The sequence below is a fragment of the Netta rufina genome, assembly GCF_964035555.1.
Source record: "Netta rufina genome assembly, chromosome: 1".
Taxonomy (NCBI): Eukaryota; Metazoa; Chordata; class Aves; order Anseriformes; family Anatidae; genus Netta; species Netta rufina.
The window spans coordinates 181,267,240-181,409,544 of NC_140123.1; the positions used below are offsets into that span (position 1 = coordinate 181,267,240).

Consider the following 142,305-nt stretch of genomic DNA (forward strand, 5'->3'; position numbering starts at 1 on the left):
CTGGTGCAAGAGAAGTGCCTGCTGAACCTTTGTGACAACACTGGCAGAACGCCACTGATGAAGGTATGTGGAACACGTTACTCTGCTCTAAGTGGGGCTTTATCGATTGTGCTTCAAGTGACAAGTGTCTTGCTGCATTCTTCACACCAACCTGTAGAGAAACCTGAAAGTTGTAATCGGCACGTAATAGGCGTACACGAGCTCGTCTTGGAAGACACTCTTATCTTCCAGCACTGGGAAGCTGCTGTAGCTGTGACAGAGTGAAACATGGCACAAGTCCTTCCTTTTCTTTGTGTTGTTTGCAGGCAGTGGAGAGACAGCATGAAGAATGCGTGGCGATTCTGCTAGAGCACCATGCCGACCCAAACTTCCAAGTTTACAGAGGCAACTCTGCCCTTCACCTGGCTGCCGCAGCTCCTAACACATCTCTAGCAGAGATGTTGGTTGAGCATGGTGCACACCTTGAAGCAAAGGACTGGGTAAGTTTTGAATTTGGGTAGCGCTGCTCTTTGGGAAAGGCACCTAATTCATCTGGGCTGTTCTGACTGGGATTCTTTATCCTTTCAGGAGGGAAATACCCCACTTCTTCTTGCCATCTCCAGCAATCATAAAGAGATGGTAAACTTTCTTCTTCAAAAAGGAGCGAATGCGTGTGCTAAAAATTTGTTTGGAAGGTGAGGTATTGCTCCATTCCACATGTCGGTCTCCTTAGCATTGTCACTGGAAGGATCAGGAGAAAGAGAGTCAGTGTTGTCCGAGAGACAAGGGGCATTAAGTGAAACAAGAGGCCTTCCCAGAGCTGCTTAGGAGAAACCCTCTCGGCATGAGGAAGGTTAATCAGGGGAGCAGGTGGTGCCAGGGGTTTGAGCAGCCTCCATCCTTGGAGGCTTTGAAGAGCAGCGTGGAAGAAGCCTTGAGCAACGTGGTCTGGACTCGTGGTCTGGGCTGAGTCTGTTCTGGGGAGGCAGTTGGCCAGGAGGCGTCCCGACGTGCCTTCCAGCCTCAGTCCTGCAACACTCCCCTGTGTGTGGCTTTGCTTTCCCTGAGCTTGTAGGAATCGGGGAGGGAATTGTTTGGGGAGTAGACAGGGGGTAGAATAATAACAACACAGAGCCTGCAAATGCTGCTATGTTTCATAAATCATCTTTTGGATGCTTTAGGACTGCTCTTATGTTTGCCGCTTCTGTTGGGGAAATGGATGTAATAGAGCTACTACTTTCCTATGGTGCCAAGATTGCTTGCAAAGATACCACTCCCGAAACAGCTGTGGATTGTGCACTCCACTCGGGACACGTTGGGTGAGTGTTTTGTACGTCATTGTCAGAGCCGCTGTCAGACTGTCCGTGCTGATTTGTCGCTCTTTGTGGTAGATGCACAAAGGCTTAATGATATCTTCAGACCATTCTTGAAGCTGGGCTCAGTGATGTCTTCTCATGTCTCCTTCCCAAGTCAAGAGAGGATTTGGAAGTAGAGGAGAACTTCCACCCACAAGGCTCTCCTAGAAATCCCGTTTGTGTTGCTAAGCCCAGTTCCACTCCACTGAGCAGGGAAGAGGCGCCTGTTCTTTCAGTGGGGATCTTACCAGTGTCCCTTCAGATAAACCCTCAAAGAGATCCCTGGTGGCGTAGCAGGTCCACCATCATGGGGAGACTGACACCGCACACAGACAGTTCTGAACCGGTTCCAAGTCAGTTGCTGTCCTCGGCAAGAGCAAGGATCCTGGGCAAGGATGTTTTGGATCTGACTGCCTGTACGTTCTCTCTTTCTATGCGTAGCATTGCCATGAAACTGGTAGAACGCGCACGCTGTGAAAAGACGGGAGAAGCTTCTGCTGATGCTGCACAAGACACAGCAGTCCCCAGCAAAATCTGCTCTCGGAGGACTGAGCGTTTTCTATTGCACATGCGTGCTTTGGATGGAGAAGGTAGGATCCTGTAGTGTGGAAGAGCTGATGAGGATAAGTAATGTGGCCTGATGTCAGACCCTTTCCCATATTTGGGGTCAGGGCTTGACTGGCAGGGAAACGCAGAGTGCCAGGAATGCTCACACTTTCTTGCTTCGTCCGTCCCTTGTAGGCGCCCTGCCAGCTGTAGGAGCAGAGCAGGAGGAAGAGGCTGAATTGCTCACGGATCACAAGGTACTTTCTGTGAAGGGCCCACTGGCTGCCACTTGGCTCGCTTACTTTGGGGCAAGTTTACCTCTGGGCTCGCTTCCCTCTGTTGCTGCCTCTGCCACATGTTTGTGACTGGGGGCCCTTGAACTGCTTGTGCTCCAGCCCAGCTCTTCAGTTTGCACTGAGCTGGTGAAACTGCTAGGAGACCTGGGTCTCACTGCAGCTGGCCTTCCAGTTACAGTTCCAGTCGAGGGGAAGCATATTCTACATAATGAAGCAGCAAAGGTTCTTCCCGCTGCTTAAAATCTTCTGAGCTTCTCAAAGGGGCTGGCTGGGAGTGGCCTGTTGCTTTTCACCATACCTCACCAGCGCTCTGGTAACCTTCACGTGGCAATTTTTAAGGCCAACAACGAAGACGTACTAGAGAATAGCACTGAGGGCTTGCAGCTCTGCTTTCAGTGTGCATTCCTTGGTTGCGAGCATGTTCTCAGAAGCTGCAGGGAGATTCCAGGCCATGCTTAAGCTCTGGCAGAAGAAGTCTGGCCTCTGCTTTGCAAGTGCTGAAATGCCCCTGGAGGCAACAACAGTTTTGCAGAGTCCATTCTCCGCTGCCCGCCTTTTTGTGTAGGCAGAAAGCCCCTGCCCAGTCTCTCAGCCTATGTTCCAAGAAGAGAAAAAACCTTAAGCCTCCCCTGTGTTTTAAGAAACAGAAACCCTCACAAAGAGCTGCTGGTAGTTGAGGCTAAGAAAGATGGAGAGAGGTCCCCAGCTGTGCAGATGCCCGGCGGTGGCGTGCTTCCAATGCTTTGTTTCAGTCAGAAGACTGACCTCGTTGTAGAAGCTAATGAGTAAAAGCACAGCTCATATTCCCATGTTCTCACTGACTTTGTCATGCTCACGGAACCCCATTTCTTTAGGATCGAGACAGACAGCTGCAGATGGAGCTTCCTGGTGCTCCTGAAAGTCTGTCTGCATCAGAAGCCCCACCTGAAGCTACTGAGAGCCAGCGCAGCGACGATGAGAAAGACACAGAGCACTTGCGAGAGGAATTGGAGACGGCTAAAGCTGAGGTATGGAAAGGCTGCACTATAGGGATAAATCTGAGAGCGGTTGTGCTTTCTCTTCCCTTCTTCCCCCCCTTCTGCTGGTGACCAACACAACGGGCCTTTGGAGGAGCTTTTCATAAGCTGGAGGTGCAAGCCAGTGCGTTAGGAGCCACCTCCTTGTGAGCAGACGGCATCAGAGAATGATAGAATATCCGAGTTGGAAGGGACCCACAAGGATCATGGAGACCATTTACCATTTTTGTTGCCCTCCATTGGACGCTCACTCGCAGCTTTATATCTTTCTTAAACTGTGGCGTGCAGAACTGCACCCAGTGCTCTACGTGAAGCCGCATCAGCGCAGAGAAGAGCAGGACATTCACTTCCCTTGACTGGCTAGCCAGGCCGTTCTTGATGTGCCCCAGGATACGGTTGGCCTTCCTGGCCGCCAAGGCACCCTGCTGGCTCACGCTCAGCTTGCTGTTGATGAAAACCCCAACAGCCCTTTCTGCGGGACTGCCTCCCGGCATCTCTTCCCCGGTCTGTACGTGTAGCCAGGGTTGCCCCTTCCCAAGTGCAGAATCCAGTGCTTGCTCTTGTTCAACTTCACATTGTTGATGATTGCCCAGCTCTCTAATTTCTCCAGATCTCTCCGCAAGGCCTCACCACACTTAACAGTTCCACCCAATTTGGTATCATCCGCAAACTTGCTCAGAAAGCCTTCAAGTCCTTCATCCAAATCATTTATGAAAACATTGAAGAGGACTCTTCATAAAACGGAGCCCTGTGGAACCTCACTAGTAACAGATCTCCAGCCTGATTATGCAATGTATCTCTTCTGTTTTGAAAGTGTCAGTGTGAGAGAAGGAAAGAGAAGAAGCAGGTCGAGTTGAAAAGCCCAGTCGAAGTGCGTCTCGAGCAGGAAATGAAAAGGAACAGTGAACTGCAGAGAGAATGTGACAGGTATGGCTTATTAGCACTTTAAAGAGAGATCCCATAGAGTAGAAATCAAGCTTCATGGAGGCTGATTGTAAAAGTAGGTGAGGGTAACTGTCTGTGAGCAAATTCAAGCCTCACGCTAGGCCTTACAAGGCTCTTCTGTAAGCGTGCCTATGCTTTTACAGAGCTGCCAAAAGAACTTCAAATGCAGGTTGCCCTGCAAGTCTCCTGGGAGGGAAGGAAGTCCCTTCTCCATTTGTTCCTCCGTTGAGGCGCAAGGTGGACCCTCCAAGTTGATCTGTGGCACTGGAATGCTGGTTTTTCTCAGTAACTCCTGGTCTGTCAAGCGTGTTAAAGAAGAAGCAAGCCACCTCTATGCTGTTTATGTCTGAGAATGTGAAACAGGCTGGTAGTTCCTTCACCTCATTGTTTTCTTGACTAACTTGCTGCGCAGGTTAAGGAGGCATCTGGACACAGCTCTGCAGAAACTAAGCAAATATGAGGCCAGAGAAAGAGAGACCCAGTTTAATACTGCAGAAGACATGACGAGCAGCTGCTCTGAGGGGGCCCGTGAAGTTGATAAATTAACAGCAAAGGTGAGCTCTGGATTCTGCAGGATTTTGTGATTTCTTTTTTTTTGTCTGTTAATGTTTGTACCTGTGTTGTTCTTTTCTATACTGCTTCTCGTATTGTGAGTTGTCTGTTCTCTCCTCGGTGCTCCTTCTGTTGTCAAACATAGCAGGTAGTGTAGAACGAGTCAAGTGCCCTTGTGGTGGATCATTGAAGAATTCTGTTAAATGATAGTGAATGGCATCATGTCTAGGAAGTGTAAAATGAAGATTAAGTTCCCGTTTTGTCTTTTGTTTGTTTGTTTGTTACTACTTTGTTTCTTTTGTGAGGGTTTTGGTTTCGCTTTCTGTCTATTTATAAAAGGCAGGAACCTCCCGAGTGCATTTTTAGTAGGTATAAAAAAGGGTCTGTTTCTGGAGGAGGAGGGCAAGACAGCACCGCAGCTGACCTTTGGGACTTAATGGAACATCTGCTATATCCTCCGTATCCTTGCACCCACACATCAGCTTTGACCTAGAGAGAAAAGGCCTTCCTCCAGCAGCTCTGTCAAAGTGGCCTCCTGAGGCACTGTTTGCAAAGCTTTCAGAGTAACGGCAGGAAGAGCATTGGTTGCTCGTGCCTACTCCGTTCTGCACTGCAGCGCTTCCCCCCCAACACACACAATAGGCGTTCTTTCTGGTGTCTGGGTAGAGGCGTGTTTGATGTCCCATGAGCAGAGGAGCATTTCGGGCAAGAGCGTCCCTAGCACCTTTCAGGCCAGTCTCCCTGCAGAAGAACCGAGGAAGGATGGAAACTTGGGGAATCCTGTCAGCAGTGACCTAAAAGCTGTTCTGTTAAAAGACGAGCCTGCCTTTACTTTGCTTTCAGTACCAAGTCAGAAGGTGACAAACACCATCTTGACGCCTTACCCCTTTGTGCTTTGCTCTCCACAGCTCAAAGAACTTTCGCAGCAGCTGGAGATGGAGTCTGAAAAACGCAGGCAGCTAGAAGCACAAAATTGCGACCTGCAAGATGAGCTGTCTGCTCTGTGTGACTCTCAGGAAAAACTGGAGAAGACCAATGGCCAGCTGCAAGAGGAGGTGGCATACATCAAAGATCTTCTGGAGACGTCCAAGGTGGGTCACGAGCAAAAGCAACAGCATGAGACAGAGATAAGAAAGGGCCTGACAAGGAACAAGTGCTCATACCAGAAGTCGCAGGACATATTTGTATTTGGGGTCTTGCCCCTCTTTCTTTCTGTGAGGCGTTGTTCTCCACTGGCGCAGAAGTCCCCGCAAATTGTGTATGGAGCCTTTGGAAAAGGCTTACAAGCAGAGCACTGTCTTACAGAGGCAAAATGTCTTAGTACTAGCTCTGAGGTAAAAACGGAGTGCTGAGAACTGGTGTCGACCAGATTAAAATGAACGGTTGACCTGGGGCAGTTTCTGGGTTCTGCCTTGACAACTGGTGGTAGTGAGGAGGCAGAGTGGCCTCCCCTTAGTGAGGCTGAGCCCTTGAAACTGGCTATGTGATAGGTAAACATGAGCTCTAGATTCTGCAGGATTTTGTGATTTTTTCTTTTGTCTGTTAACGTTCATGCCTGTGTTGTTCTTTTCCATGCTGCTTCTTGTATTGTGAGTTGTCTGTTCTCTCCTTGGTGCTCCTTCTGTTGTCATCCATAGCAGGTGAACGCAGATGCAGTTGTCATTATGAGTCAAAATGAACGTGCAGAGCAGTATCTGTGAGGGCACTCTGAGGGCAGGCTGCTCTGTGGAGGAAGGACGAGCTGAGAGTCACAGCAAGGCTGGCGGGCTCAGTGGCTTCACAGGCCATGGCACAGGCCCACAGCACTTTTCAGGTCTGGCAGGAGCAACTCCACCTGCCTGAAGTTGGCTCTGCCCAAGATCACTTCTGGAGCCCTGTCTTAGGAGCTGAGCCAGTGACGCTTTTGTAACTTGCCGCTCACCAGCCGCTGTCTCAGCCCGTCTTTCCCTAGCCAGGGGCACCCTGATGTCGAGGACCAAGAAGTGCTTTTGAGCTGCCGTGGGTGTCTTGTTCAGTTGCATGGAACCCTTTAGCTACCTTTCCCCTCGTTACTGAGAGGTGCTGCTAAGGCACACGTGTGCTTTAGAAGGTTCTGTAGAAGGCCTCAAGTGCCCTTGTGGTGGCCCATTCTTAGTCCAAAGGCTCGTAGCATTCTCGTGGCTTCACTGCCATTCGAAGAGTTCTGTTATTTGAAAGGAAATAGCATTGTGTGTAGGCACTGTAATATGAAGATTAATTTTGTTTTTGATTTTATTTTATTTTTCTGATTTATTTTTTCTATTTATAAAAGGCAGGAACCTCCTAAGTGTATTTTTAGTAGGTATAAAAAAGGGTCTATTTCTGGAGGAGGAGGGCAAGACAGCACTGCAGTTGACCTTTGGGACTTAATGGAACATCTGCTATATCCTCCGTATCCTTGCACCCACACATCAGCTTTGACCAGGAGAGAAAAGGCCTTCCTCCAGCAGCTCTGTCAAAGTGGCCTCCTGAGGCACTGTTTGCAAAGCTTTCAGAGTAACGGCAGGAAGAGCATTGGTTGCTCGTGCCTACTCCGTTCTGCACTGCAGCGCTTCCCCCCCAACACACACAATAGGCGTTCTTTCTGGTGTCTGGGTAGAGGCGTGTTTGATGTCCCATGAGCAGAGGAGCATTTCGGGCAAGAGCGTCCCTAGCACCTTTCAGGCCAGTCTCCCTGCAGAAGAACCGAGGAAGGATGGAAACTTGGGGAATCCTGTCAGCAGTGACCTAAAAGCTGTTCTGTTAAAAGACGAGCCTGCCTTTACTTTGCTTTCAATACCAAGTCAGAAGGTGACAAACACCATCTTGACACCTTACCCCTTTGTGCTTTGCTCTCCACAGCTCAAAGAACTTCCGCAGCAGCTGGAGATGGAGTCTGAAAAACGCAGGCAGCTAGAAGCACAAAATTGCGACCTGCAAGAAGAGCTGTCTGCTCTGCGTGACTCTCAGGGAAAACTGGAGAAGACCAATGGCCAGCTGAGAGAAGAGGTGGCATACATCAAAGATCTTCTGAAGACGTCCAAGGTGGGTCACGAGCAAAAGCAACAGCATGAGACAGAGATAAGAAAGGGCCTGACAAGGAACAAGTGCTCATACCAGAAGTCGCAGGACATATTTGTATTTGGGGTCTTGCCCCTCTTTCTTTCTGTGAGGCATTGTTCTCCACTGGCGCAGAAGTCACTGAACTGAACAGAATCATGTATGGAGCCTTTGGAAAAGGCTTACTTTCTCCTCCTGAGAAATAGGATCATTGACCTGTGGTAGTTTCCGTGTTCTGCCTTGACTGCTTGTGGTAGTGAGGAGGCAAGTGCCCTGCCCTTAGTGAGGCTGGGCCCTTGAAACTGGCTATGTGCGACTGATGGGGGGATGGTTCTCTTCTTCTTTGTGGTGATGGAAATTTCATTATCTGCTTCAGACACGGGCAGCCTCCCCAGACATGCAAGAACTGTCAAGATCTCCTCCTTGTGCTTCTCCGAGCAAGAAGCCAATGCACAGAAGCAGAGATGCTGAGTCTGAAGAGGAGGATGGAGGGAGAAAGACACCGCAAGAGCATACTTTTCCAAATGAGTCTGTTGAGGCAAAACTGGAAAGGTACAAGCACTACTATTGGGAGGAACGAAAGCTCAGAAGACTTCTAGAAAATGACCTGCAAAGGTATGTCTAGACTGCTTTTTGGAATGAGAGCAAGATGCTGCTTTTTCCTTGTACGTTCTCCTCCTAAGAACCCTCTTGTATGTCTGGTCAACATGATGTCAGTAAATATGCCTACAATTGCACAGTCCCTCTCTGCGCCTGCTCTTCGCAACTTGTGAAACTCACAAGACACATCTGCAAAAGGCTTGGTCTGATTCTCACAACGGAAATAACACATTTGCTGTTCACAGGATGCTCCTGGTCAGCAAGGGAGACGAGCAGATGGAATCAGAGGGAATGGTCACATGGCCATTGGAAAGGAGAAGCAAAGCCCATAAGGGAAAAGAGAAGACGACAAAGACCCGCACTACATGACATGGTTTATTAAATGCCAAGATGGGCGACAGAACTTGGAATTAATGGCAGGCTGTTATCTGCACAGAACCGCTGTGTTCTTGCCAGCATGGTGGGGGCAACGTCTGCTCTTGCTCACTACCCGAATTAGGGGGCTGAAGGCAAGTGTTGGCAGACTTCTTCCACCTTGGTAGAACCACGCCTTGTTTTCTGGACTGGGACGTCCTCTGCTCCACCTTCATCTGATCTGTAATAATGTCCAGCTGTGAAAATAGGGAAATGCAAAATAAGGAAATGCACGAGGCAGGAACACATGTTTTCACCTCCAATTACCAGTATGTGAAAAGTTAGTGAAGGAAATTCCAGAAGCTACACATGGAACGTTGTGAGCTAACCTGCAAATGACTCTTGCTTAGCAGTGTTAGCCTTAGTCCTCTGCAGCCCTCTTCATCCTCGAGTGTCCCTACTCCCTAAGCACTCAAACTGGGCATTCTTTGGAACACTACTCCTAAAATGCAGCTTCCGCATTGTCGTGGTTCCGCTTGAGTGGGCAGCCGAGCTCCACCACAGCCGCTCTCTCACTCCCCCTCCTCAAAGAGGAATGGGGAGAAAATATGTGAAAAGGGCTCAAGGATTGAGATAAGGACGAGAAAATCACGCAATAATTATTGTAACGGGCAAAACAGACTCGGCATAAGGAGATAGTAAGATTTATTGCCTACAACTAACAAGCGAGAGAAGTGAGAAAACAAAGGAAAAAAAAACAAAAGCACCTTCCCCCCCCATCCACCCTTTTCCACCTCCTCCCCCCGAGCGGCGCAGGGGAACGGGGGAATGGGGGTTATGGTCAGTCTACAGCACTTCTTCTCTGCCGCTCCTTCTCGGTCACTCTCGTCCCCTGTGCTGTGGGGTCCCACCCACGGGATGCAGTCCTTGATGAACTGATCCGGCGTGGGCTTCCCACAGGCAGCAGCTCTTCCAGAACTGCTCCAGATATGGGTCCGTACCACGGGGTCCATCCCTCAGGAGAAAACTGCTCCAACCTGGCTCCCCTACGGGCAGCAGCTCCTGCCAGATCACCTGCTCCTGCGTGGGCTCCTCTCCACGGGCTACAGGTCCGGCCCAGAATCTGCTCCGGCAGGGGTCTTCCACAGGCGGCAGCCTCCGTCGGTGCAGGGCCACCTGCTCCACCGTGGTCTCCTCCACGGGCTGCAGCATGGAACCCTGCTCCACCGTGGTACTCCATGGGCTGCAGGGGGACATCCTGCTTCACCATGGTCCTCACCACAGGCCACAGGGGACTTCTGCTCCGGCACCTGGAGCACCTCTCCCCCTCCCTCTACACTGACCTTGGTGCAAGGCTGTTCTCTCACTCCCTTGATTCTCCCGGCTGCTGTGTGGCGCAGCGTTTTTTCCCTGTCTTAAATATGCTCTCACAGAGGCGCAAAACAACATCGCTTATTGGCTCGGATCTGGAAAACAATGGGGCCCTTCCCAAACATGGGGCAGCTTCTAGATCTTTCTCACAGAAACCACCCCTATGGCTCCCTGCTACCAAAACCTTGCCACGTAAACCCACTACACGCATTCACCTTGAAAACGTTGAAAAGAATCTGCCTTTGAAAAGGCAAATGTCTTCGTGCTGCCACCTGGCCCTACCGCAGCCTTCGGTGTGGCATGTCTTTGTCTGGTGCCTGTTCTCTCATTACCATTTGTACGGTCATTTTTATCTATTCTCCCTTTCTTTCCCTTCACTCTTTCCCTTATGGCTTTGCAGAAGAAGAAGGGCACTCTGTATTCTGCACCCCCGCCATGACCAGAGGTCTTCAGCCCTCCCCCATACAGTTGTGTACTCTTCTGATGCTTAGCAGTTGTTTTAGCATAAAGACGGTGTGTTTTGGACCCACAAAGGGATTCTAACTTGAGGCTCAGAAGCATAAGCTTGCTCACAGATATTCTTTCCGAGAGGTTGAGAATAACATTTATGAATGCTGACCTTAGCCATGCAGGCTTCAGTGGTGCTTCCGGTGGAGCTTAGCGTTGCTTTTGTCTAGACTCTGACGAGCTCTGAAAAAGTCAGATGCATGCAAGAATTATATTTGGTTACAGTTTGGCAAAGCTACTCTCCAGGTCTTTGACCAGCGTTTGACTTCTGAGAGTGGAAGGGATTAATGGCGTCTAAACACAAAAACATCATTTGATTTGAGGTTTTTGGAGAGCCTGCATCCATGGTGCAGAAGTATCGCCGATGCTGTGGATTTATGTGGCTTCTTCTGGAAGATGCATCACCTGCACAAAGAGTCAGGGATATCCTCCCCTGCCTAAGGAAAACTCCAATCTCAGACTTGCTGCCGAAATGGCAGCCAAAGCCATAGACTTCACAGAATCAGGTTCTGCTCTCTAGAAGGCTCATACTTCTTTAAGCATTCTTAGTTTGTTGCCACGACAATAGGACATGCAGTTCCTCTTTTCTGCCTTACATCGCTGTATTGGGTGTGCATGGCAAGGTTTGGGTTGCAAGGGGCTGCAGAGATGGCCTCTGTGAGAAGGATCTCCACGCTGCAGCCCCCCCATGGGTGGAGGAGCCCCCGGTGGAGCAGGTGGCTGTGGCCTGGAGGAGGCTGTGGCTCATGGAGAGCTCCCACGGGAGCAGGGCCCGGGCCGGAGCTGCAGCCCGTGGAGAGGAGCCCATGCAGGGGCAGGGGGGCTAGGGTGAGCTGCCACCCGTGGGGGACCCGTGCTGGAGCAGTTTGCTCCTGGGGGATGGACCCCGTGGTACGGAGCCATGTGGGAGCAGTGCTTGAAGAGCACTGGACAGCCCCCGCAGGCTCAGTTCAGGAAGGACGGCATCCCGTGAGAGGGACCCCACGTGGAGCAGGCGCAGAGAGGGACTGTGCAATTGTAGGCATATTTACTGACATCATGTTGACCAGACATGCAAGAGGGTTCTTAGGAGGAGAACGAACAACGAAAAAGCAGCATCTTGCTCTCACTCCAAAAAGCAGTCTGGACATACCTTTGCAGGTCATTTTCTCGAAGTCTTCTGAGCTTTCGTTCCTCCCGATAGTAGTGCTTGTACCTTTCCAGTTTTGCCTCAACGGACTCATTTGGAGAAGTATGCTCTTGCGGTGTCTTTCTCCCTCCATCCTCCTCTTCAGACTCAGCATCTCTGCTTCTGTGCATTGGCTTCTTGCTCGGAGAAGCACAAGTAGGAGATCTTGACAGCTCTTGCATGTCTGGGGAGGCTGCCCGTGTCTGAAGCAGATAATGAAATTTCCATCACCACAAAGAAGAAGAGAACCATCCCCCCATCAGTTGCACATAGCCAGTTTCAAGGGCCCAGCCTCACTAAGGGCAGGGCACTTGCCTCCTCACTACCACCAGCAGTCAAGGCAGAACAAGGAACTACCACAGGTCAATGATCCTATTTCTCAGGAGGAGAAAGTAAGCCTTTTCCAAAGGCTCCATACATAATTCTGTTCAGTTCAGTGACTTCTGCGCCAGTGGAGAACAACGCCTCACAGAAGGAAAGAGGGGCAAGACCCCAAATACAAATATGTCTTCTGGTATGAGCACTTGTTCCTTGTCAGGCCCTTTCTTATCTCTGTCTCATGCTGTTGCTTTTGCTCGTGACCCACCTTGGACGTCTCCAGAAGATCTTTGATGTATGCCACCTCCTCTTGCAGCTGGCCATTGGTCTTCTCCAGTTTTTCCTGAGAGTCACGCAGAGCAGACAGCTCTTCTTGCAGGTCGCAATTTTGTGCTTCTAGCTGCCTGCGTTTTTCAGACATCATCTCCAGCTGCTGCGAAAGTTCTTTGAGCTGTGGAGAGCAAAGCACAAAGGGGTAGGGCGTCAAGATGGTGTTTGTCACCTTCTGACTTGGTACTGAAAGCAAAGTAAAGGCAGGCTCGTCTTTTAACAGAACAGCTTTTAGGTCACTGCTGACAGGATTCCCCAAGTTTCCATCCTTCCTCGGTTCTTCTGCAGGGAGACTGGCCTGAAAGGTGCTAGGGACGCTCTTGCCCGAAATGCTCCTCTGCTCATGGGACATCAAACACGCCTCTACCCAGACACCAGAAAGAACGCCTATTGTGTGTGTTGGGGGGGAAGCGCTGCAGTGCAGAACGGAGTAGGCACGAGCAACCAATGCTCTTCCTGCCGTTACTCTGAAAGCTTTGCAAACAGTGCCTCAGGAGGCCATTTTGGCAGAGCTGCTGGAGGAAGGCCTTTTCTCTCTAGGTCAAAGTTGATGTGTGGGTGCAAGGATACGGAGGATATAGCAGATGTTCCATTAAGTCCCAAAGGTCAACTGCAGCGCTGTCTTTCCCTCCTCCTCCAGAAATAGACCCTTTTTTATACCTACTAAAAATACATTTAGGAGGTTCCTGCCTTTTATAAATAGATAGAAACAAACAAACAAACAAACAAACAAGAACAGCAACAACAATAGCAGAAACCCTCAGGAAACAAACAAAAAAAAAAAAAAATCTTCATTCTACAGTGCCTACACACAATGCTATTTCCTTTCAAATAACAGAACTCTTCGAATGGCAGTGAAGCCACGAGAATGCTACGAGCCTTTGGACTAAGAATGGGCCACCACAAGGGCACTTGAGGCCTTCTACAGAACCTTCTAAAGCACACGTGTGCCTTAGCAGCACCTCTCAGTAACGAGGGGAAAGGTAGCTAAAGGGTTCCATGCAACTGAACAAGACACCCACGGCAGCTCAAAAGCACTTCTTGGTCCTCGACATCAGGGTGCCCCTGGCTAGGGAAAGACGGGCTGAGACAGCGGCTGGTGAGCGGCAAGTTACAAAAGCGTCACTGGCTCAGCTCCTAAGACAGGGCTCCAGAAGTGATCTTGGGCAGAGCCAACTTCAGACAGGTGGAGTTGCTCCTGCCAGACCTGAAAAGTGCTGTGGGCCTGTGCCATGGCCTGTGAAGCCACTGAGCCCGCCAGCCTTGCTGTGACTCTCAGCTCGTCCTTCCTCCACAGAGCAGCCTGCCCTCAGAGTGCCCTCACAGATACTGCTCTGCACGTTCATTTTGACTCATAACGACAACTGCATCTGCGTTCACCTGCTATGGATGACAACAGAAGGAGCACCAAGGAGAGAACAGACAACTCACAATACAAGAAGCAGCATGGAAAAGAACAACACAGGCATGAACGTTAACAGACAAAAGAAAAAATCACAAAATCCTGCAGAATCTAGAGCTCATGTTTACCTATCACATAGCCAGTTTCAAGGGCTCAGCCTCACTAAGGTGAGGCCACTCTGCCTCCTCACTACCACCAGTTGTCAAGGCAGAACCCAGAAACTGCCCCAGGTCAACCATTCATTTTAATCTGGTCGACACCAGTTCTCAGCACTCCGTTTTTACCTCAGAGCTAGTACTAAGACATTTTGCCTCTGTAAGACAGTGCTCTGCTTGTAAGCCTTTTCCAAAGGCTCCATACACAATTTGCGGGGACTTCTGCGCCAGTGGAGAACAACGCCTCACAGAAAGAAAGAGGGGCAAGACCCCAAATACAAATATGTCCTGCGACTTCTGGTATGAGCACTTGTTCCTTGTCAGGCTCTTTCTTATCTCTGTCTCATGCTGTTGCTTTTGCTCGTGACCCACCTTGGAAGTCTTCAGAAGATCTTTGATGTATGCCACCTCCTCTTGCAGCTGGCCATTGGTCTTCTCCAGTTTTTCCTGAGAGTCACACAGAGCAGACAGCTCTTCTTGCAGGTCGCAATTTTGTGCTTCTAGCTGCCTGCGTTTTTCAGACTCCATCTCCAGCTGCTGCGAAAGTTCTTTGAGCTGTGGAGAGCAAAGCACAAAGGGGTAAGGCGTCAAGATGGTGTTTGTCACCTTCTGACTTGGTACTGAAAGCAAAGTAAAGGCAGGCTCGTCTTTTAACAGAACAGCTTTTAGGTCACTGCTGACAGGATTCCCCAAGTTTCCATCCTTCCTCGGTTCTTCTGCAGGGAGACTGGCCTGAAAGGTGCTAGGGACGCTCTTGCCCGAAATGCTCCTCTGCTCATGGGACATCAAACACGCCTCTACCCAGACACCAGAAAGAACGCCTATTGTGTGTGTTGGGGGGGAAGCGCTGCAGTGCAGAACGGAGTAGGCACGAGCAACCAATGCTCTTCCTGCCGTTACTCTGAAAGCTTTGCAAACAGTGCCTCAGGAGGCCATTTTGGCAGAGCTGCTGGAGGAAGGCCTTTTCTCTCTAGGTCAAAGCTGATGTGTGGTTGCAAGGATACGGAGGGTATAGCAGATGTTCCATTAAGTCCCAAAGGTCAGCTGCGGTGCTGTCTTGCCCTCCTCCTCCAGAAATAGACCCTTTTTTATACCTACTAAAAATACATTTAGGAGGTTCCTGCCTTTTATAAATAGATAGAAAGCGAAACCAAAACCCTCACAAAAGAAACAAAGGAGAAACAAACAAACAAACAAAAGACAAAACGGGAACTTAATCTTCATTTTACACTTCCTAGACATGATGCCATTCACTATCATTTAACAGAATTCTTCAATGATCCACCACAAGGGCACTTGACTCGTTCTACACTACCTGCTATGTTTAACAACAGAAGGAGCACCGAGGAGAGAACAGACAACTCACAATACGAGAAGCAGTATAGAAAAGAACAACACAGGTACAAACATTAACAGACAAAAAAAAAAGAAATCACAAAATTCTGCAGAATCCAGAGCTCACCTTTGCTGTTAATTTATCAACTTCATGGGCCCCCTCAGAGCAGCTGCTCGTCATGTCTTCTGCAGTATTAAACTGGGTCTCTCTTTCTCTGGCCTCATATTTGCTTAGTTTCTGCAGAGCTGCGTCCAGATGCCTCCTTAACCTGCGCAGCAAGTTAGTCAAGAAAACAATGAGGTAAAGGAACTACCAGCCTGTTTCACATTCTCAGACATAAACAGCATAGAGGTGGCTTGCTTCTTCTTTAACACGCTTGACAGACCAGGAGTTACTGAGAAAAACCAGCATTCCAGTGCCACAGATCAACTTGGAGGGTCCACCTTGCACCTCAACGGAGGAACAAATGGAGAAGGGACTTCCTTCCCTCCCAGGAGACTTGCAGGGCAACCTGCATTTGAAGTTCTTTTGGCAGCTCTGTAAAAGCATAGGCACGCTTACAGAAGAGCCTTGTAAGGCCTAGCGTGAGGCTTGAATTTGCTCACAGACAGTTACCCTCACCTACTTTTACAATCAGCCTCCATGAAGCTTGATTTCTACTCTATGGGATCTCTCTTTAAAGTGCTAACAAGCCATACCTGTCACATTCTCTCTGCAGTTCACTGTTCCTTTTCATTTCCTGCTCGAGACGCACTTCGACTGGGCTTTTCAACTCGACCTGCTTCTTCTCTTTCCTTCTCTCACACTGACACTTTCAAAACAGAAGAGATACATTGCATAATCAGGCTGGAGATCTGTTACTAGTGAGGTTCCACAGGGCTCCATTTTATGAAGAGTCCTCTTCAATGTTTTCATAAATGATTTGGATGAAGGACTTGAAGGCTTTCTGAGCAAGTTTGCGGATGATACCAAATTGGGTGGAACTGTTAAGTGTGGTGAGGCCTTGCGGAGAGATCTGGAGAAATTAGAGAGCTGGGCAATCATCAACAATGTGAAGTTGAACAAGAGCAAGCACTGGATTCTGCACTTGGGAAGGGGCAACCCTGGCTACACGTACAGACCGGGGAAGAGATGCCGGGAGGCAGTCCCGCAGAAAGGGCTGTTGGGGTTTTCATCAACAGCAAGCTGAGCGTGAGCCAGCAGGGTGCCTTGGCGGCCAGGAAGGCCAACCGTATCCTGGGGCACATCAAGAACGGCCTGGCTAGCCAGTCAAGGGAAGTGAATGTCCTGCTCTTCTCTGCGCTGATGCGGCTTCACGTAGAGCACTGGGTGCAGTTCTGCGCGCCACAGTTCAAGAAAGATATAAAGCTGCGAGTGAGCGTCTAATGGAGGGCAACAAAAATGGTAAATGGTCTCCATGATCCTTGTGGGTCCCTTCCAACTCGGATATTCTGTCATTCTCTGATGCCGTCTGCTCACAAGGAGGTGGCTCCTAACGCACTGCCTTGCACCTCCAGCTTATGAAAAGCTCCTCCAAAGGCCCGTTGTGTTGGTCACCAGCAGAAAGGGGGGAAGAAGGGAAGAGAAAGCACAACCGCTCTCAGATTTATCCCTATAGTGCAGCCTTTCCATACCTCAGCTTGAAATACGTTCAGTTGCGCTCGCAAGCACTGTATGCCTTTCTCCATGTCACTGCGCTGGCTCTCAGTATATTCGCGTGTGGCTTCTTGTAACCTTAATAGTCTTTGAAGAGCAACAGGAAGCTCCAGCTGCAGCTGTCCGTCTTGATCCTAAAGAAATGGGGTTCCGTGAGCATGACAAAGTCAGTGAGAACATGGGAATATGAGCCGTGCTTTTACTCTTCGTTCTACTATTAGGTTAGTCTTCTGAGTGAAATGAAGGGTCAGACGCACACAAGCACCAGGCATCTGCGCAGCTGGGAACCTCTCTCCATCTTTCTTAGCTTCAACTATCAGCAGCTCTCTGTATGAGCCATGCTCTGCTATCCGTTGGTTGTTGGCCTAAAACTTGTCCATCTAAAGGTTATTTTAGTGCTGGTGGCATACGGTCAAAAGCAATAATCCACTTATGGCCTGTTCTTTTGAGAAGCTCAGAAGATTTCAAGCAGCAGGAAGAACCTTTGCTGCTTCATTATGTAGAATACGCTTCCCCTCGACTGGAACTGTAACTGGAAGGCCAGCTGCAGTGAGACCCAGGTCTCCTAGCAGTTTCACCAGCTCAGTGCAAACTGAAGAGCTGGGCTGGAGCACAAGTAGTTCAAGAGCCCCCAGTCACAAACATGTGGCAGAGGCAGCAACAGAGGGAAGCGAGCCCAGAGGTAAACTTGCCCCAAAGTAAGCGAGCCAAGTGGCAGCCAGTGGGCCCTTCACAGAAAGTACCTCGTGATCCGTGGGCAATTCAGCCTCTTCCTCCTGCTCTGCTCCTACAGCTGGCAGGGCGCCTACAAGGGACGGACGAAGCAAGACAGTGTGAGCATTCCTGGCACTCTGCGTTTCCCTGCCAGTCAAGCCCTGACCCCAAATACAGGAAAGGGTCTGACATCAGGCCACAGTCCTCATCAGCTCTTCCACACTACAGGATCCTACCTTCTCCATCCAAAGCACGTGTGTGAAATAGAAAACGCTCAGTCGTCAGAGGGCAAAATCTGCTGGGGACTACTGTGTCTTGTGCAGCATCAGCAGAAGCTTCTCCCGTCTTTTCACAGTGTGCGTGTTCTACCAGCTTCCTGGCAATGCTACGCGTAGAAAGAGAGAACGTACAGGCAGTCAGATCCAAAACATCCTTGCTCAGGATTCTTGCTCTTGCCGAGGACAGCAACTGACTTGGAACCGGTTCAGAACTGTCTGTGTGCGGTGTCAGTCTCCCCATGATGGTGGACCTGCTACGCCACCAGGGATCTCTTTGAGGGTTTATCTGAAGGGACACTGGTAAGATCCCCACTGAAAGAACAGGCGCCTCTTCCCTGCTCAGTGGAGTGGAACTGGGCTTAGCAACACAAGCGGGATTTCTAGGAGAGCCTTGTGGGTGGAAGTTCTCCTCTACTTCCAAATCCTCTCTTGACTTGGGAAGGAGACTTATGAGAAGACATCACTGAGCCCAGCTTCGAGAATGGTCTGAAGATATCATTAAGCCTTCGTGCATCTACCACTAAGGGTGACAAATCAGCACGGACACTCTGACAACTCTGTTAGCTGCTCTGACAGTGACTCAACACTGAAAGAAAGAGTGCCTCTTTCCTGGCCAGTGGAGTGGAACTGGGCTTAGTAACGCAAGCGGGATTTCTAATTTTCTTTTCATTAAACTTTGTGCATCTACCACAGAGGGTGACAAATCAGCATGGACACTCTGACAACTCAGCCGCTCTGACAGCGACGTGCAAAACACTCACCCAATGTGTCCCGAGTGGAGAGCATAATCCACAGCCGTGTAGCCAGCAACATCTTTGCAAGCAATGGTAGCACCGTAGGAAAGAAGTAGCTCTACTACATCCATTTCCCCAACAGAAGCGGCAAGCATAAGAGCAGTCCTAAAGCATCCAAAAGATGATTTATGAAACATAGCAGCATTTGCAGGCTCTGTGTTGTTATTATTCTACTCCCTGTCTACTCCCCAAACAATTCCCTCCCCGATTCCTACAAGCTCAGGGAAAGCAAAGCCACACACAGGGGAGTGTTGCAGGACTGAGGCTGGAAGGCACCTCGGGACGCCTCCTGGCCAACCGCCTCCCCAGAACAGACTCAGCCCAGACCACGAGTCCAGACCACGTTGCTCAAGGCTTCTTCCACGCTGCTCTTCAAAGCCTCCAAGGATGGAGGCTGCTCAAACCCCTGGCACCACCTGCTCCCCTGATTAACCTTCCTCATGCCGAGAGGGTTTCTCCTAAGCAGCTCTGGGAAGGCCTCTTGTTTCACTTAATGCCCATTGTCTCTCGGACAACACTGACTCTCTTTCTCCTGATCCTTCCAGTGACAATGCTAAGGAGACCCGCATGTACTTTGGAGCAATGCCTCACCTTCCAAAGTTATTTTTATCACACACAGTCGCTCCTTTTTGAAGAAGAAAGTTTACCATCTCTTCATGATTGCTGGAGATGGCAAGGAGAAGCGGGGTATTTCCCTCCTGAAAGGATAAAGAACCCCAGTCAGAACAGCCCAGATGAATTAGGTGCCTTTCCCAAAGAGCAGCGCTACCCAAATTGAAAACTTACCCAGTTCTTTGCTTCAAGGCGTGCACCATGCTCAACCAACATCTCTGCTAGAGATGTGTTAGGAGCTGCGGCAGCCAGGTGAAGGGCAGAGTTGCCTCTGTAACCTTCCAGGTTTGGGTCGGCATGGTGCTCTAGCAGAATCGCCACGCATTCTTCATGCTGGCTCTCCACTGCCTGCAAACAACACAAAGAAAAGGAAGGACTTGTGCCATGTTTCACTCTGTCACAGTTACAGCAGCTTCCCAGTGCTGGAAGATAAGAGCGTCTTCCAAGACGAGCTTGTGTACGCCTATTACGTGCCGATTACAACTTTCAGGTTTCTCTACAGGTTGGTGTGAAGAATGCAGCAAGACACTTGTCACTTGAAGCACAATCGACAAAGCCCCACTTAGAGCAGAGTAACGTGTTCCACATACCTTCATCAGTGGCGTTCTGCCAGTGTTGTCGCAAAGGTTCAGCAGGCACTTCTCTTGCACCAGGAATCGAACAACATCTGCATGGCCATTCGCACAAGCAAGGTGCAGAGGTGTCCTAAAACCAAAATAAATTAGCTTTCCACAGGCAGGCAGTGCCCGAAATCACTCCCGGCTCTGGAACACGCGCAGGGCCACAAGTCTCCACTTGCCAATGCCAAGCGGAACGTAAGCTTTGGAGGCTGTGGAACTCCATGAAGACTGTGAAGTCTGTGTAAGCCTCCGAGTTTTTCCACAATCAAAACGGCACAAAAGCGGCAGAAGGGCGGTGACCGCCGCGACGCTGATCACCCACCAGACAGGAGAGAACTGCTAATGCCCGAGCGGCTGCTAAACAACCCCACAGGGAGAGGACAGGGCGGTGGCGGTCGGCGGCACACCCTTCGAGCAGCGCTCGAGCCGCCCCAGCAATTCCAAGCAAAGCTGGATTTTTCCCCTCTGCCAGATGAGAGGGAAAAGCCCTCGCAGTGATCAGCCCTGACCCAGGCTTCCAGGGGAGGCGGTGCCCTTGCTGCCGTGCTCCTGACTCTGCCCTGCACTTCAGCCGTCTCTCCGCGCAGGGCTGAAGGCTTTGCCAAGGGCTGCTAGGAGCACGTTCTCCTGACTATGGCCAGTGCCAGTGACTGCCTGGCCGGACAAGGCCCAGTCTCAGCCCTCCATCGCCTCAGCTCTTGCTGACACCTGCTGCAGAAGGAGGGTTGGTGCCAGAGCCGCGTACGCAGTGGCACCAGGCTGAAGCTCGCACGCCACGGGAGAGCGGTCCCAGCCCAAGCCTTTAAGATGCCCCCCAGCCCCTCACCTCTTTGCCTGGTCCAGACGGTTTTTGCGTAGTTTCTTCAGCCACCAGTGCTGCCTCAGCCGGGCCAGGTCGCCACGGGCAGCCGCGCGGTGCAGCCCATGCAGGCCCTCCTCTGGCAGCTGGTGGGCATCGCTGTCTCTGGACAGCAAGGTGCTGCTGGGCATCGGATGCTCCTGGTGCCCCAGGAGCCTCTCCATGCTGCAGCAAGGATGTGGGCACAAGCCCACCTGGGGCCACTGGAGCCCTGCGGGCCCTGCTTGGGTCCGACACGGACAGGCGCAGGGGCAGGGGAGCCGAGCCCCGAGCAGCGGCTGTGGCCTGGCGCTCCCAGGCAGGGCAGGGACGCACCGAGACTCCCAGCCAGGGCAGTGCTCTTGCTCCCACAGCAGAGGCAACAGCACTGAGCACTGCTGGGGGCAGGGGTGCATATATACTGTGTCTCAGCATTACGTCACATGATGTCACAATGGGCGTCGTCAGGGGCGTCACTAGGTGTCACAATGGGTGTCACTAGGTGTGGCCTTAGGTTGGAGGGCCACACTCCCCCACAGTCCTGCAGTGACTGCGGCAGTTTCTGGCTCCTGCCTTCAGAGCTCTTTGTGCCTCAGTTGACATTCTTCCGCAGCGTGGATGGGGATCTCGGGCCATGCGACGGGGCTGGGCTCCTCAGGAGGCATCGAGAACATGCCTGGCTGGCAAGGGCACTGCATTACTTCCCTGGGGCCATGGTTGAGCTGGCACCTGCCCCAGTTGTACTGGGTCTGGCTGGGATGGAGCTAACATGCCCTGCAGCAGCCCATACAGGGTTGTTCTCTGCACTTGTACAGAATCATTAAGGCTGGAAGTTGCCTTCAGGATCATCTGGTCCAACCATCACCCTACTACCAATGTCACTCACTAACCCACGTCCCTAAGCGCCAGGTCCAACCTTTCCTTGAACACCCCCAGGGACAGTGACGCAGTGACGCCACCACCTCCCTGGGCAACCCGCTGCAATGCCCGACTGCTCTTTCTGAGAAGAAATGTCTCCTAATTTATAAGCTTATCCTCCCCTGGTGCAGCTTTGAGGTCATTCCCTCCAATCCTGCCTCTAGCTACCTGAGAGAAGAGGTGGACCCCCAGCTCGCCACACCTTCCTTTCAGGTAGCTGTAGACAGCAATGAGGTCTCCCCTGAGCCTCCTCTTCTCCAGACTAAACAACCCCAATTGCCTCAGCCGCTCCTCACAGGACTTGTGTTCCAGGCCCCTCACCAGCTTCGCAGCCCTTTTCTGGACACGTTCCAGGGCCTCGATGTCCTTCTGGCACTGAGGAGCCCAAAGCTGAACACAGTACTCAAGGTGCAGCCTCACCAGAGCAGAGTACAGAGGAAAAATCACCTCCCTGTTCCTGCCGGCTACGCTGTTCCTGATACTAGCCAGGATGCCATTGGTCTTCTTGGACACCTGGGCACACTGCTGGCTCATGGTCAGGCCAGCATCGACCAACACGCCCAGATCCTTTTCCTCTGCACAGCTCTTGAGCCACTCTCCCCCAGGCCTGTGGCGCTGCGTGAGATTGTTGTGGCCAAAGTGCAGGACCCGGCACTTAGCCATGTTGAATGTCATCCCATTGGCCTCTGCCCATCGAAGCATCCCGTCCAGGTCACTCTGCAGGGCCTTCTGTATTTTAGGAGTAGTTTTAGCTGTATTTTAGGAGTAGTTTTCCAAAGAATGCCCAGTTTGAATGCTTAGGGAGTAGGGACACTTGAGGATGAAGCGGGCTGCACAGGACTAAGGCTAACAACACTGGTGTGCAATAGTCCTTTGCAGGTTCCCTTCAGATGTTCTGCGTGGAGCCTGTGGAATTTCTTTCACTAACTTCTGAAATGCTTGTAGTTGGAGGTGAAAACATGCGTTCCTTCCTTAAGCATTTCCCTCTTATTGTGCCTTTCCCTGTTTTCACAGCTGAACATTGTTACAGATCAGATGAAGGTGGAGCAGAGGACGTCCCAGTCCAGAAAACAAGGCATAGTTCTACCAAGGTGGAAGAAGACTGCCAACACTTGCCTTCAGCCCCCTAATTCGGGCAGTTTCCAGGCAGTGAGCAAGAGCAGCCATTGCCCCCACCATGCTGGCAAGAACGCAGCGGTTCTGTGCAGATAACAGCCTGCCATTAATTCCAAGTTCTGTCGCCCACCTAGGCATTTAATAAACCATGTCATGTAGTGCGGGTCTTTGTCGTCTTCTCTTCTCCCTTCTGGGCTTTGCTTCTCCCCTCCCCTGCTCATTTGACCGTACCCTCTAATTCCTGCCGCTGGCAGGGGCACAGCATTACTTCCCCATCCATGGCTGCGGTTGATCTGCCAGCTGTCCTAGCTCACCCCCGCACTCTCCCAGGCACAGGGCAGCACCGTGCCCACATGCAGGGACAGTCCCCCCCTGACGTCCAGCTCCTGCGGGGCCATTCTTCACTTGTGCTGCCACAGTGGTGCTGCTGCATTGGTGACAGTGGCTGAAGGTGTTCCCGTGCTCCAGACCGTCTGGGTGCAGATGGCCCTCCCCAGATTTGCCAGAGGAATGGCAGAAGATCTCTTCCTATAGGAGTATTGGGTTTACATAGCCAGGTTTTATCTGCAGGGCGCTGCAGGGGTAGCCTCTGTGAGAAGAGTCCAGAAGGAGCCCCATGTTAGATAAGGGCCAGATTCCGTTGGCTCCAAAGGGACCTGATGCTGGCCAGAGATGAGCTAAAAATTGCTCTTTGTGCATCCGTGAGAGCATGTTTAAGAAAGGGAAAACAAACAAACCACACAGTGACACAACTGCAGCTGGGAGAGTGAGGAGTGAGAACCAGGCCTGCAGCCCCCAAGCTCAGTGCAGCAGGAGGGCAGGAGGTGCTCCAGGCACGCAGCAGCAGTTCTCCTGCAGGCTGTGGAGAGGCCCCTGGTGGAGCAGGCTGTCCCCCTGCAGCCCATGGGTCCCACACAGAGCAGATCTCCACGCTGCAGCCCCCCCGTGGGTGGAGGAGCCCCCGGTGGAGCAGGTGGCTGTGGCCTGGAGGAGGCTGCGGCCCATGGAGAGCCCCCGCAGGAGCAGGCCCCGATGAGAGAATCTTATTAAGAGTGAGGAGAATCTTATTAAGTAGAGATAGAGCACTTATGGCATTAAACCGGATGCTACTTGGTGTCTTTGCTAAGTATGGTGCATATTGCAAATTAACTAAAGCAAGAAGCCTTGGGCCCCTTACCAAGGTCGGTCTCCTAATAGGAGTGTAAGCCAATTTACGAAACTGGTAGAAACTGGTCCTGCAGATGGACAAGAGCCAAGGAGCAACTGAGTCTGCGCAAAGACAAGAGGTCAACTAGCGGTGACGAGGAAGAGTCATCAATCTTCATCCGCTCGACCCCTGATGACCACCACCAGAATATGGGATGAGTTTATGGAAATAACTCCTTGGAACTAATTTTAATATGAAGCAGAGACAGATTATGAATATGTATAGGCGTATTGTGAAACTTCATGCGTATGTAACTCTTTACTGCATACAACCAAGGCAAGTTGCCGCATCATGTGCACACGACTTTGGTGGGACTACCCCCGTGCTGCCCAGCACTGAATAAATATACCTACTGTACAATCACTCTGATTGTTGAGTCCGTTTCTAGAAGTCTTCTGAGCTTTTGTTCCTCCCAATAGTAGTGCTTTTACCTTTCCAGTTTTGCCTCAATGGGCTCATTTGGAAAAGTATGCTCTTGCGGTGTCTTTCTCCCTCCATCCTCCTCTTCAGACTCAGCATCTCTGCGTCTGTGCATTGGCTTCTTGCTCGGAGAAGCACAAGGAGGAGATCTTGACAGCTCTTGCATGTCTGGGGAGGCTGCCCGTGTCTGAAGCATATAATTAAATTTCCCTTGGGAATTGAAATCACTTCTCAACACATTCCAATCCCACTTCTAGCAAACATTTTTCACTTTCTTATAGTTTATAATTTGTAAACAGTTGAATTAAAGGAAGGAAACATTTTTTTTTTTATAAGCACACTTAAGAGTCCTTTTTGATAATTTTATATAGATGTAATATGTACAGGCCTGCCTGAGTTTTTTCTAAACTGTTGTTAATACAATGAATACATGTAGTTCTGAATATGCTAGGGTCTTCCATTACACAAAAATCTCTTACTGTATTGAAAGCAAAGAAACATTTCTTGTTCCTCACTTAGAGGAAGCGTAAAGACATCCATTCTGCTTTGTCAACAGTATGCTAGCTGTTAATCCTAGTGAGGATTAACAGACTGTGTGCATGGGATACAGTGTACTGGTGTTAGACTGGACTCAGAACAAGCAAAGCTGCTGCTGCACTCAGCATATCCACGGGCTACGCAGGGTTCTCTCTACAAGTGGCACACCAGAAGCAGTACCACAGCTCCAGCTCTCCATCTAGACAGAGCTGAAGCTGTTACCGTCTCTACCTGCAGCATGCATGTAGCTACCTAGTTCTCTTCGAAGACCCAGGGCATGCAATGCAGAAAAACACAAACTGCCCAGATAGCTTTTCTGACTTGTACCCGCCTCCTATAAACTCAGGAGTTGCAAAGCAGATGTAGCAAATCACCAGATGATGAGCAGCATATAGTTAGCAGCCCAGCAAGTCTTTACTGCAGTTTTTACTTGTTGCTACACAAAATACACAGTCATTGTGTATTGGGGGAGGATAAAGATTGGAAACAAAGAATTAGACTGCCATTATGTACCTCAGATCTACGCAAGACTGTGAGCTAAATTATCTAGCTGTAGTGAATCACGTCAAAGGAAGGTTAGTCATTCAGAGGGCTAACTCAAACACCAAAGCTTACACAACACTTATGCCCTATTTGGAAATCTTCCTGTGGTACATGGATCTTGTACTGGATATCAGAACAGGAATGAATCGCCTCATGCAGCCAAGAATAGAAACAGCATTTACTAGATGGTGCTCAGAGAAAGCTACAGATTAGCTAAGTAGAACACATTGGAAGGGTGAAGAAATACATCAGGAAATACCAATATCTAATAAATAAATAAATAGAATTATGTAAAAGAAATTAAAAACAGAAACAGAATGAAACTAATTTTAAAATTAGTATCTTCAACATCATCCATACAAAAAGACTAAAGAAGTAATATTAACAAAAACCTGGTAGTTGGTTTAGTAACAGCTTCTAGTTAGAAGTAACAGCTTCTAGTAGAACAGGGAGATCACTCAACAATTATTGTGAAGGGCAAAACAAACACAGAGTATGGAAATTAATAAAACCTACTGGCTATTACTAACAAGCTACAGAAGTTAGAAACAAAGGAAAGAAACCAAAACCACCTTCCTCCCATTCACCCTCTTCCACCTTCTTACCCCAAAGAGCATGGGGAAATGGGTGCTGCGGTCAGTCCCTGATGCTTTTGTCTCCACCGCTCCTTCACGGTCACCCTCTGCCCCTGCTCCACGTGGGGTCCCTCCCATGAGACGCCCCGGACACAGCCTGCGGGGGCTGCCCACAGGCAGCAGCTCTTCAAGCACTGCTCCCACATGGCTTGGTACCACGGGGTTGTAATAAATGACTAAGTCCCAAATAGGGTTACAATCAAAGTTTACAATTTATTAAATGTATAGAGGTAAGCAAACAGTGCTGGGTGCACCGGGAGTCTCTGCTCCACCAAGATGCACACAAGTTACATCAGGCGGCTGGTTTTTATGCTCCTAGGCTAACACATATTCATCATCACTTTTGGAAAAGGCAGGGTTATTATAATTAGTTTCCCGGGACCTGAACCATCCCACAGATACATGTGTATCAGTCTCTGGTGGTCCCGCTGGGGATCGCTCATACTGAAGGCTCGTAGTCTTCCTCCCAGTCTTTGTCCTTTGGTCGTTCTTCAGCTTCCCCCCTTTCCTTATTTAGTAGTCTCTGGGCCAGATGTTAGAAAGTTGTGTCTCATGCAATAGTCAGCAGTTATCTCAAAAAGCTCCCCTCTATTCTCTTATCTCCCAAACCCAAGTCTCACGGTTTACCCTCCAAACTCTCTATCAACACGAACTGCTAGAGCAGTCTTTTGCAAGATACAAGAACTATATACACTAATCACTCTGTTTCTCTTGGAATTGTGGTTCTTTATAAAGGGTATGTAAGACAGGTCACATCACATTATGAGGCCCAAGCATTGTTCCACATTGACACGAATCAGATGAACGTGTTTCACAGGGTCCATCCCGCAGGAGCAAACTGCTCCAGCACAGGTCCCTCATGGGTGGGCGGCAGCAGCCCCCAGACCCCCTGCTCCTGCGCGGGTGTCCTGGTTTCAGTTAGAACAGAATTAATTTTCTTCCTAGCAGCTGGTGGAATGCTGTGTTTTGGCTTAGGATGAGAAGAGTGCTGATAACACCCCGATGTTTTAATTGTTGCAGAGCAGTGCTTATACCAAGCCAAGGACATCTCAGCCTTTTGCTCTGTCCTGCCAACAGGCAGGCTGGGGGTGCAGTAAGAGCTGGGAGGGGACAGACCCAGGACAGGTGACCCAAACTAGCCAAAGGGGTATTCCATACCATCTGACGTCATGCTAAACAATATATAGGGGTGGCTAGCCGGGGGGAGGGGGCCGGACTGCTCGGGGTTAGGCTGGGCATCGGTCAGCGGGTGGTGAGCAATTGCATTGTGCATCACTTGTTTGTACATATTATTATTACTTTCCTATTATCACCATTGTAACATTATTATTATTATTGTTATTATTATTTTGTTATTATTATTTTCCTGTCTTATTAAACTGTCTTTATCTCAACTCACGGGCTTCACTTTCCATTTCTCTCCCCCGTTCCAGAGAGAGAGGGGGGAGGGTGAGCGAACGGCTGCGTGGTATTTAGCTGCCAGCCGGGTTAAACCACGACAGCGGGCTCCTCTCCATGGGCTGCAGCTCCGGCCCGGGGCCTGCTCCCGTGGGAGCTCTCCATGAGCCACAGCCTCCTCCAGGCCACAGCCACCTGCTCCACCGGGGGCTCCTCCACCCATGGGGGGGCTGCAGCGTGGAGATCCTTCTCACAGAGGCCATCTCTGCAGCCCCTTGCAACCCAAACCTTGCCATGCACACCCAATACAGCGATGTAAGGCAGAAAAGAGGAACTGCATGTCCTATTGTCGTGGCAACAAACTAAGAATGCTTAAAGAAGTATGAGCCTTCTAGAGAGCAGAACCTGATTCTGTGAAGTCTATGGCTTTGGCTGCCATTTCGGCAGCAAGTCTGAGATTGGAGTTTTCCTTAGGCAGGGGAGGATATCCCTGACTCTTTGTGCAGGTGATGCATCTTCCAGAAGAAGCCACATAAATCCACAGCATCGGCGATACTTCTGCACCATGGATGCAGGCTCTCCAAAAACCTCAAATCAAATGATGTTTTTGTGTTTAGACGCCATTAATCCCTTCCACTCTCAGAAGTCAAACGCTGGTCAAAGACCTGGAGAGTAGCTTTGCCAAACTGTAACCAAATATAATTCTTGCATGCATCTGACTTTTTCAGAGCTCGTCAGAGTCTAGACAAAAGCAACGCTAAGCTCCACCGGAAGCACCACTGAAGCCTGCATGGCTAAGGTCAGCATTCATAAATGTTATTCTCAACCTCTCGGAAAGAATATCTGTGAGCAAGCTTATGCTTCTGAGCCTCAAGTTAGAATCCCTTTGTGGGTCCAAAACACACCGTCTTTATGCTAAAACAACTGCTAAGCATCAGAAGAGTACACAACTGTATGGGGGAGGGCTGAAGACCTCTGGTCATGGCGGGGGTGCAGAATACAGAGTGCCCTTCTTCTTCTGCAAAGCCATAAGGGAAAGAGTGAAGGGAAAGAAAGGGAGAATAGATAAAAATGACCGTACAAATGGTAATGAGAGAACAGGCACCAGACAAAGACATGCCACACCGAAGGCTGCGGTAGGGCCAGGTGGCAGCACGAAGACATTTGCCTTTTCAAAGGCAGATCCTTTTCAACGTTTTCAAGGTGAATGCGGAAGCTGCATTTTAGGAGCAGTGTTCCAAAGAACGCCCAGTTTGAGTGCTTAGGGAGTAGGGACACTCGAGGATGAAGAGGGCTGCAGAGGACTAAGGCTAACACTGCTAAGCAAGAGTCATTTGCAGGTTCCCTTCAGATGTTCCGTGTGTAGCTTCTGGAATTTCCTTCACTAATTTTTCACATACTGGTAATTGGAGGTGAAAACATGTGTTCCTGCCTCATGCATTTCCTTATTTTGCATTTCCCTGTTTTCACAGCTGAACATTATTACAGATCAGATGAAGGTGGAGCAGAGGACGTCCCAGTCCAGAAAACAAGGCGTGGTTCTACCAAGGTGGAAGAAGTCTGCCAACACTTGCCTTCAGCCCCCTAATTCGGGTAGTGAGCAAGAGCAGACGTTGCCCCCACCATGCTGGCAAGAACACAGCGGTTCTGTGCAGATAACAGCCTGCCATTAATTCCAAGTTCTGTCGCCCATCTTGGCATTTAATAAACCATGTCATGTAGTGCGGGTCTTTGTCGTCTTCTCTTTTCCCTTATGGGCTTTGCTTCTCCTTTCCAATGGCCATGTGACCATTCCCTCTGATTCCATCTGCTCGTCTCCCTTGCTGACCAGGAGCATCCTGTGAACAGCAAATGTGTTATTTCCATTGTGAGAATCAGACCAAGCCTTTTGCAGATGTGTCTTGTGAGTTTCACAAGTTGCGAAGAGCAGGCGCAGAGAGGGACTGTGCAATTGTAGGCATATTTACTGACATCATGTTGACCAGACATACAAAAGGGTTTTTAGGAGGAGAACGTACAAGGAAAAAGCAGCATCTTGCTCTCATTCCAAAAAGCAGTCTAGACATACCTTTGCAGGTCATTTTCTAGAAGTCTTCTGAGCTTTCGTTCCTCCCGATAGTAGTGCTTGTACCTTTCCAGTTTTGCCTCAACAGACTCATTTGGAAAAGTATGCTCTTGCGGTGTCTTTCTCCCTCCATCCTCCTCTTCAGACTCAGCATCTCTGCTTCTGTGCATTGGCTTCTTGCTCGGAGAAGCACAAGGAGGAGATCTTGACAGTTCTTGCATGTCTGGGGAGGCTGCCCGTGTCTGAAGCAGATAATGAAATTTCCATCACCACAAAGAAGAAGAGAACCATCCCCCCATCAGTCGCACATAGCCAGTTTCAAGGGCCCAGCCTCACTAAGGGCAGGGCACTTGCCTCCTTACTACCACCAGCAGTCAAGGCAGAACACGGAAACTACCACAGGTCAATGATCCTATTTCTCAGGAGGAGAAAGTAAGCCTTTTCCAAAGGCTCCATACATGATTCTGTTCAGTTCAGTGACTTCTGCGCCAGTGGAGAACAACGCCTCACAGAAGGAAAGAGGGGCAAGACCCCAAATACAAATATGTCCTGCGACTTCTGGTATGAGCACTTGTTCCTTGTCAGGCCCTTTCTTATCTCTGTCTCATGCTGTTGCTTTTGCTCGTGACCCACCTTGGATGTCTTCAGAAGATCTTTGATGTATGCCACCTCTTCTCTCAGCTGGCCATTGGTCTTCTCCAGTTTTCCCTGAGAGTCACGCAGAGCAGACAGCTCTTCTTGCAGGTCGCAATTTTGTGCTTCTAGCTGCCTGCATTTTTCAGACTCCATCTCCAGCTGCTGCGGAAGTTCTTCGAGCTGTGGAGAGCAAAGCACAAAGGGGTAAGGCGTCAAGATGGTGTTTGTCACCTTCTGACTTGGTATTGAAAGCAAAGTAAAGGCAGGCTCGTCTTTTAACAGAACAGCTTTTAGGTCACTGCTGACAGGATTCCCCAAGTTTCCATCCTTCCTCGGTTCTTCTGCAGGGAGACTGGCCTGAAAGGTGCTAGGGACGCTCTTGCCCGAAATGCTCCTCTGCTCATGGGACATCAAACACGCCTCTACCCAGACACCAGAATGAACGCCTATTGTGTGTGTTGGGGGGGAAGCGCTGCAGTGCAGAACGGAGTAGGCACGAGCAACCAATGCTCTTCCTGCCGTTACTCTGAAAGCTTTGCAAACAGTGCCTCGGGAGGCCGCTTTGACAGAGCTGCTGGAGGAAGGCCTTTTCTCTCCTGGTCAAAGCTGATGTGTGGGTGCAAGGATACGGAGGATATAGCAGATGTTCCATTAAGTCCCAAAGGTCAGCTGCGGTGCTGTCTTGCCCTCATCCTCCAGAAATAGACCCTTTTTTATACCTACTAAAAATACATTTAGGAGGTTCCTGCCTTTTATAAATAGAAAAAAAAATATCAGAAAAATAAAAAAAATCAAAAACAAAATTAATCTTCATATTACTGTGCCTACACACAATGCTATTTCCTTTCAAATAACAGAACTCTTCGAATGGCAGTGAAGCCACGAGAATGCTACGAGCCTTTGGGCTAAGAATGGGCCACCACAAGGGCACTTGAGGCCTTCTACAGAACCTTCTAAAGCACACGTGTGCCTTAGCAGCACCTCTCAGTAACGAGGGGAAAGGTAGCTAAAGGGTTCCATGCAACTGAACAAGACACCCACGGCAGCTCAAAAGCACTTCTTGGTCCTCGACATCAGGGTGCCCCTGGCTAGGGAAAGACGGGCTGAGACAGCGGCTGGTGAGCGGCAAGTTACAAAAGCGTCACTGGCTCAGCTCCTAAGACAGGGCTCCAGAAGTGATCTTGGGCAGAGCCAACTTCAGACAGGTGGAGTTGCTCCTGCCAGACCTGAAAAGTGCTGTGGGCCTGTGCCATGGCCTGTGAAGCCACTGAGCCCGCCAGCCTTGCTGTGACTCTCAGCTCGTCCTTCCTCCACAGAGCAGCCTGCCCTCAGAGTGCCCTCACAGATACTGCTCTGCACGTTCATTTTGACTCATAACGACAACTGCATCTGCGTTCACCTGCTATGGATGACAACAGAAGGAGCACCAAGGAGAGAACAGACAACTCACAATACAAGAAGCAGCATGGAAAAGAACAACACAGGCATGAACGTTAACAGACAAAAGAAAAAATCACAAAATCCTGCAGAATCTAGAGCTCATGTTTACCTATCACATAGCCAGTTTCAAGGGCTCAGCCTCACTAAGGGGAGGCCACTCTGCCTCCTCACTACCACCAGTTGTCAAGGCAGAACCAGAAACTGCCCCAGGTCAACCATTCATTTTAATCTGGTCGACACCAGTTCTCAGCACTCCGTTTTTACCTCAGAGCTAGTACTAAGACATTTTGCCTCTGTAAGACAGTGCTCTGCTTGTAAGCCTTTTCCAAAGGCTCCATACACAATTTGCGGGGACTTCTGCGCCAGTGGAGAACAACGCCTCACAGAAAGAAAGAGGGGCAAGACCCCAAATACAAATATGTCCTGCGACTTCTGGTATGAGCACTTGTTCCTTGTCAGGCCCTTTCTTATCTCTGTCTCATGCTGTTGCTTTTGCTCGTGACCCACCTTGGAAGTCTTCAGAAGATCTTTGATGTATGCCACCTCTTCTCTCAGCTGGCCATTGGTCTTCTCCAGTTTTCCCTGAGAGTCACGCAGAGCAGACAGCTCTTCTTGCAGGTCGCAATTTTGTGCTTCTAGCTGCCTGCGTTTTTCAGACTCCATCTCCAGCTGCTGCGAAAGTTCTTTGAGCTGTGGAGAGCAAAGCACAAAGGGGTAAGGCGTCAAGATGGTGTTTGTCACCTTCTGACTTGGTACTGAAAGCAAAGTAAAGGCAGGCTCGTCTTTTAACAGAACAGCTTTTAGGTCACTGCTGACAGGATTCCCCAAGTTTCCATCCTTCCTCGGTTCTTCTGCAGGGAGACTGGCCTGAAAGGTGCTAGGGACGCTCTTGCCCGAAATGCTCCTCTGCTCATGGGACATCAAACACGCCTCTACCCAGACACCAGAAAGAACGCCTATTGTGTGTGTTGGGGGGGAAGCGCTGCAGTGCAGAACGGAGTAGGCACAAGCAACCAATGCTCTTCCTGCCGTTACTCTGAAAGCTTTGCAAACAGTGCCTCGGGAGGCCATTTTGGCAGAGCTGCTGGAGGAAGGCCTTTTCTCTCCTGGTCAAAGCTGATGTGTGGGTGCAAGGATACGGAGGATATAGCAGATGTTCCATTAAGTCCCAAAGGTCAACTGTGGTGCTGTCTTGCTCTCCTCCTGCAAAGGCCCGTTGCGTTGGTCACCAGCAGAAAGGGGGGAAGAAGGGAAGAGAAAGCACAACCGCTCTCAGATTTATCCCTATAGTGCAGCCTTTCCATACCTCAGCTTTAGCCATCTCCAATTCCTCTCGCAAGCGCTCTGCGTCTTTCTCATCGTCTCTGCGCTGGCTCTCAGTAGCTCAGCGCTTAAATGGCTATCTGTATTCACAGGCCCCATCAGAAGACTGTAACTTCAAAGCATAAAACTGTAAATTTCAGCCCAACTACCTACCACGGTCCTTACCAATTACAGCTGCCTCTCTAATCAGTTTTTACTGATCCCACTCTGAAACCTATGATATTTGGCAGGGAGCATAGTGCCTCTGTCTCTGCTGCAATCCAGATGCTTTTGTGGCTGAGCATGCTGCCACTTGAAAAATAACTTGAGAGAAAACACTTCCTCCAGGGATGAATTATGCTTACTCTGTATTACTGTCTCATAAATAAAATCCTACCAATTCTTCTACGGTATCTGGAAGAAAAGAGATACACCTAGCTAAAAATGCATTTTTTTCTCTGTTTCTCCATTAAATGGTTGTGCTAATTAGGGAGATGCTCTGGAAATAGCTGCTCATAGAATTCACGTTTTACAAGCTGGATTTACTTGGCTGAAGTTTCAACAAAAGGGCATTTTTATTATTATTATTTTAGCTCTTCCTTCTAAAGATGAGGTGTGAAACAACGAAGAACTGCCAATATACCAATAAGCAACTGACAGCAGTGGCTGGGTACATCAACCAGTTTGGTCAAAGAGAGCAACACTGCCACATGCAAACAGGCTTGATAAAGCCGTGAGGACTCATCCTAGAAAGAAAAATTAAGGTTTTAATAGCTATACTCTTATTAGTGATGAAAGAGAAGAAAGTATTTCAGAGGACTGTATCTCCTCCCCTGAAAGCGGTACTATACTATACTAAATATTCTCAGCGCTAATGGTAAGAAAATATCCCCACTATAATTAGGTTTTGATTGCCATCTCTTCATTTTTCACAAACTCAGACGCACGAAGCGGCTCGTAACCACAGGGAGGGCTGCCGGCAGACACGTCCCACGAGGCAGGTGGCTGTCGCGCAAACCGTGCGACCCCGCTACTCACAATTTACGCTTTCTTACCGCAAGGTTTTCGCTACTCTCTCCTATTACTAAAGGAGACCCCCCGACCCCCTCACCTCACGCTGTGGCACACTAATGAGTGTGGGCTCATCAGCCGCCCCGCAATCAGCCCCCCCCCCGCACGCCGCTGCCGCTGCAACCGTTGAGCGCAGCCCCCGCGGCGCTCTCAGAAAATGGAGGCGGCCGTGGGCGGGCTGCGCATGCGGAGAGCCGCCCCGCGCCGGGCGGGCGGGCAGCGAGCGGGGCCGGGGCCGGGGGAAGCGCCGCCGGCTGCCTGTCCCTGAGCCACCCCCGCCGTGCCTCGGCATGAAGAAGATTTTCGGCTTCGGGAGGAAGAGGAAGGGGCAGCCGCCGCCTCCCGGTGGTGGCGACGCCGCCGCCGCCTCGCCCTGTCCCAGCGGTACCTACGAGCTCCGCCAGAAGGAGCTGGGCAAGCTGCACCGCGCGGCCGCCAGCGGCGACCTGGCCCAGGTGCGGCAGGGGCTGAGGAAACACGGCATCGACCAGCGGGACAAGGCGCAGCGGTAAGGGTGGGGCGGGAGGGGTCCCTGTAACCCGCAGGACCTCCCCCTCGCTCCCCAAAACACGCCCCTGGGGCGTTGTCGGAGGGCGGTGAGAGGGCTGCAGCTTGCCCGAAGGTTTTCTTGCTTGCGAAGCCAGCGGTGGCTTCTTTAGGATCAGCGCGTTTCCCGGCGCTTGGTGCTAGCAGCTTGGAGGCGATCACAGGCTCCTTCAGCGTTGTGGTTATCGGTTGCCCACCTGAGGTCTGCACACTCCGCTGCTGTCGTGCTGTGCTGGGCGGCTTTCAGGGGATCACGGTCAGACCTTCAGAGCTGAAGGGTCCTGCACGCTCCTACGGGAGTTGCTCCAAAAAGTGGAAATAGTCGCTCTCAAGTGGCTGCTGCTGTTCCCTGTCTGTAGCGAGACATGACAGGTTCTCTGAAGTTTTGTGCGATTTACTTGTCTTCATCCTTTTTGCCTTGGCAGAAGCTTTTTTTTTTTTTTGTATAGGAGGCTTGCTAGCTGCCCTGTGAAGGGAAGAGAAGTATCTGCATTAAAAATTGCTGTTTCTGCATCACATCACGGTGTTTGTGCACCTCTCCTTTTCTGTTCCCACCTAGCCTGAGAGCGGTTGTGCTCCTGTCTCTCAACAAAATACCCCAACAGTTGTTTTTTTCCAAGGTTACTTGAGGCTTCCTAAATGCAGAGAAAGGTCTTACCCACAGCGATGGAGTTCAAAAAACAGTGGACTCTTTCTCTCGCAGTTCTTGAGGAACTGCAGGATTTTTGTTTCACAATCTTCTTCTGTGGTATTCCATTTGTATGACAGTTATAAATGTCAGAATGGCGACATACTACTTTCCTGTAGTCAGGATTACGGTGTTGTGTCTGTTTTGCTAGAGATTACCAAAGGTGCTTTGATGCCTATGTGAGTTTCATGTTTGCAGTAGTAACCAAGCTAGCAAAAAGAAAAAGCAGGTGTTTTCAAAAAGCAAAGCAAAATATCAATATTCTTGCTAAAAACCCATCTCCTAGATCTCTGATATGCTTCTGGCATGTGAATGACCCTGTGAGGACTTAGAGGTTTACTTGCTTTAGACCTCAGATTTCCAGGCCTTGGTCTTCCGTGCTGTGTCATGGGTGCAGTTGTGCTGGAGGCAGTGACCAGAGTCTGGACACAGGAATCTGTTTGTGCAGATTCAGTTATACAGCGGAGAAAATGTCATCTTACTAAGCAAATGCTGTGGAGGGGTTTTCCTAGCCAGCTTCAGGCTTTGGATATGCAACTGCTGTTACTGGCAATGGAATGAGCTTGGGTATTTGTTCTGTTTCGATATTTTGAGACATGAAATCTGCCCTATCTGTGTACCACAGACTGAAATCATTTCTTCATCTGTCAGTGTGAATTTAATATGTCTATTTTTTTTAGGACACCGCTGCATCTTGCTTGCGCAAATGGACATGTGGATGTCGTTACATACCTAGTAGAAAACAAGTGTAAGCTAAATCTTTTTGACAATGATAACAGATCGCCACTGATGAAGGTATGTGGAATGTGATATCCTACTCAAAGTGGGGCTTATTGATTATATGTTAAATGATGGCTATCTTGCTGAATTCTTTAAGTAAATCTGTGTAGAAACAGGTGTATTATAGCTACTCTTGGAAGAGGCTTCCCAGCGTTGGGAATTTGCGGTATTCATTGGTAGAGCGAAACGTGACTGTTGCAATTTTTTTTCCTTGTATCGTTTCCAGGCAGTACAATGCCAGAAAGAAAAATGTGTGGCTATCTTGCTGGAGCACGGTGCTGATCCAAACCTGGCAGATGCTAGTGGCAACACTGCCCTTCACTTGGCTGCCGCAGCTCCGAATGCATCTCTAGCAGAGATGTTACTTGAGCATAATGCCCATATCAATGCTCAAAATAAGGTAAATTTTGAGATTTGTTAGGGAAGTTCTTCCAAAGAATTGCATTAATATTTCTATTGAAGAGTTTTTCGGTTTAGATTTTTAACTTGAATGATTTTTCTGCCCTTTCAGGAGGGATATACCCCCCTTATTCTTGCTGTTTTGGAACATCATGAAGAGATGGTAGAATTTCTCCTTAAAAAAGGAGCTGATGTGCATGCTCGAGATCAGTGTGAAAGGTGAGATGTTGGTGGATTGCCTTAGTCGTCTTCAGGTTGGACTGGTGAGAGGCACAGGAAAATGAACACTGACATAGAAAGAGCCACACAGGAGTTTCCTGTGTGACTGCTGGAAGCAGGTCTACAGAAGGCCACCGACATGCATCATTGCATGTTTTCTGCATTGAAGATTGCAGGAAAGCATTGTTTGTGGTGGCCACCGTGGCAGGAGACTTGTTAGGAGCATTGCTGTTATGAAGGAAATGCTTTTTCAAATTGAGGAATAGTTCATATGTCAATGTAGGAGCTTTGTCTGAGGATCAAACAATTTTTTTATTCCCTCTCACATTTTATTGTAGCTAAAATACATTTTCTCTTGTTCATTTTAAACTAACGAGGATTTTTTTTTTGAGAGAGAGAGTAAGCAAATAAGAATTAAACTAATTGCAATGTCTGTGTAAAATGATTTATTTCTTATTATATTTTGGATGCTTCAGAACCCCGCTTATGACTGCTGCATCTGGTGGGGAGCTTAACTTGATAAAAGTTCTTCTTCGCTATGGTGCTGATCTTTCCCATAAAGACACTAAAGGGTGGACAGCTGAGGATTATGCTATTATTCATGGATATTCTAGGTAAACTTTTAACTTTATTATTAGAATTGTTAAGTTGTCAGTTATCAATGTTGGCTTTGGACTTTTCTGCTAACAGTACCAAGGTTTAATGGTATCTTGGGACAACTCTGTCACTGAGCACAGCTTCAATTTTCTAGAATTTATTGCTCCCCTGTCTACTGCTAATTTGGAAGTTGAAGAACACTTCCACACCAAATTATGTTAAATTTCTAGTTTGTGTTGCTAAGCTCATACCTGGCCATTATAAACTCTTAAGTTTCTGTAACCTGCAGTTATCTAGATATGGAGCTTGACAAACTGTATTTGTAAATCCTTGCTTGACAAACTGGATCTGTAAATCCTGTTGTAAAAAAGAGTTTGTAAACTCTTTCCCCAAACCAGCACTATTGTTACTGTATTTCAATCCTCTTACCAGGAACCACCCACCTTTTGTTTCAGAGGAGATCCAGCGATCTCCACTTCTGTTAATTTACTAAACAATCTTGCTGCTGTTACATTTAAGTGTTACAACCATGGGTGTTCATTCTTAATGGCAGTTATGTGTGCTTAAACTATGCTGAAAAAGTGTACCAAGCAGGAGTGAATTTCATTGATACAAATACGCATCTGTATAATAAACATGACTGTAGTATTTGGGTATGTAATAAGCAATGCAGTAAGTAGAGCATGCATTAACCTTAGTGAATATATCATAGAGTCATAGAATATCCCAAGTTGGAAGGGACCCATAAGGATCATCAAGTCCAACTCCTGGCACCGTACAGGTCTACCCAAAAGTTTAGACCAACATCATCTTAACACCATTCTCATGGGTGCTATCACTGGTGTTTGCAGAGAATAGGTCACCTGCCTCCCCAGTCCCCCTCGTGAGGAAGTTGTAGACCGCAATGAGGTCCCCCCTCAGCCTCCTCTTCTCCAGGCTGAACAGGCCCAGTGCCCTCAGTTGCTCCTCATACGTCTTCCCCTCTAGGCCCTTCACCATCTTTGTTGCCCTCCTCTGGACACTCTCCAACAGTTTAATGTCCTTCTTGTACTGTGGTGCCCAGATCTGCACACAGAACTCCAGGAGAGGCTGGACCAGCGCAGAGTAGAGCGGGACAATCACCTCCGATCGACTAGCAATGCCGTGCTTGATGCACCCCAGGATACGGTTGGCCTTCCTGGCTGCCAGGGCACACTGCTGGCTCATATTCAACTTGCTGTCAACTACAGCCCCCAGATCCCTCTCTGTGGGGCTGCTCTCCAGTGTCTCATCACCCAGTCTGTACGTATAGCCAGGGTTGCCCTATCCCAGGTGCAGGACCCAGCACTTGCCTTTGTTAAACTTCATGTGGCTGGTGATCGCCCAGCTCTCCAATCTGTCCAGATCTCTCTGCAAGGCCTTTCCACCCTCAACAGAGTCCACAACTCCTCCAAGTTTGGTGTCGTCAGCAAATTTGCTCAAAAAATCAAAGAGGATGTAGGACCTTCTAGTCCTACATCCAAATCATTTATAAAGACATTGAAGAGGACTGGCCCTAAAATGGAGCCTTGAGGGACCCCACTAGTGACCATCTGCCAGCCAGATGTGGCCCCATTTACCACATTTACCACATTTGAGCCCTGCCTGTCAACCAATTGCTCACCCATCGTATGATGTTTTTATTAAGTTGTATGCTTTTTTTTTTTTTTTTTTTTTTTTTAAGTTGTATGCATTTTGTCCAGTAGGATCCTATAGGAAACCATGTCAAAAGCCTTGCTGAAGTCCAAAAAGATAATATTGGCTGGTTTCCCTTGGTTGACTAGGTGGGTGATCTTATCATAAAAGGAAATCAAATTTGTTAGGCAGGACCTACCCCTCATGAACCCATGTTGGCTGGGACCAATGACTGCATTGTCCCCCAAGTGTGCTTCAATAACTTCAAGAATCATCTTCACAATTTTACCAGGCACCGATATGAGACTGACAGACCTGTAATTGCTAGGGTCTTCTTTCTTACCCTTCTTGAAAATTGGGACATTTGCCAGCTTCCAGTCTACTAGGACCTCTCCAGATTCCCAAGATTGTTGAAAAGTAATTGAGAGAGGTCCTGCGATGACATCAGCCAGCTCTTTAAGCACCCTGGGATGGATCCCATCCAGGCCCATGGACTTGTACAGATCCAGGTGGAGCAGCAAATCCCGCACACGTTCAGGGTCGGTTGGGAGTTTGTCATTCCCACTGTCACGGACCTCCTGCTCAGGGCACCCAGGGTCCCGAAGCCCATCATCAGTGTTGAAGACAGAGGCGAAGAAGACATTAAACATCTCTGCTATGCCTATGTCATTGTCTGTGAGACCTTCCCCATCAAGTAGCAGACCTATGTTTTCTTTGGTTCTCCTTTTTCTGTTCACATATCTTAAAAAAAAAAAACTTTTTATTGTCTCCCACAAACATGGCCAGCTTCAACTCTAGTTGGGCTTTGACCCCACAAATTTTCTCCCTACAAACACGAACAGCATCTCTGTATTCCTTCCTTGTTGCCTGACCCTCCTTCCAGCAGCTGCACGCTTTATTTTTTCACCTAAGCTCCAGTAGAAGATCCCTGGTCAGCCAGGCCAGCCTTCTGCCCCACCTGCCTGACTTTCGATATTTTGGAATCACCTGATCTTGTGCTTTTAGGAGGCAGTGCTTAAAGATTGACCAGCACTGATGGACGCCAGTGCCTTCAAAACTGGTTTACTAGGGGACCTTGCTGACTAGTTCCCTAGGCAGCCTGAAGTCTGCTTTCCATATATCCAAGGCTGAAGTTTTGGTGGAAGTTTTCCTTCTGTCACCATAAATTCTAAACTCAACCACTTCATGGTCACTATGACTGAGATGGCCGCCAATTGCCACGTCTCCCACAAGACCCTCTCTGTTCTCCAGCAACGGATGTAGGAGGGCACCTTTCCTAGTTGGCTCCCTTAGCCCCTGCACCAAGAAGTTATCCTCTAAGTGCTTTATGAACCTCCTGGACTTGCTTGTGTCAGCGGTGTGGTAATCCCATTTGATGTCTGGCAAGTTGATAATCCCCCATAAGGACAAGGGGAGTTGATTTCAAGGCATCTCTCAGTTCTGCATTGACGTTGTCGTCCTGGCCGGGTGGTCTGTAATAGACTCCCACTATGCCATCCCCTTTATTTGTTTGTCCCTTAATCCTTACCCAGAGGCTCTCAACTTTGCCATCACCAACTTGAAGTTCCACACAGTCCAGCCCATGCTCCACATACATCGCCACCTCGCCTACCCTGCCTGTCCCTCCTGAAGGGCCTGTAACCATCTATCGCAGCACTCCAGCCACAGGACTCATCTCACCAGGTTTCACTTATGCCGATGATGTTGTAGCTGTGGGACTGGGCCAAGACTTCTAGCTCGTCCATTTTATTCCTCATACTGTGGGAGTTTGTGTAGAAGCACTTCAAATGTGCCTCCCTACACACAGCACCTTGCACAGGACCTCACTGGCACACAGTCCCTCTGATTGTAGCGCACCATCCTGTAGCTCATCACCGGCGTGCCTGGTTTTATCCCCTTCCCCCTCCGACTCTAGTTTAAAGCCCTGTCTATCAGCCCTGCCAAACCCTGAGCCAAAATCCTTACCCCTGTCTGAGAGAGGCGCATCCCATCTGGTGCCAGCAGGCCTCGCATCACGTAGACCTTCCCGTGATTGAAAAACCCAAAGTTCTACCGGCTGCACGAGTCCTGAAGCCACGTGTTAAAGTGGTGAGCCTGCTTGTCAGCATCGATCCCCCTTATCGGAAGGATAGAGGCAAACACAGTCTGTGCCCCTGATCCTTTAAGTAGTCACCCTAGAGTCCCTTTTGATTGCTCTTGGACTTCTCATTGCTACCTCGTCATTACCAGCAGCGGGTAGCAGTCGGTGGGCAGTACCAGGCACTTGACTTTTTTAGTGAAGTCTCTCACCCACGCCCTGGGGAGACAACAGACTTCCCTGTGGGTGGGGTCCTATTGGCATATTGGGCACTCTGTCCCTTTCAAAAGGGAGTCCCCCATGACGATAACCCTTCTTTCTTTTTTGACAGACGACGTAGCAATGCCGGGGGTATGTTGCCTTGCCTTAGGCACCCTCTCCAACTGGGATGGGCTTTTGTCTACTTCATTGTTCTGACGGTCATGTTCTAGAGCCTCGTACCTGTTACATAAGGGTAGATGGGAAGGTGGGCAGGGACAGGGCTCGCCTACCACCCGAAACAGGAACCTGCCTCCATTCCCCCCTTTGGCCTAGGTCTTCTCCTGCAGCCTGGCAAGATGAGGGGACTTTTGTCTTCTGTGTAGCAGGAGACACTTGTGCTGTGGCAGGCTTGTGAGTGTCTCAGAGAGGGTAGAGTACACCTCCACCAGTCAATTTCCCTCTCTGACTCCCTGATGCTCCTGAGCCTGCTCACCTCCTCCTGAAGCTCTGCTACCTGGCTGAGCAGCTCTTCAACCTGGGCACACCTCCCACAGGCATACCCCTCACTGCTGCTGTCAGACACAGACAGGAGACTCGGGCACACCCTGCAGACCAAGACCTGGAGGGCAGTGTGTTTCCTCGAGCCCTCTGTCTGAGTAGCCACATCAGTGACTGTGGCTGGAGAGGCCGCAAGAGATGTGGAGGCCATGGTTTTCTGCCTGGTTGATACCATGGCCAGGCTCTTTGCAAGCAGGTTACGAGTACCAATGGGAAAGACTGCTGCAAAAGAGCGGCGAAGGCGCCCCCCTACTCGCCCTGCCTGCGCGAACTGCTGCGCCTCCCCCTGTTTGCCCATCCTGGTTGCTCGTGCCCTACGAGGGCTGCCGGGTCCTGGCAGCACCCTTGGCTGCTTTGAGTGAAAATATGAATTAATTCATATTTTCATATGAAACATTCATATGAAAATATTCATATTTTCATGGCTTTGGATATATCTAGGTTGGATAGCGAGTGGCTGATACTATTCCATTAAGTGGTGTATGCAGGTATGTGGTTATTCTTACCAAATGCATTTCCTCTCTTTCTGTATATAGTCTTAGCAAACAACTGGCAGAATACACAGACTGGGAGAACACAGGAGAAGCTTCTGCAGGCGGTAAACAAAGCATCCCAGTACTTTCGACTCCTCACAGAGCAGGAGCTGCTGGCTTTACGTTGGGTGCACCTGCTGTGGACAGAGGAGGTAGGATATTTAACTGTGGTGGACCTAATGAGAAAAAATAAGTGGCCTTTACTTTAGGTGTTTTATATTGTTCAAGCTTCTTGTGCTCAGTGTTGATTTCAGTGGAGGCATCAGATGGAGTATCACAAGAAGTTTTGTGAATGTGCTTGTTTCTTGCTAGTTTGAAGTGCATCTTACCAGCCCTGAGGACAATTGTGATTTGTGTATTTAACATCAATTCATATGGTTGTCACCTTCAGCCCATCAGATTGCCCATTTATACAGGTTTTCCTTGCGGTGGGATGTGCGGGAAGAAAGGAGGACAAGTAAGGAACTTGGCTTTGTTTTTCAGGTAGACGCTTAGAGATGCTCTTTCAGATTGTGCTGTAGGTTCATCCTGGGCAGTTGGCTCACGTTTCTGTAGTAGGGAAACAGCAGCTGAGTTAGAAAGATGAATGGCTTGTTGATTTCCACTGAATTTGTATGTCTGTTTGTTTTAATAGTTTCATTTGTACTAAGCTCATTTTAGTGAGTCACATTATTTCTCATCTTCAGTTAGAATTGCTTTTGTTTAGGTGCTGTGGAGACACTTAGGAAAAATTGTCTTGGAAGAGTAACTTCATTATCAACAATTCAGTGTCTATGTATACTGTATCTTCTTGGACATAGTCTGATTTATAATAAAGAGGCCTGTCTTCCACTTTGATTAGTTTTATACCAAAAAAAAAAGTTAAAAGTTCATATAACTTTGTGATCCAGAAAAACAATTAAATTGCCTTGTGATTAAAAGAAAGAAACTCTTTCAGTGAGTTTGTAAAATCCAGTCAATGCTTATGAGCTCAGATAGTGCTAAAGGAATCTTAAAAAAAATATATATTTTAATACAGATAAAATTGTTTGCTTTATACTTTGTTTCTCACCCATCAGTAGGAGGGTTTATTCATTCTGTATTTTTAAGGGCTTTATGTTAGAATGATGTGTCCAAGGGGAAGCAGACAGTGCTCAAATGCAATTGCTCTTTTTTATTTTGACAATGTGTCAAAAAATATGTACAAAAAGTGTGGCTTCTTTTTTTCTTCTGGACTTTTCACAGGAAGGAGAACTGAATTTAGGGCTGACTTAGGAACAGTTCCTTTGATCTAGTCAGAGATTTGAAGTTTCTTCACAGGCTGTTTTTGTTTTTTTTTTTTTTAACTTTGTTTTTTCTTCAGCAGGGCTTGATACAGGTAGTTTAATCAACAAAATACTGTTTTCACCCCAAAAACTCTGTTCCTACTTTCCACATTGTTTTGGAAACAATGTTTCCACATGTAGTTGCCACATTGTAATGTCTGACAGGCCTGTATTATTTTAAAATATGTGGCTTAAAAGAGGACTAGTAGTGTGTAATTCCAAAGCTGGCATTAGTGCAGAGAAATACAGGTTCTTTGATCAAATACAGGTTCTTTGATCAAATTTCTGGGATTTTCAATGTTAACCTTTATTCTTTTTGCTGCTTTTGCACTTCCTAATTGGAAGAGGAAATTGTGTAGAATGTTGAACAAGTCGGCATTTTTAAGCTCACTTGCTTATCGGAATGTCAGAACGTGAATGTTTTTATTAATCACAGATAGGTTTGCAAAAACCTCCAAATGAATGACTTCCAGCAATAGTGTATCAAGTGACGGAGTTTTTAGATTTTAAGTTGGAATTTCTTTGGGGGAAACAATAATTACACAATCCATATTTCTAGTATGTCTGCGATGACAGCTTTTTTAACTACTGCAGCACGTACTACTCTGTTGTTCCTTCAGTGTTTCCATGAGTAGTTAAATTGTTTCTGCAGGGTAAAGTTCTTGAAAAATAAATGAGCACACCAGTGTGTTTTACATCTCCTGAGGTCAGGAAAAGTATCTTCTGTATCTCCTCTTAAGGAAACAGAGAGAGGCAGAAGGGATGAGAAAACATCTTGAAATCGTTTCTTAACTGTTGTATGATTTTGATAGTAGTCATTTTGTCACATCATTGCATGCATTTGTGATAAAATCAATATAAGTAGGACGCCCTTCTGCTCCAAAACAATACCTATAGCTTTGTCATGAAAGAATTTGGCTTAAGGCAGCTGCAATAACAGAACCGCATTGTTCAGTTACCTAAAATTTAAAATTTATTTGTAGGTGGGTTGGATAGAGCAAATGGACAGTGATTTTGTATTCCAAAACTTCTGTTTTGCAGTACAGACAAACATATGCTCATAGTCACAGTGCATTCTCCCACTGCTATAGCTATGTCTATGCGCTTCTCATGTTTCTGAGATTTCAAATTTATTCTGATGTAATTGTTTCGTCTGTCCTTTCCATGCCTTTTCCTAAATGGATATAGGAATGCAACAGTCTCCTAACCAGGCACCAAGAACAGGAGAATCAAGGAAAGGTATTCTGTAGCATTTTAAGTATGGAACATGTTGTATAATTCACAAACACCTATACATCATACATACTTACTGTCTTGGAGATCCATGCTTCGATGATTTGAGATCTATAAGTTAGATTTTAAGAGTTGGCTTGGGGTGTTTTCGTTTGCATGTTTTTTGTGCGAGTCTTTTATTACTGAATTCAATGTTTGCTTTTGTCACCAGTGATAGTATATCTTTTTATTTATTTACATTTGTTCTCATGGTGCTTTGAAATGGGCTTCAATGGTGAAAACAAGCAGTCCCCAGAGACTGGTTTTCTAGATCCTATTTCTGTGTCAGGGCATCAGAGCCTTGGTTTAGGTCTGACTGAAAGCTATGTCACGAACTTCTTGCCTTCTAAAGGATTGTGTGACCTGGTTTTGATCATTGACTATATTTATTATACATCAGAAGCAAAAGTTCAGATAATTTATTGAGCTGCTTTGATTAACTGTAACAGTACTAATGGAAAACACTGAAGTCACCTGTTCAAAGCTTATAACTGTTCCACCCTAACTATTTCTATGAGGCACGTTTCTTTTCAGCTGTATTGCATTGACAATAAGTTCTATTCAGATCAGGAGACGTGCTCTTCAGAGTTCTCACCTAAACTCTGTCGTGAGGAAAGACAGAACTTGTACATTCATTTATGGGCTACTGGTAGTAGAGATGTCTTCAGGTGTGATGTTTCTTGGTTGTTGGGTTTGTTTTCCCTTTAATAATTTTGTCCAAGGCTTTGGTTTACTTGCCATCATATGATTTTATGGAAGGTCCCAGTGTCCTGTTTATTAAAAAAACAACAACAACAAACAAACAACAACAACAAAAAACTTATGATAGTTAGCAATTGGTTAAAGAACTTCATGAATGCTGACATAGCTTCTGTGTGGAGATTAGGAGATTATATGTGCTTGTTTTTTCCCTTTTGTGTTGGGAATCAGAATCCTTTTATTTTGTCTTAGTTGTTAATAGTTGAGAGGTTGTAGCACTTCTCAAACTGTCTCCCTAGAGTGCAGATTTATTAGTACCTCAGTGACCTGAAGCATGTGCTATAGTACGCTCTCATCAAGTCTTCAAAAGATGTGAAATCTGAGGGATGTGCTTCAGCACAGAGCTGCCATTTGGAGGGACCTTGACAAGCTGGGGAAGTGGACTGACAGACATCTTAAGAAATTCAGCAAAGGCAAACGCCAAGTTGTGCCCCTGGCAAGGAATAGCTCCTTGCTACAAAACGTGATGGGACTGCCTGGCAGGGGAGCAGTTTTGCTGGGAAGGCCCAGAGAGTCTTGGCAGCGAGCAAGCTGAGCATGAGCCTTGCCCTCAGGGTGCCCTGGCTGCTGAGGTCGACAGCATCTTGGGCTGTGTTAAGAGCAGCCCAGCCAGGAGACTAGGGAAAGTGATTCTCTGCCCCTACTTGGGACTTGTTAGACTATCTTGATCCTGGGTTATAATTTTGAGCCCCCAGTACAGAAGAGGTTGATCGTTCAGCGGGGAGCCATCAGATTCGTTAGGGGCAGGAATACATGCCCTGTGAGGAGGGGCTGAGAAAACAGGGCTTGGTCAGCCTGAAGAAGAGGCAGCTTCAAAGGGGACCTAACAGCAGCTTCCAATATGTATGAGAAGACAAAGCCAGGAGCTTCCTTGTGGTACATGACAAGAGGTATAAGTGGAAGCAGGAAAGTTTCTAACTATGTTAGAAGCATTGCCATGATGAGGACAGTTAAAACAGGGAGGTTGTTCGGCTTTCCTCCTTGGCCTGACCTCAAATCTGGACTGGCTTTGAGGAAGCAGTTGGCTAAGAGACTTCCTGAGGTCCCTTTTGACCTGACTTATCCTATGATCCTAAGTGAGAGTTGCATTTGTTTCACCAAAGAAAGTTTGAAGTATAGTATAATATGTCCTGGTAATGCTGCTTTTGTCTATTGTATACTCTTTTTTGGTGTGTTATAGAGACCTGCTGGTGATCCTTTTACCTAGAGATAAGCTTTAGGTCTTGACTATGCATTTTCATTTTTCTTTAAATTTTCAAAATAATCCATAGTTGAGTAAAGTAGAAAATAAAGTGTATTGTATGACAGTGTAAAGCACTTAATGTTTACTCTGCTTGTGGTGCGTGAATGTGTGTGTAGTATGAGTACTTTGAAGGTTCATCTACTTACTGTCTTCATAAACCACCACCATTTGTTAACTGTTCACAAGCTTAGCATAGTCACGCTATGCTGTTCTTTAGTTTAGAGATATTTCTTCAATGTAAGAGCCCAAAGAAGGTATCACCAATCTTCTTTATTATTATTATTATTATTTTTTAAATTCCATATTATTTGAAAAAGCAGGTGCTTTGGAAATGCTTTCATTCATGCTGCCTTGTATTAAATTGGCCCCAGTTTCATTCTGTTACGATTTGTAGTGTTGTCCATGTGAAATGTTTGTTTGTATTGATTAATTTTTAGCATGCCAAATCTAATATCAACATGTTAATTAATATTTGAACAGCAATAGATGACTTTTCCCAAGGAGACTCAATAAGGTGAGACTTCTAAAAATACCTAATGCTTACTTGAAGAATGATATGAAGGAGCTGCTATTCATTTTGCTTTGCTTTTTAAGAAGCTCTGAGAAAGAGGGGAATGACGACAGTTGGCATACTTCTGAGGAAGAAGAACTTGATTTTACCCCAAAGGTATGGTGCCTTTACAGGAAAATTGTTCTGTAGAATAAGTGATTTGAAAGCAAAGAAACTTTTTCCAGCCAATATTGTTTTCTCTTTAATAGCAGTCTCTGGTCTGACAGGATTTTTTTTTTTTTTGCTGCTGTGAGGTATGTTTTTTTGTAAAAGAATTGTAGCTGTGGCAGAGCATGCTGTAAAATTGTTGTTTGGGGCAAAACAGCAGTAGGTGAAAAGATAAGCAACGACATTATTTTAGTTGTTCTGGTTCATTTGAGTCAGATTTGCAGACCCTGAAAGTTTATAAGTTACTATATAACCTATTCTTCTCCAAATGTCGCTATTGTTTCCCCTAATTTATGTGATAGAATTCTAACTGATAATGAAAAAGAGCGTTTATTAACTGAAAATGTCTACTGAAACTGTTCAGCACCTGGTTCTCCATTCCTTCTCCTCAGGTTCCTCCAGTGCTCAATGAATGACTTGCTCAAATTAGTCTTTTTTTCCCCCTTCCTTTCTTTTTTTCCCTTCTTATTTGGAATGACATTGTATAGTTCTCACACTGTGTGTTTTTATTTTTTTGAATGCTTGGGTGGTACTCTCTTATCAGCCACATGTGTTATCTCCTACTGTTTTTGCTAGTATTATGAAGGATTATCAGTTTCTGGAGCATCTGGTCTTTTGCGGTGGCATTCTGCAGTAATGAGGAAGAGGTGTATGGTGGTGGTGAACTGGTGGGGTTCAACACACTCTGTGATGCCGGAGATTCAAGCGTGTGTAGTTTAAACATTATTTCATTTTCTTACATCGATTTAAATGGAAGTGATGTATTTTTCAAATAATGATTTTGAAATTTAGGGATCTTTTGGTAGGTGAACTTGCAGTGACTAATTTGTGTGTTAAGTCTAAGGAGCTTTAAGAGTTACTCAAGTTATATACACTTAAAAGTAAGCATCCTACATATTACAAACATTAATTCAAAAACAGATTTTTAGACTTGTTATGCATGTAAATACAGTTTCAGAAAGAATTTGCTGAAGGGTACCTGAGGAGGTTTTTTTGAGGTAAAATAGTCACTGACTTGCATATGTGTGAGAGTTTGTGTAATTAGACCCATAGGATGCAGCAAGCACCTGAGAACTGTCAAAAGGACAGCCCAGTTGCATTTACTGTTCAAGATTTGATTTAAGTAAATGATTTGTTTTTAAAAACAAGATAGCAAAAAATAGATCAAATAATTCTCTTCAAATATATTTTTATTTACAGAAGCCACAGAAGCCAAACTTGACGCTGTTAATGAATGCTTCCCAGCAGTTCAAGAAAAACAGTAAGCTATTTAGAAAAGACTGCATGATATAATGTGATACAAAAGTAAACTAGCTGAGTAATTTTTTTCCCCCTTTAGACTATAGAAAGTGAGAAAAGTAGTAGTATAAGAACAGAGCACAGAGTCATTTTAGGGCAAAATAAGTGAGATCATGAAAATGAAAATATTGAGTCCCTTCCTAAGCCTTTGTGCCTGATAAAGTCCTTCCTACCATCCTGCTTATCCACAGAAATATTAGGTGGTTTTACCTTGCTAGGCAGCTGAACTCCACCACAACCGCTCTCTCACTCCCCCTCCTTGGAAGAGGAGCGGAAGAAGAAAAGGAAAGAAACAACTCACGGGTTGAGATAAGGATAGGATAATTTAATTAAAGGAAAAAATAATTATTAAGGAAAAATTATTAATTAAACAATTTAGCTAAAGGGAAAAAACGGAAAGGGAAAGAAGGGGCAAGGGGGGACAAACAACAAGCAAAGGGTTTGTGGAAGTGCACAGGAAATAAATTACTCTCTACTTCCCACAAATGAGCGATGCTTGACCACGTCCTTGAAGCAGGGCCTCAACGCACGTAGCCTATGGGCTGCTGCAGGGAAAGTTAACATCCCAGCCAGACCCAGGACAATCCCTTACCTGGCTCCTTTTCCAGACATTCCCAGATGACTCCTCTTCTATGCTTTAAGCAGGTAATAGGCCTGTTGCTATTTTTGTAACTCATTTGGTTCATATGCCTTTTTCCTTTTCTCATGCTTTAAGATGATGGTGATGGTTCTAGAATTGAAAGTCCTAAGTCACAGAAGAAAAACCTCAAACATAGAACCCCATCGGATGCAAATCTGAACAAAGGAAAGTGTGGTGAACTGTTGAACCAAGATGTTTCAGATGCAAGCAACCTGGAAGAAGAGGAATTGGACGAGGAAGAAGAAGAGGAGGAAGAAGAGGAGGAAGAAGATGAAAATGACGATGGAGATGATGATGAAGAGTATGAAGAGGAAGAAGAGGGAGATCTTATTCAAGATGAAAAGGAGGAGGAAGATCTGGAAGATGAAGAAACTCAGTCTAACAGCATAATGGAGGAGGAGCAGGGGCGTGAAATAGAACCTAAAGGAAAAGTTAATCAGGAATTGGGGTGCTTTAGAAATGTTAAGTATGAAGGGGAAACTCAGTGTGGGACTGGAAATGTTTTTGGTGATGATCAGAAAATACGTAAAGAACTTGATGAAAAGATGGAGGGATCTGTTGATGCTCCTGTATCTTTTATAGCTGGGTGTTATGAAAGGTTGCAAGAAAATATAACAGTGATATCTCCAAAGGTAATGAACAATGAATTATCTTATGAATCCACACCAAAACAAGCTGTCCTACAAAATGTAAATAATTTACAAACTAGACAAGAAACTTTGAACAAAAAAAGCGTGATTCAGGAGAAGTTACACCAAAAGGGTAACTTCTCTTCTGTAGACTCAGAAACAACAGACTGGAAAAAAGAGATCCCCCAGCCTCTCTCCGACAGTTGTGGTCTTATGGAGAAAAAGTCAGCTTTTGGTGATGGCTTTAAAAGTATTAATGGTTCTCAGTCAGCAGCAGAAAACACAAGACTTGAAAGTCAAAGACCAAAATCAGATATTTTTGAATATGTGGGTGAGGAAGATGCTGAAGAAGAGTATGAAGAAGTAGATAAGAAAGTCTGTGAAGCACTGAAACAAGAAAGTGAAAACATGCACTTAAATAGATGTGAAGAAAACACAAGGGCAGTGTTCTCCTCAAGCACAAAGGTAAGTATACGGGGATGATTGAATCACAAGTGTATTTTTAAGGGTAGTACAGGTAAGAAACAGTAAGCTGTATTCCTACAGATACTTACTGCATATATCTGTATTTCAGTGATCATCTTTTGATACTAAAAAGTGTTACTTCTAGCCAAACTAATTTCTTAGGTATAAGAATAATGCCAGACATTATTTTCAATATTTTTTGTGTGATTACAATGATCTTGAAGGAGAAAGACAAGAAACTTCATTTATCTGAAATTCGTGAAATTTCTCTGTTATATAACTGAGAACAGATGTTGTTTGTGAAGTGTTACTGCCATTTAGTAAAGTTCACAGCATGTTGACTGCAACTAAGAAAACAAAACAATGAAATTGAGAGTAGGAAGCTAGTCATTTTCTGGGGAGCAAGCCGGGGGAAAGAAGGAATGTGTTCCTGAATAATAGGATTTAAATAAAGCTGGGGTTGGACTGACATGAGGAAGTGCTTTTCAGAGGCTTTTCAGAACTAGAGATGAAGTTTATGACACGAGGCATTGCTGTTTAATCATGCACATTCCCACTAGAAACCTGAAGGCCTTTTGGAGACTTTTGAGCTTTGCTTTACTTTTGTCTTACACAAGAAAAACATTTTCCAAGTTGTCAGTGGATGTTGAAGAAGATGCTTGTTTCTGTTCTTTCCAGCTGTTTTGGTCTGTCTCTTTTAGGAAGAGTTACTTAAGTGGGAAGAAGAGGAGAAGGAAGATGCTTGTGGAGAGCTACAAACTGCAGCTATTGAGGGTGTGAAAAATTCTGTTCATAGTAATACCCATCAAGACCATAATGCTTCAGAAGACACAGCTGCTGAGAAAAGTGAGTTAATTAAATATTGATCCCAGTTGTTCCTCTCTAAGTATTAACGTGCCGTAAATGAACTGAAATGGTGATTTGGTGATCGACTTTCAGAGGTGATAAATTCTCTTGTTGGCTGTGATTTCTAGTGGGCAGTGGCAGAGGAAGGCAGCAGCTTGTTATCCTTTTCATTCATTCTTACAGAGCACAAAACATGGTGTTGGATTCCAAATTAATTCTATAGGAAGCAAGTGCTGTTCTTGCTTTTGTTGCTGTATTCTCCCTGAAGTGGTCTGAATAAGACAAGTAGAGAGAAACTGGTGTGTCTTGGGTGTGACAATAGTTACTTCCCTTTCTGGCCTGTACTACCATGTTGAAAAGCTGTGATTGCTCTTGGCTAAAGCCTGGGAAAGACTTTTGAGTCAAGCTGTGAGAAAATTGTTCTGCTACAGTGCTTCACCTTGTTCAGTTTTAAAAATGTAGGAGGTCTCCCAGTGCCAATCCTTTGTGTGCTTGAGAGCATTACCAGCTTATACAGAGTGCTCACCTCAGGGTTTTGGAGCAGGAGGAGAAGACAATGGTTCCATTGTCTGTCTCCTGAGCATAACTTGATGCAGTAGATGTTTTCAGAGCATGTGTAACTGCTGATCAGGTTCTACACAGAGGACCTGGCAGAAGCTAATGCTCTGAAGGTGGTGTGCCTAAATGTGAAACTCCGGACCTGTAGGTAAGAGAGAAGACCCAAGCTCTGCATCCTGCAGTTCCTGAACATTTCCCAAATATGTGCGAGGCATAGTTTGTAGCTTTGTCAGCTGTCATGCTTAAGCATCTTCTGCTTGAAAGGAAATACGAGGAGTAAAGAGAACACTGTGATGTGACTGTGTATGAAGATACCATTGAATATAACTCATTTCTTATTTTCTCCTCTGCAGAAGAACAGTTACTCATTCATATGCAGGGTTTGACTGATGGGGAAAAGCGGAGTGCAATAAATGTCACAGCATCTCTCTTTGTCCACCCTCTGTAGGTGCCTTGCCGGTTCTAGGAGCAGAGCAAGAGGAGGAAGCTGAATCTCCCTGGGATTCTGAGGTACTTTCTGTGAAAGATGTGGTGGTCCCAGTGGGGGGAAGGTCATATCCAGAGCTCGTGTTTGAATTTGTCGCTGCCATTGATGAGGCTTGTTTACTTCTTGTCGCTTCAGCTGTATGTTTGTAACTAGAGGTCCTTGAAATGCTCGTGCTCTAGGCTTTCTAGTTAGAATCAGGACAAAGGTAGATCAAGCTAATGATGTGGGCATTCTAGTAGCTGGCCATTGAGTTTGATGTCTAGTACAATATCGAGAAAGTGAAGTTTTCTGCTACTTAAAATCTTGTGAGCTTCTCAAAAGGGCTGGTGGTGTGAAGATTGTATTTGTTCTGTTGTTGTTGTTTTGTTTTGTTTTGTTTGTTTGTTTGTTTGTTTGTTTACCATACATCTCTATTCTGCTGCCCCAGTCAGTGTTAAACGGTTGCCCCTACTGTCTGCAACCTAGACACCTAGATTTTTCTGTAGGGAACCCTTATCTTTTTAGGTATACTTCATCCTTTTTAGAAAGTAATTTTCAATAGATACCAAATGAGCTGGCTGTATGTGTCCCTTCTGTCTGTGGTAATCGGCTAGACAAAAGAGCAGAGTCTGTAGCTAACCCCCTCTGGCTTTTCTCGTGAGGAAAAATGAATTCCTCCCCACCTCCTTCCTTAAAAAATATTAGACTAACGTTTTTAAGATAATGTTAATCTCTGTTAACTTTGCCTTGTTAGTCTTTATTCAACCCAAATTTTTGCTTCATTTTTGCAGCATAGTGGTGAACTCACTCACCACTGCAGGATACATGCTCCAGAAACATAAGCTCCAACTTGAATGTCAGGCACAAGTTTGGTACAAATGTTGGATCGCCACAGAGCTGCAGTTACTCATTTGCAATTCACATCTTGATTTCCAATGTTAATTCTCTTTTGTGGCCATTCTGTTTAAGGATTATCAGTGTTACAGGATGGTTTAGATGAGTTATAAGTGGGTTTGTTTAGCCAAAGATCTGAAAATACACACTACTGCTGTGACTTTTCCATTGTGTGCTATGCATTGATGTGTCCTTTACAAGACTTCAATTACAAAAACCTTTTGATACACTTGATATCATGTTATGCACATTGTCTGAGTGGCAGCTTTTTTCATGGAAATAAGTGGGGGGAAAAAAGTTTGTACCAATTGTCTTGCATGTGTTCTAGATTATACAGACAGATTCTGACAGTCTGAGAAAAGTGTCGCCTGGTGTGTTGCTCCCAGCTGCAGATGAACATGGAGCATGCTTGCAGAGTGTTTCAGTGGAGCGCAACAATGGTAACTTTCTGGTGGATTGTGTTTGTAAGCATTTGTAGACTGAAGTGAACTTTTACCAGTGTCTTCCTTAGGAGTGCTGTTATGCTGTGGCTACGTGCCATAGCAATGAGGAAGTGCTTGGTACTTGTTAATTAACACCAGTTAATGCAGCACTTGATGGCCTGTTTGATTAGTAAAGGAATTCCTTGTGTGCATTATGTGTGTTCTTTGGACATGTATATTTTGGTTTCAGGTTGTTGCTTACAGTAATAAAAGTGTGTGTAGTTTGGGACTGATCTGTCAGAACACTTAGACGTTCTTGGATAATAACGCAGCAGAAGAAATATCACCTGGACAAGCACATTTTTTTTGTAGCTTAATTTATGATAGGTTTATGTTGTGCTTTGTCTAGGAGCTAAAATGTGATGAAAAGTTCAGGTTCTGTTCCTCACGATTTCTTCCTGTAGCTTGTGAAATTTGCCTTTTGACCATCTTGAGTGTAGAACAGAAAAGTTTTGCTGTTGGGGTAAAATTCTTTTCTGAGGATTTTCTCCTTTAAAAAAAGACTTGTCAATCCAGCTTGTAGTATGGGTGTAATAAATTAGCTGTAGAGGCCAATTTTAGTTTAGTAGGCTGGAAGCAGAACTTTACAAGATGAGAGCTTTAAATGAGCTTGATTAGTTGTCATGAAAGTCAGAGTTGTACGATTCTGCTAGGTTAAATTTGAAATCAATATGAAAAGGGGTTAAGAGGTGATTATGGTAATCTTTCTAAGGTATTTCCATATTACTGGACCACCAAGTTTGCTGAAATCAAATACTATTCTAATTATTTTTTTTAATATGAGAATTCTTCTGGGGAGCCATTCTTTGTAACATTTCATATATTTATTTCATGAGAGGACTCAAACTGTAAGATGACTAAAGCAGAGAATTCAAGAAATTAATGGCCACAGATTGTATGAGTTTGGAAGCACTTTAATGTTAATGTTGGACAAAAATTATTTGAAAATTATATTTGGAGCAATGCTATAAACATTGCAACCGTTACAGCCAAATAACATTTGTTTCATTTGCTTCCTTGCAAGCTAAAACAAAATGATCTGTTGAGAACCAGCTTGATTTTACCTTGATGAGTGACACCTATATGAGTTTTCTGTTCTGTGCCCTTAATCTCCCTGTGCTATCACAGGGAAAATAGCTCAACGTTAAACACTTGTTGGATAATCAAATGCTTAGTACTGTTGAATTGTTTTATAATCATTATTACAGCAGTAATAAGCTTTGGCTTTTGACATAGTCCTTTTAGAAAGTAGAATACAGCTTCTTCCTAAAAGGACAAAATATTTTGATCTTCAATTAACAAGCATGACCATACTGCTTCACATGAATCGTTCTAGCTGTGTGACTTTTTTGATTATTTTTCTTCCAAGGTGCATGTAGGAAAGAATGTGTTATGCATTTCTTGTATGCTAATACAAATGCTGTATGATAAGGTAATTGAATGTTAGGTATTGTACTCTCAATGAAATAATGCTTGTAACTAACTGATATTGCATGGAGTAAAAGATACCTTCAATTAAAGAAAATAATACTTCTTTTTTCACCTCCAGGCTTTTCAGAGAAACCCAGCAATTTGCAGGTAAACAGTTCTTTTGTTTCAGACTACTTGTCCTGTTCATTAAAAAAATACGTAGTTACTTTGAATTTGCGGTGTGTTTTTTTGTTCACTGGACTGTGTCTTTCATAGCTGAAGATTTCTGCGTCAGTTTTAGAAATGAATGAAACATCTCCTAGAAGAGGAAGGCGGAAATCAGGTAAAGATGACATCATGTTGTTATTCTAGGTTTAGCTTCATAATCTTTCTGGATAGGCATATTTAATTAAGTATCTGATTTGTTTTGCAGATCTATTGGAGGAATTTAGCTTAGGAGATGCAGAGGATATTGAAGGTATTCATAAGTCTTTTTGTTGTGTTCTTTTGTGGGCAGACACATTGTACTTCAAATTCTTTCTCAGTAATAAATTAAGAGTTTTGGTTTTGTCTGTAATACACAATTAAGTGAAATCCATGGAACCATTCAGGTTGGAAAAGACCTCTAAGATCTAAAACAACATTTCACTTAGTGCTAAAGTCCACCACTAAAACATACTACTAGTAAGTTCTAAATCTACACACTCCTGAAGATCTCCAGAGATGGTAATTCAATCACTTCTCTGGGCAGCTTATTCCAATGCCTAACAACCCTTTCATTAAAGAAATTTCTCCTAATATCCAGCCTAAACCTCCCCTGGTGTAACTTCAGGCCATTTCCCCTATTCTTTTCCCTTGGTGCTTGGGAGAAGAGTCTGATCCCTACCTCATTACAGCCTCCTTTTAGGTAATTATAAAGTATACTGAGGTTTCCCCTGAGCCTTTTCTCCAAGTTATACAACCCCGGCACCCTCAGCTGCTCATAGGACTTATTCTCTAGACACTTCATTAGTTTTGTTGTCCTTTGGACGTGCTCCAGCACCTTGATGTCCTTCTTGTAGTGAGGGGCCCAAAACTGAACCAGTACTCAAGGTGTGACCTCACCAGATCCGAGTCCAGAGGGACAATCACTTCCCTAGTCCTGCTGGCCACACTATTTCTGATACAAGCCAGGATGCTGTTGGCTTTCTTGGCTGCTTAAACATACTCCTGGCTCATATTCAGCCAGCTGTTGACCAATACCCCCAGGTTCCTTTTTGCTGGGCAGCTTTCCAGCCACTCTTCCCCCAGCCTGTAGCATTGCATGAAGTTGTTGTGCCCCGAGGTAGGACCTGGCACTTAACCTTGTTGAACTTCATACAGTTGGCCTCCACCCATAAGGCCAGCCTATGCAGGTCGCTATGCAGTGCCCTCTTATCCTCAAGCAGATTAACACTCACACCTAACTTGGTGTCATCTGCAAACTTACTCAGGGTGCACATGATCCTCTTGTCCAGATCATTGGTAAAGGTTTTGAAGAGAACTGTCCCCAGTACTGAGCCCTGGGGGACTCCACTAGCAACCGGCCTCCAACTGGATTTAACTCCATTCACCAGAACTCTTTGGACCTGGTCATCCAGCCAGTTTTTAATCCAATGAATTGTACATCTGTCCAAGCCTTAAGCAGCCAGCTTCTTCAGGAGAATGCTGTGGGAAATGGTGTCAAAAGCCTTACTGAGGTTTAGGTAGACCGGATCCAGAGCCTTTCCCGAGTCTGCTGAGCATGTCACCTCCTCCTAGGAGGAGGTTAGATTTGTCAAGCAGGACCTGCCTTTGATACACCCATGCTGACTGGGCCTGATCACCTGGTTGTCCTGTAAGTGCTACGTGATGGCTCTCAGGATAATCTCCTCCATAAGTTTTCCCAGCTCTGATGTCAGGCTGACAGGCCTGTAGTCTCCCACATCCTCCTTTCAGGCCTTCTTGTAGATAGGCATCTCATTTCCTAGCTGCCAGTGGACAAAGGCCTCTCCTGATAGCCAGGACTGCTGATAAATGATGGAAAGCAGTTTGGCAACAGTCCCTAATTGGCTCACTCACTGGTAGCCCCATAATGGAACAGTATAACATTGCAAACACAGAACGGAAAGGCAGTCTTTTCATAGTTCATTTCATGTCAGCAGTTCTTCCTGTGTGTCTTTATTCATATGTCTTTTTTCTCCCATGTGTTATCCTGAAGATAAGGTATTAAGAAGTATATGTGAAAATTTCTCTCTAACTTTTGTGTTTGGATTTATTTCAACAAAGCATTATGATTACTGAAATGCTCAGTCTAGATCCATGTCTAGAGGCATCTTTCTTTCTTGTACAGAGTAAACCTGGGACCCTGAAGACTTCGAGCATGAGATTTTGTTCATGTTCATTTCTGCACAAAGCGAAATGAAAATAGCTGGAGGAATGTAGCTAGTTACTGTATGGCACAGAGTGTGCCACGTATATAAATTTATATATACATAAACCATTCCTGTTTCTTAAAGGTGTGTTTGTGACCACTTATATTAATTTTCAGCAAATTTTCCTTATACATTAAAAAAAAAAGTGCCCTGGAAAAAAACAGAAGTTCACAAAGATATGTCTTAAATCTGCGTTGCAGTATTTTCTCTAAATCGTAAATCATGCATTTGAGGGGATATGTTAGTTTGTGTTAAGGTTTTCCTCATAAATACAATGATTCTGGATGTGCTCTAGCTATAAATAATTTGTATTAAGCCATGTTGGATATAAAAATGTGATGTTTTCACTGTAGGTGAGTGCTCAGACTCTACTTTTCACGTGTCATCATCAGGTGAAAAAGAAGCGATCAAGGATACCATTGAAAGCTATGGGAGGCAGGTATGTGAAACCAAGTATCTTGAATTACATTCTGTATTATATGTTAAAGTAAAAGAAAGCTTACCAGTTAGTTAATGGTGCTGAAGAAAGCGTCCTGTACTTGAAGGCTGTATTATCTGAAGTAAAGTTGGATACAATCTTATGTTTGTGTAAAATGTTTACCATTATGATGGGTGTTTGACATTGATTATCCTGATTTGTTTCCAGCTGATTTGCTTAAACATTGACCACTGTTTTTCTTTGAGTGTGTGGTGCTGAGGAACAGTGCAGACAAATGTGTTCATTTTTCCTATGCAAAATGCATATTCAAGGGGGGAGAAAGATTTTTCTATCATCTCCTAACCTGTTGGACAAAACATGACAGATATTCCTCTTTGTAAGAGAAAGGTCAAGCAAAAATCTGGTGAGATGATCTGCCAGATGCTTTCTTTGCTCATACAAGATGTCCCTTGGTTTATCAAGTCAATAAGTGTTTGAAAAGTCTTTTTGGAGGGCCTTTTAGAGGGGTATATTAACAGGCATTCTTTTTATATTAGGCATACAGGACAGGGCTGCGTAGGGGTCTCCGGTAAGATTCCAGTGTCTGGAATCTGCTGTAACATTCAAGGGACAGTGGAGCAAGTAATTTTCACACTGCACCCAGGCACCCTGAAAGAGGGTCATAATTTCAACAGGCAGAGTGTGGCATAATAACCACACAAGCACCAGGGTATGTTTAAGGATCAATAACTTCAACAACTTTATTGAGGACAGGCTCCCTCCTTATACCATTAGCTCTACAAGTGGTACTTTCCCACTCGCTGTTCGTTGGTTCACAACTTTGCCCAGCAACAGCGAACATTTAGCAACTTCCATATCTTAACAGCTGGAGAACAAGCAGTTTGAGACAGCAAGGCATCCTGTGAATCACCACTTCTTTGTTCCTTCTCACTTCTTTACATTCCTCATGACTTCATCCTCACGAGTCCGATGTTATCACCAAGCATGGGGCTTGTAGACCCCCATGACGATACTCCCACAGCAGAGCACCGAGCTCAAGGCATTTGGAAGGTGGCAAAAGTTGAGCAAAGAGAACAGAGCTTGGAAATGGAGTGGCCAAGACTGGTGGTGGCTGGTTGAGATGCTGCTCCCCATTATAACAGGAGGAATTTCTGCAGAGTTAAAAGGGAGAAAAGGGCCTGTCTATAATAAATAGAAGGAGTGAGAAGCTTGGACACCAAGGCTGCAGGCCCTAGTTAGAAGAGAGCACAAGCTGAGGAGCCACACAGGGAGGGAACTTATTGAGGGGAGCGTGATGCATATGAGCAGTCAGAAATGTTGAGGAACAAAGTGTGGGTGGGGTCAGGGATCTGAGGATACTGGAGAGAGGAGCCGGTGGAGGGGTTGAGGCATTGTACAGGTTTGATAGAAGTTTGGGTTCCTGTTTTGGGGTTGAGGGAAGGAATGGACAGGCTTTCCTAATAAATATTTTTCTTCAGAGCTTGGAATGGAATTTAACATTTCTGATTGGGGCGGGGAATTGTTGTAACGTAGCCAGTTCTCCCTATGGTGGATAATAAGCTTTTTATGGTCACTTGCACTATATTAGCTCAGCTGGCAGGAAATTGTAAAACGCCAAACAGTAGAAAGTGATGAAGGAAGGAGGGTGGGAAAATTCAGGCAATTGTGTTTTATTTGTTTATTGTGTTATGTTTTTTTGTTTGTTTGTTTGTTTTTAAGTAAAGTAATCAAATATGAAAAAAATAAGCTACTTAGTGACACCAATTGTAGAGAGCAGGCAGGCTAAAAGGTAAAAGCAATCCTTAGGTCCAGAGAAATCTAATTGAAGAAAAAGTATTTCTAAAGTAAGTCCTTTTATTTTAAAGGAAAAAAAAAAAAAAAGGAAAAATTGAAGAAAATAAAAGCGATTCAGTATCTTTATTTCTGTTGTATGATGGATAAGCTTGCAGCACAAATTACGTGGATTAACTGTAACTTCCTTTCTTTTGGTAATCTTTCTGTCTGTACCTGCTTACTCAAGGAAAAATATATTTTAGAAACTACCAACTTGATAGAAAAAACAGCACATGAAAATCAGGCTGACAAAGCAGAAATTTCGCATCAGGAAGCCCTAGCAGAAAATGAGGATTCCCACAGTGCTGACAAGCAGTTAAGCCCAATACCTTGGGAAGAAAGGTATGAAAGAATGTGGGTTGAAAATGAGAAAAGGGAATTGAAAACAAACTTTAAAAACATTACAGCAGAGCTGAAGCAGCTGTTTGGTGAAGTTTGTGAACCTGTGAAAACTACTTTCTTTGTGGAAGAAATGTCAGAAGACAACTTTAATGAAGAACTGAATAGTTTTCACGTTGCTTCATCTGGCATGACAGAATCAAACAACAAGTTAGAAAGTAAAAGTGAATTTGGAGATACTAAACTTAATGCAGACCTAAAAGAACCCAAAATGGAAATTGTAATTCCAAGGCTTGGTGTTCTTCCTGATCGAAATAACTTAAATGCAAACATGGAAGATACCTGGAGTACAAATGAAAGAGTTTGCACTAATGATGCAGATAATACAAAAGTGCCTCTAACAAAAGAAGAGGAAAATAAAGTGCCTACTACGGAAATGGAAGAGAACAAGTATGGAAGTGGTAGAAATGCAGAGGGAAATCCTGAATACTCCCTGAGACACTGTTTAAAAACAAATATTTTGGATGACATTTCTAATATATGTCCTAATTTAAGACCTGCTTCTACAGATGATGAAAATGCATTTTTTGTAGCAGAACAGAAATTGGGAAGAGACTGCTGTCTTAGTGACAATATTTCCAGAGACTACCTTATCAAAAACAATAAAATAGGAGAAGCAGAAATTGAACGTATTTTTGCAAATACTCAGCAACCTTGTGGCACTCTGGAAAGGAATCTGGATGAAGAACTAGAACAAGATGTGGAAAGATTTAAGAGTAAGGTAGGAATGCTGCAAATGGTATTCCTGTCTTTGGAGAAAGAGAAGGTACAGCTACAAAAAGAGGTAGAAGTTCACCTGCTACTCCTTATTCTTTAGCCTTTCCGCGTTTCAATGGTCCTGTTCACATTAGCTATTCATCATCAATGGAAGGTGCTTTGTGCAATTTGTTTCTTTGTTTTAATGTTTCATTACTTATGAATACAGAGAGCAGTGGAGAGTTGTCCTCCGCATTACTTGATTAGGTTTTGAGAAAATAGAATGTATTATTGTTTCAGTTTAACAATAGGTGACAGTCAGTTCCAGTGTAAGTGGTTATCACTTCATTGCCGTAAAAAGAAACGCACACAGCTATACCAGTGCTGATTCTCAATCAAAGAATGAAAATAGCTTCTGAACAGGGTCTTGGCTAATCTATTCTTTTGCTGTGAATTGTGCATGGCGTGCCTTCATTGCCCTTCACTAAAATTCCTGTTTGCTGTGAAACCATTTCTGCTTGTGGGTTTGAGATTCCCCTTGCTCCCCCCCATTAAGGAGGTAGCCGAGCATACTTCCACTTGTATTCTCTGTGTATTTACAACTAACTGTGTGTAGTCCTTCCAATTTCTCGTCCTCCAGTAATGCTTTCTTTTCTGTTGTTCATGTTTTAAGATAAATCATTGTTTTCTTTCTAAAGGCTATGTTTTTGTTATGCTTTAAATCACAGGTGGATTCAGCGTACTTTCATTGACTGTATACTTTGTAGTGTTATTTTTATGAAAGTATTTCCCTATATAAATTGAAATGGTCTTATTTTATTTGATTTCAGAAGTAAAGCTTGAATTACTTGATCATGGATATGGTATTTCTCTCCTGTAGAAAAATAGAAATATATGAAGCTGATCTTTCTTTTCATAGGTTGAGAAGGAAAAAAGGAAGCAGAGATGTTTCAAAATGCAGGCAGTGGAGAAACAAGAAGATCTTGATAAATTAAATGCACCAGCAGGCAATGCAAATCAGCAAATGAAACAAAAGCTTAATCTCAGGAAGAATGAATGTTTGAAAACTGAGGATGATAAAATAATAGAAGAAAAGCACAAAAAGGATTTTTCATCTGAGGAGACTTCAAATGTAAATGAAATGCCAATAAAAAGGTAAAGAGATTAAAAAAAAATCTCTCTAATTCTTATTTGTAATATTAAGTAGCTTTAGGAGTTTTTTTTTTGTTTTGTTTTGTTTTGTTTTGTTTTGTTTTAATCTTATAGTAGTTGAAGTAGTTTCCTCAGTGCTGAAAGCCACACTGATTAGTCCATTGCGTCTCAAGCATTTAAGAAAAATAATATTTTCAGGAAGAGCTAAGTTCATAACAGAAGTTCGGATTTATTGCAGTGGGGGGTGAGAGAGAGATCTTGTGAATTTAATTGTCAATATTGAGGCTAAGCATGTTTTCAAAACCAGGGCCATAAGACTGGAAGAAAGAGTTATTGTCTTAGGAAATAGCCACACAGAAAAGTAGGGACTTATTTGCTTTCTCCCTTTTCTAGGAGACTTTAGTGATCCTCATGCAGCTGTTTTCCTTTTCATTAAGCTTAGATTGCCTCTGTCAGGAAAAAGGGAAAGATAGTATTACCAAACTTATCTAAAAAGTTTGAAGAAGTTGCAGATGCTTTTACGTAACCTCAAGCATTTTTTACTGTTCCTCTGAGGGGAATCTCTGCTCTGTGTACTTCTTCTGATGGGGATAGGGATGTTCTACCTTACCTGAATTTTCCTCAGATTCTACCATTCTTCCTCAGTTCTAGAGGAAAATGTTTTAATAATTGAGTGTATTCTAGAATCTTGGGAATCAAGCTTGTGGTTTGTCGCAGATGTGTTTAGTCTTGGTTGTTTCAGGACTTGTTTCTGGAGCATATGCTTCATATTTTATGTAAGATACTTGGTGAGTTGTTTTTTTTTTTTTTTTTTTCTTTCTGTTTAATGTAGTAAATCTTTCCTGAAAGCAAAAGATGTAAAGAAAAATGAGAGTAAAAGACAGTCTTCAAAGCAGAAGGCTAATCAGAGGATGAGTTCCTCCAGTGGAAATCATTTTCAAGTACTGGATGATAGCACTTTCAGTGAAACATCTCAAGATGAAGAAAGGTACTGAATATAAGGAATATTATAAATAAAATTTTGTTATAAAAATTGACCTGAAAGCTAAAAATAAGTTTTGTATATAGAATGCATACAATGATTCTTCTTTCATGTGACAATTTAATCTAATGCCTTTTATGTTCAAAATCACTTACTTAGAATGCTTTGAACATATTAGTCAAGCTAATGATAGGGGAAAATGAGCACAAATTCTGAACTACCTGAATGTGTGCACGCATTTATATTTACACATGTGCACAAACGTACATTTTTTTAATACATTTTTTAAGGGAGATGGGAGACTAATAAAAGGCAAAGTTGCTTGTACACTACAGGTTTCTCTTTTTTTTTCTTTTCTTTGCCTGCCCAAAAAGAGAAATATTACCTCCTTTGTAGTACAGCACAAAGACAGCTGTATAAGCTTTGGATGTTGCTCTAGTATCTCTATAATCCACTGTGCTGTAGAGTGTGAATAACAGTTTTTCTAGAAATAATTCAGTGTATTTGGCATGCCATCAAGCTGTCTCAGATGCATGAAGCATCAAGGAGAAACTGCACAGAGCTTATCAGTACAGGTTGCAGGCACATAGTTCTTGCTGAAGAGCAGTTTTCCCTCATTAATGAACTTTTGTTTAAAAAAAAAAAAAAAAGTTGATGTTTTGCTGGCCTGAAACTACCTCAAGTGGAAAGTAGTGAACTCAGGACGTCTTTTGTACAAAAATAATTGTAATGACTAAATAAGTTTGACTGAACGAGCAGTCCTCAAACTGAGAGTGACACCATCATGCCTAGATGTCCTGAGTCTGGGTGGGATGGAGTTAGTTTTCTTCCTGGCAGCCCACACAGTGCTGTGTTTTTTAGATACATGACTAAAACAGTATTGATAACAAATCAGTGGTTTAGCTGCTCCTGAGCAGTGGTTTCACAGTGCTAGTGCATTCTCTGTTTCTGACTTTGCCATCACAGCAAGTAGGTTGGGTATGGGCTAGAGGCTGGGAAAGGACACAGCCAGGGCAGCTGACCTAGAATGACCAAAGGGATATTCCATACCATGTAGCTTCATCGTGCTCACCACTAAAAACTAGGGTGTAGTCTTGCTCAGAGACTGTCTGGGCACTGGTTTGCTGTTGGGTGGTAGTGAGTGTTTTGCATCTTTTTTTTTTTTTTTTTTTTTTCTTCTTTTCATTTAGTTATCCCTGTTTCTATTTCTTCCCATGAGTTTTTCTTGCTTTTGGTTTTCTGATTCTCTCCCCCACAGGGGGAGTGAGCAAGCAGCTAGTGAGTGCTTAGTGGCTAGCTGGGCTTAACCTACCAGAGCTCACAGGCAGTAGCATTAGAGGTTGGACCTGATGATCTTTTGAGGTCCCTTTCAAACTGGGTTGTTCTGTGATATTATTCTTAGTATCTTGTGGGAAAGATAGCTTTCCTGTACACTTAAGACTTTTTTTATCGGTCTTCAACTAGATGTTCAAAATTCTTATATTAAATTTTAGTTTAATTCACTTATGAAATAGTTTTCAGAGCAACTTCAGATATTGCTTGTGATGCAGAATAAGCATTCCAGTAATGAAATGTATTTCTGTTTTCCAGACCTGCAGCAAAAACAGGGAGTGAAAAGAACAAGGTAATGTAAAATTAGTTTCTTGATAATTATTCTGTATCGGTTTTTAATCAGTTAGATAGGAACAGCCTTTATGTAGTGGTCCACCAGATGCACAAATTTCTGCTAGTATGCAACTTCACACTATTTGAGCCAAATCTATGGGCTGCAAATGAGAGAATGAATTGTTCTTGCATCTGTAATGATCTATAATAATGTGTTGTTGTATGCAGAAAATATTGTATCTTTTATATATCTTTTTTAGGTCAGCGTACAAATGGATGTTATGGATAACCTTGATTTAACACAGTCATCTGACACAACTACAGAAGATGCTGAATCACCAACTCCAACCTACAAAGAAGCTATGTTGCTGTTAGAACAGCTTAGTGTGGATCATGCAGGTAAGTTTTCAAATCACTGTTTTCTGTTACAAGTTCCTCTTTTAAAACATGATCTCTTTGTATACCTAATTTTTCAGTTTTCTATTTTGATCTGAAGTTTGCGATGAGAGACAACTCCTGCCCACACCCTAGAGAAGTATGAACTTCTTCAGCACTGAGTGTGGAATTCATCTCACCTTATCTTTTATGTCTATCTGTATCATCAGCAAATGCATCTTACTTATGTCTCTAGTCTAGTCAACAGGACAGTGGGGGAAAATAGGATGAAAAAAATCAATGAGTGAGATAAAGACAGGGACATCCCTTACCAATTACTGTCATGGGCAAAACACTCCACTTGGGGAAAATTAATTTGTTTGCTATTTAGAACAGATTTGAGTGGTGAGAAAGACCGAATAATAATAATAATAAAAAAAAACTATTAAAACAACACCTTCCTCACACCCAGGCTTAACTTCCTCACTCAGGCTTAACTTCACTTCAGTCCCACCACCTGAGCAGTGCGGGTAGGATGGTGGGTTTGCAGTCTGTGCAAAGCAGTGCCTCTCCTTCCTCTTCACACCTTTCCCTGCTCAAGCATGGGACCTTCCACAGGCTGTGGTGCTTCAGGATAAACCTGCTCCAGGATGGGCTCTGCATGTGCTGCATTTCTTGTCATGAAGATCTGTTCCAGTGCGGGCTCTTCATTGACTACACGTTCTTTAGGAAATGTGGGGCCCTCCATGGGCTGCAGTGTGGATACACACTCCAGCATGGTCCTCTTCAGGGGTTGCAGGGAAATGCCTGCTCCATTATGGTGCTCTCCACAGATTGTAGGGGAATCTGCATAAGCATCCGGGGCACCTCCTCCCTAACCTTCATCAGACCTTGATGTTTGCTCTTACTCATGCTTTTTTTTTCCCTTCTCCTCCTCTGCCTGTGTGGTGTTTTTTGCCCTTTCCAAAATACGTTTTCCTGGAGGTGCCACAAGCTTGGCTGATGGGCTGAGCTGTGTCCTGTGGTGGGTCTGCTTCATCTGTGTCTGGCATAGGCAGCCCCTGTCCTTTTCACAGAGATTTCCCGCTACCAAAGCCTTGCCACCTAAACTCAATACAGCTAAGTATTAAATAGGTTATACATTGGAAAGTATTTGTGTGTATGTGCAATTTTGTCTATTTTCTATCTCCAAATAGGTTCTGTTATTCTGCTGAAAATTCAGAACATACTTCTTCAATATGAACAGATAATAGAACGCGAAAAAAGTCGGTATGCAGCTCTTAGTAGAGAAGTCAGGAAATTGGAAAGTGAAAAAGAAGAGTCACAATTAATAGCAGAAGAGACTCAAGATTTGAAATCCATATTGGCTCACCAAGAAGTGGAATGGAAAAGTGATATCCAAAGCCTTAAGTATGTAATCCTTCATTCTGATCATGGGTGTTATCTCGTCAGTATTCACGTTGCGTAATAGTTTATTTGTGTGTTTGTACAGCTGATGCACAAGATGTCTTCCACCACTAATGGAATAAAATTACAATTCTTTTAAAAGTCTAAAACTGTATTTGAAAAGATGTGACATTTTTACGGTTTAAGTTGCCTCTGAAAGTTCTTAACATGGCATATTTACTTTTTATATCAGCAGTTAGTTCCTCAGATAATCTCTGTTAAATCACAGATTTTCTTTGAAACAAGAAGAAGAAAAGAGGCTCAGAGTTGAAATGCTGTATGAGAAAACAAGAGAACAGCTAAGAAGGAAAGAGGATCAATACTGTAAAGAGATGGAGAAGAAACAACAACTTGAGTTGCACTCAGGGAATTTACAAACAGAGATAATAACATTGAGAAAGCTCTTAAAACAGGTATATTAAATACTAAGGTAAACATCTCTTTTCTGTTTGTTTTAATTGACATTGCATTCTAGTATGTTCAGAAAAAGAGGTTAATGGAAGAGGCATTAAATAACTATATCGCCACATTTTGAGGACGGTAGAAAACTGTTGGTTCACAGGCAGGTTTACAGGCAAGATTCATTTTCTCCTTTTTCAGAATCAAGGTTTTATTCATATTTCAGGCAAAGCCTCACTTGGAGTTATTTTTCCTAATTAACACAAAACATTGTATTTTTTTTCTTAAAATTTATTTTCCTTCTGAAAAAAAAATAATAATATTCTTGCAGGGCAGGTATAGTAACAGGGATTTAAATTCAGGCCCAAATGGTAGCATTTACCTGAGATTCTGTACACTACTTCTGTTGCCCACAGTCAGGGGACTAAATCCAGGTAAACCTCTCTCGCCTGTATTTTTATTACAGCTTTAGTACTTTATTTCCTGTGATTGAGATGATGACATTCTTACGAATGGTTTTGTGGATCTTTTCACTGGTCTTTGCATACTTTTAAGTATATCTGCCATGGTTCTACACAGTTTCTGCTTAGGACATTGCAGTAGGGTACAGTCAATGGAAATGATGTGCTTTTAGAAATGTTATTTATTCAGTTTATGTTGCTCTTCATGTTAGTGCTAAAACTGATGAATGGGTGTTCTCGTATCTTTGACTTTAAGCATATGAATGTCCATTCCTGTTTTAAGTGAGTACGTATATTGTGTTAGTAATTTGACTTGGGTTTCTGCTTAAGCTCTGTATGGAATATGTTACCAAGAATAATAGCTTTCTTACATTTATTTATTTATTTTTGGTATAGAGAGTGATTCATTAAGTATAAAACTTTTATAATGCTGATTGTGCAAGCTAAACTTGGACATGTGCTGTTCATACATTTTTTTTTATTCATTCAGAAATCTAAACATGCTTGTTTTCAAATACTGAAAATGGATCTGTAAGTCTGTGCTTAGTAATAATTATAATACATTTAAATTCAGAGCAGTCTAAATCATTTGCTCTAGTAGGGTTAGCCTTTGGGATGCTTGCCATCAATCTGTGCTGTTTGTCTAGGACAAGATGAAGCAGCTTACTAAAATTCTGTACGGTCTGCCCTAAAGGGCAGTTGCATCTTCCTAAATATGTAGTCAGCTGGCTAACACCTGGATTCTGCTTTTGGGTTCACGTAAGTTGTCAGATTTGTAACATTAGGAATACTTTCTCTTGCATAGAATAAACAGCCAGGAACATAAACAGGCAAGAAGCCAGATCTACGCAACCCACATTATGTCAGAGTATGTGTTTGTCCCCTGCCACAGAAACTGAAACCAGCACAAAACAAAAACAAAAACAAAACAAAACAAAAAAGTTGCCATTCAAAGGAGATATTTTGGAAACAATATTAAATCTAGTTTAGCAAGTTGGAATATTGTAACTCTTGAGGAAGCAAAAGTGAATGAAATACAAAGAAGAATGAACTGGGAAGATATTGATAGCTCTGATTTTGCTCAAGATTCAGAAGTTCAATTATATTACTGTAGGTTGAAGAAGAGCGTGATGAAACACAGAGACAGCTCTCTCAGGAAAAGAGTGCCAGAGCCCTACAAGAAGGAATTTTGAACAGCCACCTGTGGAGACAGAAGGAACTAGAAGAAGAGACAAGAATAACCATAGGAAAAAATTCAGAGGTAAGCAGTTCTGTTTCTAATTAAATTTCACTGCTCTCATTCTAAAATTATTATAAATCTTAAGTAACTTTTTGTGCTTTTTGCTGGATTATCTACAGTTGTCAATATAACCCAACTATGTTAATGATGTCTTCAAAAGTTTGGGAAAGCAGCATCAGTTCCATGAATTTCCCTGAATTGTATGTGGAAATAGCCAATATAAAATACTACACTGTTTATCCAATTTCTTAAGCTATCTGCTATTTTTCATTTTATAGATGTTATTTTTTAACATAATTTTTAACATAATTTTTAATGTTGCTAGCAATCAGACACACAGTTACCTCAAGGCTGACCAGGAAAGAAGTTTTTTAACGCTGTTTGCAATCCTATTGCTTGGCTTTTGGATTAGTTATACCATCATCAAATCTGTTTACTTTGAAGTATGCCTTCTTCCACCTTCACATTCTAAAATTTTATAAAAGAATATGAAGAATGAATGAAATTTCTCTAGGAGATCAAATAATTGGAGGAGAGAAAAAGCAAAGCTCTACTGGGGGGGGAGGGGGGGAGGAGGAAAAATAACCTCAAACCTGCCAAGGGTTTACTGAATTTGCTAAGGACATCCAGTGCTTCAAGTAATTATTTGTTCTTTGTTGTACTTTTCAAAGAACATGGGATTTTTACATTAATGTGGAAATAATTTATGTATGTTATGAGCAGAAAACACGTAAGAGTACTGCATTTAAGGGATGATTGCTGGAGTCGTATAGTTTGCTTTCAGTAATAAAGAAAAAAAGCTAGGCCTTGAGTCATTTGAGGGCAGATACAAGAGGAGAGGTAGCATTTATAGTTGTTGCAATTCAGCTTCATGTTAGAAAAGGAAAATAACCTTTTTATATCTCTGTTTCTACTAGATTTATAACTCAAAGGTATGTGGTTACAAGAAAACATTGACACTTGAAAAAATTGTATTTAAAATATCCCAAATATAAATTATTATTGAGTTGCTGCTTCAAGGCCGGGGGGTGGAAGGCATATGTTTGGGATGTTCATACAGCTTTTAAGGGTTTGGTAAAATTCCAGTGCATGCACTTGTACACATGCATTGTACAGTAGCTTATGTATCACCTGAAACTTCTCTCTCATCTTAGCAGTCATGCTTCAGTATTACAAATGCTAAAACATAGTTTGAAAGTGTATTTTGCAGATTAATTTCCCGACTGGCTATTTATTCATTTTCCCTGTCGCTCAGGAATCTGACACTAATGAAAGGGAAAAGGACCTGTTGTACAAAAATCAGTTACTGCAAGATGAGATTGCTATGCTAAGACTAGAACTTGACCAAGTAAAACTTAGGCACCAGGAGGATGAAGGAAAATATTTAGAGGAAAACGAAACTTTGAAAGAAAAGAATGAAGATCTTAAAAAGGAACTTAAACTGAATGAGGAAGCCTTAACACAAACAGTATTTCAGTACAATGGACAGCTGAATTTACTGAAGACAGAATCCGCAGTGCTAACTTCCAAACTTGAGCAGACTAAAGAAAGCAAAGACAGACTGGAGACAGAGATTGAATCATTTCGTTCTCGCCTGAATGCTGCTGTTCAAGATCTTGAACGTCATCAGACATCAAAAAGTGATGTCGAACGAACATTTCAGAGAGAACGTGATGAATGGCTTCGGTTGCAAGACAAGCTCCACCATGACCTCTCTGATGTGCGAGAAACCAACAACAGCTTGTCTCAGCAGCTGAGTAAAGCTGAAAGCAAAGCTAATACTCTAGAAAATGAGCTTCACCAGCTGAAACAAACACTTAGAGAAAAAACACTACTTTTAGAAATGACACAAAAGGAATTAAGTCAAGCCCAGTGTCAGGCAAAGGAAAGTGATCATGCTCGGCAACTTGAGAAAGATCAAGTAAGCAAGTTTATGATAAAGCAGGAATCCATGCAGGAGCGATTGGCCCAGCTCCAAAGTGAAAATCTTTTACTCCGTCAGCAGTTGGAAGATATGCAGAACAAGGGGATCATCAAAGAAAAAGTTGTGAATGATGTCCAGGACAGATTTAATGATATTTTCAACAAACTCAGAGCTGATACTGAAAAGCAAGTTTACCTGATGGAAGAGAGAAACAAGGAATTAAAAACCAAGTGTACAGATTTAAGAGAACAAGTCTTCAAATATGAGGCTGACAAAGTAGAAAGAGAGGTAAATTATACATTCAGAACAATTTAAAATTTATTATTTCTTGAAATTGTTTTATATTTCTGAAACAAATCATGCTTACGTTATATGCATAGGACCAAATCATGCTGATTCTTTTCTGGTTTGTTGTGTTTCTCCTGGAACTGTGAAAGATTTTGGCAAATCGGATGTCAATGCCAAGATCTCATCAGAGAAAACAGAAAAAGGTATCCAAATGTGGGGTTTGATGAAGGAGGAAGTTCTTCCTTAGAACTTTTTTCATCCCTTTTCCTTAGTCCTTTTTGTGCCGTGTAGAGGGGTGGTTTGATATACCTAATGCACTTATGACACACACACAAACACATAAAGAAGAACCATCCAATATGCAAGGGTTGAGAAATGAAGATGCAGGTAAGTGAAGTGATTGGGGGGGAAAGAAGGGGGGAAGTGTTTATAGTATATTACTACAGAAGAAATAAAGATGCTTCTCTGTAAGATGCGATAAAATTGAAGACCATTAGTATTTTCCAGGTGTTAATTTTTGTATGTGTTTTGGGAGTTCTAAAGTACGTGTCAGTTCCTCAATAATTTGATTTTGAACACTGACCTAAGTTTAGTCTTCTCTATTTTTTTTGTTGTATAGCCATATTTAAATACTTCATTTCTTTGTGCCTCTGTGAAAGGCTACTTAGCCACACAGAAGAAAGGCTAATTAGGAAATCAGTTAAACTTTCTGCAAATTGATATAATGCATGAGTATGAAATGTGCTGCTTTGCAGAGTGCTAGCATAACTTTGTATGTCTCAAATATGCATGAAACAAGTGTTGCTCCCAATTGTAGATGACTTTTGTCAATAAAATGGATGGAACTGAAAATTACGATGGAGGTAGAAGCAAGGAATAGCTAGACAGCTGAAAAAGCTGGGATGGGAAAATGTGTAGTTATGTATGTTATTGTAATAGGTAGAGTACTCTCAATTCCAGGTAGAATAATGATTAAAAAGTTGCCTTAACCATTTTGTTTAATCTTTCCTGTCTAGAAAACAGGAAATAATCACGTTCTGTATTTAGACTCTCTGCTGTGAGGTTCATGTCCTTTAATGATTTGAATGGTGATCTAAAATTACTTTTCCTTCTTCGTAACAAACTCAGAATCTTTGAGTGAGTTAAGTACTTGAATGTGTCTGATAACCACCTTAATTTTTGTTTACTTTGAAAGGTGGGATATGGGGAGAGTAGTGCAGCAGTGTTGTCAGTCAACTTAACCTGTAAATTGCTTCATATTTTTCCTACTACCTTACAAATTTAATAGATATATAATGTTAATCCAAAATGAATTCAGTAAGAAGACTGTAAGATGATGTGATTTAACATGTACTTAAAGCTTCAAAAGAGTTTAATTATATTTGCATAGTGGAGGAATAGCACAAGGAGAGACCTAAGACAAAGTCCCACCTTTGATTATAAGTGCAATATCTTTAGCTCTTACATCAAAACAGATTTGTGTTTTTTAGAAAATGAATACATGACTACAGTGTGTGCTTGTGTTGTTCCAAGAAGAATATGACTTAAGCCTTTTTTTATTATTATTATTTAGAAACAGAAACTCTCATAAAGAGTGTCTCATAGTTTGTATGTGTGCAGTTGAGAAGAGACGTGCAGGTGCCTGTTGGTGGCACGCAAAATTTCACACCTTTGAATTTATTGCGAACACTGAATTATATGATCTAGTAAGTTTAAGTAAAGAAGCAGAGGCATGTTTCATATGCTATTCTTCATGCTCATCTTACTGTTTTTTTTTTAGGGTATGGTCAGACAGCTGCAGCAGGAACTTGCTGATGCTCTTAAAAAGCAGTCTATGTCAGAAGCCGCACTTGAAGTTACTACGCACCACCGCAGTGACCTGGAGGAAGACAAATTGCGCTTGCAAAAGGAGTTGGACAAGGTTAAAACCAAGGTATAGAAATGAAATACCCCTCTGGCCGGTGTGGGTCAGCTGTCCCAGCTGTGTCCCCTCCCAGCTTCTTGTGCACCCCTAGCCTCCTCGCTGGCAGGGCAGTGTGAGGAGCTGAAAAGTCCTTGGCTCTATGTACACACTGCTCTATGACATTTGTGTTGTCTACATTGGTGTGTTTTCACCACAGTTTTCATCAAAAATCCAAAATGCTGCATTGTGTGAGCCTCTGAAGAAAATTAATCTGTACCAGACAAAACCATGATAGTTGCCTATGCTTTTCTTTTCCTGAAATATAAGTCATGAGAATCTAATTATTTTGGAGCTGTGAGGTCACTTTAGGAGAAGGATGAACTGAAAATTTTCAGTTCACTGAAATTAATTATTAATTAATAATTTTCAGTGGACTAGCAAGCAAGCGGATTCCATGTCATGAGTAACTGAAAGGGTAGGAGTGGTGGTGTCAGTGCTTAGATGAGTGCTATAGAAATTCAATATAAGGATGGGAGAGGCCGGTATAACATGAAGTAACATGATTTCTATTCATTTGCTAAGAGAAGTGAAGGTTCAAATGTATTTCAGGTGATTACAGTACTTTGAGTAGAGTATATGTGCAGATACATGCAGTACTCAAATTCTTTAGCACCCATTGACTTCTCTAGAGAGAAACTAACCTGGCTAGTATGGATTTTTACTGTGAACTTTTTCAGTTGCAGGAATCAGAACAACAGCGTATTCAGTCTGAACATTGTGTTCACGACTTAAAGACTGTCTTAGATAATAAGGAAAGAGAATTAGTAGCTTCTTCCCAGAAACTGCAAGACATTCTGTTATCATCTTCTGGAACTAATACTACTATAAAACAACTGGAAGAGCACGTGCAAAGGTAAGAAGATAACATAGTGAAACAAGATTTTCCTTTCTGTGATTATATGAAAACAACAGGATTGTTTTGTTGCATCACAGGATATTACTATAGGGTTTTAAAAGAAGCTTTTGCATTAGATTAGATATGTTCTTTCACACTGTTCTTTCAGAACTTGTGCTCATGTGAATTTCTGTCATAAGACCTGTATTTCTCTTTCAGGCTTGAAATTGAAAATGCCAGATTGGAAGCCACGGCCAAACAACAAACCAACAGGATTGAAGCACTTCAGAAAGATCTGCAAACTTCTGCCTCAGTAAGCTAGTCAGGTTATACAGTTTATTCCTCAGTAAGCTAGTCAGCTTACTGAGGAATAAACTTTCCTTTTTTTTTTTTTTTTTTTTTTTTTTTTTTGTGAGCTTCTGAGCATAGTAATGTATTTTCTGTGAGAAAGCTATAAGATGGGATTTTTCTGGACAGTGTAGGGGAGATCAGTTCCTAAATTCTGCTGACGATAGGCGGCTCTGAAAATCCTGCTGGGTTCTTCCCCAGATTCCCAGTTTTGAGAGTTTTCTTGTAATATTATAGCAAGCCCTACTTAATGCTGTCTAAGGTAAGGTTTTGACGCTCAAGTGCCAGTTTAAATATTTTCCGTTTTATACCTGTCATGACATCAGATGCTGCTTCAGACACATATCAGTATGTGCATCTTGAAAGATTTTCAGCAAGTTACCCCAGGGAAATTCCACAACTGATATTGGTGCCAAGAGCTTTATGCCAGAAGCCTGACTGGAGGAACAACTGAGGGAATTGGGGTTGTTTAGTCTGGAGAAGAGGAGACGCAGGGGAGACCTTGTTGCTCTCTACAACTGCCTGAAAGAAAGTTGTGGGGAGCTGGGGGTCGGCCTCTTCTCACAGGTAACTAGTGATAGGACCAGAGGGAATGGCCTCACGTTGCACCAGGAGAGGTTCAGGTTAGAAATGAGGAGACATTTCTTTTCAGAAAGAGCAGTCAGGCATTGGGACGGGTTGCCCAGGGAGGTGGTAGAGTCACCGTCCCTGGGGGTGTTTAAGGGAAGGTTGGACCTGGTGCTTAGGGACATGGTGTAGGGGGATGGTTGGACCAAATGATCTTGGAGGCTTTTTCCAGCCTTAACGATTCTCTGATCAGACCGGGACAAGGATTATATTCCCCAGAGATTTTGCTGTGCAGAATTGCTTTGCCCTTGGTGGCTTGGTGTGTGTTTTCATGAAACAGTAAAGAGGAATTTTCATGGTATCATTTGCAGAACTTGTTGCAAGGCTTGGAATTTCTCAGTGCCCCAACTCAGTGGTTAATATTAGCATAAATAAGGTGGTTTCATCTGCGGCTTATATGAAGTAAATAATTTTTATATTCTAACTGGTACACTAGGGTCATTGTTACACCTGTAGTTAATTAATGTTGAAGAGGTTTCGAAAATAATTGTACCTGAAAGTTGAACTTTGCATGCTGTGCTGACACTGGCAAAAGAGGAGGGAAGGCAGTCACAGTGCTTACACTTCCCCCTTAGTTAAGATAACATGACTTTCAAATGTACTGTGAACACACCAAGGATATTTTCCCATTCATCGAAGATTCTTTGTATTCTACATGGTTCTCTCCCTGGAGCAAATGGCAGAGGTGATGATTGCTATGAATTTTATGATAGCATCAGGCTAAGGTAGTTTGGATTGTTGGTGGTAGGGATAAAAATTAAAACTATGAAGAGATGGAAAGATGTGTGTAATATTTATTTCTGGTACTGAAGTGTGAACTTCGGTCTAGAAAGTCATTGTCGTCTTTTTTTTTTTTTTTTTTTTTTTTTTTTTTTAACACTTCCTTAGGTTCATAATCGCCTAGAGGACTTGATAACTGGCTTGCGGACAACACAGACAACTGCAGAAGAGTACCAACATCAGCAGGTACCTTAATGGCTTCTGCAAATAACTGGTTTAGTCTTTTTTGTTTTGTTTTGTTTTGTTTTGTATGCAGGTAATTAATGGAAAGATTGGGTACGTTGTAAAGTACAGATGAGCTGACAAATACCCTTCTGGTTTCAGGGCAAGGCACCTTCAAGGGTAAAGGCTGTAAATTTCTGCATTCCTCTGCTGCTGCTGCATTTTGTATCTGTGTGGTGGTATGTGGATACTTGTGTTCATTGGCATGATTCTTTTGATGGATATGATGGATGATGTGGGCAGGAGGGAGATGTGTGGTTGAAGGCTGAGAAGGGAAACTGGACTTGGGAGATCTGTGTTATCTTCAGCACTTTGTCACAGCTTCCACATGAGCTCGTTAGCTTCTTTTCCCACATGTGAATAGATTCTGGTGCTGTCCTGCTACATGAGGGGCTGAGGTAAGGAAAAAGTAATTAAGTGAGGTGATGCTGTGCAGTGGCTGGCAGCTGGTGTATGTGCATGGTCTAGCATCTTGTGAAACCCTGGAGTATTCTTAAAGGACTCTGTTGTTGGGAAATGAAACTGTTGCAGGGATCTGCTGGAAGTAAAAAGCTGTTGGTTTTCTGTCCCAGTGAAGTCTGAGCTCTTTTCTAGCCTTCTTTTCTTTCTTCCTCTTTTGGTGTCATACTAATTAGAAGCAATCATCAGGTTTCAGGCATACATACACTGTTTTTTAACATTTATTTATCTTACCTCTACATTGTTGTGCATTAGGACCCAGGATTTGACCTACTCTGTAAGGACACATGAGAAAGCTTTACAAAATTGTAAATTTACACCTAAACCTTTGTGCAAAGTTTTTGTCTTTCTGTAGATTAGTGGATGTTTTGTTTTTAAATATGCTACTCAACACATCTAGTTAACTTTTATTCTATACATGTGAACTGAATAAACAAGCTCATTTCCACATAAATACATCTGTGACTCAAATCTTTGTTGCTTTGTGTAAAAGGAGAATATTGCTGATTTGAAAACATTTTCTTGCTCTGAGAAGATATGTAGTTATTACACAAGCAGTGAATGTAGGATAGACAAATCAATATGAACTTAATCAATTATGTATCATTATGAAATCAAGAAGAACTTGTGAAGAAAGTGGTAGGGAAATTTTGAGTGTCGTCTTACTCCTAGAGTTGTAACCTCATTTTGTCACATACAGAGCACTGACTCTTTCCACTAGCTTTAAGTGCTGTTCTTGGTTGTGTTCCTGAGCTGTGTTTTACACTTTGTATTAATATTCACTGTAGATGAGAGGAGAGCGTAACCCTGCTTCCAGTTAAGTTACTACTTCATATAGCAGTGTTGGCTTTCTAGTTATGTTGTTTTTTTTTCTTTGCCGTTGTTACTTCCACAGATGCAAAAGCAGAATTTGCTGCCTCTGACATCAAAAGACTCACGCAGTATGTGGGAGGAGGAATTGAAGTCAAGAACCCACCTTGAAGATCGTCTTGCTCAGCTTGGCAGGGAAAAGGCCGAGCTCCTAGAACAGGTGAGCCCTAACACCTACTCAGTATCCAGAGTTATGTTCACATTTTTGCTGACTTTTTACATACTCAGCCTTTTCTCTTCTTGCTATTCGGACCACAAGTAACTGTTGATTTGGGGGTTATGCAGGAATTGAATAAAAGCTCATGGAGTATGTCTCTGTAAATGCTGGAGTGGTTCTGCTGGGAAAACAGTGTGGTTTGAGCACATTTTGCAAAACTGAAGTTCCCCAGTTCTTCATTTAAATTCCTTCTGGTCATATAGTCCCTTGACTTTGGGACAGGGTTAAAACACTTGATGCTTCCAGTACAGTGTATGGAGGAGCTGCTACAGGTTTTCAGAATAGCAGGAGCTTAAAATTCTTGCAGAAAAATAAGGAGCAAGTACAAAGTGCAAGAAAAACTGCCAGATCCCTTCTGTTTTGCCTGAGAAGACACCAAAAGAAAGAACAATGACTGAATTAGTAAACACTGACAAAGAACATGCAGAGGGAATGGCAGAGGTGAATGAAACATTGACCAGCTCCAGAAGAGCCACCTTCTCCTCCTTGTTGAAGGTTCAATGAGAAGGTCTTTGCAACCCTCTCACTATGAAGCCCTAGGAGAGGTGGCCTTTGCTTCAGTAGGGACATCTCTTTCTGTCTCTCAGTATTGGCCCCTCTGTGTGGAACCTGAAGTGATTTCCTGCAGAAATGTTTGCAGTGACCCTAGTGTTCTGTTGAACTCTGAAAGGGGTGTACTGCAGCTTCTTTGTGGAGAACGCCACCTGCACATACCACATGTAGATGCTGTCCCTGTGCTGGTTGTGCCATGTATCTTTTCTGTTTTGAAAGTGCGAGAGTGAGAGAAAGAAAGTGAAGAAGTTGATAGAGTTGAAACGCCCAGTTGAGGTGCGTCTGGACCAGGAAATGAAAAGAAACATTGAACTGCAAAAAGAATGTCACAGGTATGGCTTGATTAGTACTTTAAAGGGAGATCCCATACAGCAGAAATCAAACTTTATGGGACTCGAGTGTAAAAATAGGTGAGGGTAACTGTCTGTGAGCAAATTCAAGCCTCACGCTAGGCCTTACAAGGCTCTTCTGTACGCGTGCCTATGGTTTTTCAGAGCTGCCAAAAGAACTTCAAATGCAGGTTGCCCTGCAAGTCTCCTGGGAGGGAAGGAAGTCCATTCCTCTGTTGAGGTGAAAGATGGACCCTCCAAGTGATCTGTGGCACTGGAATGCTGGTTTTTCTCAGTAGCTCCTGGTCTGTCGAGTGTGTTAAAGCCACCTCTATGCTGTTTATGTCTGAGAATGTGAAACAGGCTGGTAGTTCCTTCACCTCATTGTTTTCTTGACTAATTTGCCACTCAGGTGCAAGAGGCTTCTAAACAGAGCTATGAAGAAAATCAGGATGTATGAGGCCAGAGAAAGAGAGTCTCAGTTTAATTTCCAGGGAGAAATGAAGAACAGGTATTCTGAAATGGTCAATGAAGTTGGCAGATTGAGAACAAAGGTGAGTTCTGGATTGTTTGTTTATATATGGCATTATTTTCTGGAAATCTGTAATATTATTCTCATATACTTGCTTCTCTAAATGGTGTTGTTGGCTCCCAGGGCAGGATGCAGTGAAGGGATGAAGAAGTTTTCTAACTTACCAGCAGTTGTCTCAGCCCGTCTTTCCCTAGCCATGGGCACCCTGATGTCGAGGACCAAGAAGTGCTTTTGAGCTGCCGTGGGTGTCTTGTTCAGTTGCATGGAACCCTTTAGCTACCTTTCCCCTCGTTACTGAGAGGTGCTGCTAAGGCACACGTGTGCTTTAGAAGGTTCTGTAGAAGGCCTCAAGTGCCCTTGTGGTGGCCCATTCTTAGTCCAAAGGCTCGTAGCATTCTCGTGGCTTCACTGCCATTCAAAGAGTTCTGTTATTTGAAAGGAAATAGCATTGTGTGTAGGCACAGTAATATGAAGATTAATTTTGGTTTTGATTTTATTTTATTTTTCTGATTTTTTTTTTTCTATTTATAAAAGGCAGGAACCTCCTAAGTGTATTTTTAGTAGGTATAAAAAAGGGTCTATTTCTGGAGGATGAGGGCAAGACAGCACTGCAGTTGACCTTTGGGACTTAATGGAACATCTGCTATATCCTCCGTATCCTTGCACCCACACATCAGCTTTGACCAGGAGAGAAAAGGCCTTCCTCCAGCAGCTCTGCCAAAATGGCCTCCTGAGGCACTGTTTGCAAAGCTTTCAGAGTAACGGCAGGAAGAGCATTGGTTGCTCGTGCCTACTCCGTTCTGCACTGCAGCGCTTCCCCCCCAACACACACAATAGGCGTTCTTTCTGGTGTCTGGGTAGAGGCGTGTTTGATGTCCCATGAGCAGAGGAGCATTTCGGGCAAGAGCGTCCCTAGCACCTTTCATCCCAGTCCCACAAGGGAAATGCTGCTGGTTTAGTACCTCTTTGTGGTGTGTGACCTGCTTCAGAAGAACTAAGGAAGGATGGGAGCTTGGGAATCCTGTTGGTAATGATGTTAAAGCTGTTCTTCTTTTAAAATACAAGCCTAGCTTTACTTTGGTCTTAATACTATGTCAGAAGATAACAAATACAGTGTTGGTGGCCTTCCTATATGAATTTTCACTGAATTTAATGTTTTTTGACCCGTCTACCTTTATTTTATTGCTGTCTACAGGTTAGTGAACTTTCCCAGCAGCTGGAGCTGGAGTCGAAAAAATGCATGCAGCTGGAATCACAAAATCAGGATTTGCGAGAAGAGCTGTCTGCTCTGCGTGGGAATCATGAAATACTGGAGAAGAGTAAATGCCAGCTGAAGGAAGAGGTGGCAAACCTCAGACATCGTTTGGAAACTAATATGGTGGATCACAGCCAAATAGAGCAATATAAAAGAGAGATGGAAGAACGAGCTGGACAAGAAATCAGACAAAAGCTACAAGAAGTCAATTTGTTTTTGCAGGTATATTAAGTAGTCATTTTTGCCTTCAGTCTTTATGACATTATATTTTTTCTGTCATTTTTAGTATTTTATTTATGGTGCCTCATTCTGTATGTTAGTGCTGTGCTTCTGTCTTCCCAGAAGGGAAGTGGGAGAAGGGAAAATGGTTGGGCTAAAATGTTTTTGTGTGTGTGACGTGCCTGCAGGATCCCAAGTCTGTAGTCTGCCCATGGCAGACTTGGTTTTGCAGTTCTTAGAGGATATAGCTGTCTAGTGATCTTGTTCTCTCTGTTCATCGTCGAATGAGCATTGTAACTTAGATAGTTTGGCCAGACATCCAGGTCTTGCTTTATCATTCTGTGGGGTAAAGTGCTCAGGAAAGAAGTCACTTAAGTTACACGGACTTTTGTGAAGGGGGCAGGAGGGTGGGATAGTACCCTCATAGTTTCTTTATAGAATCTTTTTCTGCCTGACCTGTGCTGCAGAGATAATGTTCTTTTGGTACTACATTTGAATAATAGTGCTAAGAGCAGATACCTTTCTGAATTAATTATTTAATGTGGTAGTTCCAGAGTTCTGTCTTGATTGCTGATGGTAGTGAGGAGGCACAGTTGCCTCAACTTTGTAAGTTTGGGCCCTTGAAATTGAGTATGTTGGGGGGGGGGGGGGTGAGAGAGACAGTTCTCTTTTTCTTTATGGTGGTTGAAATTGCATTATCTGCTTCAGACACAGGCAGCCTCCCAAGACAGGTTAGAACAAATCAGAGCCAGTCACCATGCTTCGCTGAGAAACCAACTAAAACACAGAATTAAAGATCTTGAATGTGAGTTGGACAGGATAAAAAATACGCAACAAGACAGTATTTTTCAAAAAGAATCCACACAAGCAGAAGTGGAAAAATACAAAGAACTGTATCTGGAAGAAGTGAAAATTAGAAGATGTCTAGCAAATAAGCTGGAAAGGTAAGTCCGTGCTTTTTTGGAGTGTTAGCAAGATGTGAAGTGGTAGCAAGTTGTATGAAAAACATTGTACAATTTCCTCCTGAAATCCCTCTTCTACTTCTGGTCAGCATTATGTCGGTAAATGTGCATAAGATGGCATATTACAAATTTCAATTTTTTAATTTTATAAAAAGAGTCCTCTACGACCCTTCCCCTTTTTAAGAACTGCCTTCATTTCATGTCAGTGTTCCAGCAGTGCTGCCACTGGTCATCCTATTATTAGAGTATTTTTGAAGTTAACAGCATTTTAACAGGCATCCTTTTGGCCCCTTCTAATAATGTCCTCCTCTTCTTCTTCTGTGTAAGGCAGAAAAGAGTGACTGAATGTCCTGTCCCACTGTCTGCAAACTAGGAATGCATAAAGATAGACTTTCCAGGGGGTGGACTCTTGATTCTGTGACACAAAACAATCTTTTTGGCTGCCATTTTGGCAGTATGTGTGAGGTTTGTGCTTTCCTTGGGTGGCGGAGAGTATCCCGGAGTTCTTCTGCAGGTGATGCACCTTTGAGAAGAAGCTGTGTAAATATATGGCATGCTTTCAAGTCCTAATGCTTCAAATGTATTCAGTGCTAAAGTGTTACTAACTTGCTGCTTGCTACAGGTAGTATAACTTCCCAGAAGTAGGTTCTCCAAAATCTTCATATTGGTTTACACTCTCATTTTGAATTCTTTTAATCTCTTTATTTTCAGAAGTTAAATTAAAGTCAAAAGACCTGGAAAGTGAATTTGCAAAAATACTACAAATATAATTCTTTGCATGGTTTTAAATGTTTCAGAGCTAATGAGAGACTAGCAGAAGCCAATGCTAAGCTCCTTCAAGAGCGCCATAGAAGCAAATCTTTAATTGCAAGCAGCATCGTCGGTGGAGGTCTGGCTGCAAGTCCAGTTCTATATTCAACTGAACTGGGACATCTTGGCAACAATTTGGCACTGAACAGAAGTCTTAGTCTAGGAGGAAGCTTCCTTGGCCCAACTGGGAATGCATTATCGTCGAGAAACAGGGTTGAAGCCTATGTGGCTAAGGTAAGCATTGTGAAATGCTCTTCTAGCTACAGTTGAAGAATATTTGTAAGCAAAGTTATGATTCTTAGTGTACAGTTAGAATCTATCTATAGTTTGAAACCATAGTCTAATATGCTAAACCAACAGCTGATCATCAAAACATTACACATCTGTGTGGCAGGGATGAAGGCTTTCTGTCATTGGGATTGTACAAAATTCCAAGAGTGCTCAGAGACCAAAAATACTGGCATCTAAATAATGAACTACTATTAACTAATACGTGTCTATTTATTAACAAGAGAAAATGTGATAAAGAACGCTGTGGAAGAAGTTCCCAGCTAAGCTATTCATATATTAAATTTTAATGTACAGTGTGTAGATAACTGTATGACATCTTTAAAATGGATAACTTTGAATGCAAAATCCCATCAGACATCTTTACTCAAGACACTTTTTCTTTCCTTGCTGATTTTCATTTTAATACTTTCTTTGCTGGAACATGTTTGAGTACATTAATACCAACAAAGGATGCTTCAAAACTAGGATGATAGCAGCATGATTGCTTAACTTCTTACTATATTGTGGGATGCATGCTGTGCCTAGGAGGCATCTCTCTTTGTGGTTCCTGCTGAGTATTATTACCTGAAATAATAATACCTAAATAAAATAAATTATTCTTCAGGAAGTCTTCACAGCTTTCTAATTTTACAGCAATGCTGCAACCTCTACAATAGCTTTGTAAAAAGTAGCATAAAATAGTACAGCCCTAACAGAACGGTGAGCGTTATATCAGGAGATCAGGAAGCCAGATGTCAGTAGGTTGTGATCAGTTCTCCACTTGGCACAGGATTAAAGCATGGATAAGCTTCTCTGTTCAGTCAGTGTGTTTTATTGCTCACGTATTCTGTTGTTGAATGAATGTGAAAAGCTATTAATTCACCAGCAAGTCCATCTCAGTTCAGTGGTCCTACCCACATGGGAAGGATCCCAAGGATCCCATTTAAACAACATGTCTACATATTGCATCTTTTTGTTTGTTTGTTTGTTTTGTTTAGTTTTTGTTGTTTTTTAATGGACAGAGGAGCGTAAGTAACACGTAGTAGTGTCAGTTACAAAGATGAACTTTTCTGATTTACTGTCAATGTGGCTTACTTATATCATGCAAGTAGTGTGAACAGGATGCAATTCAGGGACCCATGCAAAAGTGAAATAAAGAAAATGCCAGGACAAGGGAATGAGGGAAAGGGAGCAAGGAACTAGTAAGGGAAGAATACAGAGATGGGTGCAAGGTATTAAAAGAAAAAGAAGGAAACCATCCTATTTCTAGGAGAAGAGAAAAGGTTAACAGCTGTTCTTTTTTTCTTTGAAGAAAGAGTAAAAAGACAGTGAAGGGAAAGAAAGTGGGAGTACGTAGGACTATTTCCTAACTGAATTACAGCAAAATTCTTCATATAGTCCTTTCCATTTTAATTTTCCAGAAGAACTTGGAACTCTTTGGGCTTCTTAAAGTTTGGTCAATACCAAGGTCCATATTTCACTGGTTCCCTTAAACATGTTATAGAAATTAAATATTTAAAATGTTATTTCATAGTTCGTTTTTATGCAGTTGATAATATTTATTCCTAGCTTTTATATGGGCTGCTTCAACAGGTTGTGAAAAATGATTCACAAACCTGCTTGTGAAAAACAATACTTAAGCTGATTCCAAGAAATGTGTGCATTAGATCTGTGAATGGTGATACTGTTCTCAGTCAATATCCTGACTTCAGTGGCACCCATAAAGTTGTTTTTTTTTCTTTTTTTCCGATTGTATGACTCTTGCATTTTGCAAGGATTTGGTGTTATGGGGAAGGCTTTTAGATTTTGGTACTGTTTTTTGAGGCTTCACTTGCAAGGTTTAAAAAACAACAACAACAAAAAAAACAACCATCAGCCTTGAGCAGACTCACAAGGAAATGTGAGAAAATATTGAGTTATACAGTCCGGCCTCACCTGGAGTACTGCGTGCAGTTCTGGGCACCACAGTACAAGAAGGACATTAAACTGTTGGAGAGTGTCCAGAGGAGGGCGATGAAGATGGTGAAGGGCCTGGAGGGGAAGACGAGTGAGGAGCAGCTGAGGGCACTGGGCCTGTTCAGCCTGGAGAAGAGGAGGCTGAGGGGGGACCTCATTGCGGTCTACAACTTCCTTGCAAGGGGGAGTGGGGAGGCAGGTGACCTATTCTCTGCAAACACCAGTGATAGGACCCGCAGGAATGGTGTTAAGCTGAGGCAGGGGAAGTTAAGGCTGGACATCAGGAGGGGGTTCTTCACAGAGAGGGTGGTTGCACACTGGAACAGGCTCCCCAGGGCCGTAGTCACTGCACCAAGGCTGTCTGAATTTAAAAAGTGACTGGACTGTGCTCTTAGCCACGTGGTCTAAACTTTTGGGTAGACCTGTACGGTGCCAGGAGTTGGACTTGATGATCTTTATGGGTCCCTTCCAACTTGTGATATTCTATGATTCTATGATACATTATATTTCTCCATCTTGAATTACATGTTAGGTGAGGTTTTCTGTTTGTTATTTGAAGGGGGCTGGGTTCTAAATTTCTCTCGTGGGACCTAGTCCCCTGAAGTTTTCTCTGATCTTGTTTACAACCTACAAAAACTTTTTCAGTAGAGAAGCTGAGGATAATTGGTTCATACTATACATGCTTTATATACATGTTTCTTAGGATTAGCTTTCAATTCTAAAATAATATGACATTATAAAGTTTGTTTGTTTGTTTGTTTTTCTGAATGAAGGTAAATCCTCAGATAACTTACCCATTCTTTTACAATTTTTGCCACATCCCTTTAAGAAAAACCCAGAACTCTTAGCTTGCCTGTTTTCCCCTCAATCAAGCAGAAGGCTGGTTTCTGGGACTTAGAATTACTGGTGTGAATTTATCCTTCTTTTCACCAAATCCAACAGTTTGGGAACAACTGAGACTACTTGTAATGGCAATGTCTGTAGACTCAAGTCACTCAATGTTAAATATATTCAGAAGAATCTTAAAACCTAATCTTGTGTTTTCAGTCCTTCAGAAAAAGAAGCAGGGTTCTCAGGTGCAGTAGTTGCTAGAGGATATGTATCTCAGCGTATATTTCACTAGAACTGGTATTTGAAGAGACACCACATACCTGAGGAACTGAAAGCACGGGATTCCTGACAGGTGCATGTGTAAAAGATTTGAATTAGAAGTTTTAATCTATTTTGAACTATTTTACCAGTTGTGCTACTTAAGACTCTGCCTAACTTGTCACCAGACAAGTTAAAGTTAAAGGTAAAGACGCAGAAGTTTCTCAGACTAACAGTGAGGTGAAGAAAAGGCTTAACTTCAGTTACACCTCAGATATTTCTGGTAACCTGGTTCCTTTCTACTGGGAAAAAAAAAAAAAAAAAAAAAAAAAAGCCCTCTGAATTTGTATTGCCTTTAAATTCAAGCCGAGTGCTGCCTTATTGGGTGAAAGAGATTACAAGCGCTCCTGACAGTAAAGCTTAAAAAGACAGGGAGTTAAAGAGCTTAAATCTCAGTGTGCCTCAGGTAGTTGTCTTGCACCTTTTTTTTTTTTTTTTTTTTTTTTTTTTAAATCAAAGCTATTGGTGGAGATTTGGTGCTTCTCTCTGTACCTTCCTCAAAGTGAGGAAGGTTATTTGAAGTACAGGACATGCCTCTCCTTGAAAGAGGAAGCTTATATAGATTTTGACTTTGCTTTGTGAAAAAGCTTTGAAACAGCTTCAAGGACAAGAAGCTGAAAGTATTTCACACTGCCATTACTCAAAATGCTGGTATCAATTCCTTTGTCCATGCAACTGGTAGAAGGTAAATTGTGCTGTTCCAAACAAGAGGATGTACTTAGGGAATTTAGAGCTTAATGTAGACATGACATGACAAATTTGGAGTTTCAAGGCATGAAAGATTTCAGTTTTTATAAACTACTGTTTAACATTAGAAGGCTAATATCACTGATGATGCATTTAGCCGTACATTTTGAAGACAGTCATGTTGCAGACTCAGCCAAAAATGAACATCCTACTCTCAACAATTATAAAGAAACGGATGTTCCATTACAGTACAGCCCCTTTCCCCATACCAAGCGTATATGCTGCAGAAATCAATGACCTTGAAATGGACATGCAAAAGCATCTTGAAAAATCCAAAAAAGTTCATACTGACACGTGCTAATTAACCAAAAAGATCAAATCACATGTAAATGTCTGTTTTATTATTATATTTTTATTGTTATTATAATCTTTTATTATTATTAGAACTCCAGGAGTGAGGAGTAAACTACAAGTACTTGAAAAATTCCATGTAAGTCACTACAAACAGTAGCTGTAGGAACTAACAAGCAATTCATTATGTTCTGGAATAATGTTGGCTGAAGTTGGTTTCATAGTAGGACTTGTGCCATTTGGAAAAGTGTGTCTGTATTTCCGTTACAGGAGTAAAGAGATCTTTGATGAGTTCTGTTTTTCAGTTTATGATTTGGTCTGCTGACTCCCAAACTGCTCACACATTGGCCTATCACTGTCTAGAATTAGACTGAACCAAGCAGATGAAACACACATGCAAGGTTCTTTTAGTGGTCTTCTTACCATAATTTGGGAACTGCTGCTTTAGGCCTTAGATAAAGGCAGGGAATTTCTGCTACAAGGACTTTCGGAGGCAAGAGTCCTGTTAATAGGTTCAACAAACATCAAGCTTAAACCTTAACAGCTGTGCCAAAGGCATGGTGAAAATGAATGTGAGTGCATTGACACAGAAAATAATAGTGAACGCTGCTAGATGCAACAAGTGTGGTTAGCGGATATATGAAACCAGCTTTTCTACTGGTAACGTGAGAGCAGGAATGCCCTCCTCCTACTCTGTCTCTCAATTTCTGTTCCCTTTCTGATTTTGTTTCCTGTCTGCACTCCTGTATAGTAGCAGTCTTTGTATCATTAGCCAATTTAGTTGTTTTATTTACATGTAGGTCATGTTCTCAGTTCTTACTGAAGACTTTTGAACTTAAGGCCATTGTTCTTTCTTCTTCAACTCCTTAATCAAAAATCTGTTCTTTCTCTTCTCTGCAGCCAGATACATGACAAGGTTTGTAGCCAGTATTGTTTCATGTTGGGTGGTATTATATACTAGAAATGTTTTTGTCTATATATGCTGTTAGGTTTTGATTAAAACTTTTACAGATGCATTCACATTTTCCTATTACTGCAAATATTTTAAACTTGTTTGTTTGTCCAAGAGACAGGATCACCTCTGCAGAGCGCTTTTGTGCTTTAATGTATGTTACGGTTTTCGTGGTAGTTAACTGTCTATAAGATATCCTCCTTGCCAGTTCTGATATTCAGAAAGTTCTTGGTAGTAACAGCAATTCATATACGAAGTGCCAGTACTGTTCTGACTTCCTCAACTGTGAGTATCATTTCATGGAGTCTCACAGGATCCAAGTTACTCTGCTCAAGCAACCTGTGTGGGTAAGTAGTAAGTCAAAACTGCTCTCTGAAAAAGAGTTTTCGAGAAGGTGACTGCTGCAGGGCAAGGTGACTGCAACCCAGGGTGCTACTGCCTGAAGAGATGTGCAGTGGGATGAGAAGTACCTCTGAGCAGAACTTGGTGCAGAACAGATCAGAGATCATTAATCAGTTTTCCAGTTCTGTTACTGTTGTCTGGCAAAAGTTTTTCTGGAATCTGAAGTTGTCACCTTATTGCTCAGGAGGTTCAGGATAGTCAGCTGTGTTGCCTTTTCCAGGGGGATAAGGGAAGGAAAACAACAGTGAAGGCACAAGTTATTATCTTCAAGTGTGTATTTTGCGTGGCATTTCATTCCCTCTTTTGGAAATGAGCGTGCCAGCTTATTTTTCACCTACTCCTCTTTCCTCAGACTTTCATAAGGATCACAAAGATGTTAACAGAGTATATAAGAAAAGAAGAACTTCCTATTTTCTTGATTCATCTGTACTTGTTGGGGAGGATTTGGTGGGCCTTCTGATCACTGCGGAGGCTCCAGAAACCAGTGGAAGTGGTTTCTCCTTCTGAACTACTACTGCTCTGCTTAGGATTGGTCTTGTTTCTGAGTTAGCTTTTAGTCTAGGTACTTGGTTTCCTTCATCTTTTTGTTAGCAGTGTCTCTGTGCATTAGGCTCCCTTCTGCTTCTTTCCCCTGCTTGTAAATAACTAGAGGTTGAAGGATCTGGGGGATCCTCTTCCTTCCTTCTTTCAGCTCCTTGTTCCCTTCTTCTACCTGTGAAGGTACCAAGAAATATCACTGAGTGATTCTTCTTCAGGTGGAGATGGTGAATTTGGTTGCAGCTATCCCTGTGGTCCTGGAGAGAATGCCCTTCCCTCCTCGCTGCTGGTTTGTAGCCCCACTTCTTTGGCCCTCACAGTGGCCTGTTATGGCTCCTCTTGTGAGGGTTTGCACAGTTCTTCCCTTCCAGAGATTCTTGCTTTCCCTGGCCTGTTGAGTACGCCGAACAGTTTTTCAGTTCTTGTCTTTGATATGTTGCTAGACGAGCCTACTCATTTTATAAAATAAATCCCTGTTCCCCCAGGGATTCAGCACTGAAGTCAGAGAATGACTGAATGGGTGAGGTTGGCAGGGACTTCTGGAGATCACCTAGTCTAACCACACCCCTGCTCAGAGCAGGTCAGCCACAGCAGTTTGCTTAGGGTCATGTCCAGCCAGTTTTTGAGCATCTCCAAGGACAGATACTCCACAACATTTCCTGGCAAAGTGTTCAGTGTTTGACCATACTTGCTAAAATAGTAATACAAAAATCCTTATGTTTGAATTGATTTTCCTCTATTTCTACTTCTGCCTATTGTTCTTTCACTTGGCACCACTGAGAAGAGTCTGGCCCTGTCTTCTTTATACTCCACCCACAAATCAGATAGTTACGCCCATGGATAAAACCCCCTAAGCCTCCAAGCTGAACAGTCCCTGCTCTCCCAGCCCATCCGCAGAAGTCACGTGCTCCAGGCACCTAATTACATTCATGGCCTTCATATTTGCTAATGACACAAGTCTGGAAGCTGTCTGTATGCTGTCTGTTTCGACAGTCACTTCTCTGTGTCACAGACTTGATGGAAGATAATACAGGAGTCATGAGTATCATCAAATGTACACAACAGCATGTAGTGTTCAGGCTGTGGCTCTTTGAAAGGTCTGATTTCTCACTATGAAGACTTTGCAGTCAGAATACAGGGCAGTAACTTAACTAGTTGGCAGCAAGAACCAGCTTCTAGGGGTGAGAGGGGTAAAGGCTGCTTCCTAGTGATCCAAGCCGATTTCAGTTCCATAGTAAAACCCACAGCATTTGTTTTGCAGAACCTGCAGCTGCTGCTCATAGCTTCTCAGTAGATAGGTAACAATAAAATAACGTGGTTTTATGTTTTTCACATGTGTAATAACAATAAGGAAAAATACTGGCATGATCTATAGCAGCTCTTCCAATTTTCCATCTTAAGGTGGAAAAAAAGAAGAATATTGATGCGCGCTTTTTTGTCCACAATGGAATGTATCGGTCCTTCAGCAGCTGCTGTTGCAGCTGTTCTCTTACGAAGTCGCAGAAGTAGGCCTCAACCGAAACGGGCCCCGTGATGGCGTTTGTGCACATCTTATTGTTCGGCTGACGTTCTGCTCGTGTATTTGAAGATGGACATCAACCATACACACACTTTTATAAAACCACTGTGCTTTCTTCCTCTACTTTTTTATGCTCAGTTATGTTCCAGATGGTGAGTTACCGATTTTGTTGTGCTAAAGTTAATGTTGCTCAGCAATGAGAATGCTATGGCCTGGCTGACCAAGAGTTTCTTTTTGCAAAAAAATCAACTCCCAAACGAAGACGTCTCTATTTAGGATGATGTTTTCAGTGTTTGACACACATTATACATGGTTTTCAAAACTGTTTTATTTTTTATTGCAAAAATATAACTCTTGAAATTTTAACTATATATTTTACCTGTAACTCTAGATACGGCGGGAACTGGATGAAAAAATCACTAAAGAACTTGAACAAGGTAATGTGTAATTCTGTTAGCAGTGTTTTTAAGGAAGATGATGATTGTTCCTAATTTTTGGAAATTCTCACTTGAAAGCTGTCAAGGGCACACCTGTTTTCTGCTAACTGTCTGATTTAGAGTTTTATGTGGAAAATTTCCTGCTTACCAAAATACTGCACAGAATGTTCTGCAGTTACTTGAGAAAAAGCAAAGGAAACTAAACTACCTCCCCCACACAGGTGCACTTGACTTAAGCTAAAGGTATCTCTAGTCCTCAGACACAAATATCAAACATAAAAGAAGCCCTGAAATAAGATTTTTATAGACTTCAGCCATCACGTCTCTTTCTGCATACACTCATTGCATTTAGCACTGAAGCATACCATGACACATTTTCTGGTGTTAGTTCTAGGTTTTTGCTGTCTCTTATTCACTGCTTGTATTTGTAGTTTATACATTGCAATCTTCGGATGAGCAAGAAGAATCAGTGACAAAATGCATCCTTTCTTTAGGAAAAGTTCATTCAGTAATGTTGAGGCAAATACAGTATGAGGTGGTTGCTCGCAACATGTAGTAAAAAACATGTTCTGGAATATGAGGCCAGGTCTCCAGAGAGAAATTGCACCTCTTTCATGATAATTGTACTGCCAGAGTCACTGCTGCTGTGCCTGGAGCTATTTTGAAGCAACAAACCCCGAGAGCATTGCCTTCTGTTCCAGTGTGCTTCATTTATGTATACTGAGTCCAGCTGTTGCTTTACAGCTCTTTACATTTGCTTGCATGGACACAAACCCATTGCTTTGTATCCACTGGCATTTTCAAATGTAGTGATGTGTATGCTAGGAGTCATAGTTTTGTTTGAGGGGACCTTGCCTCAAGAAGGTGGATGGATGGAAACACAGCAGAGCTTTGTTTTTCTGCTCTCGTTGCATGTGTGTTTCCATGGAGGAAAGAGGGGTTTGCCAGGTCAAGTTATAAAGACACCCCACAGAAAAGGCTGCATTAGTTCCAGGCTGGGGAGACTTGTCCTGCTTGGATTGCAGTACGAGGTGCTTCCATTTTCAAAGGCAGATCTTTTACAGATTGGTCACAATGAATACGGAAGCTGTTTTTAAGGGGTAGTGTTCCAAGATCTGCAGGGAGCTAAATTTAGCACTGGTGTAAGCTGGTAAGCTGTAAACTGGTGCAAGAGTTGTTTGCAGATTCCCTGAAGGTGTTCTGTGTGTAGCTTCTGAAATTTCTGTCACTAGTTTTAGAAGTACTGTTGACTGATAATTAAATGTGGAAAACAGTGTTTCTTCCTTTGTGCCTGTTCCTTTTTCATTTTCTTAGAAGTTTTTAAATCACTCTCCAGATTTTAGCCTGTCCAGTTGCCCATAATATGACTTATTTGAGTTAGTCTACTGTAAAAGTAGCATCATGAATCTTGTTTCTTTTCTCCCCAGCCACTGCTGAACTTGAAACTGGATCTGCTGGAGCTTCTCCCATGGTATCTACTGATGGATCTTCAAAAAATTTCAATGTTGACCAGGATCCCCTTTGCAAGGCAATACAGGAGTACCGTGATGTTTTAACCAAGAATTATTTGATCTGAACAAAATGCAAGGGAAAGGCACTAGAAATTTTGTTTACATAACATATCTGTGGTTTCCCATCCCATGGCTCAGAAGCAAAAACATCTTCATTGCAGTTTGAACATAAATTCTATTAAATAGGTGTCACTTGTTTTTTGATGTATGGTTGGTTTATTTTGCACTCAAAATAAGAACCATATCTGTTTTTTCTGAGTAGCAGAATGACTTAATCTTGATTCATGAACTTTACAGAACTCTCAAAATGTTTCTGATTAAAGTTAGTTGAAATATTTTGTTCCCCTCTTGTTCAGTGTTTTAACAAAAGCATTTCTTTTGTTCTGTTTAATACTTCCATTCTATGTGTTTTAGTGTTTCCAGTGTTATTTTAATGCTTAGGATATCATTTGGTTGGCTTTTTGTCTGCTGCTTCAGTCCTGATGCAGTGAATATTTGTTGATTTAGTGAAAGTTTTACCAGTGTTTAAGCTGGAAAACAGGGCACTTTATATTGCTATCACTTTTATGTCCACTAGGCTTAAAAATACTGTGAATGTACAGTAGTGCCAAGAAAGCTTTTATGTGATATGTTTGTTTTGGTATCCATGTTGGTTTTTGTATTAAAACTTGCTTCAGCTTTAGACATTTGCAGTTGCTAGATGAACACCTGTGGTGAACCTGAAACAGTCCACATAGGGAAAAAGGAATATTAACATTGCAAACTTTGGTCTGCTTGGTACTTAACACTATTTGTGTGATAGAACAGCTTTTTGTTGCTGCTAACAGCTGATGATACAGTGGCTGCAGCCCAGGTGAAGGGCAGTATTGTGGGACGTTTGTGTCAATAAAAGAAGCAGTTTTACTTATTTCAGGGAGTTATCTGCTACTGAAGATCAGCAATCTTCATTTCACGTCTACCAAACTTGCTGGCAATTAGAAGATTATAGAACAAATGAAGTCCAGATTCTGGAGAAATAAAAATGGTTGTACTGAGATAAATGAAGACTGGAAAAAAAAAATAATATTTTTTTTACCCATTAATTCAATAACTTGAGTTAACAGGCAGTGAGGAAAAGCAGTGAATGCTGCTATGTCTCTCTGCTCCTTTTTGTATGAATACAACAGTTTTGTGAAGCTAATACACTGTATTTAATTCCAGGCATTGTTTCAACTTGGTATTTAATAAAATTTAAAATCTAGTACGTCTTTGTTTTACTATATTCCCCTTCTTGATTTTGTTTTCAACCTCCTTCCTTGCCTGTATGACTTGCTAGAGCTGTCCTCTGCTCTCTTCAGCTCTGTTCATGGCTGCGCCTTCAGCCTGGCCTGAGAGCAGGTAAATGGCTGAAAAAAAGGCACGCGTCCCTGTCCTTTTCTTCCACTTGAGGCTTGAAGCACATTTGTGTAAAGATCAGGGACTAAAATTGAAGTATTGCTACTAACCACTTTCCAGGCTACTTTTTAGAGCAATTCTGCTTGTGGTCCAAAGCAGATGAGCTTCTGGTAGGCATGAAAGGTTGTCAGATCCCACAGCTTTGGATCCCATGAGGAGCTGATCAGTTTGTAGCCTGCCAAGAGGAAAGGTGTTAAGAAATTCCTCTGGCCTTCAGCACAGTGGTCAAAGAGGAGTTCACATTGTTGGAGAGATGCTGGAAAGTACCAAAGAGAAAGCAAGAGCAGAAAGTCTCGGCCTTCACTTTGTGTTGTAATTTTAACAAACTCAGGTATGACTTCTTTTAAGTTTCTTCCTAACCTGCTTCTGTGCTGTTGGCTGTCAGTGAGAGGGGAAAATTGTGTGGAGAGGTGTGATCTTAACGAACGTTTAATGAAAGGCTTGCTGGTCCTCAGGGGTGATACTCTAACAGGAAACCATGGGTAAAGTCTGTGGTGTAAATCTAGCCGTGTGCAGGGCTATTTGGGGTCTTTTTGGCAGCAGGTTAACACCTCTCCCTCTTGAAGAAACCTCTGCTGAAAAAGTCTATGCCCTTGTGCTGTCTTCAACTGGTTCAGGAAGGGATCAGGGTGTTCAGATGCCTGCAGCAGGGCCAGCTGTACTTGGCACACACTCAGGCCACCTTTTGAGAGGCAGTTGTGAGGATCGCTGGCAAGCCCCAGCCCCTGGGGGCCCTCCTAGGGCAGCCTGTGGCAGTGCTGAGGCCTCCAGAGCTCTGTGCCTCCCTCTCCACCCCTGCCCACCCAGGTGGGCACCTTGCTTGCTCCCAGGGCCTCAGGTACCATCCTTCTCCCCTCAGCCCTGCTGTGGTGGCTGGGCAGGGGCCGTGCTGCTGGGAGCATGCTGAGGGCTGGGGTGAGGAGAAGCTGTGAGAAATCCGAGGGCTGAGCGAGGGCAGCGCTGGTGGGCAGGGGGCAGAGCCTGGGCGGGCTGCTGCCAGGCCTTGCCCTGCTCTGCAGACACCCGTCAGGGGCCCGAGCAGCAGCTGCTGGCTGATCCCCAGATCATGGGATGGGTGGTCTGCTCCACAAAAACCAGGGCTGCTGAGGGTGACAAAGTGCGCCTTTCTCAGAGTGGGTGCAGTATTTTTGCTCAGAATTTAGTGGAGACAAATTGGGAGACGGATATCTGCTGCTAATAAGCCAAGGGGCAACACGACAAAGTCTGAGCAATGGATTGAGCACAGCATTCAAGAAGCATTTGGGCAACGCTGTCAGACGTGGCTTAATGCATAGTCTCTTCTTCACATCAGAGACTGTTTTCACTCTGATCCTAAATATTTTACTTGAAATAAACTTAAACCTGCCTTTTCAACCACCTCGAGCTTTTGCACTTCTTAAAATTAAGCTGCATTTATGCCCGATACGTATATCCAGGATGAGTTGGGACAAGCGGTAGAAGCAACATGGTGGCAAGCAAGAAGGCTGCTTCCGTTCACTTGATGAGCACACGCTGCCACGCACATTGTGCTTGCAGTTTAATCATGGAAGTCGTCCTGTTTTAGCATTTACTGCTAATGATGTGATTGTTAGGAGGAAGGCAAGTCCCAGTCCTATTGACTGTTTACATCTTAATGTGCCCTGTTTTGGAAATCCAGTTCCAAGCTAAGTGAAGTTCTATTGTGTGATACTTCCCCTGCAGCATCACACATTTTCAATCAGCACCCACTCCTCAGCTGTAATCACTTCCTGCTTTGGCATCTGTTCAGCACTGCACCTCACTGCAAAACAGAGCTCCCATGAATCTGACACATGTAGATGCAATGGCATGGATAAAATGGTGCTGAAGTTGCAGTAGAAAAGATTTTGTGTTTATTCGGAATGCCATGAACTGCATATGAAATAGTTGTAAATAGCTATGTTTTGGTTTTATAGTTGTGTGGGTTTTGCTGGTTTTTTTTTTTTTGTTTGTTTGTTTGTTTGCATATTGCTTTGAGAAGAATTTTGAGAACCTGCCCCCTGTAGATGAGGTCACTGCATCATCTGCACATTCAGTCAGTGCAACTGTTTACCATAAACCAGCAGGAGCTCTGATCGGACCATCTCCAGAAACACCACAGAGCTCAACTGCACACAGGTTTCCCTCTGCATCGTAAGCAGAGCTGAAGTTTGAACTTACAGGAGTAAGAATTCCCAAGCATTTAAACACAAAATTATTGAAGCAAGAACCATAATAATAATAATAACAATAAAAGTGTTTCAGGAAAGAAAGCTTCCATTTAACATTCTAATGCCTTAAAGAATTCCCGATCAGAGCAGGTTTTCTCACAGTTCCCCAGTGTTTCTATAACACGCACAGTAATTTTATCTGCATTCAAGAGAATTTAGCTATGACAACTTTCGTCCACATTTAACAGGTTGCTATCCTGCGTCTTTTTTTTTTTGATGGGCTTCATTACTTCAATTCTAACTTTTGGATATCTCCACCTGTACAATTTCCACTTCAGTTTCTATGGAATGTGTTGCAATCATCATCCTGGCAAAATATACACTGATATCAAGACGAGGTAAAACTACATTGTAAAACAAAACGATAGTGATGGGAAATAGGGTAAATAACCATTAATGGTGTTTGAGAGGACAGAAGTTGTACATACACAGGGCCTCTTCATGCACTTGTGCCCCCTTACGTAATGAACACTTTTTATCTAAAAGCACAAGTAGCAGGAAACAAGTTCAGTGCGGAGCGAAATTTGTTGGCATCCATTCTCTGTCAGTGTTACTGATGTAAGCCTAACAGCAGCAACACGTTGTCCAGCACAAGTCCCTGAGTTCCTGGAACGTGCTGCAAGGCTCCAGGAAGGAAGATATTACCGCTTAGATAAGGTCAGGCTTTTAGCACCAGCAAGTAGTTCTTGGCAGAAGTCTGAATGCTATTTTGTTTTCAGCTTTGATCGCTACTTCCATCAGCAAGGCTTTTACTTCCCTCAGTATTTCTGCAATGACTGTAAAAAAAATAATGTAAAAAAAAAAAAAAAAATCCCCTAAACCAAAATATCCTATGCTGTACGACACTAGCAGGTACAAGATTTTCAGGGCAAACACCCGGCTTGTTATTAGCTTCTATCATATGCAGTTAAAATAAGCCTGGGGCAAGTTTCCATCCCTCAGCTCAAGGCTTGGTCTGTACAGACACCACCTTCTGATACATCTGGCTTTTATGTTTTATGTTTTTTGTTTGTTTTTTGCCTGTGAATACTTGATACATTAAGTATGCCTTATTATTTAAAATTATTTAAACAACAGGGCAACTGAGACTGCCTGACTCCACAACCGCTTGACTCTATAACTCTAAGACTGCTATGACTTCACTTTCTGAATCTTTATTGAGCCTGAAGAAATCCCTCCCACTTAAAAATAATTGTTTAGTTATATAATCTACAAGTTTATTTTCCTGCTTCTAATCTCTAAACTGCAGTGTACTCAACTGGAAAGCAGGAATAAAAATACAAGTAGCAAATATGAGCAAATTTGCAAACACTAGTGCCAGAAATGGAGCTGGCATTTTGTCTGTCTCCTTGTCTCGTGCTTTCTTTGGTTGGCATCGTGGCTCCTGAAACCCACGGCTTGAAAGATGCAAAAGAGAAAGGTGTTTTCAAAAGTACCATAGAACAAATAAATTTAGCAAGCACAAACCATCTTAACGTTTCACTAGTGTTACTCACATTTGGTGTTTCTGACTCTCTTCAACTGAGGCTTTTACTTTGTTGAGATCTACCTTCATGGTCATTGTCACGCTCCTTTAGGGGTTAAATGACAAACACCAAGCCACAGATTGTTAACTGTGGAATAAACTAAATCCCCTCTCACCAATTCCCTGGGAACACCAACCTGGTATTTAGGATTGTTTCTGTGTGAACCTGTAGAAGAAAATTCTCAGTGGAGTGCACTTAGAGCCAGCAGAGGCTAACAGGTGGAATTATGTTGCCACAGGGACAAAGAAACATTCAAACATACAGAACCACTATGTTTCCTACGAAAATAGTATGCTGATTAAATTGTGATAGATGTATCATTCAAACCACCTGTTTCATCACCAGCTCTAGCACATTCTGTTTGATATCCTATAAAATGGGTTGAAAGATAACGACTAACTCCAGGGACTAAGGGTAACAGGCCATAGTTAACCATGAGGGTACATAACGTCTGCATTTTCAGAACAAGTCCTCAAAACAGAATCCACGTTCTTCCAAACCAGTAACTGGCTTGTACACCATGTGATATTTGAAGAAATTTGCTTGTAAATACGTTGACAGTGAGGCACTGCACATGGACTGCAAGTAGGTAAGTTGCTCTTGGACCACAGAAGATGGCTTCTGCTTTGCTTCATACACTCCAACTGACTTCAACTCGTTTTTTCATAAGCCGTCTCCAGAGAAATGACTGAGCTATCCTCTTCCAGTACTAGCCAAGACTTGTCCTTTCACTCCAAGATCTCTATTAAATAAACAAAAGGAGGAAGTGACCAACGTCAGGCAATGCAGGAAACTTAATGGAATATGATGATTACCTCCAATTCAGCGTAACTTCCTCAGCATCATCTTTCCCTCCCCTGCTCATTTTTGTAAAATCAGTTCATTAACCTGCAAGGACATGCTGTATTTTACTAAATGTCACCTGTTATTTATCAGGTATTTGTTTTACGCTCATGGCAGGAAAAGTTAGGTTCCAAGCACACTATGGACTGACACCTTTTTCCTACCTCAGCAGAGCTCTCCATGTACCCTGAGGAACCAGCTGACAGTCACTTGGCCACAGCAGTCAGAATTCAGTGAGAGTACCTTCACGTCCGAGAAGGGGATTCTTCTTTCTGAATACTTTTCCCTCCAGAAAATAAATAAATAAACAAAATTCACCCCTTCCCAGAAAATACCACCCCACATCTCCTAGGAAACATTTCCTTTGCCTCATCTGTACATGCATTGGGAAACCAACTGGCACACTCCAGCTGACATAGCCCTATCCAACACAGTAATGGTTTCTGGTTCTTTTTTTCCATTACAGTCCTTTTTCATACCACCTAAACATTGAGAGCATAACTCTTCCCTCAAAATTCAGCTGTTCTTCAGTTCTTTTATTTCTTCAGTACCTTCAACAGCTTTGCTACATTAGCTGTGCTGTGCTTTTACCTGGAGTTCAGACACGCACAACCTTCGTACTTAAACCTCTACCCTAGATGCCTCCTCCAGGGACTAGCATTCTCTAGCTCTCTTTTTAGAATAACGAATACAAGGCCAATTTTCTATGTTCACTTTCTGGTTTCAATCCTGTTTATTTTTGCCACTGATTCATTTTATGAAAATTAATAATTTAATTATTGACCCACTGGTGACCTACTTTTTAACCTCCTTGCAATAGAGCTTTGATTAAATAAAAGTTTCAGACTGGTTACAATTCAACCTCCTGCATCAAATACAGCTTTCTTCAGTGCTTTCTCTCTACCATATATAGTTACAGGGACCTTGCTATCCACCACAGAGTGTTCACAAGTTTACAAGGCTATATTCATCTTTTAGAAATATATTGGGCCCTAGCTTTGATTTCAAGAATCCCCTTCTGACTATCTCTCCCGGCCTTGCTTCCTTCACCAACACACTCAGAACAGGCTTTGGACAACTCCAGACCAAAAACAACAGCATCAAATTGAAGTAAAATCTGATGTTGAAACAGAAATTCCAACCAGTTTGAATGTAGGCCAAAAATTAAAAAGCAGTTTAGCATCGCTGAGATCTAAGCATGAAGGTAACCAAACTCCACAGCTGCCAGTTTTTAGGCAGAAGTTTGCTTCTGAGCAGGCTCCTTCCTACAGGGAAGAGTTGCTGTCTGGAATACTAACCAGATATGTGAGCAGGCCATTTTTTGCCTTCCTCACAGAAGGTTCAGTTTGACAATGCAGAGCATGTCAACCTATACTTGGGCTTTGTGCTGCCAGTTCTCCCAAGTACCCTTTTTCTGAAAGATAGTTTAAACTGATCTTTCTCACTCTCTCAAAGAATGCCCTAACAACTACACTTAGGTCAGCCTGTGAGTGGAGACACCTCTTTCCTTCTTTAAGCTCTACACTGTAGCCTCCATCCTGTACACACAGTTTCACAGGTCCAGAAGGAGTGAACACAAGAGCGGAGGTCGCTCACTGTTACACAACCTTTCTCCAACTAAACCTGAGTTCACACAAAAAAGCTTTGGTTCACCTTCAGGAACGAGTTCTCCACTTCAGGAACAAAGTAGTTATACACCATGTCAGGACTATCACTGATACTGCTTGAATTTACCAACACACTTTAAATTATTCAGCATTAAAATCCAAAATAAATTCAATGAAAAAATCTTTAGTAAAACGTAGAAACTTTAATTTACATGCGAAACTACAACATATTCCTAATAAAAAACTGGTGACTAAAGTTACACACAATTTGTAAAAACTGTCAACGTTGTTAAATAGGTCTGTACAACCGAAGATTTACAAAGTCCCTGTGCATTCTCTTCTTTTCAATGCACAACTGAATTTAAAGGTTCTGCTCGAATGTTCCCCAAATCAAGAGCTGAATCTGTCTCTTCGTCAATCTCACCAATGACAGCACTGAAAAAAAAAGTTATCGTTTGTTAAAATCCCCAGATACAAGTCAGGAAAGCCAAGACCGTTTTTATTTTTTAAGTTTAATTGTAGAGCTCTATCATTTGAACTTCAAATTTTGATGGCATCCCCCCCATTTCCTTATACCATTCCTGACTTCACAGCAATCAGTTACCTCTATTGCTGTGCCTTTTCCTAGCTGAAAAGCCCCTCTCCATTCAGACTTTCCTTGACTGAAAACATTTTGTACCTCTAGCTATTCTGCCTTCTGCTCTTTGTGCATTTTCCTACTGCATCCCTCTTGACAGTAGTGGCATACCAGGTGTTTATGCAATGACACGCTGTTTGCGGTTTTAATTTTCTTTCCAGTGATCCCCAATATTTTTTCTCCCTGGTGAATCGGCATTTATGAAGAAGCTGCTAGAGATGAGGGTAGCAACTGAGTTTCGAGAGTAAGACATCCCCATACTGGCACCTAGGTTCCCGTGATCATCAGTGGAGACTGAGGAATTTGACTTGCCTTGAAACAGAAGCCTGGCCAGCTGAGCAGCTTTCTTAGTTCCACCACTGATTAGATCCTCACTGTGCTGGCAGCTTTCACAACACGAAAACACTGCTTATGCTAACTGAATATTCAAGTATGGACCAGCATGAAACCCGATTTCTGCTTTCTGCTTCTGATACCACAAAAACACACGTATTTAAGAGGTTTATCTCTTTAACCAGCTTTTCTTCACAGTCTTTACTACTGTTTTACACACAACTGCTTAGTACTAAAGCCTTTTTTTATTTTTCCTAGTTCAACAAATGCTTCTAAAACTGAAGTCGTCTTCCTCCTAACAATCTTCCTAGCAGGCCCATTTACCAGGCCTTCTTTCCACTGCTCTTGTAACCTCCCTATCTCTTTGGGGCATCACACTGCATTTGATGAGTTTTGCTCTCATTCTGTCATATCATTTGACATAAAATATCAACTGCCACCTTGATCTGTTACTTCAGCAGCTTTGACTGTCCGGTTGTTACATTGTCAAGACAGAACCTTCCAGCATTTTCCAGATTATCAAGTGTTCTCTGCGAACATCTCATCTTAACTCTCCCTTAGGGTGCCTAAAAAAATCCCACTGAAGTTAACCTTGTATACCAGATCACTGACCTACTACTACACACAACCACACACAAGTTGTTGTGCCACTTGTTTGTTTCTTCTTTTTCCTCTCTCAACAGACCCTGCCATTCACAGGTAGGAATAAAGAACACGCACACGCACAATGCCTAGGCTCAAGAAAGGGAAATGCTGAGCTTCATACCAACCCTTTTTCCACGCTGCTATCAGTATGTGACCTGGTTAACTTAGAGCTCAGAAATTCTCGGCTAACAACACCTTAACTTTAAAATGCAGACACTTTTGCAACAGCAGCAGATATTTTGCTGCTTAATGTGCCTCAGCTTTGCTAGCTCTCTATCAGTACTGCTACACAAGGATGTAAGATCCAGATGTATACAGACACAACTGCATATGTATGTATAGACACATGCACGTAAATATATAGACATGCATACTTTCCTTTAAATTGAATTAAACAAAGAAATGCTATACTTACACATTATCACCTCGTACAATGTATAATCCCAGCACTACTTGCTCAACTCCTTGTGAAGAACTGAACACTCGTTCATGGCTCTCATCCAAAATCAAGTTAATGGTCTGATCAAAACCTTTGAGGGTTCCCTACGAATAAAAGAAAAAGAAAAAAGCACACAAACATAAAGCACTCCAATTGCCTTTTAAATTTACTTCCTTGCTCCCAATGATTTCTTAAACAGCAAAGTGGCAATACTAAGGTACTGGAGAGCAGCTGCTCTACTTGGGTCTTATTGATAGGTTTAAACACAAATAGATGGAGAACTAAAGTTTGAAAACGGTAATTAATTTCAGGAAAAGGTATCTTTATTTACTGCGTAGCCATGCTAACAGCTACATTATTTAGTATTAGAAAAAAAAACAAAGTTTCCCTCATACCAATGAGGTCCTCTAAACTTATAATTTTACTATTTCTACACTGTTTTTGTCTTCCTTGTAGTGAAGCGTCAAGAAATCAAATGAGAAAAATAAAGGCAAGGAACATAAAAGTTAAATTCTTACATTAACCAGTACTGAAACCATTTCTAATATGGGATTTTAAGTGACATCTCTTTAAAGGAGGTTAGCTGGGTTCCACAACATCACTCAACAAAAATGTAAAACACACAAAAGGAAAAATTTCTGTGCTACTTCAACAAGAGTTTGGGAAAATGGAAGCATAATTGATACATATAATTTATCACTAGTAATTAAGAAATTTAAACTCACTATACTGAGAATATATATATATATATATATATATATATATAAATTGTTTTCTTCTTTTCCCCCTTGTTTTAACTCATAAGCCTTTTTTCATCTTATATTCTCCCCATCTTCATTTCAAGAGGGGGAGCGAGAGATGGATTTGGTGGAGCTCAGCTCTCTGTGAAACCACCACACTCAGGTAAGACACCATAACTCAGACAGTAATAATAAACACTTACACCATCTACCCACACAGAAGTAAGTCATACACTAATTCCATTCAAGTCTTTGTGGTAGAAAGTATCTTGCATTGTATCACAAATTTAACCAGACTCCAGCCAGACATGCTGGAGGGAAGCGATGCCATCCAGAGGGACCTAGACAGGCTTGAGAGGTGAGGCTGTGCAAACCTCATGGAGTTCAAGGCCAGATGCAAGGTTCTGCACCCGAGTCAGAGCAATCCCAAGCACAAATACAGGCTGTGCAGAGAATGGATTGAGAGCAGCCCAGAGGAAATGACCTGGGGGTCCTGGCTAATGAGAAACTCGACATGAGGCAGCAATGTGTGCCTGCACTGCAGAAAGCCAACTGTGTCCTGGGCTGCACCAAAAGCAGCGTGGCCAGCAGGGTGAGGGAGGCAATTCTGCCCCTCTGCTCTTGTGAGACCCCACCTGGGGCACTGTGTACAGCTCCAGGGCCTCCAGCATAAGGACATGGGCCTGCTGGATCATGTCCAGAGGAGGGTCACAAGGATAATCAGAGGCTGGAGCACCTCTCCTACGAAGACAGACAGACGGAGTTGGGGCGGTTCAGCCTGCAGAACAGAAGGCTCTGGGGGGGCCTTACAGCAGCCTCCCAGTACATAAAGGGGGCCTGCAGGAAAGCTGGGGAGGGACTCTGTGTCAGGTTGTTTAGTGATAGGGCAAGGGGGAATGGATTTAAACTAAAAGAGGGTAGGTTTAGATTAGACATTAGGAAGAAATTCTTCACCCAGAGGGTTGTGAGGCACTGGCACAGGCTGCCCAGAGAAGCTGTGGGTACCCCATCCCTGGACGTGCTCAAGGCCACGCTGGATGGGGCTTTGGGCAACCTGATCTAGTGGGAGGTGTCCCTGCCCATGGCAGGGCGGTGGAACTGGGTGGTCTTTGAGGTCCCTTCCAACCCAAACCATTCTGTAATTCTATGACTTTTGGTGAAGCTATTATATTTTTACTAAAAATACTGTTTCCCCTTTCCAGAGGCCACTCTAAGCCTCACAGACAGACAGGAAGACCCAATCCTTGTGCAATGATCACACCACTAAGTTAAACTGAAAGTAGAAGAGGGTGAAAATAAGGGGGAAAAAAAGAATACAAGAACATAAATAATATAGAAACAACAAAACCAGGACATTAGACAGTCTAGCGTAGAACAGTTTGTGAGTTCTCAGCTTTTCAGGCTTAAACACAATCCCACTACAATTCTTCAACAATTATGGGCTCATTTTTTCTGTAGCTGTACGGAAGAAGTGCTTTTAACACGAAAGTTGAAGAGCTTGCTGAACAAGGACATTTTCGAGAGGAACCAAAGAGCTGAACAGAAAAATAAATGCACTTTGTGGTGCAGAAATGGCTGCTTGGCAAAAACCTAGCGTATTTGTGTGTGTGAGTTTAGCAACGGACAAGGCTGACAGGCAAGGGGTAAAAGAGATGTGAGAAAAAAAACGTGAGTCTCACCACAATCATTCTTCCATCAGAAGTTATCACTGCGACAGTACCTGGTAGCTCATTAAGGAAACGCTCAGAGACGTCTGAAGCAGCACTATGAACGCTCCCGGTAACACCCCCACGCAATAAGCCTTGAGAACAGCCGGACCAGCTTCTCAAGGCCCTTCTGAAATCAAAAGGCAGCAGCGCTGCTAAGGAACCCTGGCGGCACGTTCCGGCGGCCTGCCTTAAAGCCTGACCCCCCCACACACCCCCAGCTCCGTGCCGTTCCCGCCGGCCGCCGCTCAGCCCCGCGCCCCGGCCGCCCCCCTCTGCCGCCACCGCCCCCGCCCGGCCGCGCTTCGCCCCGCGCTGCCGAGCCCCCCGCACGGACAGGCGGCAACCCCGAGCCAGGCGCCCCCGGCCCTCCGGATGCGGTTGATGTAGCCCTCCAGCGCGGACGTCATGGCGGCCGCTCCTGCCTCAGCGCCTCCCGCCCGCCGCAGCCGCCGCCCGCCCCTTCCGGCGCGCACCGACGACGCGAGGCGCCCGCTGAGGGGCCGCGATGAGACACAACGAGCGACACGGGTGCCGCGGGGCGGGGCGCTGCTGCCCCATTGCCCAGCGCATGGCCCCGGCCGGGGAGCGCTGTGGTTCGCGGCCCTGGCATTTCTGCAGGTTTTAAGAAGTGCCCTATGTCACTGCATGGAATCACAGAGCACCTACGGCTGGAAAAGGCCTACAATAACATCAATACAATACCCTGCTACCAATGTCACTCACTAACCCACGTCCCTAAGCGCCAGGTCCAACCTTTCCTTGAACACCCCCAGGGACAGTGACGCAGTGACGCCACCACCTCCCTGGGCAACCCGCTGCAATGCCCGACTGCTCTTTCTGAGAAGAAATGTCTCCTAATTTATAAGCTTATCCTCCCCTGGTGCAGCTTGAGGCCATTCCCTCCAATCCTGCCACTAGCTACCTGAGAGAAGAGGTGGACCCCCAGCTCGCCACACCTTCCTTTCGGGTAGCTGTAGACAGCAATGAGGTCTCCCCTGAGCCTCCTCTTCTCCAGACTAAACAACCCCAATTGCCTCAGCCGCTCCTCACAGGACTTGTGTTCCAGGCCCCTCACCAGCTTCGCAGCCCTTTTCTGGACACGTTCCAGGGCCTCGATGTCCTTCTGGCACTGAGGAGCCCAAAGCTGAACACAGTACTCAAGGTGCAGCCTCACCAGAGCAGAGTACAGAGGAAAAATCACCTCCCTGTTCCTGCCGGCTACGCTGTTCCTGATACTAGCCAGGATGCCATTGGTTTTCTTGGACACCTGGGCACACTGCTGGCTCATGGTCAGGCCAGCATCGACCAACACGCCCAGATCCTTTTCCTCTGCACAGCTCTTGAGCCACTCTCCCCCAGGCCTGTGGCGCTGCATGAGATTGTTGTGGCCAAAGTGCAGGACCCGGCACTTAGCCATGTTGAATGTCATGCCATTGGCCTCTGCCCATCAAAGCATCCCGTCCAGGTCACTCTGCAGGGCCTTCTGTATTTTAGGAGTAGTTTTAGCTGTATTTTAGGAGTAGTTTTCCAAAGAATGCCCAGTTTGAATGCTTAGGGAGTAGGGACACTTGAGGATGAAGCGGGCTGCACAGGACTAAGGCTAACAACACTGGTGTGCAATAGTCCTTTGCAGGTTCCCTTCAGATGTTCTGTGTGGAGCCTGTGGAATTTCTTTCACTAACTTCTGAAATGCTTGTAGTTGGAGGTGAAAACATGCGTTCCTTCCTTAAGCATTTCCCTCTTATTGTGCCTTTCCCTGTTTTCACAGCTGAACATTGTTACAGATCAGATGAAGGTGGAGCAGAGGACGTCCCAGTCCAGAAAACAAGGCATAGTTCTACCAAGGTGGAAGAAGACTGCCAACACTTGCCTTCAGCCCCCTAATTCGGGCAGTTTCCAGGCAGTGAGCAAGAGCAGCCATTGCCCCCACCATGCTGGCAAGAACGCAGCGGTTCTGTGCAGATAACAGCCTGCCATTAATTCCAAGTTCTGTCGCCCACCTAGGCATTTAATAAACCATGTCATGTAGTGCGGATCTTTGTCGTCTTCTCTTCTCCCTTCTGGGCTTTGCTTCTCCCCTCCCCTACTCATTTGACCGTTCCCTCTAATTCCTGCCGCTGGCAGGGGCACAGCATTACTTCCCCATCCATGGCTGCGGTTGATCTGCCAGCTGTCCTAGCTCACCCCCGCACTCTCCCAGGCACAGGGCAGCACCGTGCCCACATGCAGGGACAGTCCCCCCCTGACGTCCAGCTCCTGCGGGGCCATTCTTCACTTGTGCTGCCACAGTGGTGCTGCTGCATTGGTGACAGTGGCTGAAGGTGTTCCCGTGCTCCAGACCGTCTGGGTGCAGATGGCCCTCCCCAGATTTGCCAGAGGAATGGCAGAAGATCTCTTCCTATAGGAGTATTGGGTTTACATAGCCAGGTTTTATCTGCAGGGCGCTGCAGGGGTAGCCTCTGTGAGAAGAGTCCAGAAGGAGCCCCATGTTAGATAAGGGCCAGATTCCGTTGGCTCCAAAGGGACCTGATGCTGGCCAGAGATGAGCTAAAAATTGCTCTTTGTGCATCCGTGAGAGCATGTTTAAGAAAGGGAAAACAAACAAACCACACAGTGACACAACTGCAGCTGGGAGAGTGAGGAGTGAGAACCAGCCCTGCAGCTGTCGGATAACCCAACCGAAAGCCCTGGGACAAACTGACACAACGACCAGCGTTTTGTGCCGTAAGCCAATTTATTGCTGCGTGACATTATTTTATATAGTGTCAAAGCGTCCCACCCAGGAACCCAGGACCCCTCCCACTGTGCTCGCAGGCACCCCAGACCCTTCCCCTCGTGCACGCAGGCACAACCCAGAATAATCCCACAGCAGCCCCCATGCTCAGTGCAGCGGGAGGGCAGGAGGTGCTCCAGGCACACAGCAGCAGTTCCCCTGCGGCCTGTGGAGAGGCCCCTGGTGGAGCAGGCTGTCCCCCTGCAGCCCATGGGTCCCACACGGAGCAGATCTCCACACTGCAGCCCCCCCATGGGTGGAGGAGCCCCCAGTGGAGCAGGTGGCTGTGGCCTGGAGGAGGCTGCGGCCCATGGAGAGCCCCTGCAGGAGCAGGCCCCAGGCCGGAGCTGCAGCCCATGGAGAGGAGCCCACGCAGGAGCAGGGGGTCTGGGGGATGCTGATGCCCGTGGGGGACCCGTGCTGGAGCAGTTTGCTCCTGGAGGATGGACCCTGTGGTACCAAGCCATGTGGGAGCAGTGCTTGAAGAGCTGCTGCCTGTGGGCAGCCCCCGCAGGCTCTGTCCGGGGCATCTCGCGGGAGGGACCCCACGTGGAGCAGGGGCAGAGGGTGACCGTGAAGGAGCGGTGGAGACAAAAGCATCAGGGACTGACCGCAGCACCCATTCCCCCATGCTCTTTGGGGTAAGAAGGTGGAAGAGGGTGGATGGGAGGAAGGTGGTTTTGGTTTCTTTCCTTTGTTTCTAACTTCTGTAGCTTGTTAATAATAGCCAGTAGGTTTTATTAATTTCCATACTCTGAGTTTGTTTTGCCCTTCACAATAATTGTTGAGTGATCTCCCCATTCTTGTCTCAACCCTTGAGCCCTTTCCTCTCTTTGAGGAGGGGCAGTGAGCGAGCGGTTGTGGTGGAGCTCAGCTGCCCACCGGAGTAAAACCACCACAGAGGTGTGTCCCACAGTCACTGCATAGGCCAACAAGGAGTCTTGCAATGTGAATCCTTCACAGTGGATGAGAAGTTCCCCCTGCTCCCTTCTCTTTCTCCCTCTGTAGAGGTTCACAGTCTGAGGCAGTCGCGTGCTGTGATGGAGCAGGGGATCACGGTGGCAGGGCGCTTTTCCTCATCTAGGTCATTGGAGGCAGGCGAGGGAGCCACAAGGACCTGGCAAGTCGACTCCATGCTTCAAGACTTCCTCCAGCCAGAAGGAAAGAAGGGTAATGGTTGTAGGCGACTCCCTTCTGAAGGGAACAGAGGGCCCCGTATGTCAGGTAGACCCTACCCATAGGGAAGTCTGAAGCCTACCTGGGGCTCGGGTCAAGGCCATTCCCAGGAAACTTCCTGACCTTGTTAGCCCCTCCGATTTTTCCCCATTGGTGAGAATTCAGGCTGACAGTGACGAAATTGCTGAGAGAAGCCTGGAGGCTACCAAAAGGGACTTCAGGGGATAGAGGCAATTGCTGGATGCAGTGGGCACGCAGGTGGTGTTTTCCTCTATCCCTTCAGCCCTCCCCGAATTTGCCAGATGAGTGTCAGAAGATCTCTTTATATGGGAGAGCCCGAGTCTCCTTCCCAGGAGAACACCTTGCTCAGAGGATGCTGGTTTGAAGCCTACAAATCATTTGCCCTGCATTCAGAAAGCTGGCCACAGCATTAAAGCTCTCTGCCAGCCTCATGGACAGTGTGGTTGAGGTCCCCCGCTTGTCGTGGGCTATCCCTTTTGCAAGGGAACCATTTCTAGCCACAGGAGGCAAATGACACCTCTGTCTTTGTGTATTCTCCCTTTTGCCATCCCAAGCCCTTGTCCCTAGCTTGCCCCTGAGTTTCCCTTGGTACTGTGAAACTCACAAGACACATCTGCAAAAGGCTTGGTCTGATTCTCACAACGGAAATAACACATTTGCTGTTCACAGGATGCTCCTGGTCAGCAAGGGAGACAAGCAGAAGGAATCAGAGGGAATGGTCACATGGCCATTGGAAAGGAGAAGCAAAGCCCGGAAGGGAGAAGGGAAGAAGACAAAGACCCCCACTACAAGACATGGTTTATTACATGCCAAGGTGGGCGACAGAACTTGGAATTAAAGGCAGGCTGTTATCTGCACAGAACCGCTGCGTTCTTGCCAGCATGGTGGGGGCAACGGCTGCTCTTGCTCACTGCCTGGAAACTGCCCAAATTAGGGGGCTGAAGGCAAGTGTTGGCAGTCTTCTTCCACCTTGGTAGAACCACGCCTTGTTTTCTGGACTGGGACGTCCTCTGCTCCACCTTCATCTGATCTGTAATAATGTTCAGCTGTGAAAACAGGGAAATGCAAAATAAGGAAATGCACGAGGCAGGAACACATGTTTTCACCTCCAATTACCAGTATGTGAAAAATTAGTGAAGGAAATTCCAGAAGCTACACACGGAACATCTGAAGGGAACCTGCAAATGACTCTTGCTTAGCAGTGTTAGCCTTAGTCCTCTGCAGCCCTCTTCATCCTCGAGTGTCCCTACTCCCTAAGCACTCAAACTGGGCGTTCTTTGGAACACTACTCCTAAAATGCAGCTTCCGCATTCACCTTGAAAACGTTGGAAAGGATCTGCCTTTGAAAAGGCAAATGTCTTCGTGCTGCCACCTGGCCCTACCGCAGCCTTCGGTGTGGCATGTCTTTGTCTGGTGCCTGTTCTCTCATTACCATTTGTACGGTCATTTTTATCTATTCTCCCTTTCTTTCCCTTCACTCTTTCCCTTATGGCTTTGCAGAAGAAGAAGGGCACTCTGTATTCTGCACCCCCGCCATGACCAGAGGTCTTCAGCCCTCCCCCATACAGTTGTGTACTCTTCTGATGCCTAGCAGTTGTTTTAGCATAAAGACGGTGTGTTTTGGACCCACAAAGGGATTCTAACTTGAGGCTCAGAAGCATAAGCTTGCTCACAGATATTCTTTCCGAGAGGTTGAGAATAACATTTATGAATGCTGACCTTAGCCACGCAGGCTTCAGTGGTGCTTCCGGTGGAGCTTAGCGTTGCTTTTGTCTAGACTCTGACGAGCTCTGAAAAAGTCAGATGCATGCAAGAATTATATTTGGTTACAGTTTGGCAAAGCTACTCTCCAGGTCTTTGACCAGCGTTTGACTTCTGAGAGTGGAAGGGATTAATGGCGTCTAAACACAAAAACATCATTTGATTTGAGGTTTTTGGAGAGCCTGCATCCATGGTGCAGAAGTATCGCCGATGCTGTGGATTTATGTGGCTTCTTCTGGAAGATGCATCACCTGCATAAAGAGTCAGGGATATCCTCCCCTGCCTAAGGAAAACTCCAATCTCAGACTTGCTGCCGAAATGGCAGCCAAAGCCATAGACTTCACAGAATCAGGTTCTGCTCTCTAGAAGGCTCATACTTCTTTAAGCATTCTTAGTTTGTTGCCACGACAATAGGACATGCAGTTCCTCTTTTCTGCCTTACATCGCTGTATTGGGTGTGCATGGCAAGGTTTGGGTTGCAAGGGGCTGCAGAGATGGCCTCTGTGAGAAGGATCTCCACGCTGCAGCCCCCCCATGGGTGGAGGAGCCCCCGGTGGAGCAGGTGGCTGTGGCCTGGAGGAGGCTGCGGCTCATGGAGAGCTCCCACGGGAGCAGGCCCCGGGCCGGAGCTGCAGCCCGTGGAGAGGAGCCCATGCAGGGGCAGGGGGGCTAGGGTGAGCTGCCACCCGTGGGGGACCCGTGCTGGAGCAGTTTGCTCCTGGGGGATGGACCCCGTGGTACGGAGCCATGTGGGAGCAGTGCTTGAAGAGCACTGGACAGCCCCCGCAGGCTCAGTTCAGGAAGGACGGCATCCCGTGAGAGGGACCCCACGTGGAGCAGGCGCAGAGAGGGACTGTGCAATTGTAAGCATATTTACTGACATCATGTTGACCAGACATACAAGAGGGTTCTTAGGAGGAGAACGAACAATGAAAAAGCAGCATCTTGCTCTCACTCCAAAAAGCAGTCTGGACATACCTTTGCAGGTCATTTTCTCGAAGTCTTCTGAGCTTTCGTTCCTCCCGATAGTAGTGCTTGTACCTTTCCAGTTTTGCCTCAACGGACTCATTTGGAGAAGTATGCTCTTGCGGTGTCTTTCTCCCTCCATCCTCCTCTTCAGACTCAGCATCTCTGCTTCTGTGCGTTGGCTTCTTGCTCGGAGAAGCACAAGGAGGAGATCTTGACAGCTCTTGCATGTCTGGGGAGGCTGCCTGTGTCTGAAGCAGATAATGAAATTTCCATCACCACAAAGAAGAAGAGAACCATCCCCCCATCAGTCGCACATAGCCAGTTTCAAGGGCCCAGCCTCACTAAGGGCAGGGCACTTGCCTCCTCACTACCACCAGCAGTCAAGGCAGAACACGGAAACTACCACTGGTCAACGATCCTATTTCTCAGGAGGAGAAAGTAAGCCTTTTCCAAAGGCTCCATACATGATTCTGTTCAGTTCAGTGACTTCTGCGCCAGTGGAGAACAACGCCTCACAGAAGGAAAGAGGGGCAAGACCCCAAATACAAATATGTCCTGCGACTTCTGGTATGAGCACTTGTTCCTTGTCAGGCCCTTTCTTATCTCTGTCTCATGCTGTTGCTTTTGCTCGTGACCCACCTTGGATGTCTCCAGAAGATCTTTGATGTATGCCACCTCTTCTTGCAGCTGGCCATTGGTCTTCTCCAGTGTTTCCTGAGAGTCACGCAGAGCAGACAGCTCTTCTTGCAGGTCGCAATTTTGTGCTTCTAGCTGCCTGCGTTTTTCAGACATCATCTCCAGCTGCTGCGGAAGTTCTTTGAGCTGTGGAGAGCAAATCACAAAGGGGTAGGGCGTCAAGATGGTGTTTGTCACCTTCTGACTTGGTACTGAAAGCAAAGTAAAGGCAGGCTCATCTTTTAACAGAACAGCTTTTAGGTCACTGCTGACAGGATTCCCCAAGTTTCCATCCTTCCTCGGTTCTTCTGCAGGGAGACTGGCCTGAAAGGTGCTAGGGACGCTCTTGCCCGAAATGCTCCTCTGCTCATGGGACATCAAACACGCCTCTACCCAGACACCAGAAAGAACGCCTATTGTGTGTGTTGGGGGGGAAGCGCTGCAGTGCAGAACGGAGTAGGCACGAGCAACCAATGCTCTTCCTGCCGTTACTCTGAAAGCTTTGCAAACAGTGCCTCAGGAGGCCACTTTGACAGAGCTGCTGGAGGAAGGCCTTTTCTCTCCTGGTCAAAGCTGATGTGTGGGTGCAAGGATATGGAGGATATAGCAGATGTTCCATTAAGTCCCAAAGGTCAACTGCGGCGCTGTCTTTCCCTCCTCCTCCAGAAATAGACCCTTTTTTATACCTACTAAAAATACACTCGGGAGGTTCCTGCCTTTTATAAATAGATAGAAACAAACAAACAAACAAACAAGAACAGCAACAACAATAGCAGAAACCCTCAGGAAACAAACAAAAAAATAAAATAAAAAAAAATTAATCTTCATATTACTGTGCCTACACACAATGCTATTTCCTTTCAAATAACAGAACTCTTCGAATGGCAGTGAAGCCACGAGAATGCTACGAGCCTTTGGACTAAGAATGGGCCACCACAAGGGCACTTGAGGCCTTCTACAGAACCTTCTAAAGCACACGTGTGCCTTAGCAGCAGCTCTCAGTAACGAGGGGAAAGGTAGCTAAAGGGTTCCGTGCAACTGAACAAGACACCCACGGCAGCACTTCTTGGTCCTCGACATCAGGGTGCCCCTGGCTAGGGAAAGACGGGCTGAGACAGCGGCTGGTGAGCGGCAAGTTACAAAAGCGTCACTGGCTCAACTCCTAAGACAGGGCTCCAGAAGTGATCTTGGGCAGAGCCAACTTCAGACAGGTGGAGTTGCTCCTGCCAGACCTGAAAAGTGCTGTGGGCCTGTGCCATGGCCTGTGAAGCCACTGAGCCCGCCAGCCTTGCTGTGACTCTCAGCTCGTCCTTCCTCCACAGAGCAGCCTGCCCTCAGAGTGCCCTCACAGATACTGCTCTGCACGTTCATTTTGACTCATAACGACAACTGCATCTGCGTTCACCTGCTATGGATGACAACAGAAGGAGCACCAAGGAGAGAACAGACAACTCACAATACAAGAAGCAGCATGGAAAAGAACAACACAGGCATGAACGTTAACAGACAAAAAAAAAAAAAAAAAGACAAAATCCTGCAGAATCCAGAGCTCATGTTTACCTATCACATAGCCAGTTTCAAGGGCTCAGCCTCACTAAGGGGAGGCCACTCTGCCTCCTCACTACCACCAGTTGTCAAGGCAGAACCCAGAAACTGCCCCAGGTCAACCATTCATTTTAATCTGGTCGACACCAGTTCTCAGCACTCCGTTTTTACCTCAGAGCTAGTACTAAGACATTTTGCCTCTGTAAGACAGTGCTCTGCTTGTAAGCCTTTTCCAAAGGCTCCATACACAATTTGCGGGGACTTCTGCGCCAGTGGAGAACAACGCCTCACAGAAAGAAAGAGGGGCAAGACCCCAAATACAAATATGTCCTGCGACTTCTGGTATGAGCACTTGTTCCTTGTCAGGCCCTTTCTTATCTCTGTCTCATGCTGTTGCTTTTGCTCGTGACCCACCTTGGACGTCTCCAGAAGATCTTTGATGTATGCCACCTCTTCTTGCAGCTGGCCATTGGTCTTCTCCAGTTTTTCCTGAGAGTCACACAGAGCAGACAGCTCTTCTTGCAGGTCGCAATTTTGTGCTTCTAGCTGCCTGCGTTTTTCAGACTCCATCTCCAGCTGCTGTGAAAGTTCTTGGAGCTGTGGAGAGGAAAGCACAAAGGGGTAGGGCGTCAAGATGGTGTTTGTCACCTTCTGACTTGGTACTGAAAGCAAAGTAAAGGCAGGCTCATCTTTTAACAGAACAGCTTTTAGGTCACTGCTGACAGGATTCCCCAAGTTTCCATCCTTCCTCGGTTCTTCTGCAGGGAGACTGGCCTGAAAGGTGCTAGGAACGCTCTTGCCCGAAATGCTCCTCTGCTCATGGGACATCAAAAACGCCTCTACCCAGACACCAGAAAGAACGCCTATTGTGTGTGTTGGGGGGGAAGCGCTGCAGTGCAGAACGGAGTAGGCACGAGCAACCAATGCTCTTCCTGCCGTTACTCTGAAAGCTTTGCAAACAGTGCCTCAGGAGGCCACTTTGGCAGAGCTGCTGGAGGAAGGCCTTTTCTCTCCTGGTCAAAGCTGATGTGTGGGTGCAAGGATACGGAGGATATAGCAGATGTTCCATTAAGTCCCAAGGGTCAGCTGCGGTGCTGTCTTGCCCTCCTCCTCCAGAAACAGACCCTTTTTTATGCCTACTAAAAATACACTCGGGAGGTTCCTGCCTTTTATAAACAGATAGAAAGCAAAACCCAAACCCTCACAAAAGAAACAAAGGAGAAACAAACAAACAAACAAAAGACAAAACGGGAACTTAATCTTCATTTTACACTTCCTAGACATGATGCCATTCACTATCATTTAACAGAATTCTTCAATGGTCTACCACAAGGGCACTTGACTCGTTCTACACTACCTGCTATGTTTGACAACAGAAGGAGCACCGAGGAGAGAACAGACAGCTCACAATACGAGAAGCAGTATAGAAAAGAACAACACAGGTACAAACATTAACAGCCAAAAAAAAAAAAGAAATCACAAAATCCTGCAGAATCCAGAGCTCACCTTTGCTGTTAATTTATCAACTTCACGGGCCCCCTCAGAGCAGCTGCTCGTCATGTCTTCTGCAGTATTAAACTGGGTCTCTCTTTCTCTGGCCTCATATTTGCTTAGTTTCTGCAGAGCTGCGTCCAGATGCCTCCTTAACCTGCGCAGCAAGTTAGTCAAGAAAACAATGAGGTGAAGGAACTACCAGCCTGTTTCACATTCTCAGACATAAACAGCATAGAGGTGGCTTGCTTCTTCTTTAACACGCTTGACAGACCAGGAGTTACTGAGAAAAACCAGCATTCCAGTGCCACAGATCACTTGGAGGGTCCACCTTGCGCCTCAACGGAGGAACAAATGGAGAAGGGACTTCCTTCCCTCCCAGGAGACTTGCAGGGCAACCTGCATTTGAAGTTCTTTTGGCAGCTCTGTAAAAGCATAGGCACGCTTACAGAAGAGCCTTGTAAGGCCTAGCGTGAGGCTTGAATTTGCTCACAGACAGTTACCCTCACCTACTTTTACAATCAGCCTCCATGAAGCTTGATTTCTACTCTATGGGATCTCTCTTTAAAGTGCTAACAAGCCATACCTGTCACATTCTCTCTGCAGTTCACTGTTCCTTTTCATTTCCTGCTCGAGACGCACTTCGACTGGGCTTTTCAACTCGACCTGCTTCTTCTCTTTCCTTCTCTCACACTGACACTTTCAAAACAGAAGAGATACATTGCATAATCAGGCTGGAGATCTGTTACTAGTGAGGTTCCACAGGGCTCCATTTTATGAAGAGTCCTCTTCAATGTTTTCATAAATGATTTGGATGAAGGACTTGAAGGCTTTCTGAGCAAGTTTGCGGATGATACCAAATTGGGTGGAACTGTTAAGTGTGGTGAGGCCTTGCGGAGAGATCTGGAGAAATTAGAGAGCTGGGCAATCATCAACAATGTGAAGTTGAACAAGAGCAAGCACTGGATTCTGCACTTGGGAAGGGGCAACCCTGGCTACACGTACAGACCGGGGAAGAGATGCCGGGAGGCAGTCCCGCAGAAAGGGCTGTTGGGGTTTTCATCAACAGCAAGCTGAGCGTGAGCCAGCAGGGTGCCTTGGCGGCCAGGAAGGCCAACCGTATCCTGGGGCACATCAAGAACGGCCTGGCTAGCCAGTCAAGGGAAGTGAATGTCCTGCTCTTCTCTGCGCTGATGCGGCTTCACGTAGAGCACTGGGTGCAGTTCTGCACGCCACAGTTCAAGAAAGATATAAAGCTGCGAGTGAGCGTCTAATGGAGGGCAACAAAAATGGTAAATGGTCTCCATGATCCTTGTGGGTCCCTTCCAACTCGGATATTCTGTCATTCTCTGATGCCGTCTGCTCACAAGGAGGTGGCTCCTAACGCACTGCCTTGCACCTCCAGCTTATGAAAAGCTCCTCCAAAGGCCCGTTGTGTTGGTCACCAGCAGAAGGGGGGGAAGAAGGGAAGAGAAAGCACAACCGCTCTCAGATTTATCCCTATAGTGCAGCCTTTCCATACCTCAGCTTGAAATACGTTCAGTTGCGCTCGCAAGCACTGTATGCCTTTCTCCATGTCACTGCGCTGGCTCTCAGTATATTCGCGTGTGGCTTCTTGTAACCTTAATAGTCTTTGAAGAGCAACAGGAAGCTCCAGCTGCAGCTGTCTGTCTCGATCCTAAAGAAATGGGGTTCCGTGAGCATGACAAAGTCAGTGAGAACATGGGAATATGAGCCGTGCTTTTACCCTTCGTTCTACTATTAGGTTAGTCTTCTGAGTGAAATGAAGGGTCAGACGCACACAAGCACCAGGCATCTGCGCAGCTGGGAACCTCTCTCCATCTTTCTTAGCTTCAACTATCAGCAGCTCTCTGTATGAGCCATGCTCTGCTATCCGTTGGTTGTTGGCCTAAAACTTGTCCATCTAAAGGTTATTTTAGTGCTGGTGGCGTACGGTCAAAAGCAATAATCCACTTATGGCCTGTTCTTTTGAGAAGCTCAGAAGATTTCAAGCAGCAGGAAGAACCTTTGCTGCTTCATTATGTAGAATACGCTTCCCCTCGACTGGAACTGTAACTGGAAGGCCAGCTGCAGTGAGACCCAGGTCTCCTAGCAGTTTCACCAGCTCAGTGCAAACTGAAGAGCTGGGCTGGAGCACAAGCAGTTCAAGGGCCCCCAGTCACAAACATGTGGCAGAGGCAGCAACAGAGGGAAGCGAGCCCAGAGGTAAACTTGCCCCAAAGTCAGCGAGCCAAGTAGCAGCCAGTGGGCCCTTCACAGAAAGTACCTCGTGATCCGTGGGCAATTCAGCCTCTTCCTCCTGCTCTGCTCCTACAGCTGGCAGGGCGCCTACAAGGGACGGACGAAGCAAGACAGTGTGAGCATTCCTGGCACTCTGCGTTTCCCTGCCAGTCAAGCCCTGACCCCAAATATGGGAAAGGGTCTGACATCAGGCCACAGTCCTCATCAGCTCTTCCACACTACAGGATCCTACCTTCTCCATCCAAAGCATGTGTGTGAAATAGAAAACGCTCAGTCGTCAGAGGGCAAAATCTGCTGGGGACTACTGTGTCTTGTGCAGCATCAGCAGAAGCTTCTCCCGTCTTTTCACAGTGTGCGTGTTCTACCAGTTTCCTGGCAATGCTACGCGTAGAAAGAGAGAACGTACAGGCAGTCAGATCCAAAACATCCTTGCCCAGGATCCTTGCTCTTGCCGAGGACAGCAACTGACTTGGAACCGGTTCAGAACTGTCTGTGTGCGGTGTCAGTCTCCCCATGATGGTGGACCTGCTACGCCACCAGGGATCTCTTTGAGGGTTTATCTGAAGGGACACTGGTAAGATCCCCACTGAAAGAACAGGCGCCTCTTCCCTGCTCAGTGGAGTGGAACTGGGCTTAGCAACACAAGCGGGATTTCTAGGAGAGCCTTGTGGGTGGAAGTTCTCCTCTACTTCCAAATCCTCTCTTGACTTGGGAAGGAGACTTATGAGAAGACATCACTGAGCCCAGCTTCGAGAATGGTCTGAAGATATCATTAAGCCTTCGTGCATCTACCACTAAGGGTGACAAATCAGCACGGACACTCTGACAACTCAGCCGCTCTGACAGCGACGTGCAAAACACTCACCCAATGTGTCCCGAGTGGAGAGCATAATCCACAGCCGTGTAGCCAGCAACATCTTTGCAAGCAATGGTAGCACCGTAGGAAAGAAGTAGCTCTACTACATCCATTTCCCCAACAGAAGCGGCAAGCATAAGAGCAGTCCTAAAGCATCCAAAAGATGATTTATGAAACATAGCAGCATTTGCAGGCTCTGTGTTGTTATTATTCTACCCCCTGTCTACTCCCCAAACAATTCCCTCCCCGATTCCTACAAGCTCAGGGAAAGCAAAGCCACACACAGGGGAGTGTTGCAGGACTGAGGCTGGAAGGCACCTCGGGACGCCTCCTGGCCAACCGCCTCCCCAGAACAGACTCAGCCCAGACCACGAGTCCAGACCACGTTGCTCAAGGCTTCTTCCACGCTGCTCTTCAAAGCCTCCAAGGATGGAGGCTGCTCAAACCCCTGGCACCACCTGCTCCCCTGATTAACCTTCCTCATGCCGAGAGGGTTTCTCCTAAGCAGCTCTGGGAAGGCCTCTTGTTTCACTTAATGCCCATTGTCTCTCGGACAACACTGACTCTCTTTCTCCTGATCCTTCCAGTGACAATGCTAAGGAGACCCGCATGCACTTTGGAGCAATGCCTCACCTTCCAAAGTTATTTTTATCACACACAGTCGCTCCTTTTTGAAGAAGAAAGTTTACCATCTCTTCATGATTGCTGGAGATGGCAAGGAGAAGCGGGGTATTTCCCTCCTGAAAGGATAAAGAACCCCAGTCAGAACAGCCCAGATGAATTAGGTGCCTTTCCCAAAGAGCAGCGCTACCCAAATTGAAAACTTACCCAGTTCTTTGCTTCAAGGCGTGCACCATGCTCAACCAACATCTCTGCTAGAGATGTGTTAGGAGCTGCGGCAGCCAGGTGAAGGGCAGAGTTGCCTCTGTAACCTTCCAGGTTTGGGTCGGCATGGTGCTCTAGCAGAATCGCCACGCATTCTTCATGCTGGCTCTCCACTGCCTGCAAACAACACAAAGAAAAGGAAGGACTTGTGCCATGTTTCACTCTGTCACAGCTACAGCAGCTTCCCAGTGCTGGAAGATAAGAGCGTCTTCCAAGACGAGCTCGTGTACGCCTATTACGTGCCGATTACAACTTTCAGGTTTCTCTACAGGTTGGTGTGAAGAATGCAGCAAGACACTTGTCACTTGAAGCACAATCAACAAAGCCCCACTTAGAGCAGAGTAACGTGTTCCACATACCTTCATCAGTGGCGTTCTGCCAGTGTTGTCGCAAAGGTTCAGCAGGCACTTCTCTTGCACCAGGAATCGAACAACATCTGCATGGCCGTTCGCACAAGCAAGGTGCAGAGGTGTCCTAAAACCAAAATAAATTAGCTTTCCACAGGCAGGCAGTGCCCGAAATCACTCCCGGCTCTGGAACACGTGCAGGGCCACAAGTCTCCACTTGCCAATGCCAAGCGGAACGTAAGCTTTGGAGGCTGTGGAACTCCATGAAGACTGTGAAGTCTGTGTAAGCCTCCGAGTTTTTCCACAATCAAAACGGCACAAAAGCGGCAGAAGGGCGGTGACCGCCGCGACGCTGATCACCCACCAGACAGGAGAGAACTGCTAATGCCCGAGCAGCTGCTAAACAACCCCACAGGGAGAGGACAGGGCGGTGGCGGTCGGCGGCACACCCTTCGAGCAGCGCTCGAGCCGCCCCAGCAATTCCAAGCAAAGCTGGATTTTTCCCCTGTGCCAGATGAGAGGGAAAAGCCCTCGCAGTGATCAGCCCTGACCCAGGCTTCCAGGGGAGGCGGTGCCCTTGCTGCCGTGCTCCTGACTCTGCCCTGCACTTCAGCCGTCTCTCCGCGCAGGGCTGAAGGCTTTGCCAAGGGCTGCTAGGAGCACGTTCTCCTGACTATGGCCAGTGCCAGTGACTGCCTGGCCGGACAAGGCCCAGTCTCAGCCCTCCATCGCCTCAGCTCTTGCTGACACCTGCTGCAGAAGGAGGGTTGGTGCCAGAGCCGCGTATGCAGTGGCACCAGGCTGAAGCTCGCACGCCACGGGAGAGCGGTCCCAGCCCAAGCCTTTAAGATGCCCCCCAGCCCCTCACCTCTTTGCCTGGTCCAGACGGTTTTTGCGTAGTTTCTTCAGCCACCAGTGCTGCCTCAGCCGGGCCAGGTCGCCACGGGCAGCCGCGCGGTGCAGCCCATGCAGGCCCTCCTCTGGCAGCTGGTGGGCATCGCTGTCTCTGGACAGCAAAGTGCTGCTGGGCATCGGATGCTCCTGGTGCCCCAGGAGCCTCTCCATGCTGCAGCAAGGATGTGGGCACAAGCCCACCTGGGGCCACTGGAGCCCTGCGGGCCCTGCTTGGGTCCGACACGGACAGGCGCAGGGGCAGGGGAGCCGAGCCCCGAGCAGCGGCTGTGGCCTGGCGCTCCCAGGCAGGGCAGGGACGCACCGAGACTCCCAGCCAGGGCAGTGCTCTTGCTCCCACAGCAGAGGCAACAGCACTGAGCACTGCTGGGGGCAGGGGTGCATATATACTGTGTCTCAGCATTACGTCACGTGATGTCACAATGGACGTCATCAGGAGCGTCACTAGGTGTCACAATGGGTGTCACTAGGTGTGGCCTTAGGTTGGAGGGCCACACTCCCCCACAGTCCTGCAGTGACTGCGGCAGTTTCTGGCTCCTGCCTTCAGAGCTCTTTGTGCCTCAGTTGACATTCTTCCGCAGCGTGGATGGGGATCTCGGGCCATGCGACGGGGCTGGGCTCCTCAGGAGGCATCGAGAACATGCCTGGCTGGCAAGGGCACTGCATTACTTCCCTGGGGCCATGGTTGAGCTGGCACCTGCACCAGTTGTACTGGGTCTGGCTGGGATGGAGCTAACATGCCCTGCAGCAGCCCATACAGGGTTGTTCTCTGCACTTGTACAGAATCATTAAGGCTGGAAGTTGCCTTCAGGATCATCTGGTCCAACCATCACCCTACTACCAATGTCACTCACTAACCCACGTCCCTAAGCGCCAGGTCCAACCTTTCCTTGAACACCCCCAGGGACAGTGACGCAGTGACGCCACCACCTCCCTGGGCAACCCGCTGCAATGCCCGACTGCTCTTTCTGAGAAGAAATGTCTCCTAATTTATAAGCTTATCCTCCCCTGGTGCAGCTTGAGGCCATTCCCTCCAATCCTGCCACTAGTTACCTGAGAGAAGAGGTGGACCCCCAGCTCGCCACACCTTCCTTTCAGGTAGCTGTAGACAGCAATGAGGTCTCCCCTGAGCCTCCTCTTCTCCAGACTAAACAACCCCAATTGCCTCAGCCGCTCCTCACAGGACTTGTGTTCCAGGCCCCTCACCAGCTTCGCAGCCCTTTTCTGGACACGTTCCAGGGCCTCGATGTCCTTCTGGCACTGAGGAGCCCAAAGCTGAACACAGTACTCAAGGTGCAGCCTCACCAGAGCAGAGTACAGAGGAAAAATCACCTCCCTGTTCCTGCCGGCTACGCTGTTCCTGATACTAGCCAGGATGCCATTGGTCTTCTTGGACACCTGGGCACACTGCTGGCTCATGGTCAGGCCAGCATCGACCAACACGCCCAGATCCTTTTCCTCTGCACAGCTCTTGAGCCACTCTCCCCCAGGCCTGTGGCGCTGCGTGAGATTGTTGTGGCCAAAGTGCAGGACCCGGCACTTAGCCATGTTGAATGTCATGCCATTGGCCTCTGCCCATCAAAGCATCCCGTCCAGGTCACTCTGCAGGGCCTTCTGTATTTTAGGAGTAGTTTTAGCTGTATTTTAGGAGTAGTTTTCCAAAGAATGCCCAGTTTGAATGCTTAGGGAGTAGGGACACTTGAGGATGAAGCGGGCTGCACAGGACTAAGGCTAACAACACTGGTGTGCAATAGTCCTTTGCAGGTTCCCTTCAGATGTTCTGCGTGGAGCCTGTGGAATTTCTTTCACTAACTTCTGAAATGCTTGTAGTTGGAGGTGAAAACATGCGTTCCTTCCTTAAGCATTTCCCTCTTATTGTGCCTTTCCCTGTTTTCACAGCTGAACATTGTTACAGATCAGATGAAGGTGGAGCAGAGGACGTCCCAGTCCAGAAAACAAGGCATAGTTCTACCAAGGTGGAAGAAGACTGCCAACACTTGCCTTCAGCCCCCTAATTCGGGCAGTTTCCAGGCAGTGAGCAAGAGCAGCCATTGCCCCCACCATGCTGGCAAGAACGCAGCGGTTCTGTGCAGATAACAGCCTGCCATTAATTCCAAGTTCTGTCGCCCACCTTGGCATTTAATAAACCATGTCATGTAGTGCGGGTCTTTGTCGTCTTCTCTTCTCCCTTCTGGGCTTTGCTTCTCCCCTCCCCTGCTCATTTGACCATTCCCTCTAATTCCTGCCGCTGGCAGGGGCACAGCATTACTTCCCCATCCATGGCTGCGGTTGATCTGCCAGCTGTCCTAGCTCACCCCCGCACTCTCCCAGGCACAGGGCAGCACCGTGCCCACATGCAGGGACAGTCCCCCCCTGACGTCCAGCTCCTGCGGGGCCATTCTTCACTTGTGCTGCCACAGTGGTGCTGCTGCATTGGTGACAGTGGCTGAAGGTGTTCCCGTGCTCCAGACCGTCTGGGTGCAGATGGCCCTCCCCAGATTTGCCAGAGGAATGGCAGAAGATCTCTTCCTATAGGAGTATTGGGTTTACATAGCCAGGTTTTATCTGCAGGGCGCTGCAGGGGTAGCCTCTGTGAGAAGAGTCCAGAAGGAGCCCCATGTTAGATAAGGGCCAGATTCCGTTGGCTCCAAAGGGACCTGATGCTGGCCAGAGATGAGCTAAAAATTGCTCTTTGTGCATCCGTGAGAGCATGTTTAAGAAAGGGAAAACAAACAAACCACACAGTGACACAACTGCAGCTGGGAGAGTGAGGAGTGAGAACCAGCCCTGCAGCTGTCGGATAACCCAACCGAAAGCCCTGGGACAAACTGACACAACGACCAGCGTTTTGTGCCGTAAGCCAATTTATTGCTGCGTGACATTATTTTATATAGTGTCAAAGCGTCCCACCCAGGAACCCAGGACCCCTCCCACTGTGCTCGCAGGCACCCCAGACCCTTCCCCTCGTGCACGCAGGCACAACCCAGAATAATCCCACAGCAGCCCCCATGCTCAGTGCAGCGGGAGGGCAGGAGGTGCTCCAGGCACACAGCAGCAGTTCCCCTGCGGCCTGTGGAGAGGCCCCTGGTGGAGCAGGCTGTCCCCCTGCAGCCCATGGGTCCCACACGGAGCAGATCTCCACACTGCAGCCCCCCCATGGGTGGAGGAGCCCCCAGTGGAGCAGGTGGCTGTGGCCTGGAGGAGGCTGCGGCCCATGGAGAGCCCCTGCAGGAGCAGGCCCCAGGCCGGAGCTGCAGCCCATGGAGAGGAGCCCACGCAGGAGCAGGGGGTCTGGGGGATGCTGATGCCCGTGGGGGACCCGTGCTGGAGCAGTTTGCTCCTGGAGGATGGACCCTGTGGTACCAAGCCATGTGGGAGCAGTGCTTGAAGAGCTGCTGCCTGTGGGCAGCCCCCGCAGGCTCTGTCCGGGGCATCTCGCGGGAGGGACCCCATGTGGAGCAGGGGCAGAGGGTGACCGTGAAGGAGCGGTGGAGACAAAAGCATCAGGGACTGACCGCAGCACCCATTCCCCCATGCTCTTTGGGGTAAGAAGGTGGAAGAGGGTGGATGGGAGGAAGGTGGTTTTGGTTTCTTTCCTTTGTTTCTAACTTCTGTAGCTTGTTAATAATAGCCAGTAGGTTTTATTAATTTCCATACTCTGAGTTTGTTTTGCCCTTCACAATAATTGTTGAGTGATCTCCCCGTTCTTGTCTCAACCCTTGAGCCCTTTCCTCTCTTTGAGGAGGGGCAGTGAGCGAGCGGTTGTGGTGGAGCTCAGCTGCCCACCGGAGTAAAACCACCACAGAGGTGTGTCCCACAGTCACTGCATAGGCCAACAAGGAGTCTTGCAATGTGAATCCTTCACAGTGGATGAGAAGTTCCCCCTGCTCCCTTCTCTTTCTCCCTCTGTAGAGGTTCACAGTCTCTTATAGTTTCCCTATCTCGGCTGTGCCCTCTCCTTGAAGCTTCACCATGACCTCTGTTGTGGGTCCAACTGCAGGCTTTTTTAAACTTTTGTGGTAGACAGTTTTACAAAATGAATTGTTTAATTTTTTTTATACTTCCTACGTTCGATGTTTCTTTTAAGATTAGAGAAAGGTCTTTAGTCAAGAGAAACCCAGCTCTGTACAGAGAGAGGTGCATAATTAGGCAGAACTTTTTCAACAGACCAGTTTATACTTGGACAGGACTTTCACACTGCCCTGTTTCCTTCCAGCCTGCGCTGCCCAAGAAGGAATGAATCCTTTCAGTAAAGAGAGTAGTCCTCTCAGAAACGTGTTGCTGCTTTCCATGTGCACATTTTGCCACCTAGTGGCGCATCATGTTGCTGGACCATTTGCCTCTAAAGATTACACTTTGTTTATACAATAAAAAACAATCTGTCCCTGCTGTTGGAGTCCTTCATCACGCAGCAAGGTGCAGCTATCCATTCGGGCTACTAACTGTACTGCTGTGAAGAAGGGTTCAGGAGACTAGGTTTTCTTGAACAGTCAGTCTGGGGAAATATCCTCTGTCAAAACTACAGGGATACTTAAAATCTGTGCTTTTATTAAGCTTAGTAGAGTTTTGTGTTATTTAAGCAAGTACACATTATATGATCACCCTTGTTCCTTATTTGGAGATGAATCTGAAAAAGAATTTTGGGGGAATATCTAAAATAAAAAGTCACATTTTGATGGGATTGTTTATTCCACAGATGAGCCCCAGAACAGCTAGGTATGCTGCATCTGTGAAATGCAGCAGCTGTGTTGTGCAGGTAGCTAAACCAGCTCCAGGGAACTGATGTCAAATTGCTTTAGAAGAATTTAAGAGATTCATAAAATCCATAAAAATCGCTTTGGGTGGAAGGGACCTTAGTGATCATCTAGTTCCAATCTTCCTGGCATGGAATCATTTCGGTTGGAAAAGACCTCTAAAATCATCAACTCAAACCATCACATAACACTACCAAGTCTACCTCTATGCAATGCCCCTAAGCATCATATTCACAAATCTCTTAAATACCTCCAGAGACAGGGACGTCACAACTTCCCTGGTCTGCCCATTCCAATGCCTAACCACCATTTCCATGAAGAAGTTCTTTCTAATACCAAATCTAATTTTCCCCTGGTGCAACTTGAGGCTACTTCCTTCTACCCTATCACTTGTTACCTGAGAAGAGAGACATCCATCTTGCTACAACTTTCTTTCAGGTAGTTTTAGAGGATCATATGTAGCCACCTTCCTGAGCTTTCACCCACTATTGAAACTGTATATATACCTTGGAAATTAGTCTGTCTAGCTTGTGTTGTGAGGCTATGAAAAGTGTCTTTTTGTATCCATAAATCAGATGCCTGATGTAGGTCACCTCACATCAGAAAAATGTTATGATCCTCCCATTAGTAAGTATCAGCATGGGTGGTATGTGCTAAAAGGCACACATGTCCTAAGTGGGACTGATTTCACACACAGGAGTAGACATGCCATAAAGTATATATATTCATGGAGTGTTTCAGAAATGTCCTGATTTCCTGAAAAAGTTACCTCAGAGCAGTCTTTTGTCAAAGCAGCTTTAATGAGGCAACCCTCAGGAGCAATCTTGCAGAACAGCACTGAAATAGTCAAATATTCTCCAGGAGGTTATAGCATCTGATGAAATGCTATGCAATGCTTACCTTTGATAATCAGGCTTTTCTGGTAATGCATTTTTCTAAGAAAATAGCAGGTTTTGTTTCCCAAGGTATATAAACACTGTGCAGTAGACAGTCTAGTCAGAGGCACTATTAAAATCCCAGCTCATAGTAGCACTTCTTTTGAGATAACGAACAAAGGTACTAGCGTGCATGGTAGTACCGCTTTCTTAGCGCAATTAGATTATGTTCCCATAGCTAGATTTGCTCTTATAAGGAAGTGAGCTCGTTTAGCAGTATTTTCACCCTATTCATAAATATGCCATAAGAACAGACCCTTAACCCCCCACCTCATTTGTTGTGTCTACAGAGCAGTTTCCTCACCGAGCTCCAGTGGCTCACCTCTCTCATGGAACATGTGTGAAACCTGCTAAATTGCTTTCCCCTCATGGAAAATTCACAGATGGTGGCTGCCCAATTGCTACACCACTTCCAGATGTCTAGTTGATATATGTTTATTTAGTAAGCAACTATGGTGATTTAGGATGATCTTGCCACCAGCTGCTTGTTACTGCCTTCTACTTAGACTAGAAGGGGCTGGCTTTCACTTCTGAGTTTAATCTAAGCATTCTCTGATGGGTTTTACCTTTTAAAGTGATCAGCTGCTTTTTTTTTGCCTGAAGCTGATGAGGAAACACTACACAAAACAATTCATATACTCTGTAATATCTTTAGATGGAGATACTTGACTGTTGTTTGCAAAAGTACTCTCTGGTTACATGGAGCTGTAGGATAGTAATTCTGAGATAGAGTCAGTAACCAGAAATTGAAAGTGGCAAGTCTTCATCACTCCAGTAGAATCCAAGAGGAGTGAATAGTCATAGCCTGAATGAAATACAACACGAAGAATTTTGTGTCTTTTCTGTGCTCCTTCTTGGGGTATGCATTTTATTTCTAAAAATCTATTGCTCCCAGGCAAGAACTAAATTTGAATTCTTACAAAGCTAGAAAAGAGAGGAAGAAAAAGGTTTCTAATAACAAAGATAATCTGAATGTATATTTTATTACTAAGGTACTAAATCTTTCATAATCATAGAATCATAATAAATTGAAGAGTTAATTTGCTAATACATAATGAGTCCAACAAATATAAATGATACATGTAAACCCACATAAGTAGTCCCAGTAAGTAAGTCAGATTCCCTGCAACATCTCATGAACCCCATTTTACCTACTTTTTACTGCAGAACAGGGTTATGTACTGTGCCAAGCTGGTGACAGAACCCTTTCCTTATCTTAAAGTGGTCTAATATTATTAAGGAACAACAGTCTGTTTGTTTGTTTGTTTTTGTTGTTGTTTTGTTTTGCTTTGTTTTGTTTTAATTTGCTGAGGGTGGGAGGGTTTGAAATTCAGTTGTGTCTTGGGTCCAAGGATTGTGGTTTCCAGTACTCTTAAGACCATCTTCACTTACAAATAATTTTCAGTGTGCTTAGTTTAAAATTTTAGTATCATAGAATGAAAGTAAAAGACTCATTTAATAATTAAGCCTTGTAGTGGTTATTGCTATTGTCTGTAATAATGGTCCTTTAAACATCTGAGAGAAGCTGAGAAACTTCCAGGTAGCTATAAGAGTGACATAAAAAAGAGTGACCTAAAGAAATTATTCTCTTGAAGAGAGGCATAAGTGAGGCATTTTTATAACTAATTAAAATGAATAGCTAGAAATAGTAAGGTAACACTTCTTTCTCCATGGCTGGTGGTTGACTGGCTCTGGCTGCATCTGTTGTTTACACAGCAAGCCAGTTACTCTTTTTTTTTTTTTTTTTTTTTTTTTTTTTTCTTTGTGGTGGTGAGTAGATGGGGTTAGTATTGAACAGTTTGCTGAATGCAGTTAGCTGTTTGTTACCACCCTTCCCCATTCTGGCACCTGGCAGTTGTTACAAGCACTTGTTTCTCACCTCACATTTAAATATCAAATTGACTTGCAGTACAGATCTTTCTGCAAAAGGCAGGGAGTGCTGTACTGCATATATAACTTTGTTTTTATTTTTTTTTTTAAATTTTATTTTTTATTTTCTGTATAAAACTTTGATCCATAAGTAGAGGAAAAATAGGCTTTTATTGGCCTACCAGTAATTATTGAAGAACAACTATCTTTTCAGTAACTACAGTAAGAGGCAAATAAGCAATAAATACTAAGGTGTTTAATGAAATTGCAACATCTCCCTAAAATGCAGGATTACAATTGGTGAATGCATTTTTAATGTAATTAAAAGGCAGGTAAGCAAATAATCATCCATGCAATATAAAGACTGGAAAGTGTAGGTTAAATATGTTTTGCAGCATTAGGTGTTTAAAAGTATTGATTTCTGTAGTTGCAGATGACTCAGAAAAATGTTATGCTAAAGAAAAAAAATAAATATGGGGTATGAATCTTACATGACCTAATGAAAGGATTAGTTTTGGTAATAAAAATATTAATAGTCTACGAAGAATAACATTTAAATTATATGAAATAATTGTGTGCATTTCTTTGTTCCATCTCTGGGTGCCACTGTTACGCATTATGCCATATATTTACTTTTTTGTCTGTTTAGTTTCCACTAGGGACGTTTTTAAGGGAATAATCCCAAATCAGTCATGTTTTTCTCAGTTTCAAAGATTGGAGCTTCTTTTCTATGTATTTCAAAATACAGTGGTCCCCTGTAAAGGACCTTACATAGAATACTACATTATTACCTACTATTACTAATGCTATACTATTACCTACATAGAATACTGCCTTGGCAAGTATTCTATTGCAAGGCAGTATTCTATGATTCTATTTGTTGCTTTCTTTACACACACACATATGCACATATATAGTTGAATAAGCATGTATACATAAAATGTTAGGCTTATATAAAATGTTGGCTGTCTTGGCCATAGTGACGATGAAGTAGTTGAATTTAAAGCAGGAAAGCTGACACCAAAAAGTCAATGCATTGGGGAGAGTAGAGTTCAGGCTACTCAGAGAACTAGTTAGTAAAGTCCCCAAGAAACCTGTTTTTGAAGGTCCATGAGTACTGGTCACTTTTCAAGTACCACCTCTTAAGAGCAAAGGTTAGGGCAATTCCAAATTGTTGGAAGTCAAGCAGGCTGATTAGGGATCTTCTAGAATTTAGGTGGAAAAAGAAAGTGTATGGCTGCAGGAAGTGAGGTCAGGTGACATTGGAGGGCTATAGAGATGCTCTTCACCTTTGTAGGAAGAAAATTCATGTGGCCAAAACTCAATTAGAGGTGAAGCTGGCTAGTACTATGGAAGACAATATATATATATATATATATATATTTTAATATGTTAACAGCAAAAGGAGGACTTGAGAAAACATTGGTCCTTTACTTGATGAGGGGGGTCACCTCACAAAGAGGGACATAGGCAAAAAAGATGATTTGATGACGTCCGTCTTGCCATTTTATTCCTAAAAACTGTATCTCTTGTACAGGTCCTTTGGCTTTGTTTTACGGCAAAACCAGCCTTTAAAAGGATTTGGACTATTTTCTTCCCTTTCTCAAAAAATTTCTCTGTTGTGTCACCCCACACAATGATGTTATTGATGTACTGCAGGTGTTCAGGAGCTTCCCCCTACACCAGTGCAGACTGGATCAGTCCATGGCAAGTGGTAGGGCTGTGTTTCCACCCCTGGGGCAATCTATTCCAGGTGTATTGGACACCCCTCAAAGTAAAGGCAAACTGTGTCCAGCACTGCTGCTGCTAAAGGGATGGAGAAAAATGCATTAGTGATATCAACTGTGGCGTATCACTTGGCTGCCTTTGATTCTAGTTTGTACTGGAGTTCTAGAGTGTTCCAGCACTGCTGCATTCAGCAGTGGCGTGATTTCATTCAGGCCACGATAGTCCACTGTTAGTCTCCACTCACTATTAGACTTTCGCACTGGCCATATAGGACTATTAAAAGGTGAATGAGTCTTGCTGATCACTCCTTGGCTCTCCAGTTGATGAATTAGCTTATGGATGGGAATCAGGGAGTCTCGGTTGGTGTGATATTGCTGCTGGTGCACAGTTGTGGTAGTGCTAGTTGTAGTTGTACTTGTGGCACCTGCTGTTCTTCGACAACCAGCAACCCTGCAACAGAAGGGTCCTCCAAGAGACCAGGCAAGATAGGCAACTATTTAGTGTCCTCTGTCTTTAAGGCAGCTATGCCAAAAGCCCAGTGGAACCCTTTTGGGTCCTTGAAATATCCTATCCTGAGACAGTCTATGCCAAGGGTGTGTAGAGCATCCGGGCCAGTCACAATACGATGCTTTTGCCACTCATTCCCAGTTAGACTCACTTCAGTTTCCGATACAGTTAACTGCTGGGAAGCCCTCATCACCCCATAAATACAGATGGGTTCTGGCCCTCTATAGCTTGATGGCATTACAGTATACTGTGCACAGGTGTCTACTAAAGCCTTATACTTCTGTGCATCTGATGTGCCAGGCCATTGAATCCACACAGTCCAATAAACTTGATTTTCCGTTTCCTCCCCCTGGCTGGAGGCAGGGTCCCTCTAGTCCTGGTCAGAATCTTCATTTCTGTGTTTAAAGGACTGCCTGCTGGAAGTTGGAGCAGCAAGTTTCTCAGAGAACGCCTTTTTTCCGATCGTTTTCCCCTGCAGCTCACGTACCTGTGCCTCTAGGGTCGAGGTATGTTTTTCATCCCATTTTCTCATGTCCTCTCCATGATCACATAGGTAAAACCACAGGGTGGCATGGGTTTTGTACCCACTATATTGTCTTCCTTGCACAGAAGGATGCCTACCCCTGATAGCTGAGACACTGGTTTGCACAGGTCGGAGGAAGATAAATTCTTTTTGAGTTGTTGGACCTCTTTAGAAAGTTTCTCCACAGCTGAGATGCAGGCCTGTAGGGTAAAGGAGAGACTTTCTTCGTACTGCCAGAGTTGTTTAGCCAATTCATCCACCGTGGGTTCCTCATGGTCTTTCCGGATCCTTATGGCCAATGAGCTGGCATATGATGATAGTGCACTCCGCACAAACTTCCGCCACATGGGTCTTGTACACTTGACTTTGTCTGGATCTGTGGATATTTGTTCATTGTCTAGGTCCCTATAAATCACCTCTCATATGGCTAATTCCCTCAGGTACTGGATTCCCTTCTTCATAGTGGTCCACTTGCCTGGTAGACATACAAGTTCTTCCTTGAAGGGATACCTTTCCTTCACAGCTGACAGGAGACACCTCCAGAGGCTGTAGCCTGGTGCTCCATTTCCAATTGCTTTGTCAATACCTGCATCTCTAGCAAGGGATCCCAGCCACCTGGCTTCCCTGCCCTCTAATTCCAGACTATTGGCTCCGGTGTCCCAGCACTGGAGCAGCCAGGTGACAAGGTGCTCACCTGTCAAACATTTCCAAAGCATTGGAAATCCACACAACCTAGATAACAAATCATCCAAATCTACACTCCCCTTGTCTCTTTTCTCCAAGACCATTTTCATCAGATCTGAAGATAGGACCTGTGATACACTCTCAGGAAAGCAATTTCCATGGTCATGCTAACCTTCTTGCTTGCCATGGTTACCCCTTCTGCTTCCAGAAAGTAGCATTGCCCGTGAACCTAAGCAAGGCTCCATTTCCCTCCTCACTTCAGCAGCCCTTACACTCCAAAATGCTTAGTGCCATCACCATCTGTGAGATGTGGGACATCACCAAGCAAAACCCTGCTGTCATCACAGATGTCTGTATGACCTCTGATTTCTTCTGCCTTTACTCTGGCTAGAAACTGGATGCAGAATATTTCTGTGAACTGTCAAGGTGGTATTGGAAGAATGGAGCATGTAGGTTTTTTAATTAAGATGATACACAGCAGATCAGCCTAGGCCACAGCACATAACCGTCAGTGAAAGAGCATTAAATTTCATATGAAACAATTATTATAAAATACTTTCCAACCTTTTCCACAATTCATTGGTTAAAATCTTCAGAAGAAGATTATGGAATTAAAATGTCCTTTTTTTTTTTTTGAATACTGAGAGATTACTGAGAGATCTGTGGCATCTTGAGAGGTTTATTTTTAACACAAGGTTAGAACTAGCTCCACCCCCACTTTAATAAGCAGTTTTAAAAGGGGTATACAGTACAGGCAAAAGTACATTATATGTTACCTGTGAATATCTACAAAGCTATGCAGCTGGGTCACTAGAAACACAAACCTATATTTGTTCAAACTGTTTAATTTTAGCATAAGAACTGTTTTTCTGCATGCAAAATATTTTATGATTAAGGGTTTAATCCTGCCAGAGCAGATTGTTGCCAAGTGGGATGCTGGGCTCTGTCCCTGAGCTGGTCACTTTTACTGGATGTGTGCTAAGGGCTGAGATTGCATCTCTGACCCTTTGGCTTGGCTTTTTGAAGATCTCAGATCATTAATTATAAGCTGTTTATACATCAGTAGTTCTCATTATTTCCCGTGCAGCAACCAGCAGTAAACTATAAGAAAGTCATTTCAAAAATGACTAGCCAAAGAAAAGGGAGGATGGTCACAGCTGATCAATTGGAAGGGCAAAGAGGTTAATTATTTTTGCCTGTTTGCTCAGTATTAGTCTTTTCAGGCCTTTGGAAAGAGAGTCTATAGAAAAGCTAGTGACACAGAAAGTAATTTCCCTGGTGAATTCTTTTATTTACAGTCCATGTATATGTCTATTTAATAAAGAAGAGAGGGGGGCGAGGTTAAAGCATGCTAATTCCTCTCTGTTTGAGACCTGTGAAGCCCTGCCATGCACAAGAGCTCTTTCCTCAGGCTGTGAAGTCCTGCTGTGCTGCCTGGGAGCCCACAGCTTGGCTGATGTGGAGTTGTCATCTGGCCCAGAAACCCCTCCCAGAGTCTGCTGCCAGCATGAGTCGATCTGGGCTGCGACCACGTTTCCTAGGAGGTAGCAAGCTCTTCCCATGTCTCTTTAGATGAGGAAATAGGCAGACCCATATGCATGGGTGCAGACAGAGGTAAGTTTTTTTGCATCACTTTCCAGGATAGATGAGGGTGAAACACCCCACCCCTGTCTGCCAGAGTGGCACAACTCTGTCTGCTCCCACTCACTGCAGCACTGTGTTGTACAGGTATGGCTGTTTGCTTCCTGTGCTAAGGCAGAGCAGAGAGAAGCCACGGTCAGTCCCTGTTCATCAGTGTAGGCATCCCCCAGTTAGCTTCCTGCTCAATTTCCATAGGCACAACTTCCACAGCCAATTTCCTTTTTATTTATTTATTTGTGAATCAGCACAGGATTATGGTAGACCCGCTAAAAGAGCAGATAGGTTCAGCAGTGCAGCTATTCTACACAATGATCATAGCAGCTCAACATTTGTATTTAATTATCATATTCTGTCTTACTATTTTCACACATCCAATCTAAATTTTGCCTCTTCATTGTCATGCCAGATTAGCAATCATCGTCGTCTTCGTCTGGATCTTCGCGCGCAGAAATACGGGCAAAAAAAACCAACAATGCTGCCGCTGGCAAGGGAGCTCAAAAAATCAAATTCTTTGCTTACCTTTATTCAGGTTCAAGATGGCATTCGTCCCAACCTGACTCAAAAAGGAGCCACCAAATGGTGGGGCACCACTCCTAGATCAAATCAGAATTCAGGAACCATAGCCATCCCAGACGAGCCCCCAGATTGTTATAAATTCGCTCAGTCCCAAAGTAGGATTAAATAAAAAATAGGATTTATTAAAAGAATAGAGGTAAGCAAACAGTGCTGGGTGCACCGGGAGTCTCCGCTCTACCAGGACGCACACCAGTTACATCAAGTAGCTGATTTTTATGCTCCTAGACTAATACATATTCATTACTACTTCTAAAAAAAATAGGTTATTATAATTAGCTTCCGGGGTGCAGTCCCTCCTACTGGGGCATGCGCATCAGTCTCCGGTGGTCCCTCTGGGGGTCTCTTGGGGTCTTTCATGCTGAAGGCTCGTAGTCTTCCTCTCCGAGTTTTTTTCTTGTCCTTCCCCTTTGTACTCCTTGGCAGCATGTCAAGTTTACACAGCATCCCCTGCAGGTCTTGTCTCCTAGCCGTCCTCCAGCTTCTTTTTTTTCTTCTTCTTCTTAATCTCCTGGCCACCTGGCCAGATATCAGAGGCTTGCATAGTGTCTTATTCAGAAGCCATAACAGTCACTAGTTGTTAGCAGGTGTTCTGAACCCCCCAGGCATCAAAGACTTCAAAGAAAGAACATACAAACACAAATAGCTCTCTTATTGACACTTCACGAGTAGTTAAAACATTCCTCACAGGCCATTCACAGGGACACTCCAGTCACATCTATAGCAGTGCTAAATCAACCACAAAGAAGACAAATAAGGCTGCAACTGTTAGAAATAAGAGTTCGGAATAACAAAAGCAAATAGGCTCATGGATTTGAGGAATATTTCGGGAGATTTGATAATTTGACTATAATGAGGGGGAGACTGGGACACTGGGAGGAAAGGGAAGAAACCAAAGTCAAGGTACAAGAACTATATACATTAACCATTCTGTTTTTCTTAGACTTGTGGTTATACAAGGGTATGTAAGACAGAAGGTCACATTCATCATACCATGCAGCCCTAGTACTGTTCCATACTGACACGAATCAGATGAACATATATAACAGAATATATTCTGCCAAAATAAATAAATAAATACAATAATAAATAAAATAAAATAAATAAATAAAATAAATAAAATTCTACTTGACTTCTTTATCACAAATTGTTTTATAAGGAGCAAAACTGTTATCAACAAATAAATAAATAACTTTGGGTTATAAATCACTTTGCTTTGTTCATATATTTCTTCAATAATTTGATCCCCTGATCATTCATGTAGATTACCGAGATTTTGCTGTTCCAAAATGTCAGTGAGAAATTTTAAATATTTATTATTTGTTAACTACTACAGGATATTTTCAGCAATACTCTTACCATATTTTCAGCAATATTGACATTCCACTTTTAGAGAATAATATTAACAGAATAAAATCCACTTTTAGAGAAGAGTATCACCAGAATATCACCAAACCCAGCATTCATAATAAATATAGGATATAATTTCTTCTTTATATGTCAAAACACAATGATATGCAGGCTTTATACCATAGATAACATGAGTGGGAGTGGATTTTTTTTTTTCTTGTCTGTTAAATCATTAAGAAGTGTAGTTGTATTACTTCAGCACAGGTGATATATGGATATTGAGACAGAAGAACAGAAGATAAGCATGACTTCTCTCTACCTCTCTCTTTTACAAGACCAGGCTGCCTGGATATTAGAGATTGACCTCTAACAGGGAATTATTATTATTTTTTTTTTGATTCTTTTCCCCTCTTCCAGGTACATTCCATTACAGTTTTCAAAAAACTCCATAATTCTTGGGTACTAAAAAAAAATTAAGATGACAATGAAGGTTCTTGTGCTAGTATTTCTGATGCTGTAAGCAATTTGGGTGCACAGAGAAGACAATACCAAATTCTTTGACAGTATAAGAATGCTGATTAGAATTCAGTTCTTTAGATATTCAGTCTTTTTTCCAGCAGCTTTGGGAGCGAAGCTCTTGAATTACTTATTAACTTTGGTAATATTGTGAGGAATGTTTTAACAATTCGTGTCCATAAAGAACAATTCTGTTTGAATCCTGTCTGCCTCTGGGCCCTGCACTGGCAATTTAATTCTTGAACCACAGATGCAGTGTGTCCCAGTCTCCCCCTCATTCTAGTCAATTTATCACTTCTTAAATTTATGAACCTGTTTGCTTTTGTTATTCCGGACTTCTATTTCTAACACTGCTATAGATGTGTCTGTGAATGGCTGGGGAAGAATGTTTTAATTACTCGTGTGTCTGGGAGTTTCAGAACAACTGATAACAACTAGTGACTGTTATGGGATACTATGTGGATCTTTGGTATCTGGTTAGACTATGGGCCCCTCACTACAAGAAGGACATCGAGGTGCTTGAGCGAGTCCAGAGAAGGGCGACGAAGCTGGTGAGGGGCCTGGAGAACAAGTCCTACGAGGAGCGGCTGAGGGAGCTGGGCTTGTTCAGCCTGGAGAAAAGGAGGCTCAGGGGTGACCTTATTGCTCATAAAGAGCAAGTACATTAAAGGAGGCTGTAGTGAGGTGGGGGTTGGTCTATTCTCCCATGTGCCTGGTGACAGGACGAGGGGGAACGGGCTAAAGGTGCGCCAGGGGTGTTTTATGGGCTGCCCAGGGAAGTGGTGGAGTCACCATCCCTGGAAGTCTTCAAAAGACGTTTGGATGTAGAGCTTAGGGATATGGTTTAGTGGGGACTGCTAGCGTTAGGTCAGAGGTTGGACTTGATCTTGAGGTCTCTTCCAACCTAGAAATTCTGTGATTCTGTGATAATGCATTCTTATATGGAGACTGATTCTTACATAGATGCAGTTAAATGTTTTGAATCTTGTTAAATAGCTTTATGCAGTATTAGCCATACAGTTTATTTGAAGCTACAGGATCATAACATGGAACATGTGCCCATTTGTAACAGTAAATAAAACAACACAATTCCTTAGGACAGAACAAGACTATATGTACTTTTCAAAAATACTATATGGTGAAAAGATCTACATTAGGTTATTTCCAGTATTCTAATGCTATGAATCCTATTTTTACCCTCTAGTGAGCAAAATGTTCTTTCTTTACATATGAAAGAGTCTGGATTGATCAATTTTGCCTGATTTAGCAGACAAGTAGTATCATTCTGTTCCTTCCTCACTCCTACTTATCTGTATATAAAATATTAGCCCCAGCATTACACAAAGGCATTTTTTTTTTTTAATTTTATTTAATTATTACTCAGTGGCAGCCTGTAGACAGTATTAAGACAAAGTATGATACTACTCATTCCCAATATACACATTGTGTCTACTACATTGCTGAAGATTATAATCATAGTGGAATGTTGCTTCTCTTTATGAAATTCCTATTCTACATCATCTTCCATATTTCATGGGATCATGAGGTATATCACTGAGATCAAGCAATCTTAGAGAATACAGTCTAGACATGATTCACGGTGGGGCAGGAATAATTTTAGGCAGGAATAATTTTCCCTTACTATTCTTCACTTCTTGCTTTTCCTCTGCAGTGCTGACATCAGACTCAACTCTGCTGTCTGTCAGGGAACACCTTCTCTCTGTTCCTCTGATCTGGGGATGCATAGGTGTAGGGCATCAACCTTTGTGCTGGGGCTGATTCTATTCCTGTAACCCCATGAAAGTGGCAGCTGGAAAGCAGGGGACTGTGTGAAGTGCAGGACACAGGTATTCACAGCAGGGTGCAAATCTGATGCACTTCTATATGAAAGGAAATGGAAAGAGGTGTTCTTCATTACTGTGCTGTCAGGGCCCTGACTACATCCTTGACTCACAAGGTTTGGCTGAGTTGGCTCAGGGTGAGCACTGATAGGGTGCTGCCATGCAGCCCTGGAACTGGCTGCTGCTCAGAGCTGCATGAGAAAACAGTAAGAAGCGTATAGTTCTTTGTTGAGGCCTGGGAGGGTGCATAATTTCAGGCATTTAACTGGTGACCACTTTTCTTGCTGGCGAAGGCAAGAATCTTTGAATTATGAGCTGCTTGTAGGAGTTCTTCTTCTAAGGAATTAGGCCCACCACAACTCCTTTCGTAGGTAGGTTCTCAGGTTCCTCCTGCAGCAGGCAGTTATTTTGCTTTGGTGGTGAGCTGTACACCAAATTCCAAGGTTATCAAAGGGATGTTTACACACATTCCAGGATACATCCTATTCAGACTCTTGACAGCCATGCAGACTTCAAGACAGTGACACACCAACATGGCTGCAAGGTCTGAATGTGTTCCCAGAATTAAGCATATAAGGTATTTGTAGATGGGGAAACTTGAAAGCTTGCTTGGAAGCAAATGGAGTAGAGATTTTGGCAAGAACATGGAAAACAATGGTCTATTAAACAAGTTATAGGTATATGCTGGCTCTTAAATAGGATCAGCACATATTTATTTCAAAGTTTTAAAATTGCTTATATCTCTGGCATAAGCCTGTATAGGAAAGTACTTCCCTGAGAGTTGCTTTGTGGGAATAGATGCTCTTTCTAATCACTAAATTTATACAAATCCAAACCAAAGGTTTTCCTTTGCAGTATTTATATATAAGCTCTAATTTAGGTGTAAGCTTTGCCTTGCCTATTCTAAAATGAACAGTGTGCTAAGGCTTAACTCCAACTAGGATGTCTACCTTCAGAAGAAATGCAGAAGAAAAATGGAAAAATGTATTTTTCCCTCTTTGCTTTCAGCATTTTCTCTTCAGTTTGACAAAACTCCAGACAATTGTCACTGAAACTAGCATTTTAGTATGTGCCAGGCTCAGTAAAGGAACAAGAGGTTAAATTTGGCTCCTTGTTTTCCATGTGTGTATGGGTATTGTGTGCGAAGTTAAAATTTTCCTTTTCTTTTTTGGGATAAGTTTAAGTCATAGTAATACTCTGTGATAGGATCCATCTCACATAACTTTATAAATAGCTCCATTTCACCTACACCTTTCTGCTATTCTAGATATTCCTTTCTAGTCAAGAAGAGATGTAGGCTTTTCTAGAACATGAATCACTGGACCTGTTTTAAAGATACGCTTTACTGAGGGATGAATTTCTACTAGCAAAGAAGTCTTGAGTGTCTGACTCAGATATAGGTTACGATGACATCCATCTGTTGCCTCTTCTCTGGTAGTATGATTCAGTGCAAATACTTCTTGAACCCTACTGCAGTATTTATGGTTTAACTCAAGTTAAGAAAATGGGTGAGTGCCTAGATTTTGTGTTTATTTACAAAATAAGGTTTTGAAGTGCTTACTTGCCTGTTTTCCCAAGTCTGCATTTCAGTGAGTGTATTTTTTATATTCTTTAGATAAAAGCTGTTACGTTTCTAAATTCAAAAACAAAGAAAAGAACAGAAAACAAAAACAAGACCTTGTAGAAGAACAAAAGGAAGAATATTTTATTCATTTCATAGGTCCAAAATCTTTGAGCAAAGAGATTTGCAGAACCTACTAGTGTATCCCTATGTTTTTATTGTTTTTATATTAGACTCTAGTTCCTTTCTAGGGAACATATACTTCAGACCTAAGGGACAGGAAGAGCTTTACTTAAGTACAGCCAGAGGAAGTGTTTCTTTACCCCAAATCCCTGTGTAACATGCTACCACCTTTGCTCAGTCATGTAATTTTCCATCATCTGGAATAATACAGGGTGACTGTGACAGACAAATATGACACAGCCCTCAAGGAGACACTGCCTGGAGGAAAATGATCATTATTTAGAAACCCTGACATTCTCCAGGAAGGCAGTTATAAAAATAAATAAATAAATAAAAATAGCCATAATACCCAACAACAGCTTACCCTTTCTCATTCAGAGAGATTTTGGCTGATTCTTCCTACAAAGAGCTTAAGAGACTAGACACTTGCACACAATTAATCCATTTATCTAATACATTTTAATGAGAACAAAAAGGGATCAGAATTCTATCTGCCTGATAAAAACTGTAATGAGAACAAAACCTCCATTAAGATTACTATGTAAAGAAAAATTATACAGAATATTTCCATTTATCTAAGTCTAGAATGAGAGCACCAGGACCAGTAAATGGTGTAAATTGAATAGGTTATTTTAACACTATCAGCATGACAATTTGAATGTTCTCTACAGATGCAGTGCCAGCTCCTGATAGGCCCAGTATACTGTAGGCTAGAATAAGTGAAGAAGACATGGACAATAAAGACTAGGAATCACATATGTAGTATCTTGTATGGGGAAAAGCAGAATACACAGAGGTATTTAGGAAAGAATGTAGCCAGTGAGATGGGGTGTGTGATAAAAATACTTTTCCTTCACTGCTAAATGAGTTCAGTGGTGCATTCATAAGATGCACCGCAGAAAAGATATTTTGTACCTGGTAAACAAACTAACAAGTGTCTAATGGGGATGAGCAACCAGTGTCAAGCACTGTTGACAGAATCACAGAATGGCTGAGGTTGGAAGGGACCTCTGAAGATCATGTAGTCCAACCCCCCTTCTGAGCAGGGTCACCAAAAGCATGTTGCACAGGATGGCATCCAGGTGGGTTTTTAATATCTCCAGAGAAGGAGACTCCACAACGTCTCTGGGCAACCTGTTCCAGTGTTCTCACCCTCACAGTAATGAAGTGCCCTATCATATTCAACCAGAACCTCCTGTGCTTCAGTTTGTGCCCATTGCCTCTTGTCCTGTTGCTGGGCACAACTGAAAAGTCTGGCTCCATCCTCTCAACACCCTCACCTCATATGTTTATATACATTAATAAGGTCCCCCCTCAGTCTTCTCTTTTCCAGGCTAAACAGGCCCAGGTCCCTCAGCCTGTCCTTGTATGACAGGTGCTCCAGTCCTCTAATCATCTTAGTAACCCTCCTCTGGACTCGCTCCAGTAGTTCAATGTCCCCCTTGTACTGAGGAGCCCACAACTGGACACAATACTCCAGGTGTGGCCTCACCAGGGATGAGCAGAGGGGAAGGATCACCTCCCTTGACCTGGTGGCAACACTTTTCCGAATGCATCCCAGGATACCATTGGCCTTCTTGGCCACAAAGGCACATTGTTGGCTCATGGTCAGCCTGCAGTCCACAAGGACTCCCAGGTCCTTCTCTGCAGAGCTGCTCTCCAGCAGGTCAGCCCCCAGCATGTGTTGGTTCTTGGGGTTATTCTTCCCTAGGTGCAGGACCCTGCACTTGCCCTTGTTGAACTTCATGAGGTTCATCATTGCCCAACTGTCCAGCCTGTTGAGGTCCTTCTGAATGGCAGCACAGCCCTCTGGGGTATCAGCCACTCCTCCCAGCTTTGTGTCATCAACAAACTTGCTGAGGGTGTACTCCGTTACATTTTCCAGGTCACTGATGAATAAGTTGAACAAGACTGGACCCATTACTGACCCCTCAGGGTCACTGCTAGCTACAGGCCTCCAACTAGACTCTGCACCACTAAGCACAACACTCTGAGCCCTGCCATCCAGCCAATTGCCAACCCACCTCACTGCTCACTCATCTAGGCCGCGCTTCCTGAGCTTGTCTGTGAGAATGTTATGGGAGGCAGTATCAAAAGCCTTGCTGAAGTCAAGGTAGAACAGAACCACTACTCTCCCCTAATATACCCAGCTAGTCATCTCATCATAGAAGGATATCAGATTGGTTAAACATGATTTGGTGAATCCATGCTGACTATTCCTGATCACCTTATCCTCAACATGCTTGGATATGATCTCCAGGATGATGATGTTCCATCACCTTTCCAGGGAAGGAGATGAGGCTTACTGTTCCTACAAATGTTAGATATAGGTCAGCCTTTATACTTAGTGGGGGGAAAAACACCTATGAATTAGTCATTTTGTTCTGAGTTCATAGTTCAGATACAATCTAGCTTTGTCAGGAGATGAAGGGATGAAAGACATGGACTCCTGATGGCTCTTGAACAAGAGATGTTTATTGCCCTTTTTCACTACTACATATACTTTCTCCATAGCCCCATGTGCTGTCCATGCACCCGAATATGTCATAAAATTGGTTAGAGACCCTCAGACATGCGCCTCGAGCCAGCCATCAATTGGCCACTGCACAAAGCTCATCTTTAACACTCTGGCCAATTTACTTTATTTCAACCCTGCTCAAGTTTTTGTTTCTACTGCTTGTTTCCTCATTATCTCTAATTCAGGGATGTGTGGAACAGTGTGAAGCCACTTGCAAATTCCTTTCCCACACGGAGATTTGATACTGAGATTACTGGCTGTGTTTACTCTCCAAATAGCAGAGAAGTATCTGCCTTACAGGATTGTTCTTGGTTTGTTCGGTTAAAAAATGAAACACTCATGTATTGTAGGGACAAACTCTTTATAAGTGCTAGTGATTAACACAGATCAAATAAATGATAGTAACAACTTTTTGTTAGAACCTAGTGTAAGAGGATTTTTATTTGAAGCATCATGTGGTAATATGTTTGCAAAATCCTGGAAAAGTACTTTTTATCAGTTAGCCCTATAATTGTCTCAAAGAAAAAAGGAACAGGTCTGTATGACAAGACCTATCTTCTTTTAATCCTCATTTTGACCCAGTGTAATTGCATTAGAGCAGTGTAATTACATATTGTAATGTTATTTGGTAGTCGATTTTTTTGTTAACAATGTTATAAGTTTACTTGAGAATGATGTCAGACTGATTAGTTTGTATTTTGCTAGGTCATTCATTTTAGTCTTTTTAAATAGAGTGACAGCATCTGCAGTTCTTCAATCCTTTCATTATTTCCCTCCATGCTTAAGCCCAATATACAGAATTGTCTGTATACACAAATACTCTTATATACGCAAGCAAATGTTGCGTGCAGCCCTGCTGCATCTGCCTCGCTGCACCACTCAGACCTAAAAACAATGGGTGGCTCAGAGGACACTTTAAACAGCAGAGAAAAGGCATCAGATATTACAATTTAGGAGAAGTAAGTGGGAGGCATGGGTCAAAAGATGATATTCTTCTGTGAGAAAAGGGAGAAAAAGAGAAACTGTAAATTGAAGATAGAGAATATTAAAGACTGTTATTAGATACAGTTTATATGAGCTGATAGTAGTTAATGAAGAAGCTATAGGGGGTGGGTAGGGGTGGGACAATTTGAAGGCTAGTAGAATGCCTCATGTATCAAAAATGACAGAAACAAGGGAAGACAAATACCTAAATGTGTTATCAGACATAAGTGACAATTCCTGGATTCAGCAAAACTGTTGTCGATTAACTGAGTGGGCCATTAAGAATTTTGACTTCATCAATTTGCATGAACCAGAAGTAGATCAATAGTGAATTCACTGAAGTGAGTTTTGTTGTTGACCGTTACACCTTAACCAGACAGAGAAATGCCCTGAAACAGGCAACTGGAACAGATTAGAACACCAAATCATGTACAAGCAAGACTGTTAGGAACTACCAGATGCAAACTACTTTCAATTTTAAACACTGTCTTTCTTCCATTAACAAAATAGGCAATTTTACCTCCCCTCCCCTCCCCTCCCCTCCCCTCCCCTCCCCTCCCCTGTCCCCTCCCCTCCCCT

General features: G+C 44.4%; 4 protein-coding genes across 7 annotated transcripts; 1 reads left to right on the top strand and 3 right to left on the bottom strand.

Moving 5' to 3' along the window:
• Nucleotides 1–10,009: 10,009 nt before the first annotated feature.
• Nucleotides 10,010–14,737, bottom strand: LOC311222065 (uncharacterized protein; the record flags this gene model as incomplete). The annotated part of the gene is made up of 5 exons (XM_084306159.1): nucleotides 10,010–10,166; nucleotides 10,691–10,761; nucleotides 11,711–11,949; nucleotides 12,333–12,515; nucleotides 14,324–14,737. 4 exons carry the CDS (start codon nucleotides 14,735–14,737, stop codon nucleotides 10,707–10,709), a joined length of 891 nt encoding a protein of 296 aa, XP_084162285.1. The 3' UTR covers nucleotides 10,010–10,166; nucleotides 10,691–10,706.
• Nucleotides 14,738–17,407: 2,670 nt separating this feature from the next.
• Nucleotides 17,408–33,169, bottom strand: ANKRD7 (ankyrin repeat domain 7; the record flags this gene model as incomplete). Its single annotated transcript, XM_084306172.1, has 11 exons — nucleotides 33,021–33,169; nucleotides 32,222–32,404; nucleotides 30,272–30,454; nucleotides 29,642–29,880; nucleotides 19,932–20,046; nucleotides 19,516–19,689; nucleotides 19,321–19,427; nucleotides 18,697–18,834; nucleotides 17,894–18,042; nucleotides 17,687–17,748; nucleotides 17,408–17,548 (listed from the first exon to the last, which is right to left on the bottom strand). The coding sequence occupies exons 1-11, from the start codon at nucleotides 33,033–33,035 to the stop codon at nucleotides 17,408–17,410; spliced, it is 1,506 nt and encodes a 501-aa protein (XP_084162298.1). The 5' UTR covers nucleotides 33,036–33,169.
• Nucleotides 33,170–34,326: 1,157 nt separating this feature from the next.
• On the top strand, nucleotides 34,327–92,939 carry ANKRD26 (ankyrin repeat domain containing 26). Of its 4 annotated transcripts, none has more exons than XM_084299044.1 (38): nucleotides 34,327–34,595; nucleotides 36,002–36,116; nucleotides 36,328–36,501; nucleotides 36,613–36,719; nucleotides 37,196–37,333; nucleotides 42,342–42,490; nucleotides 47,397–47,430; nucleotides 47,511–47,583; nucleotides 48,835–48,895; nucleotides 49,649–50,667; nucleotides 51,369–51,513; nucleotides 52,520–52,581; nucleotides 53,760–53,871; nucleotides 55,463–55,491; nucleotides 55,600–55,666; nucleotides 55,757–55,801; nucleotides 58,109–58,194; nucleotides 60,215–61,210; nucleotides 62,042–62,277; nucleotides 63,107–63,262; nucleotides 64,847–64,880; nucleotides 65,122–65,260; nucleotides 66,433–66,646; nucleotides 66,912–67,095; nucleotides 68,657–68,803; nucleotides 70,038–70,994; nucleotides 72,775–72,927; nucleotides 73,635–73,810; nucleotides 74,012–74,105; nucleotides 75,656–75,733; nucleotides 77,124–77,258; nucleotides 78,087–78,199; nucleotides 78,609–78,750; nucleotides 79,924–80,205; nucleotides 80,911–81,146; nucleotides 81,962–82,208; nucleotides 90,189–90,234; nucleotides 91,662–92,939. In XM_084299044.1, the coding sequence occupies exons 1-38, from the start codon at nucleotides 34,378–34,380 to the stop codon at nucleotides 91,808–91,810; spliced, it is 7,548 nt and encodes a 2,515-aa protein (XP_084155170.1). In that variant the 5' UTR covers nucleotides 34,327–34,377; the 3' UTR covers nucleotides 91,811–92,939. The 4 variants fall into 4 exon arrangements, with proteins under 4 accessions (XP_084155170.1, XP_084155172.1, XP_084155173.1 ...); XM_084299046.1 differs by lacking the exon at nucleotides 60,215–61,210 and adding an exon at nucleotides 75,872–75,889; XM_084299047.1 differs by lacking the exon at nucleotides 60,215–61,210 and adding an exon at nucleotides 75,872–75,889 and having other exon boundaries at nucleotides 73,641–73,810.
• Nucleotides 92,940–99,572: 6,633 nt separating this feature from the next.
• Nucleotides 99,573–104,359, bottom strand: LSM8 (LSM8 homolog, U6 small nuclear RNA associated). The gene is made up of 4 exons (XM_084297045.1): nucleotides 104,263–104,359; nucleotides 103,857–103,897; nucleotides 101,414–101,541; nucleotides 99,573–99,818 (listed from the first exon to the last, which is right to left on the bottom strand). Exons 1-4 carry the CDS (start codon nucleotides 104,291–104,293, stop codon nucleotides 99,728–99,730), a joined length of 291 nt encoding a protein of 96 aa, XP_084153171.1. The 5' UTR covers nucleotides 104,294–104,359; the 3' UTR covers nucleotides 99,573–99,727.
• Nucleotides 104,360–142,305: the final 37,946 nt, after the last annotated feature.

What these genes read in the sequence shown, in the direction of transcription:
- LSM8 (XM_084297045.1), bottom strand. Translation starts at nt 104,293, where the DNA reads ATGACGTCCGCGCTGGAGGGCTACATCAACC. An exon ending in GCTGGAGGGCTACATCAACC is followed by an intron (nt 103,898 to 104,262) that starts GCATCCGGAGGG and finishes ATGAGCTACCAG; the next exon opens with GTACTGTCGCAGTGATAACT. An exon ending in ATTGTACGAGGTGATAATGT is followed by an intron (nt 99,819 to 101,413) that starts GTAAGTATAGCA and finishes TTTTTTTTTCAG; the next exon opens with TGCTGTCATTGGTGAGATTG.
- ANKRD26 (XM_084299044.1), top strand. Translation starts at nt 34,378, where the DNA reads ATGAAGAAGATTTTCGGCTTCGGGAGGAAGAGGAAGGGGCAGCCGCCG. An exon ending in ACATCTCAAGATGAAGAAAG is followed by an intron (nt 63,263 to 64,846) that starts GTACTGAATATA and finishes TCTGTTTTCCAG; the next exon opens with ACCTGCAGCAAAAACAGGGA. An exon ending in CCATAGGAAAAAATTCAGAG is followed by an intron (nt 68,804 to 70,037) that starts GTAAGCAGTTCT and finishes CCTGTCGCTCAG; the next exon opens with GAATCTGACACTAATGAAAG.